The sequence below is a fragment of the Solea solea genome, chromosome 19, assembly GCF_958295425.1.
Source record: "Solea solea chromosome 19, fSolSol10.1, whole genome shotgun sequence".
In the NCBI taxonomy this organism is placed as follows: domain Eukaryota; kingdom Metazoa; phylum Chordata; class Actinopteri; order Pleuronectiformes; family Soleidae; genus Solea; species Solea solea.
The window spans coordinates 20866324-21010502 of record NC_081152.1 but is presented as its reverse complement, the minus strand read 5'-3'; the positions used below and the strand labels follow the sequence as shown (position 1 = coordinate 21010502).

The 144179-nt window shown below is 41.1% G+C and overlaps 7 protein-coding genes across 12 annotated transcripts in view; 4 read left to right on the top strand and 3 right to left on the bottom strand.

Annotated features, from left to right (window-relative positions):
- The first annotated feature begins 50439 nt into the window (after positions 1-50439).
- LOC131446417 (uncharacterized) lies at positions 50440-52836 on the top strand. The gene is made up of 4 exons (XM_058617626.1): positions 50440-50855; positions 51207-51404; positions 51491-51616; positions 52635-52836. The coding sequence occupies exons 1-4, from the start codon at positions 50544-50546 to the stop codon at positions 52701-52703; spliced, it is 705 nt and encodes a 234-aa protein (XP_058473609.1). The 5' UTR covers positions 50440-50543; the 3' UTR covers positions 52704-52836.
- Positions 52837-54959: 2123 nt separating this feature from the next.
- On the top strand, positions 54960-67014 carry pip5k1ba (phosphatidylinositol-4-phosphate 5-kinase, type I, beta a). 3 transcript variants are annotated; one of them, XM_058617820.1, is made up of 14 exons: positions 54960-55047; positions 58880-58932; positions 59035-59106; positions 59858-59988; positions 60089-60206; positions 60665-60817; positions 61561-61857; positions 63508-63695; positions 63809-63889; positions 64447-64658; positions 64743-64892; positions 64973-65063; positions 65710-65806; positions 66443-67014. In XM_058617820.1, exons 3-14 carry the CDS (start codon positions 59038-59040, stop codon positions 66443-66445), a joined length of 1590 nt encoding a protein of 529 aa, XP_058473803.1. In that variant the 5' UTR covers positions 54960-55047; positions 58880-58932; positions 59035-59037; the 3' UTR covers positions 66446-67014. The 3 variants fall into 3 exon arrangements, with proteins under 3 accessions (XP_058473803.1, XP_058473804.1, XP_058473802.1); XM_058617821.1 differs by lacking the exon at positions 54960-55047 and having other exon boundaries at positions 58756-58932; positions 64447-64495; positions 64574-64658; positions 66443-67013; XM_058617819.1 differs by lacking the exon at positions 54960-55047 and having other exon boundaries at positions 58756-58932.
- A 1666-nt stretch (positions 67015-68680) lies between these two features.
- Positions 68681-97328, top strand: tjp2a (tight junction protein 2a (zona occludens 2)). 4 transcript variants are annotated; one of them, XM_058617810.1, is made up of 25 exons: positions 68681-68863; positions 72539-72668; positions 78268-78321; positions 80372-80496; positions 81386-81488; positions 81626-82373; positions 82492-82595; positions 84008-84161; positions 85405-85516; positions 86053-86183; positions 86298-86382; positions 86460-86610; positions 86703-86811; positions 87313-87532; positions 89448-89635; positions 90228-90323; positions 90408-90487; positions 90568-90778; positions 90965-91065; positions 91282-91506; positions 91629-91733; positions 91858-92079; positions 93054-93131; positions 93714-93799; positions 95982-97328. In XM_058617810.1, exons 3-25 carry the CDS (start codon positions 78277-78279, stop codon positions 96151-96153), a joined length of 3651 nt encoding a protein of 1216 aa, XP_058473793.1. In that variant the 5' UTR covers positions 68681-68863; positions 72539-72668; positions 78268-78276; the 3' UTR covers positions 96154-97328. The 4 variants fall into 4 exon arrangements, with proteins under 4 accessions (XP_058473793.1, XP_058473794.1, XP_058473792.1 ...); XM_058617811.1 differs by lacking the exon at positions 72539-72668; XM_058617809.1 differs by lacking the exons at positions 68681-68863; positions 72539-72668 and adding an exon at positions 74551-74829 and having other exon boundaries at positions 86301-86382.
- A 282-nt stretch (positions 97329-97610) lies between these two features.
- LOC131446526 (amyloid-beta A4 precursor protein-binding family A member 1-like) lies at positions 97611-114942 on the bottom strand. The gene is made up of 14 exons (XM_058617812.1): positions 114640-114942; positions 109780-111480; positions 109102-109259; positions 108215-108451; positions 107213-107252; positions 106807-106952; positions 106128-106160; positions 105226-105312; positions 102546-102746; positions 99935-100114; positions 99212-99424; positions 99014-99133; positions 98177-98317; positions 97611-98079 (listed from the first exon to the last, which is right to left on the bottom strand). Exons 2-14 carry the CDS (start codon positions 111416-111418, stop codon positions 98008-98010), a joined length of 3267 nt encoding a protein of 1088 aa, XP_058473795.1. The 5' UTR covers positions 111419-111480; positions 114640-114942; the 3' UTR covers positions 97611-98007.
- A 3932-nt stretch (positions 114943-118874) lies between these two features.
- Positions 118875-131522, top strand: LOC131446531 (MAM domain-containing protein 2-like). The gene is made up of 15 exons (XM_058617818.1): positions 118875-119103; positions 119249-119359; positions 122656-122933; positions 124675-124759; positions 124961-125101; positions 127226-127503; positions 127990-128083; positions 128197-128346; positions 128913-129032; positions 129181-129335; positions 129758-129857; positions 129935-130093; positions 130180-130433; positions 131013-131097; positions 131189-131522. Exons 1-15 carry the CDS (start codon positions 119073-119075, stop codon positions 131233-131235), a joined length of 2088 nt encoding a protein of 695 aa, XP_058473801.1. The 5' UTR covers positions 118875-119072; the 3' UTR covers positions 131236-131522.
- A 388-nt stretch (positions 131523-131910) lies between these two features.
- On the bottom strand, positions 131911-141200 carry slc30a5 (solute carrier family 30 member 5). The gene is made up of 15 exons (XM_058617817.1): positions 140629-141200; positions 140411-140533; positions 140237-140303; positions 140010-140095; positions 139797-139884; positions 138660-138747; positions 138497-138573; positions 138229-138399; positions 137462-137750; positions 136410-136618; positions 136152-136309; positions 135938-136067; positions 134463-135047; positions 133490-133618; positions 131911-133403 (listed from the first exon to the last, which is right to left on the bottom strand). The coding sequence occupies exons 1-15, from the start codon at positions 140697-140699 to the stop codon at positions 133233-133235; spliced, it is 2442 nt and encodes an 813-aa protein (XP_058473800.1). The 5' UTR covers positions 140700-141200; the 3' UTR covers positions 131911-133232.
- Positions 141201-142313: 1113 nt separating this feature from the next.
- The window catches only part of LOC131446534 (annexin A1-like), a 4543-nt gene continuing 2677 nt past the window's right edge, over positions 142314-144179 (bottom strand). Inside the window, exons 8-12 of the mRNA XM_058617823.1 lie at positions 144027-144120; positions 143326-143421; positions 143172-143230; positions 142616-142738; positions 142314-142526 (exon numbers count right to left, since the gene is read on the bottom strand). Coding sequence (XP_058473806.1) covers positions 142470-142526; positions 142616-142738; positions 143172-143230; positions 143326-143421; positions 144027-144120 — 429 coding nt within the window. The 3' untranslated portion in view covers positions 142314-142469. The remainder of the gene's footprint in view (positions 142527-142615; positions 142739-143171; positions 143231-143325; positions 143422-144026; positions 144121-144179) is intronic.

Sequence of the window (144179 nt, the reverse complement as noted above, 5' to 3'; positions counted from 1 at the left end):
ACTGTCCACTGTCTGTCTCTCTTTCCACCATTGACGTGAGATTTTGTGCGGAACAATGAGCGAGTAAAGTTAAAGTTAGCTTGGGAAATGGAAATTCCACAACATCTCTGTCTCACCAAAGACAAATTTACAAAGACCAAGATCCCAAGGACAATCACAAAAAGTGGACGCCATGGACGAAGACAAGCTCTTGCGAGTCGTCCTCCCATCTGAAGCTGCGTAAACAATTCTAGTCCTTGAAGTTGAGGGAAGTGGACCTGGAAAAGTCCTTGAATTTGATGTCAACCAAGGTGTGGGAACCCTCTGTCTGTCCACTCAACCACAGCCAATCACAGACAAACTACTAAAAAAACGTCTTTGACTAAATCAAGTTGACGTACCGTACGACCAAACTGGATTTTGACATATTTTCCGGTCACTATTTGTTTTCATTGTTGAAGTGTAGAAGTGTATGTGTATGTAACATACACCAACAATATAAACAGATAGAAACCACAAAAATGTCTCTGAATGTGTGTCCATAAAATACCTCCACGTGAACAAAATGAAGCAGAAAGAGGTTCCAGAAAACGTTTCTGGATCAGTCCACACGTCCACTGACAGCACACGACATTTTTTAAACTGTTCATTACTGGATGTTTCTGGTGTAAGAAGAACCAGAGTGATGCAAAAACCACGGGGTAATAATTAGTCTGGGAAACACAAACCCCAGACACAACAACAGGTAACGTGTTCACCAGGACTGCTGTCCTTCTCACAAACGCCTGCTCGCTGAGCTCACAGCCACATGATTAGATTACTGTGAGCTGTAATCGAATGATAGGGTCCAATGACACACACACATACAGCAGTGGGTGATTTCTGCCCTTCGTTCCGCATCACAAAAACACACACACACACACACACACACATACCAACACAGAGGAACTATCCAACCACACACACACGACCAGTGTCCATGTGTGTTAGAGATGGTGAGAAAAACAGATCATTACAGTAAGAAAAAATCAATAAAATGACATTTAGAAGTCTAAAAATATCCCACATTTAAGCAGATAATACATCTTTGGGTCAATTAAAGGCAGAGTACGCCAGTTCCTGCTGGCGTTATTAATCAATAATTTCATCATAACATTACGGCAAACTATAATCTATCATTTTAGCCCCTGATCATTAACATAAGGGGGGGAAATGACTGAGATTACTATTATAACCTAATTATGTCAGAAATAATGTGGAACCAAATGAAGTAAATATATGTTTTAGTTTTTTTCAGTGTAACGCCATGTAGCCACGTACATTGCTTATGCACCAGTGCATGTCATGACCAATCTCAAGTATCAAGTAATTGTTTTTGTGACATAAAACTGAGTTTTCTTGTGGATGAAAGACAAAAATGTGTTAAAAGATTTTTTTCAGGTATACAACGACGTACATACTGTACAAAGCCAATGACACAAACACAGTTTTCCTGCTCAGAAATGAAAAATATTTTTAATTTAACACGTACATATTACACATTCCTTACACCTATCACCATGAATTACTCAGCGATTCATTTTCTAATTACGTTTCTCTTCCATAAAACACGAGTCATGTGATTTTAGAGTCAATCAGCGTGCCCATAGTCTCCGTATTACAAGCGTTTTTCTCCAGGAAATATCAACATTATTTTTTCCGTTCGTGAGGTCAAGGACAAAAACACAAATGATATTCCTTCTAATCTACCGAAGCACCTGGTAAATGTGTGATACGCGCTGGTTTCCTCTCGCACCATTAACTGACCGACCGAGTGTTTGATTTACAGGCCCGGCGAGGCTGCGATAAATAGACCCATCAAAACATGTCAGCTGGGTTTTATTGCCCCCCCCAACCCCCCCCCCGACTCGTCACACTGATAATGGGCACAATGATAAAACTTGACAGTTGTCTTGTCCCACACTGTGTCAGCGGCTGAGCGACACTTAAACAATGCGGCGTGTGAGCGTTAAAGAGCGCAGCGCGCGACTGAAGCTGAGTTTTAAAAGTCACTTTGGCTGATCAGGTTTTATACGGCCACTTTTTTGAATATGAGGGATTTTCAGTAAGTAGGTGTCTGACAGTAGGACACATGTTGAAATGGTGGCTAGCACTGTTGCCTCGCAGTAAGAAGGTCACCAGTTCAGATCCCAGTTTGACCAAAGTCCTTTCTGTGTGGAGTTAGCGGGGGTTAAGTGGACATGAAAAAGTCACTGTGAATGTGAGAGTGAGTGAGTTGCTTGTCCTGCGATGGACTGGTGGACTCCGCCTTTAGCCTTATGTTAGCTGGTTTGTTAGCACCTGCTTTGAAGCTTCGGGTTCCATATTTGTTGAACCCAGAGACAGCACATTTGAAAAATCTGGGGATCTAGCCTCCAGATATTCAAAAAAAAAAATACATTTGGGACCCTAAAAAATATCTCCCATGACACATCTGTGGGTCCTGACCCAGTCTTTGGGAACCACTGCTTTTCAACGATTAATTGAATTCAATTTGTCCAAAAATTGTTATAGATGTTCTCTCAAACTCAAAAATGTAAAAATGAAGATTGCTTTTCTACAACAAACCATTTTAAAAGTGAGGGACAGATTCTGGTGAGAGTGGATGAGGAAATAAAGCAGAAGGCAAAAGAGAGAGAGAGAGCAAGAAAGAGGAGGAGAAGGTTAAACGGTGAAAGAGGAGAGGCTCCAGGTGATGGAGGCGAAAGACGCTTTTACGAAATTGGAGACGAAATAAAAGCAGGAGGACAAAGACACGTGAGAGCGAGAGCAGGACAAGGAAGACAAGAATGAAAAAGCATCGGACAGATGGTAATGGCAATGTAGACAAGCAGGAGGAGAAGAAGGATGAGGAGATGACTGACAGGCGGTGAAGAGGAGCGTGTGAGTGGCAGCGAGGCTGCAGGTCGTGGAGGCCACAGCTGAATCTACAGATGCTGGTCAGTCAGTGAAGAGGATCTGACAGTGACCTCCTCCTCTTCCTCCCCCTCCTCCATGGAGGAAGAGGAGGTGATTCATCATTTCAGGTGATAAATCAGAGAGTGTGAACTCTGCACACAGATCGTGCCCCGGACTGTTTACTCTGTCGCCCTCAGCAATCCATCAGGGTCAACAGATACGCTGATGATACACTGCTCTCAGTCATTCTGGGCTCAGAGATAACACTCACACACACAAACACACAAAAATACAAACATGTACACAACCAGCGTAAGATCCAGTCTGCACGGCTTGTGTCTGTTTTCATTGTCATACCTGATATTGTTTGTAACCTTTTTGGAATTTGTTGTTTTAATAAATCTCTATGTTATTGCATTATGACATCAGTTACTACAGGTTATAAAAGGCTGGCGTTGTACTATTTTAATTTGCATAGCCCATATCAAATGAAAATGAAGAGAAAATTGGTACCTACAAAGTTAATATCATAATTTTATTCAGTCATTTTTTTTAACTGTAATGTTTAATGATTTTTTTTAGGTTTTTAGTAAAATTGACTTTGAATTGAATAAAATTGGTGTCGTTGTGGATTTTAACAAATTTGTGAACCATATTTAACAGATGTTAACCTTTTACAACTGTTAGGGCTCATACACATGACAACATATTTACTAGAATCCGCTAAATTTTTTTTATTGTTTTGGCTCCTCATCCACACAGAACTAAAATGTTTTTTTAAACTAACTAACTAAAAAATCATGTATCATTGTTATAGCAGGTATCTAACATTTTTGGTTGATACCAAAGGACTAAAGCTAAAATTAAAGAATTTTAATGCGTAATGTAATTTTTTTTGTAAGTATTTTTTCCATTTAACAAAGTTTGACAGAAATTAGCCTTTTGTTTCCATTTTGTAAATCTTACAAACTTCACTTTGACTCAAGGCAAATGTTAGCAAAAACAATGTCCAACCCTAACCATCCCCCAGTGTCCAATGTAAGTCAAATAACTGTTAAAACACAGGTGATACAAGTGAGATACAGTTTGCTTAAGAGCTAAAAAAATGTCCCAGTACTGGCAAATGCTAGCTAACTAGCCTTTGTGCTCATACATATACTTGTCGTTCTTTCGTGTTTTCTCTGTGGAAACCAGGACATACTGTGTTTTGTTTCTCTTCTCCTGTCCACCGTCGATAAAAACACATAATCAAGAGTCAGGAAATGTTTGAACAAACTAACTACTCAACCATCTTCATTGTTGTTTTTTCACTTGTAGTTCTTTCTGAAACCTGCAGCTAACTTTCTCTGCGTGTTTTTAAATGGTTTTAAATGTGATTCTTGTGGAAGAAAAAATACTGCCACCTTTGTGTACAAACAATAAAGTATATCTTACCTTATCTTGAGAAAATCTGCTTCCTGTTTACACCGACATGTGAGGGGGGACAAGGAGAAGTAGTCGATCACAGAGTCCATGAGGGTTGTTTCTGTGGTGAGAACAGTAATGTGGGTTAATGAGAGCACAGAGCTGAGTGTTAGGGTTGTGTCAACACAATAGATGAGACGCAGCTTTAAGTTCAATCACCAGAAAATAAAAAGTAACCAGTTACGTCTCACAGAGCTGGGGCGAGCCGGGGCGCGACCTCTGACCCTCCCACTGCACTAAAGGCCGTCACGCTCATGTGGAATTAAGAGCTATGAACTGAGAGGTCACTGCTAATGAGACTCAGCTTCTGAGGAGAGCTGGACATCAGGAATGTGCTCTGTGAGATGTCCTTGTGACGCGAGAGGAGGTGACATCATGTTATCCGGCACACCGCATCTCAGGCATTTAGGCCTGATACGTTCTTCTTCTACACGTGGAAGCAGATGTTTCTTCTACACGTGGAAGCAGATGTTTCTTCTACATTACATGTCATTTAGCAGACGCTTTTATCCAAAGCGAATTACAATGGAATTGGGTACAATCAGCCAGGGGTGGAGTCGAACTTGCGACCATTACGACGATGATGTCTTTCACGCACAGGGTACCGGTCTTAACCACTGAGCCACTCCACCCCCCTTCTACATGTGGAAGCAGACCTTTCTTCTTCACGTCGAAGCAGACGTTTCTTCTACACGTGGAAGCAGATGTTTCTTCTACACGTGGAAGCAGATGTTTCTTCTTCACGTGGAAGCAGATGTTTCTTCTACAGGTGGAAGCAGATGTTTCTTCTACAGGTGGAAGCAGACGTTTCTTCTATAGGTGGAAGCAGATGTTTCTTCTAAACGTGGAAGCAGATGTTTCTTCTAAACGTGGAAGCAGACGTTTCTTCTTCACGTGGGAACAGACGTTTCTTCTACAGGTGGAAGCAGATGTTTCTTCTACACGTGGAAGCAGATGTTTCTTCTACAGGTGGAAGCAGATGTTTGTTCTTCACGTGGAAGCAGATGTTTGTTCTTCATGTGGAAGCAGATGTTTCTTCTTCATGTGGAAGCAGATGTTTCTTCTACAGATAGAAGCAGACGTTTCTTCGACAGGTGGAAGCAGATGTTTCTTCTACACGTGGAAGCAGATATTTGTTCTTTATGTGGAAGCAGATGTTTCTTCTTCACGTGGAAGCAGACGTTTCTTCTTCACGTGGAAGCAGACGTTTCTTCTTCACGTGGAAGCAGACGTTTCTTCTTCATGTAGAAGCAGACGTTTCTTCTGCATGTAGAAGCAGATGTTTCTTCTTCACGTGGAAGCAGACGTTTCTTCTACAGGTGGAAGCAGATGTTTCTTCTACAGGTGGAAGCAGATGGGTAACCCGAACCTTAACCACCACAACTAAATGGGGAACCTTAAGCCTTAACTTAACCTTAACATCACAAATAGACGGGTAATCTTAACCTAATTTTAACCATCACAAATAAATGGGTAACTCTAACCCTTAACCTAACCTTAACCATCATGACTAACTGGGTAACTTTAACCTAATCTTACCCATCACAATTAAATTGGTAACCCTAATCCCCTTAATTTACTTTAACGTAAACCCATTAACCCTAAAAAAGCTTTTAAAACCTTAAGGATTGCACTCACACACACAGTGACATTAGCCGCGGCGTGCTAACACGTCAGCACAGCAGGTCTAATAACAACACTAATGATTTCTGCAAATACAAGTCATTAAATATTGTGACAAATAATGTTTGTTCTCAAACTGTGTCTGGGATGAGGAAGATAATAGGATCAGATGAGTTCTAATTAATCAGATTGGAGCTGCAGTTAAATATATGAGCGTGGTGATGAATGAGTGATTCCGTGATTCATCAGCGTGATGGTGGAAACACACAGAGACGAATAAAGACTGCAGAGGAAACAATTACTTATGTTCTATGTGTGGATTCAATCACTCTCAGTCTCTGTGCTCACACAGTAACGTCTCATCACAACACTGACAGTACATACAGTATATATATATAACTGTAAAATGTAATTACAGTTACATTGTAGTATATATACTACAATGTAACTCATCTGTCTCATCATAACACTGACATTACAGTACATACATCTACATATATATAGATATGTAGATATGTGTATATATATAAACTGTAAAATGTAATTACAATTACAATATAGTATATACATAAAAACTGTATAGGGACCTGGTTACACACTCTCTATATTGTATTGTATCATAGCATTTTATACACATATATATATATATATATATATGTATATATGTGTATATATATATATATATATATATACACAGTACTGCACCACCAGCTCTGTTTTTTTTCTGTCAAGCTGCTCTTATATATTAGTGAGCTGTCAATGAGTTGAACTCATGCTACATGTGTATGTCATGCTCAAGCATGTCTTGAATAAACCTGGCGTAATAGATATAGATATATATATATATTTATGTACATATATATATATACATTATTATACAAATACTTGTTTACCTTGTGCCTTCCAAACACTGACAATAACTTTCTATTTTATTTATGGGTGGCATGGCTGTGATTTTAACATGTATTGATTATTTATTGTAATATAAACTTTGGGACACCTTATTGTCCCATGTGGACTCCTGTCGTCCATATATGAACGTCCTCATATTACAATAAAAGCAATAAAAACAAAACATCACACACACATGGTGTCAATCACAATAAACTGTGTTATAAAAAACAATCATTAAAAAACACCATAAAACCATGTTCAAAAGTCTGACAGACGGAGACACAGAGGAGTTTTTAAAAGCATTAAGTTTGTCTTTAGAGACCACGCTGACATGCTTCATATCTGTAACATAAGTTATTATTTCCCAACCGGGGCATTAACAAGGGTACACTCATATCTATGATAAGATTTTTATTTATATGGCACCTGTCGTACATAAAATGCAGCTCAAAGTGCACGAGAATATTGAATTAAACGGTAAAACAGTCGCAGAATCAGACAGAAAACACGAGCATTAGAGTATATGTACATACATGAATGAATGAATGATATGTATCTCATTCATCAGACGATAAAAATATTAAAGAAAATGGAAAAATAAAGTTTTTAGCGAGCTGAAGCTAAAGCTAAGCTAACAATCAAATGATCACTATATCCTGGTTATTTTAGCAACAAAACATACATTTTCTGAGTCTATGCTGCATGTTTGAACATTTTCAGAGCAGTTTTTACATTTGTTTGTATCTTTGGTTTCATAAAATAACAAAATTCCTCTTAAATTACACAAACTTTGCTGTTTTTCCTGCAATCTCGGTGGTTATTATCCATTTTTCTGGCTTTGTGCATGAACTGCACTGTTTTGTAATCTCACAAATCTTTGTTTAGTCGTAGATAATTTGAATTGGTTTCTTTTGTAGGAAGAAAATAGAGTGTTTTCACTCTCTGGTTTTTAAAAGAAAAAGAAAAACATCCAATTTAAAGGCAGGAAAAAGTCACAAGAAAGTTAACTTAAGCTTAAAAGTAGTGTATTCATGTTTTGAAAATGTATTTTCTGCTCGCAACACCATAAACTATGTAATCTCTATCTGTTTATTGTTCATTTTAAGCACTTGCAGGGCTTACATTTATAATAAAACACAATATTTACATAAATAATCCTTGTTGTTGCGTAAACTCCAGTCCTGTTCTCGCCGTTTGTCAGTTTTTATGCCCCGTGTGTGTGTGTGTGGGTGTGTTGTTTCGTCCTCAGCTGTATTTCATAACAGTTAAAACGTCGTACGAGCGCAAACCTCGCTCCAATTTATGATAATTAGAAAACAGGAAACACGAAAAAGGCAGAAACACAAATAACGGAGCAGGGGACATGAAAGCGGCACATGTACACGAGAGAAATGATTCCCATCCCGAGCCAGTGAGAGCGTTTATTTATTCAACATTGTTTTATAATGATTAAAATCGCTCTGGCAGCACAACAAGTAAAAATAATCATTTTTTTCCCCCCTTTTTCTTTGTAATTGTTTCCAAACGCAGGGCAAAACGACATCAGTGTGGCTTTCAGAGGGAGGACGGACGGACGGACGACAGCTGTGCTGCAGGGAAACGTCGCAGCACATGAGCTCAGAGATTCTTCTGCCATGTGGGATTTAACGCGGTGCACGAAACATCGCAACTGGGACTGTGTGAGGTTTTCCTCAGACAGATGTGGGTCACGCCGTTTCTACGCGGTGTGACCAAAAACATTTAATCACATTAGATAATTGAGTTTGGGATCGACTTAATCAGCCGAGTTTTCAGCTAACGTTGTAGAACAGAGGAGGAAAGAGCAGATAATCTGATCCAGCACCAAAACAACACTCTAATCCCACTTCCCCACTGGTTTAGACTGATTTAAACCCAATGTAACACAGGTTTTACACCAGTGGGAATGTCACTGTGTCATTTCCAGCTAAAGCTAAAACATATATTCATCTTCTAGCCATTAGCGTAGCTGTTAGCCATGAGTTTATGAAGCAAATATTACTTTAAAACAACTTTGGACAACACACAATATTATTTTATTTTGTAATATACCCAGTGACGCAGCTCGTAGCAGTTGTTAGCACACGGGATGTATGTTAGCAGAGAGCAGCGCTGCTGCTAAGCCTTGTAAATTTATTGTCATTTACACCAGCGTGTCATTTCCAGCTAAAGCTTAAACGCACAGTCATCTTCTAGCCGTTAGCCATGAGTTTAATGCTTTAAAACAACTATGGACAACACACAATATTTTTTTACTTTATAACTCACCCAGTAACATACCTCGTAGCAGCTGTTAGCACACAGGGATGTTAGCAAAGAGCAGCTAGCTGCTGCTGCTAAGCCTTGTAAATACTAAACATTACCACGAGCAGAGAAAATGTGTTTTATTGTCATTTACACCAGTGTGTCATTTCCAGCTGAAGCTAAAACGCACAATCATCTTCGAGCCGTTAGCCATGAGTTTAATGCTTTAAAACAACTATGGACAACACACGATATATTTTTTACTTTAAAACTCACCCAGTAACATAGCTCGTAGCAGCTGTTAGCACACAGGGATGTTAGCAAAGAGCAGCTAGCTGCTGCTGCTAAGTGTTGGAAATACTAAACTGGAGAAAATGTGTTGTATTGTCATTGACTGTAGCCTGGGTTTGGCACCAGTGTAAATTCCTGTGTCATTTCCAGCTAAAGCTAAAACGCACATTCATCTTCTAGCCATTAGTGTAGCCATTAGCCATTAACAACTTTTGACAACGCACAATATGATGATTTTTACTTTGTAATTCACCCAGTAATGCAGATTGTAGCAGTTGTTAGCACACAGGGTGTTAGCACAGAGCTAGTTGCTGCTAAGTGTTGGAAATATGACAAGTTGACGACAGAACGTGACAAACGTGCTGTTTATTTGCGTTATTTTCTTACCTTAGTCGTTTCTGTTTTTCATTCTGTCTCTGTCTCTGTTGTTCTATACGTTGTAATACTACACTTATTAAAAAAAAGCTTTATTTACAAACGTTAAGTTCTGCTGTAGCAGCGCAACAGCACCACGTACAGGTGTGGCATATGTACTACAGTGTTTTCATGTGGAAAAAGATCATTTACGCTTCGTTGTTAGGGCCTAGATCTTCATCACGCAAACACTCTAAGATGTTTTTCTCTCTTTATGCACCTGTCTTGGTGGACATGGATGTCACTTTATAACCAATCACCACTTCATACTGCTTGATTAGTACACTGCTAATATGTTGATTTATATAATTGTATGTATATCACAAGGCTGAATGTTGCACATGAGGGTTTATTCTTTATTTATTGTTGTTTTTGTCTTTGTCACTGTCGCTGACAAACACTGAAATCCATATATCTGAGGCCGTTTGGACAAATTAAGACAATCAATCACGCCGCGTTTATGGCCTGAGTCACCGCAGCTGTCCGACCGACTGGTGTTTGTTATCGAGAGCATCTGCCGCTTATTACTGAGGCAATCATCACGAGCTCAGAGGACAGTGACATCACACGGCTTTGATATTGTTCTCAAAGCTCTGAATTTAATCTCTCCTGGCAACGCCATTCATCATATGTTAGAAATCAGCCGTACATTGTGTCGCCGCTGTCGACTATAAATAAAACGGATGTGTTTTCTGGAACATACAAGCATGTACGAACATAAATTAATAATATCATAGCACAGTGTGAAGTAATGAGTTATTTTACATGCATGTGTTCATTTATATGTACATTTCATTAGTTTTAGAGCGTTTGTTTGAACAGGAAACAGCCTCGTTTAGATTAAAAATGTATTTTACCGTTAAGGTTTTTTTTGGCCAAGAGCAAATTTGTCACAGACACAGACGAGACAAAAAAAAAAGCCCAACTTACGCTGAAATTTACAGGGTCATAAAACATAATATTATTCATAAAATATCCACGTAAAAGAATAATAAAATGCAGTCAGAACATAAAAGTTGTCAGCCTTCATTGATCAAACTGGTCAGAAAGAAGCTGTTAAAACATCCGCGGCGACTCCAGGGCCAGTTTGAAAGTATTAGTGACATCTAGTGGTGAGATTGCAGATTGCAACAAACAGGGGAATCCTGCACTCACACTTTACACTCTACCGGGTTTGTTTTGTGCCATTGAAGAAAAGGGAAAATGGTCACGAATGGCAGGGGCTAAAACGGCTCCAGGCACAAATTCCTGCCAGGAACTCCTTGTTAATCCTTCAGATTATTATATCCGTGGTTTTGCAGTCATTTTTTGAGGCCGTTACCGTGCATAAAAACTCTTCAAACTTTGCTCCAGGTCTCCATAGCGCCCCCCTGAGGTGAAACGTGGATGGAGCACGCCAAGTCGACTGTAACCATGGCCTCAACTCAACAGGAAGTCGGCCATTGTGAATTTTGGAGTCCATTTTGGCGATTTGCACCCTACGTAAATGAGCTCGACACATCAAAGGTGAAAAATATTTGAAATCGTCAATCTAAGTTTACAAAAACCAAACGTACTTATGGATTAGTGTTTACAATTTCTGCAAATAAATGTGTTCAAAAAAATCACACAGTGGACCTTTAAAAGCAGCCAGTGACAGCAGCTCTGTGAGAATGATTTAAAACATAATAAGATAAATAACATAAACAGAAGTGCATTTCCTAACTAGTGCATGCCTGTGATGATAAAATCGATGATTTTCTCTATGAGGTTTGGTGTGAGAGAGTAAAAGTTTGACTTTCTGTCTTTTACCTGAACTCCACTTCAAAAATCACAAACTATCCCTTTAAATATGCACTTTTCTCCCCCGTCTTAAGCTGGAGTGACAGGTTACGTTCACGATTTCCTCCGTCGCTGCAGAATATGCTGCACACCGCGCTGCGCAAACACATTAAGTGCAGCAAAGTACAGTCATTTACACTAATATCCACAGCCTCTGGGTCCATTAACATTTCCTTTTACACCACAAGAGCTCAGTCTCCTTACCTTATTTGACATTATTACGTCCTGTGAAGCCTTATTACTTTTCCGCCCTGTGCCAGAACAAACCCTTCAACAGTTATTGGTGGCTTAAGCACTTTCTGACCGTCCAAATATCACGTTTCCCCCGAGGCAACTCGATCTGCTCTTTGTTTTCTTATCAGGGCTTCGCTTCACTTTTAGCAGCAGCCGCAGCAGCGACTGTTGACAGAGAAAGAGATCTGTTGCTCTTGTGCCACGTCTGTCAGAATCTGTCTGTGTTTGGTTCGGTATCAGCCGGACGTCAGCGCCGATCGCTGATCTGAGGCTTTTTGGGAACAAAGAGACAAAGATGTTAATAGGTTTGTGATTTTATTCAGGTGTAAGACATGAAAACGTTTTGAAGGGAGGAATTTTCCTCTGCAGACACCTGGTTAAAAAAACTTTCCCCAAATGAATAAAGACCATGAACAACCCTGTGTTTAAGTGAAAATCCATTGATTGTAAATCAGATGCTATGAAACGCCAGAGAGCCACACTTTGATGAACTCGAGCTCGAGTCGGAAGAAAAAGGCTGTAAATAAAAATTGGACTCATTTTTTTTCCCCGAATCAAAACTAACTCTGGTTTTGAAGCTTCGTGATTTGCGACCGCAGTGACGCTCACGTGGTTTCTGACGCTGTCAATCAAACCGGTATCCACTCGTCTATGTTCCTCTAGATTTTTACTGTACAGTTTAAATTAAAGTTCCCATATTTGCACTTTTTAAATCAAAGAAAATCGCAAAATTTCCAAGAAATCGCAAAAATTTGAGAAATGATATACACAAACATTTTCCTTAAGTTCTGACTCGAACAGATTAGGTTGTGTTCAGGTTTTAGTTTTACCTGGACTTCCAATTTAAATGGTTTGCTAATGAACCATAAGTTCCTTCTGAGACTCAACCTAGACCTTGAAACCTAGTAACCGCTGATTTCCAACGTTTTAATCGTGAGAACGCGCAGACAAAACAAAGATGTGTCCAAAAGTTGAGGAACTCTGGTAGAACAGCTGAATTTTAACGATGTTGAGTCAACAAATCAAACCAAAGGAGTCCTCCAATCATTGATGTGATCTTTTTAAATTCTATGAAAGACTAAAACCTTCACTGTGTAAAAATACCCACAATCCTTTTGCTCTCCCATGTTTTCTCTTAAATATACCTTGGAATTTACGTATTTTCCATGTCCTGAAAATATCTCATCACTATCTCTGCGATATTTTTGTGCCAAGTTTGACTTTTGAAGACCAACTCACTGACAACAAGGAGCTCTATCTTGTCTCTGAAGGACCAGACTTGATCCTGGTCTTGGAGAGGCTCTTAAAATGTCAGACGGAGGTACGAGCGATGACGAGCGCGCGGTGAGAATGTTCCACATCGCTGTGTTTCTCTTTGACTTGTAACGACGTCACATGGTTGAACAATCAAAACAAAATACCACTAAAGATTTCATGTTTATTTAACAATTTACACTCAGGGTTTTTGGGTTTGAGTCGGCGTCAAACGGAGCCAGCGGCGTTTTCAAACCTCTCCATTTTAGGGCCGCTCTCAGACGTAGCTGGAGCAGAGTTGACGTGTTCTGGAACAAGAACCTGACGGTGGTGTGGACGTGGGTTCCCGAGTCTGTGAGAGAAAAATCTTCACACGTCTGCCAAACAAAAACACGTTAGCATGAAGTCTGTCCTGCAGCCAGAAATGTGACAGCTCCATCACTCTGCTCTGAGCAAACACCACAGACAAGCTGAGGAAGAGGAGGACGAGGAGGAGGACAAGGAGGAGGGTTCTTCTGTCTCTCTGTGTCTCCCTGCAGGACAATGAGCACGTTCACTTGAGTGACGCCAAACTGATCTCAGTGTCACACAGGTACTGACCTGGTGTGACAGAACCCTTTGACCTCTGACCTCTACATTCAGAAACTCTCCTTTTCAGACCATTTCTCCATTTTCATTTTCCTGACCCCCCTTAACTTCCATATTTCTTCCTTTTACATCAATGTTTCCCCTTAACTTCTGTTTTTCCCTTAGTGTACTTTTTCCCTGTGTCCTCGCGTCCTCGCGTCCTTCACCCTCCACGTTTGAACCTGTTGGACAGTTAAGTGATTACAGACAGACTTTCCTTACATTCAGGGACATTTTTATTTGTGTGAGAGACATTGTTTATATTTTCTGTTTGTTGGAGCTTTGTTCTTGGAAAGGAAATTTTATTTGACTGTGTTTCCTTTTAAGGTCGTGAGGAGAAGGTTGAGCAGGAAGCCAGATTTAGAGCAGCTGGGTCAGACTCTCTGACACCTTTAGACGTCCAGTCCTTCATCACTAACTCCCTCTCTGCTTTTCTCTCTGCAGCAACACGTGCTTCTCGTGTTTGTTCTTTTATTTTTCCACTTAAACACCAGACATGAACTCACATCCACACTTTTACATCTGATAGAGTGACACGTGTTTTATGACCTTTAATTATCTGTAGAGCATCTTTGAGAAACCCTTAAAAGTGCCATATATAAATCAAATACATTATTCATGTATCGTCCTCACGGGGGCGCTGGAGACAATCCCAAGTGATGAAGGACAAAAGGCGAGGAACACCGTGGACAGATGGTCAGTGTCCATCGCAGGGCCAACACACGGAGACAGACATGTGGTCAGTTTTGAGTCCGGTTAACCTCTGCATGTTTCTGGACTGTGGGAAGAAAACATGGAAAATCCATGCAGGGTCGCCAACCCGGACCTTTTTGCTGCAAGGCAACATTGCTAGCCACAATTCCACCATGTGGCCTTTAAATAATTCTTATCTCCGTACCGGACATTGTTGGGGAGTAAAGTGTGATCACCTCCGCTCCACTAGGTTGCGAAGTTTCCACTTTAGCATGCGGCTAGTTGTTAGCATGTGTCTTCTTCAGCAGTTATCTGTGGGCAGTGAAGTTGAAGACCATTCACGTCTTGTTGTCCTCTGGTGAGTTGTGTTGGACAGTTTTTTGGAAACTGGGATTTAACTCATCGTTTCTTGTTTCCTGTCTTATTTTGTAGTTCTTACTTGCGTGTACCTCGGTAAATTTTACTTCCCTCCCTAAATGTGTCATGTGATTCACCTGTGTTTGATGGTCCCTGCCTGTCCAGTGTATCCAGTCTCTGTGATCTTTCAGCTCCTTGTGTTTTAAGGTATTTTTCTTCCACTCCTATCTTGGATGATTTTGACATTTATTGACTTGAGTTTGTTTCTCCAAAGACTTTCTTTGTGGAGAAGACCAGTCGCCCTCAGCAAATGACTGAAGACACCTATGACCTGGACCACTGAGAACCTTCTGCTCCCGCCCAGTAACATCAAAAACATCACATTTGTTTCAGCTGACAGTTTAAGGCCTGAGTTCTGCCATGTTTTGGTCGCGGTTGTCTTCTGTTATTTTTTGTGATCAGTCTGGCGGGGGTGAGGAAAATATGACACGTGAGGAGAGACTGAGTCCAAATCTGGAGGAGGAGCTGAAGGTGTTGAGATGTTTCGTTGGGAGTGACCAGGGTGAGCACAGTCCAGGGACTGCTCAGGCTTAACGGTTTGGAGATAAAGAGGACAAAGGATGTTGAAGGTGGAGCTGGAGGTGTGGATGAAGACCACAGAGAAGGTTCATGGATGTTCTGAAGGTGGACATGAAGACAGTTGGTGAGGACACAAGGGAGAGGACAAGATGGAAGCAGATGATCTGCTGTGGTGACCCCCAAAAGAAAGAAAGATGGAGTAGAATTATCTGGGTGTGTTTGTCCAACTTTGAGAAGTTTGATTTAGTCCTGGAGGACATCTTGTCCCTCTGCTGTCACATCGTTAAACTTCATCATTTCTTTTTATTTCTTCACATTCACACGAGAACCGCTCTTCTGATGATTGTTCTCTTTGGCCCTTCCACCCTAACCAGACTTGTGACTCCTGGTCCCAGAAGCCCCTGCAAGGGAGGCAATCTAACCCCCGAACAGGAAACCAGCCGGCCTGTTATTGCTGGCAGCCAATGGAGCGGCTGTGTTTTAATATTTATCCACTGAAACCCCCTGGAACCACATAAATCAGGGGTGCAGAGGGGGGCAGCACCGGTCCTGACCCACTGTCAACCAAAACCACAAACGTCCTTGGACAGGAAGAGGAGGTAAATATTGGCAGAAATGTGCGGCACCGGCGCTGCCAACTTAGAACCCGAGCCGTGGCGCGTCGATAAATGCAGAACTTTCCTGTACTTTTACTTTAAGTCTGTAGGATAATAAATGACAAGGATTTGACCTTCATGACGACTTTGACTTTGAATGCCGTGTCTTCACGTCGTGATTCGACACAAACGTCTGTCGGTACAGACCGGGTTTCCCGATAAATCAAACCCCGGAGCAGTAATGTGGCCTCGCTTGGAAATAAGTCCATCTACTGGTTTGTTTTATAGCTTTTCCGTTGTCATGTGACATATAGCATAACTAATGCACTTCTCTCTGGAGAGCGAGCGCCTCACAGGGTGAACATAATCACATTTCAACAGATGATGACGGGCCGGGTCTGGAAAAGCAGCCAGAGGAGCAACGTGGTTCTTCTTCCCCCAGAGGAAGCTTTGATTTTCAGCTCTGAGTTCAACCTAACTGTGAGAGGCCGTCGTCGAGAGTCAGATCTGTGAACTTGTGGCAGGAAGAAGCCGAGTTGACCAAAACACAGAGGTTTTACAGGACGATCTCACTCTGGTGTCCACTCGTACTTGAGCGTCTATTTTTGTATCAAACCATCAGCGTAAAAACGCGAAGTTTCACGTCATAGTCCATGTGTGGTTATTACGGTGATTTCACTCGAGCCCGCCAATCAACGCCTGTACGTAAGTTTCCATTTTTTGGACATTGAGACAAAAACTTAAACAAATGTTGTGTCAAATACGTTTTATACTGTTTATATTTCATTCATTTTAAATTGTTAACATGCAGTAAACTGTAAATAAACGGCCAGATATTGAAAGTTACATTTTCTAGCTCTTAAAATAAGCAAAAAAAAAGACCAGATGGAAATTTTCAGGCTTAGGATAATGTACAAATGTGACGTCACAAAGAAGAAGTGAAACAGATTGACAGCCAAGACCGATGCAGCTCCATTTCACTAAAAGTGCAAAAGTGTCAACTCAAACATGGACCGGCTGCATGTTGCAACCTACAGAATATCAGGTGTGTGAAGAGCTAAAAACCAGGCTCCTGTTGGACGACGCTGCTTCGTCGCTCCGTCTTCTTCGTAATAACGGTGCAAAGACGTCTCTGAAAGACTTTAATTCCCACAGTTCCGACCATTGAGTCAGAAGTACAAACTCATTTCACCATAGACTTTGCAACTACTAGAGTCGCCCCCTAGTGGCTATTCAATACATTTTTATTTCCGGTTCGTCCTCAAGCGAGCCAGAATCATGTTACGAGTTAAGTTTAAATCAGACCTTGAGTCTGACCGACTCTGAGTCCTGGAATCAAGGACTACAACTCCTGTAAATGTGACCTTCATTTACAAAGAAAATATTCACATTTAAGAAGCTGAACATTCAGAAAACTTGCTTTAATTCCTTAAAAACACTCAAATAACTTATAATCATTGTAACTTTTAACTAACATGATGTCAAACATCAGTTCAGGACATAAAAATACAAAAACCTTAAAGAAGACACAGCGTCTGGACAGTGACAACGTTTCTGTTTCTACAAACCAGAAGACTGCGTCCACTTTTATTTACACTCCATGATCCTCAAACACCAGCGTCTTTAGTCTTTGGTCTGAGGCTGACAGCTGGATCCTGTCCTTAAACCCTGAGACCACTAAAGACCAGGGTCCAGAGCAGAGTTTTAATCCTGCAGGCCTCACAAACTCCCTCTAATCTCTCCTCAGAGACGAATGTCCTGTCAGATCTGGCAGATAGTCGCCGCGGCGATGACAAGACGCAGCGCTCGCCGTTTAGACGCGTGAAGCCATTTAGCCGCAGCGTGCTGGGTCCTGTAAACCTGGTCTCAGTCAGGCATGGGGGGGGGGGGGGGGTTCTTGTCACGAGCGAATCTGTCACTCATCATTCTTTTAATCCCTGCACTCGAACATAAGGGGAAAACATTTCGACTGCAGTTCAGCGCGAGGCCGTCGCTCTCAGAGAATCCCCACAAGCACAAAGATCGTGTTTCACTGCGTAATTGATAAAAAGGTGCAGGTTTTTTTGTGCTTGTGTTTTCAGGATAAGTTGAAGGTGTGCGGGGACATTCATTCACGGTGTCACAGGGAGTATCTGGTGTCAGGGAACGTTACAGGAAACCCAGATGTTTTCATGCTGCTGTGCAAACCGAGCGCCTGACGTTCGTCCGTTTGTTCGCTCGCTGATTCTCTCAGGAGTGTGCGCAGGTTTTGACGAGCACGTTTTTAAATTGATTAAGTTTTCTTGTTTTAAGGAAAACAATCTGCCTGTGAGGTAATAAGCGAATTATACGTAAAAGAATCTCGTAAATCCAGACACTTTCAGGCTGAAATGTTGCGTAAAAACGAGGAGAAATTGGCTCCAAATTTGACTAAATTAAAGAAAGAAATGCGATCGTGTGAGAAATGTTTACTTAAAGTTAGTCTTCTTTACGATTGCATACCTGGGAACAGCAATTCCCACAGTGTCCACCCTAGTGGACCGTGACGGTACTGCAGGTGATTTTTCTTCACGTCGATGTTAAAACAGGCCTCACATTTCACTTTTATGTCGATGGGTAATTTACGCACTTTGTTGTGAAGTCAAACCTCTCAGATGTGATGTGTAGCTCAGCTGTAATAACCACATGCGTGTGTTTAAAGTTCAGAAACTTTAGCGTTTAGAGCGTCTCATGGTCCTTGTGCCGGACTCCCCGGCACGTTCCCCAAGAGTCGTTTCCTCTCCTTCACTTCCACTGACAACGCTTTTCCCGCTTCTTTTTCACGATGAACGTCTATAAAATAACGCTGTTACTGTCTTCGCCTCCAAAGCCGGCACCTGGAGACCCAGGACTTGGCGAAACCTCGCCCGTCTTCTCGAGTCTCGTACGTCGGGTGTTGACGTCACCAGACAGAGACGTTCTCCTGACGCGAGGCTCAGACGCCGTAGAATCTGCCGCATTAACGATGTCTCGTAAAACGGGAAATTCCAGAGTGTTTCAGGGCGACGCCGTCAAACTGTGGGACATCGGAGTCTTTCAGAGAACTGGGGAAGCAAATGTCACTTTTCCACTTTTTTTATTTTATATTGTTTTGTTACCATTTACATTTCCAGTGATGGAAGTGTTATTTTTTACTGTACTTTTTGAATCTAATATATTGTATGGTTGTATTTTTACATGTCTACTGGATTTACAGATGAGCAGGAGCAAGAGCTTGTAAAGCTCACAAATAAAACAATTTTTCTTTCTTTTTTCCATGTCTGCATCGTTACCCTGAATCTGGACACCAGTGTGGTCCAATAGGATCCTGGCTGTAGGCGACAGTTTTAGGTGCTTTTCACGCTTGATAGTCTCCGCTAGACTCGGTAGGATTGTGGACTTGGTTCAGTTGGGGGTTTGAAACCAAACAAACCTTTAGAATAACATATTTGCCTGTCGTGTGCCAAGAAGGGTGTCTACCATGGAAACTTGAACCAATACCTAAGTTTTTAGGCACCAGAGCTCGGTTGTGCGAAAACTGGACGTGGATCCAGTCAATGAAGGACTTGAAGAAAGCATCTATGTGTGTTTGACGTTGGGTCTCATCGACTGTGGCGTCACTGAGAGAAAACGCCATCGGCACTTGTATGTTCTTAGTTTGAGGCGCATGTGAATCATTGATGGCATTAGTGTGACAGAGTGGCAGCTCCCTGATCGATCGCCAGCCCTGAAGCTTCCATTAGCTCTATTGTTCAATAATGACTTCTTCTTCTTCTGCAATGCATTTAACGGCCGAGTAATGTCTCCGCAGAAGCCATATTCTGCCCATTAGCTCCATTCGTCCTGCGCGAGGCCTTGTCCGACACGGAGGCACGACACATGACGTATGACCCGGCTGGCCAGCCCGGTGCCAGCGGCTTCCACCAGTCGATCGGATTTCATCTTTATTGAATAGACGTGGTATATTTAGGTTGTTTGAGGTGGCAGAGAGCGAGAGCGGCTGTCGGACACTTCCCCTGAAACACGAGCCGATAAACGCGTTACAGCTAACAGGTCGTTGTTTTCAGGAGGCTCCGCTCTCACGAGCTCAAACCTCACCATAAAGTGGCTCATTAAGTTCATCATCGATGATAAAACACCTCATTTCTCTCGGGCGTGGCCCTGACGTAATGTTCCTGTGTTCTTCTGATGCGATTAGACTTCAAGGACATTTAAGTTAGTGAACCACTCACTCTCCCACACCAAAGCCCATAGAGAAAACCAGTGATTTTATCATCACACACACAGGAGTTGTTGATCCACCGTTGCCTCTGTCACTAAATAAATGTCTTCTTTTGTAAATTCTGCATTTTAAAACGTTTATTCAGATTTACATCAGTGACACAAAGTGACCACACGAGGCAGCAGCAGACCAGCAGCTCCTGTGGAAAATCACTGATTTTCTCTATGGGGTTTGGTGCAGGGAGAGTGAGTGGTTTATAAACGTCAGTTTAAGTCTAATCGTAGACTTAAACTGATCGAGATTTTATCTAAAATCAGTTTTGCACCAAACCTCAAAGAGAAAATCAGTGATTTTAACATCACACACACAGGAGCTGCAGGCCTACTGCTGCCTCGTGTGGTCACTTTGTGTCACTGAGGTTAATGTGAATAAAGGTTATTAAAAGCCAAAGTCACAAAATAAGACATTTGAATTTACTGATGGAGGCAGCAGTGGATCAACAACTCCTGTGTGTGTGATGTTAAAATCGCTGATTTTCTCTATGGACTTTGGTGCAGGGAGAGTGAGTGAGAGAAAGTTTACAAACTTTAATTTTCAGAAAAGGCAAATGCCTGGTGCAACGACCACGACGAGCAGCAGGAAGTTCTGCTGTGACGCTGACGTCATGATCTCCTGCAGAACCTTCATGTGTCTGATTCTGCAGAGGAAGAGGAGCGTTTGTTTTCGTCTCGACGGTCACATGACCTCTCTGGTCTGCTAATGCTGCTCCCAGGATGTTCGTTTTAGCTTCTCCATAAACAACGTTCTGTCATGTGACCGTTGTCGTGTGGTTTATTTTTAGTTTCTTTGTGTTTTTATGGTTTGGATTTCTTGGTGCATGCTGGTCCCAGCAGGACCAGGTTTTTCTCAGACCACTGACTGTGACGATCACAGAGGCCAGAACTTCACGTCCACGTTTGACTGAAAAACAGACGGAGAAGTTCTTCATTCACAGCCTCAGAGACATTTAAGGTGTAAGTTTATCATGAGTCACTTTTATCCACATTTACACCCACAAAAAAGTCTCACGTGACCTATCTGTGGGCCACGACCCAGTGGTTGGGAACCACAGATCTAAACTTAAGTTTTTGAAAACTAAAGTTTGCAAATTTAGTAGTAAATCTGGTTTAAAAGCGACTTTAAAGTTAAATTTGTTTAACTGTTTAAATGTTTCTCCTGTGTCGTCATTTATTGAGCTTTTGTTTGTGTTTTCTTTTAAATTTGAGCTCTAAAATCACTTTTTTCATTAAAAACAACCTTGATTTCAGTCGTATCTGTTGTTTTGTTGTTGTCTTTATTTCCTTCACAGCACAGCTGTTTATCTTCTCCTCCGTTTTCTCACAGGAAAAATATAAAAAGAATGTAAAAAAAAGAGGAGATTTTAGGGGCTCAGGTGTTTGAGACGCATCAGTGTGTGTGTGTGTGTGTGTGTGTGTGTGGTTCCTCAGCAGGTGCTGGTTCTGGCGTCTGCTTCACTGAGCTGAGTGTAGTGTCTCAGCGTCCGTCTCCAGCTGGGACACGAGACACGAGGAGACTGTGTGTGTGTGTGTGTGTGTGAAAGACAGGCTGACAGAGGTGAGGACATACAGACAGACAGACAGACAGAGTTGCCATGTGGATGCAGTGACTGGCCCAGCCGCGCGGTGGATGGGCGGCTCGGACAGGTGAGCGTCACAGGGTCGGGGCTCGTCTGACGGCCAAAGTCAACTCTTCTCTCTCAGGTAAACAAGGTGACCGTGTTCTGTGTCTGTGCTGATGAAACTAATGAGCTCACAGCTGTGACTTCACTGAGGAGGAGGAGGAGGAAGATGATGATGAAGACAGACACTGGATTATTATCATTATTATATTTGACCCTTTATCACAGATTATTCATAAAAAGACACTTTGTCTCTCTGTTGTCATGGAAACGTCTCAGGATTCCACAGAAGATGGATATTCATAAAAAAGTGTTTTGTCAGATGAAGAAAACCCAGACTTCAGTCGGCCCCAAAATAATATCAAAGCAGATCATCTTCAGAGTCAGTGTGATGATTAAATGAGGGCCGTGTCTACTGCCCCCTGCTGTCTGTTAGAGGAAAACCAGCCGCGCAAGACCAGGACCTGGAGTCGTCAGAATCAGGAGGTCTCACCAAAGTCCTGGGTCTCCAGGTATCGTCTGTAAGATCAAGACAGTGAAAACTTTGACATGAAAACATGTATTTTATTTTATAGAGTTAAATAGCAGAACGAAAGATGTCATATAAACGTGTATTTTATTTTGTAAATTACAGATTTTCAGCTATTTTTATATAAAAAAAATATTAAAAGGTCGGTGTCAAAGGCTCTTATTTTGAAAGCCAGGTTGAAAGGAAGTGGTGCTATGTAACATCAGGTGAATGCAGAATAATCTGCAGCACAGAGATTAACTGACACACTTCTGATAGAATTCTCCTCAAACTAAAAACCTGTTTCCCTGTCATCTGTCAGTCCTCCGTCCTTCTGTACGTCCCTCTGTCCATCCTCCGTCCCTCTGTACGTCCTCCATCCATCCGTCCCTGTTCTCAAAGTGTGGGTCGTGGACCCCTGGTGGGCTTGGACCAATGAACATACTGAAACCAAAACTCTCTTTTAAATTCCCTTTCTCTGTGTTTTTCTCTCTTTGTTGTGAGTCTGCTCGGTGGGCGTGGCCGACCTACATCCTCACATCTCACCTGCAGTTCATCATCTCATCAGGACGCTCTGATGCTCTGCATCCTCTCACGATCACTCAGCTGTGCACTTCCTGTGGGTTTAGTATTTACAGGCAGTTTTTGGGGATTTATTTAAACAGTTTGTTCACTGCTTCACATGCTCTTCATATCTTTTGCATTAAACCTCTTTAAACCTGACCTGGTGTCACGATGTTAGGAAGCCTTTACAAGAGACCGCTGAGTCCACTGAGGTGATCAGTGTTTCTATATCATGGCACACAGGAGCTGCTCAACCCTTTGCTGCCTCCGTCGTTAAGTTCAGTTTGATTATTCAGTGAATTCTGCATCTCAGATCCTTCATTAAAAACCTCCACACGAGGCAGCAGAGGACCAGCAGACTCTTAAAGACGTGATCTGGCACAGAGTGCTGTCGATGACGTCGATGAGTCGTTACCTCATACAATGAAGATACTTATTTTCTAAAGTCACATCATAATTACAACAACTCTCATTTAGTGTGGACAGTGCGAGTGAAGCAGAGAACAAAGAAGCTGCACAGTTATCCTCCGTAATAAAGACAGTGAAAGTGGAGCGACGAGGTGAAAGCACCAAAAACACACCTGAAAGCTTTGGTTTGTCACTCGCTGTTAATCTTACCCAGCATGCACCTCACCCTCCCCTGCTGCTGCTGTCGTACCTGAATGACAACCACAGCTCGACTCTGAGCGCGCGGGCCTCTGTGAGAGCTTCATCTCCGGTCAGAGAGAAAGCAGCAGCAGCGGCGGCAGCAGCAGCAGCAGCAGCAGCAGATAAACCCAGGCCTTTAAATAAAAGCATGCAAATATAAATATAATGGAATAAATTCACGGTAGGTGTGTAGCTCAGATATAATTATAAAATCACATCTGTGGCCGAGTGCGCGGCTGCTGCTGCTGCTGCTGCTGCTTATGCTGCTGCTGCTTCTTCATCGGTGATTTACGATCACGTGGCGCGCGTTTGTTTGACAACGCCGTTTTATTTTCATTAGACTGTCAGAAAACCTGCGGCGTCGACTCTGGACGACGTGTCCATGCGCTGCGAATACCAAACAACATTAATTTCCGTAACTGTGTGTGTGCACGTGTGTAGTGTGTGTGGGTGTGTGTGTGTGTAATGTGTGTAATGTGTGCGTGTGTGTGTGTGTGTGTGAGACATGATGATTAATTGCACATGAAACAGTCGTCGTCTCCAGTTCACATTCTGTCCACTCATGCACAAACACCGTATGATTAGCAGAGAAAAACACACAGCTCATTTCTTCCATGAGGAAGCAGCACATCATCATCATCATCATCATCATCATCAGTGCTCTTCACTCTTCATCCTCCACATATCCTGAGGTGCTCGTCCGTGATTGCATCTTCTTCTTCCTGCTTTTATGTGTGAGTAATAAGAGACTCGAGCAATTTCCGACTCCGGCTCTCGCTCTCCTCGCTCCTCTCTCCTCGCTCCTCGCTCCTCACTCCTCGCTCCTCGCTCCTCTGACTCTGACTCTTGGCGAGCACAGGCAGGTGTGAGGGATAAAGCAGCTCCTGGTCATTAGTCCAGAGGGATGGAGCAGACTGTGACCCGGTGGACGAGGCTGGAGCAGGATGTGGATCCCGGGTTCATGACGTGTTGCTGGACTCCTCACATGAGCTCACTGTCACTGCTGCTGTCAGAGGGAAATGTTGGCGAAGGCTTTCGTGGTTTTGTGAGCTCTGATTTAGGAAAGTGGTGCATGTGATTTTTCCATGGTTTTTTTTATAATTAAAGCTAAAACCGACCTCCGAGTTTCTCTGGACTCGAGTTCCAAGAGGAAATGGTCGAGATCTACGTTTACAAGCATGGAAAACACGGCTTTAAGAACGTGACAGTGACTCATGAACGCACACGGAACCGGTTTATGTTTTTACCACAGATTTAAAAACGCTAAATTACAGAAACAGAGACATGAAAACGGTTTAAATGCCGGGTTTTAACTCATGGACACAGTTACATGATGTTGTGCTTCATTCATCATACTGGTTAGCAGCTTCATGACTTTGGTTAGCACAGGTAAACAACATGCTAACCTATGTCAGCTTCATGGCATTGGTAAGCATAGTGACACAGAAAGCTAACTACTGTCCACTTCATGACTTAAGTTAGCACAGGCAAACAGCATGCTAACCTATGTCAGCTTCATGGCATTGGTTAGCATAGTGACACAGAAAGCTAACTACTGTCCACTTCATGACTTAAGTTAGCACATTCAAACAGAATGCTAACTCAGAATCAGAATCCTTTTATTATCCCAAAGTAAACTGTTTAGCACGAGCACAGGTAAACAACATGCTAACCAAAGTCAGCTTCATTCATCACATTGGTTAGCATAGCCACATAGCACGCTAACTAGCACAGGTAAACAAAACATGCTGGTTAGCACAGATGTCCATTTAAACTGAATAATTTGTTGTGCCGCCCCCTGGTGGCTCACTGCAACAGTTTTATTTTCATATTTCTGAGTGACACAAGATCCCTCATATCCCACAAAAACCCTTACCTTAAGTACTTAAAAACACATTTATTCTAATGCTACAAAACCAAAATACATGTATTTATATTAGTAATTTAACTTTTATACAAACAGACACAGAGATGACACACGTGTGTGTTTATGACACAGATAATATTTAATTTCATACGCACACTTTACAGATAATAAACACTTCAATAAAATGACGTCTCATCTTTTTGTTGTTTTCGTTTAAAAGTCCTGTTTCCTCGACTACTTCAGATTCTCTGAAAAGGCTTCTGTTGTGACAGAACGAGCGTCTCAGTCGCCGCGACATTGTTTCCTCCGCGCCACGACAAAGGAAGCTGTCAGTTAACGTTCCAACTGTCACGCGTCTGACGCTCGAACCGCCTCACACCCGAGTGACACTTCTTTAGCTGCGTAAAAAATAATAATAATAATGTAAAAAATAAAAAGCGCTGTTGTTCTGTGACATAAAAGACAAGAGGAGTTAGAAAGAGGAGCTGAGAATAAAACAGCTGTTCTTCTTCTTCTTATTATTATTATTATTATTGTGTTACGTGTGACTCTGGGAAAACCCACATTCTTAATTAGTTTAAGGCCAATAAAACGTCAAATATCAGCGTGTTAAATCCCCACGTCTGTTAAAGTGAGACAATGAGGAGTAAAGAGATGTTCAAACGTCCAATTAGACAGACGTGAGACGCAGAGCCACGGCTGCGTGGTCAGAGGCTGCGACGCGTCTCCACCGTGTGTCAACGACAAAAACCAGAGGAGAAAAAAGGTGTGAAAAAAAACAACAACAGCCAATTAATTTAATTGGATCTTTTACGAGTGTCAGGTGCAAATTGTTCCACTTATTCTTTCTCTGACCTGAAGATGGAAATTAAGATTATTTTTATCACAGTGAACGTTAAAAAACTGAACTCTTTATTTCTTTATGTGACAGTGATGTGGAGTTTGTTCAGGTGGAAGAAGAAGCAGCTAAACCTTAATCATATTCTGAGATTATTTCATGTGGAAGTAATCTGTGCAGCAGGTGTGACAAATCTTTTTACGGGAAGAAGAAGAAACTTTGGAGTAAATGTCAACAAGAACTAAACTACTTTATTTTATCATTTGAATTGATCAAACTAAATAAATGTGATTTATCCAATCAGATTTGAGCAGATTATGTGTCCAAATTATCCTGTCGTGTGAGGGATTAACAGACGTGATTTAAACGTCATCAGTCTTCCAGATTTCAAAATCGTAAAAACATGTTTGATATTTACGTCTTGAACAGAGATTGTGGGTGTGGCCAAAACTCCTGAAGTAACCAATACTTTAGTTTAGAACTCCGTAACTTGTTCCGTCTTCAAAGCACAACACACACACACACACACACACACACACACAGACAGTCCGTCTCTATACTGAAGTCACGTTAAATCACGCGAGTTTCTGGGAGATCACAAATCCTTGTAATACGCCAAGTGTGTGACGTCTAATCTGTGCTTTATTAAAACACTGAAAAATATCATGGGTTACACATGTTGTTGTTGTCTGTGATCGCCGAAGTCGGATTTAAAAAGATTGTCTCGTGTGACTCAAGATGAATGAGACGACAGAAACAAACAGCATCACGTTCACGTGTAATTCTCTCTCTCTGAGGACCAACACGTCACAGTTTTCACGGGAAACTGACAAAGATGATTGACAGCACAAAGAAACTGTGTCAGAGGCAAAGACACAAAGGCAGAGACAAGAAAAAACACACGTTTGCTGTTGAAAATGTCAGATATGAATATAATAACGTACAATCACCTCTAATATCCAGTTTTTTTAAAGGTGTAAAGTGTTTGTTTATCTTGTTAAAACAATCTGACACTGGTTTGGTAAAACTGGAGGACAAATGTCGCTCGTTGTTCATAAAAAATATTGATTTATATGAGAGAAAAACATGATATTCGATATTTTTTCTGACAGATGTTGGAATATAATCTTTAAAATAAAATTTTTAGTTGTAAGAAATCATTTATATTTTTCAGTTTTGATATCATTTGCTGTTGAAGTGCAGATTTGAGACGAGACAGAGAGAGAATTATATCTGAAATTATAATCCCAGACGTCAGATATTTAATCTGTGAGCCAGAGTCAGTGTTGAACTCTCAGGATCACAGAGTTTATTTTTAAGAGTCACTTAAATGAATCAGAAACAAAAACAGACAGTGAGATGCAGCTGTCAGGACGCATCACTTCCTGGACATCAGTGCCGTGTCTCATGACCTTTAGACACAAACAAACAATAATCCACAACATTCATTACAGAATTAGAAGAAGAAGAGCAGAAGTTAAGGGAGAGTTTAAGGGGAAACTCGGGAAACTCGGTAACGAGAGTAACGAGAGAAACAAGACAACTGAGAGTAACGAGAGAATTTGTCAGGGTTCGTACCACAGAACTTGGTTTCAATATGCACAAGACTGAGTCAGATACGTGAAATCAAAATTGCGGCTTTTAAAACATGAACAAAAAAGAATGCCGAAGACAAGAGCAAAAACGCTATTCAATAACATGAAAATAAAAGAATGCAAGAGATAAGGCAAAAAAAAAAAAAACCTATAACTAGAAAACGAAAACTAGATCGCTGGTACCCACGACCTCTCTGGGCCATTTCCTTCCCAGCCAACCAAGAATTGATGGCCCCGGCCCCGTTTCCTGACTGCCAGTAGATTCAGGTCGCTGGATTCTGGGATACCAGGCACTGTAGACAGGTCTCCAACGCCTGGTTCATGCGCTCCGTCTGCCCATTGGATTGGGGGGTATCCGGACGTCAGACTGGTGCTGGCCCCCCAGAAGCAAACTGAGGACCCCGGTCCGACAGCACATCTCTTGGGATACCGTGGATGCGGACCACCTGGTGGAGAAGGACGATCGCCGTTTCCTTTTCTGAGGGAAGCTTAGGGAGCGCCACGAAGTGGACCATCTTGGAAAACCAGTCTACCACCGTCAGGATGGTGGTGTTGCCCTTTGACGCTGGTAGACCGGTGACGTAGTCCAAGGCTATGTCCCAACAAAAAAGAATGCCGAAGGCAAGAGATAAGGTGAAAAAAAAAACAACCTATAACTAGAAAACGAAAACTAGCTGTGGTCACAGTATCAAAGTCAGGGGGCCTGGTTTTACTGAACTTAGCGCTAACGTGGCATTAGCGCTAACGTGGCATTAGCGCTGCTGAAGACGTTGACACGTGCCAATTAGGTCACGGCTCGTCGGTCAGCTCACTGTAATTGAAGGTCATTTCCCGGCCTGTGGGGACGATGATGAGGAGGAGGAAGAGGAGGATTACAGCATTGCTTTGACACAGAGTGACAAATGCGTCATTCACTTCCTGTGACTGTGCGTCTTTGTTTGCGTGGATGTGTGAAGCCCGCGTGGCGCTCGGCGTGATGCGGACGCCTCGGAAGTCTCCAGCACTTCATTTCTGTCTTGCAAATTACGCTCGGCTTGACTCCAATGTCTCCTCTTTCCCTTAAACGCCTGTTTTCTCCTCCATGTCCCGCCTTCTCCACCTTTCTTCATTTCTTCTTCTTTAACTTCTCACATTTCCAGGCATGAGGAGCTGAAATATGACTTGTTCATGCTGATGGAGCCTAATTACAGTGTCCAGTGTGTCCGTGTGGACGTCCACGATCATCAGAGGACGAACATAATGAGAGATTTATTTAAAGAACACGTTCATGCAGCAGGATGAAGGCTCTCCTTGTTCATTAGTGCAGGTAATGAGGTTCCTGCGGTCGATGGACATTTGGTTTCTCTGAGCCTGATGTCATCTGTGTGTGTGTGTGTGTGTGTGTGTGTGAGACCATTAACAAAAACAAAAACAATAGTGTGTCAGGGGCATAAAACCATCATTTGTTGGAATACTTAGTGAAAGAAAACACGCTAATATTGTTGTTTTCTGAGATCACCTGAGAGACTCACACCATTACATTGACTTACATTCATTTCCTGGAAATTTAACCATAATTACTACTGACCTAATCCTAATCCTAATCCTAACCCTCACCCTAAACCTGGTCCTCACCCTCAAAAAAGCAAGAGGACCAGCCAACGTGTCCTCACTTTCTTAGGTTAATAACTTTGGTCCTCACAAAGATACCAATACAAGAACACACACACATGTTTGTGTAGCATTCATATATGGACATGATACAGATGCAGGTCCCGAGAGTCAAAACTGAACTGGCCAAAAAGGCTTTTAAGTTTCTGCCCCGTCGACCTGCAGCGCTGTGCAGAAGGACTTGATCTTGACACGTCTCGCAGCTCTGGGGGAATTCAAGACAATTATAAAAGACAGAGAACTGTGTAATCATGTAAATCCCACTCTTGTTTTCCTGCAGTGTGTGATCATATTTTACTTGTTTCTTGTGTGTTTGTGTTTGTGCTGCCGTCTTGGTCAGGTCAGTCTTGAAAAACAGGTTTTAAATCTCAATGACTTTTTTTTATCTGGTTAAATAAAGGAAAATAAAAATTCATAGTGACAACATTCAAGATTCCTTTATTTGTCACATGAGATTGTACGAGGTGCGTCGTCGATGAAATGAAAACTGAAGCGGACACGCCCCTATTGTGCTAAAAACCTATCTCTAATCTAAATTTAAATAAAGATAGAAATAAAGGTAAATAAAATTAAAAGTGAAGTAGAAAACTGTACCCAAAAATAAAAGAGTAAATAAGAATAAAAAGACTGTAAAGCAAATTATCCAGACCATGCATTCACTAACCCTAAAACCAGGTCCTAACCCTCAAAAAGCAGGAGACGCAAACTGTTCCTGCGACCAGTTTGTGTTTTGGTGGCAGGACGGGCTAACAACTATTCAACTACATGAAATCACAATGTGTAATCACATGATCAGCAAAATCAATATAAAGTCTACAACCAGATTCTACAGGAGAGCAGACTGAAGACCTGTGGAGCCATGAAACCCATATTTGACCCAATAAAATGACGAAAAACATCAAACATAAAGTTTTACATATAAATATAAGAACTAAAGTTTGTTGCATTTGAGAAATGTAACAACTATGAAACAGAAAACTGTTGACATCTCATCGCCGCAGAGGGAGGGGCCTAAATGCTGTGAGATTGATCGATTTAAAACAGCATAAATGTGTTGCCTACCGCAGCTTTAATGAGACTACAGCACGTCCAGAGTTCTGCAGAAAGTTGTTGATGTTTTATTTGAATCCTCAGGACAAAGATGAACACGTTTAATCATAAAAGTATCAGTGTAATGTCTTACAAGTGCAACACGATTAAAAATAACCTGCTACAGGAAAATGGAAGTGTTTCAGGGTTTGTGGTTAATAAAGTTTTACACCAGGCCAATAAATCCAAACCTCAGGACTCTGTGCGACTCAGCAACACTGGTCCTGGTCTACGTCCCTCTCACCGGCCACAACAATCTGCTGCACTAACTACAGGGGTTTGGTTTTTTGGCAGCACGGCAGGTAAAATATTACGAGTACATTTAATACCTCTTAGCGTTCTTTAAAAGAAATAAACACCGGGTTTAATCAAGACCTGTGAAGAAAGCGGGACTGGCAGCACAGTGGGTGAAAACTGCACAGGATATGAAGCTTCCAGCGGTCACTGCCGACGCTGCCACGGCCGCTTTCAGGAGGTAAAAGAAATAAAAATAAAAACTTAACAGAATATTGGAGATCTGCAGTCAGACAAGCGAGAAAAGTTTAAACGTCAGCCAAAAACACAAAACACAAAAAGATGTCATATATTCTGCTTTGTGTTGAATGTTTAGCACAAGGCACGGACATGGTTTATAGAACTGATGTCACGCAACCATGGCAACGCCCTCTAGTGGGGAAAACGCCACTGACCGCCTCTGTAGACGTACACAAACACAACTTAAACAACTCGCTGCTGTTTTCATCATAAAAGTGAAGATGGTGGAAAGATGTTGTGCCAAAACAGTTAGAGACACGCTACCAGGCTAACGGGAGAACCTTTGATCGGATCTCCACAGATCCAGAGAGAAGGTGGAGGTGCATCACTGCTATGAAGCGTGCACAACAAGATGGAACGATGGGAACAAACGCAAGCAATACGGATTTCGTGGTTAACTCTGGGTAAATCATGGACTCAGACGAGATTTACCATAACACTATCTTCAGCCGTTAAGACTCCAGAGTTGAATGTTTGTCACCAGATTTTTATAAATTTTTTTCTTCTCCTTGAAATTTAAAACCTCTTTTCTTAGAGTGACCTGGCCCAGACGGCAGCACACACGCAGAATGGTTACACCAAACGCCAAAAAGACACAAGTAAAATAGGTTGTGTCCATTTGTTTTACTTCCAGGTTCTTGGAAACTTTCAATGTCAGGACACCAGGTCTGGAAGTATCTGCCATGATGGTACTGTGGGCACACTAGGCCACAGCCCAAATCAGATTTTTTTTTTTTTGCATATCCAGATAGTTTTTTTGACAGTTTGAACAGTTAAAAAAACAACATCTTAAATCTGAGGGTCTCGGTCACCAGGTTTTCAGATTACGCTCATTTCCATTTGTCAAAGTGACATTAGTCGGACGGTGGGACAGGGTGACGTACATTTGTGTTTTAGGTTTTTAAATGCTCTGCATTACTTCTGTTCAGGACAGAATATGGATTAGATTTGATGGAATTAAAAAACACAGCAGCAGGAAACCGACTGCACACGGGTTCGTTGCGGTCCAGTCGTAGCACTGCGGCGTCTCTGCATCCACATGACCTTCTAAACTCTGGAGTTCAAGAAAAGCCCAGTGAAGGGATATTGAGATGAAAGCTCAGTTCAAGCTGGATTTTAACGCTGTGAAGTCCCACACACTTTCAACTACATCTCCTCCAGCTGCTGCGAGGACGACTCCATCGCAGTGGTGGTGGTGGTGGTCTTGTGTCCCTCATGGGAGGCCTGTTATGTGTCTGTGGGGCCATATTTTGCCTTTTATTGTTGCATTTGAATGGATTCACAAAGAGAAATGGACGCCTTGAAAGAGGTTTACTCTCCCCTCGGAAAAGAGAAAGAAAAAAAATGCTTTCAGTGCCCGGCAGGTTTTGGTGTTCTGAGGAAAATGGCTGCATGGATTTAACCAGGCCTGCGTGAATTCCAGCGACAGTCCCAGTGGTCTGTCCCTCCACCACTGCTTTCATCCTGCATCTGCATCGCTCTCTGAGTGAAATTAGCCCAACGAGACGACTGATGTGCCTCCGCGTCCCCGCTGATCGCTGCCAACGGCCTCACCTCGGAGCAGCAGGCAGATAAAAACACACAAACATGAATTGTTATTATTATTATCCCGTCTCCCGTCTTTCAAATCGTCCCTGAATATTCAGCGTCCCTTCCCCCCGGTGGGTTGTCAATACAGGAGCCAAGAGCCTGAAAATCTGTCTGTTTATATACATCACATCAAGAGCAAATATTAATGCTCAATTTCCTAGCAGCGGGGCGGCCGCACGACGCATTTATCCTCCGCAAATAGCAATGTCACGCCAACTCTGGGGGGAGGCGTCAGCTGGAATGTTATGAATAACTTGATCAAATTACACAGTCGGAGCAAAGAGAGGGGGAGAATAATAAGGCCGGTGCTGCGGCGCGTTGGCAGCCAGGTTACAGCGGCGGGCCAGACACCATGCCTGGAACTAAATGAAGCTGTTAGGAAATGCTACAGGTCGCTCAGAGGAGCACGCCGCACCGCTCACAGGGAACCCGCCGCCGTCTGCTGACACGCGAAGAACCACCACGACGGTGGAGATAGAGAGGGAACAATGAGACACATGTGTGTCAAAAATATATAAAAACTTGATATAAAAGAAACAAGTTGCGCCAATCGCTCCAACACTCGAGTTTGACCAATGAGTGTTGGGATTCTCCAGATAACAAAATCGTTCGACTGGAGTTGTTGTATTTGTACTGGAACCAAAACAAAAAGGAGAGCGCGGTGGCTCCGGTGGCTCGGGGTCAGGTCGACTGGCCGATGATGATCCTGTTTTCTTCTTCTGAAGATTCTTGTCTTGGTCGTGTTCCACATGTCAGTTTCTTAAGATGCCAGGTCTCTAAACCCTGAATATATGTGGGGCGAGGTATTCACATGACATTTGTTGCATTTGTTCTCGACTGAATCAGACGTACAGCGGGATTGGGTGATGCGATGTGCTGTGAGTGTTAAACTTGTTCAAATTTCAAGTTCTGAAGTTGCCATAGCAATGACACGACAGTTATTTATTCATCACTCTATTCTCCAGCACTTTGGTCCAATGTCGTTGTTTAAAATGCTTTACACATAAAGTTGGATTGGATATTCTCATGATGGCAACAGTTATGACATGACATGGTGGTTGCAGTGTAATGGTGAAAAGGTGAAATACAAATGTTTTTTGGGGCAAATTTGGTAGAAAATGGTCATAGCATCACTTTGACTGTGCTTCAGCTCCACTTCAGAGGAAGTGAAGGAAGAAAACTTGGACACTTGTAAACAATTGTAAACCTTCTACTACTTTGTTGTGTCCTGCGTTTAAAAGGACGTAAGAATTCATGTACAGCTGATCCTGAACTCTGGGTTAGGGTTACAACACTTTAATATAATACTCTGAAGGTTGTGTATTTAAATTAAACTTTAACATACAGTTGTATTTTATTTAACTCTTTTTAATTGAGTTTCTTGAGCAAATATAATCCTTTTTTTCAGGGGGGGAAGAAAAACACAAATATTTGACTGAAACTTCCCCCTCTTCCTCCTCCTCCTCCTCCTCCTCCTCCTCCTCCTCCTCCTCCTCCTCCTGGCACTAATTCAATTATAAATCCAATATCTTTTCTCCCTATGCCAAATGTCAAGCTGTGCTGGAGTTATTCTGGACTCTGAGCAGAATCAGTTGGTTTTGGCCTGAGCGACGTGGTCGGAGGCAGAGAGTGCGTTACTGCAGGGACAGCTGTGTTTCTGCAGGCTGATCGATAAAGAGATTACACACACACACACACACACACACGTCTGACCTAAGACGAGTTCATGCGGGGGCACACACACACACACACACACACACTGTCATCGTCCAACAACATCCTCGTTGGAGCGTAAACAGGAAAACGCGCAACTCGTTTCCGCATCAGTGTTTAGAATCACTTCTCTGCATAAAAACAATATTTAGAGAAGGAAAAAGAAGTAGAAGAAAAAATCAAAAGCTCGTATTAAAAAGGAAAAAGTCCTTCCGTTCGTCGCTGGCCTCGAATGAAAGCGAGTGCTTTGTTCTGATGTGGCTCCAAACATCTGCTTAAGACGGTTTCACGTCTGACCGATCTGAGTTCAGGAAATGTTTACAAACGTTCCTCAAAATGTTTAAACTGTCCGAGAGAAAGCCAGAGTTTGTCCTGAAGTGGTGAACTTGCAAATTGGATGTTTCCAGTTGTCACGATGCATCAAAACTAGTGATTTGAATGAGTTTCAATGAGGACATTTTTGTGCACAAGGTGTATTAGTGTGAGTATTTTAGTAAACGTTGTCTACAGTTAACTGAAAATAAGAAATAAATGAAAAAAAATGCACAACCTGGCATACATTTTGCAACACTATGCATGAAAAAAGGATAAAGTATTCTAGAAATTAAAATGTGTAGAGTTTGTCCTGAACTTGCAGATCAGATGTTTCAATGAGGACATTTTTGTGCCTATGGTGTGTTAGCGTGAGTATTTTAGTTAACGTTGTCTACAATCGACTGAAAATAGGGAATACATGAAAAAAATGCACAACCTGGCATAAATTTTGCAACAATGTGCATGAAAAAGCATAATTGCATGTCCCTACATGTTACTCCATATCCATAACAAGCAGTGTTCAACAAATATCTTTGGACCGGGGTCGTACTTTGTGCCTTATCGTGATTGTGCAACGTGGTTACACACCTGTACACACTCGCAGTGTCTACGGCCCGGCGACGACGAGAAGCCATTGACTGCACTGAAATAACACTCTCGCAAATTAGTCTTTGAACTTGACTGCAGGCTACGAGGCCTCATCACGCAGTCATTGAATGGCAGAGTAGCAATAAAGCATCTCCACACACGTGGAGACAGTTCATGAATAACAATGAGGAGCGGCGACGTAATCAGGCCGACAGAGTCTTAAACAACGAGGAACGCGACGCCTGTCATTTGTCTCTGCACACGTCTACAGATCATTAGCAGGCGACCACAGTGAGGTCAAGAGGTCAAGATCGGTGTATTTTTCAGATTTACAGTTATTTTAATTTTTTGGCCTGTTTTTGGACATTGAGACAAAAACTCTGTAATATTTGTTGATGTTTTAACATCAGTCCTTTCCATACATAGCAAACATGAATCATTTTTTTAAGTTTTTAACTCTTAAATTGCCAAAGATGTTGTCATGATGCATCAAAAACAGTGATTTGAATGAGTTTCAATGAGGACATTTTTGTCCTTAAGGTGTATTAGTGTGAGTATTTTAATTAATGTTGTTTACAAAAAATACATTAAAAAAACACAAATAAATGCATAACCTGGCACAAATTTAGCAACAATATGCATGAAAAAAATGATAAAATATTCTAGAAGTTGAAAGCCAAAAACCCAAAAATGTGTCTTTAATGTGTTTTTCATGGTTAGATATGTATCATGTACAGTGGGTTTTTTCTAAATAAAACTTAAATACACTATTTTAGCATACAGTAAATTGTATTGATATTTAAGTTATTCTGGTTACTCACAGGATCATTTTCTGTTTCTTTTATAGTTAAAATTATCCAAAAAAAAACATTTTGAGGCTTCGGTGTAAATAATATTAAAGTAACAACATGTAGGATTGGCTGCCCCTACAGTTGTGAAACAGTATTACACGTGTTGTAAAATATATGTTATGGCAAAACCAGTGAACTTACTAACTAACATGCAATCAACTCAGCGGTAGATGAGGGGTGGAGCGAGCCGTCCTTCAACTGAGAGGTTGTAGGTTTGATTCCCAGCATGTGAAACATGTGCCGTATGAATGTGTGAGTGAATGAGTGAATGGCAAAAACACACACATTCAGAGAAAACTGTGTTTTTTTCATGTCAGGGTTTTAAATAAAGCAGAAGTCACACATTAGAGGGAAGGATGTGTGATGTGTGTGTGTGTGCGTGGGGGGGGGGGGGGGGGGGTGCAACGAGGCAGAAAGTTGAAAACAAAGGAAGACAGAGGAGGAAAAAGGAGAAAGAAAAGGGAATGCATGTCAATGAAATCGCATAATTGCGCCACAGGGAATTTTAATCAATTAGAACTGCAGAGCTAATTAAAGGCGGCATTGTGTTTACTGACTCAGAGCCGAGAGCTCAGAGGAGGAACGCACACACACACACACACACACACACACACACGTCATGAGCTTCTTTCTTTGTCACTTCTGCTCTTGTTACTGATTCAACATTCAAACATTTAACAAAATACTTTTATAGTTATAGTTTTAGCCACTTAACAAAAGACAAATCTACGATGTCTTAACAACACGTTCACTGCTTGATTTCAGACGTTTGTAAACCACTCACTCTCCCACACCAAACCCCATAGAGAAAATCAGCAATTTTAGCTGGCGGGACACAGGAGCTGCTGGTCCTCTGCTGCCTCGTGTGGTCACTTTGTGTCACTGATTTAATTATGAATGAAGGATTTTAAACACGGAATTCACAAAAATGACACATTCAAACTCAGTGATGGAGTTAGCAGTGGATCAACGACTCCTGTGTGCCGTGACGTTAAAATCGTTGATTTTTTCTAAGGGGTTTGGTGTGGGAGAGTGAGTGGTTTACAAACTTCAGTTTTCTGGCTTAAAACAACCGTCAAACTGTGAAATCAAGCTGCAAATGTGTTCTATGGATAATTTTGATAAATCCCAGACATTTAACCATCACATTGACTCTGAAGATTTTAATTTGGGGTAAAAAAGTGAGGGTGAAGTCCATGGATCTGTTGACAAACACAAAGCCCAGTCACGCTCTCTCTGTCAGCGCTGACCCTCTCGAGCAGCCGGAGCGCTGGATGTCTAATGGTGTCTGACGTTGTCCAAATGGACTCCCGTACAGTTCAGAGAAGGTCATTTGCATCATTTAGTGCTACTGATGAGATGAATAATGAATGAATTACTGCCGTGATGGATGAGCACAGACGAGGGAGGGAGGGAGGGAGGGAGGGAGGAGAGAGAGGAGACAGGAAGCTGCCGCCGGCGCCGCCGCTGCCGCCGTGGTGCAAACAGGTGCCGTGTTTACTCGCTCGCTGCAGCTGTAACGTTTCTCTGAGTGAAGGTAATTTCATTACCCACCATCCAAACTTTACATGCTTGACTAGTGGAGGAGAAATCAATGGACGCCATTACCACGGTCCTCAGCTGAGGTGTAATGGATACACACACACACACACACACAGTGTCACCCTGTGTGTGTGTGTGTGTCAGGTTTAAAAACAAACCTCATTGACTGGTGACTAATGAAGATTTAAGAACTTAATGTTTGTCTCTTAGCGAGCAGCTGTCGCACGTCCATTACGTCTTCACATCGTGAGGGGAAGTCCTCGGCCGGCGTCTCGTGTTTCGCGCGGTTGAAGGATGGCGTGACCCCCGTGACCTCGCGGGGTTGACAGTGGAGAGGAGGAGGAGGAGGAGGAGGAGGAGGCTCCTCCATCTGCTTGGTGATTAAAATGAATCACAGAAAAAAAAACTGACAGCTCTCTCCACACAAACTCTCTGTGTTTTCTTGTCTTTTTTTACGCCGCCGCCTCGTGATTGACGCGGCTCTCATCTGTCACGCGCTCTGCTCGGCGCTCGTCCACAGTGAGCGGCGTGCTGGTGTTTAACGGCCTCCTCGGCTAAGACTGTTTAATTCGTCTCATTCCAGAGACAGTGGGTGACTGTCTCTGGTGCCAGCAGCCGCGTCTGTGTCCCACTGTGTCCCACTGTGTCCCACTGTGATGTATGAATTAGCAACAACACAAACACACTCAAATATCCACTCACCACTGAGTTCTTCCAAAAGTGATTGAATTTTCTCTCCAGAGAGAAAATCAGCGATTTTAGCTCACGTGGACACAGGAGCTGCCGGTCCTCTGCTGCCTCGTGTGGTCACTTTGTGTCACTGCGGTCAATCTGAGTGTCGGATTTCAAATGCTGAACTCACAAATGAAAACATTTGAACTTAGTGATGGAGGCAGCAGTGGATCAACTGTGTGCTGTGATGTTAGAATCACTGATTTTCTCTATGGGATTTGGTGCAGAGAGAGTGAGTGGTTTGAAAAGTGATCAGTGAGATTAATCTGCAAATGTGGTCTATGGATAATAACGGTTTGCTGGTTTTAGAGCTAATAAAGAAGTTAGAAATGTATTGATTAGCCACCAGGGGGCGACAGGGCCTCTCCACAGTGGTGTGCCACAGGGTTCAATTCTCAGACCCCTGATTTTTTACATTGCACCTTCCTTTGGGTCCAGTTTTGTTTTGTTTGCTATGCAGATGACACGAAAATTACTCTCACTCTGTCCGACTACTGTTAACTACTATCACAATTGACTGAGGGAGCGCTTGTGTGTATGCAGCAGCACAGCAGTGGAGGCGGGACACGTTGTCCATGAGCAAAGTTCACTACTAGTGTGTATAAATACAGAGGTCAAATTCATTATCACATACTAAAACTAACTAAAATGTCATGTTTCATAAGCCGCTGATGTAAATCTAAGACAGACTTTAAATGTTTGGAGCTGCTGTGCACAGCGAGAGCGACTCACACAGACACAGACGCTGGCGGCGGCCGTGATGATGATGTTGTTGTTCATGAAGAGGGAGTCAATTGTTTCCTTGGAGATGAACGGAAATTGGCCATGAGTCAGACTCACTCTGACATCCACGCTTTTCTCATTAGTCCACGACCTGACAACTGAGCAGAGAGAGAAAAACCCACTGTGCACTGACTCTCACCTCTGATACTGGTCAGTGAACACACACACACACACACACACACACAGACACACACACACGCAGACACACACTCATTCAATGAGGACACACACAGTAGACACAGACACACACACATAGACACACACACACACACACACACAGACACACACAGTCAATGAGGACAGACACACACATGCAGACACACACACGTAGACACACACACACACACACACACACACAGACACACACAGTCAATGAGGACAGACACACACGCAGACACTCACATGTAGACACACAGACATAGACACACACACAGACACACACACACACACAGACACACGCAGACACAGACACACACACACACACAGTCAATGAGGACAGACACACACACGCAGACACACACAGACACAGACACACACTCATTCAATGAGGACACACACAGTAGACACAGACACACACACGTAGACACACACACACACACACACACAGACACACACAGTCAATGAGGACAGACACACACACGCAGACACTCACATGTAGACACACAGACATAGACACACACACAGACACAGACACACACACACACACAGACACACGCAGACACAGACACACACACACACAGTCAATGAGGACAGACACACACACGCAGACACACACACGTAGACACACACAGACACAGACACACAGAGACACAGAGAGTTAATTTTTTAATATTCCTTCTCTGTCAGCTGAGTTCACAGAATGAATAACTCTGTGATCAAATGTCTCAGAGTTTAAATCACATCTGTTGCCATTTTATTTTAACTCACTTAAGATAAATGTATGTGTTTTTTTACAGTGTTTTTACAGTTTAATAAAGACATAGAGCAGTGATACATATTTAGAGGAAAGGAATTCAAGAATATTAACAATGAGACTATTATTATTCTTATTATAATAGACATTCATTTAACAGAATATAAACAGTATGTGCTTGATATTTACAGTAGAAACATGATTGAACAGGAGATATGTTGCACTTTCTTTTGTTTTATGGAGCAAAGAAAACCAGAAAATATTCACATTTCAGAAGCTGAAAAAACAGAGAACTAGTTTTTTGAATTTACACAATTCCAATCTTTCTTAGACAGGGATTTTATTTTGAGTCTGGGTTTAAAACCCTTACACAGCACAAACTCTGCACTTTTAAAGGTTTGTAAAGACATATTTTTAGCCACTGCTTCTCCATTTCTTCATCCACATTTCTTGTTTTAAACACTGGGTGGGCCTTGAACTGGTTTTCGTTCCTTACCAGGCTAAGAGAAGCTTTTCTGTTGTTGTGTTCTCTGCGGGGCCTCTCCACTGTGGTGTGCCACAGGGTTCAATTCTCGGACCCCTTGTTTTTTCACTGCACTTGCTTCGTTTGGGTTCTGTTTTTTAGGAAACGTGGCAGTAAAATTCACTTCTGAGGGTTAGGGTTTCATGGTTGTGTTTTCAAAGTCAAACTCTACTAGCTTTACTAGCTCTGTGTTGTTGTTGACACAAAACAAATAACAGAGCTAAATCACGCAGTGTTTAACCCTTGTGTCACCGGGTGACACAAGAGCTTAACACTGCTATAAAGAAGAATACAGAGTTGTGTGGCACTTAAATGACTGTATTTGTTTACATTAAAAGTTACGGACTACAGCTTTAAGTCTAAGTCTTTTTTTTCCGCCGTCTCTTTCTGACGAGACTGAAAATCTGTGCTGTACTTTTTCTTTGCTCCATCACTGCAGAACAAAACACTCAACCTCAATATTCCAGCGCTCCACTCTCCTCCGCCGGCTTTCTCGTATCCATGGCAACAGTTGAGTTTAGTATTGATTTTGCCATTTGAACACTTTGCAGATATTGTTATGGCTTATTACTGGCCCGAGCAAAAATGTCCTCGGACTGTGCTTCAGCTTTAAAGCCCGTACAGCTCCATTAAGAACAGGCCTCAGTCTATTTGGGCCCCAGTTAAAAACTTTAATGGTGCCATTAGAGCAGGTAGATTAGTCACACATGTGCTCACATCAAATGCCCGATGCATTCTCTGAGCGCGGTCACAGAGAAAGGAAGAAATGGAAAATGAAAAATGGAAAATCGCTTTAGGGTTCAGAGAAAGTTGTTTTTTTACATGTTACCGTGACGAGGATCGCGAGGATTATATTTGTGGATGTAAGTGGACAAAAATGCAAGGGATGGTAATAATATTTAATGATTTAACATGAATCAATCAAAGATACAAAGAAGCAAATGGATGCAAACATCACAGATGATCACTGATATAATAAATTATCTATATTATCCATTATCTGTACAACATGTGTTTGAATTATTCAAGCATGTTTTGAATAAACCTGGTGTAAAACAGCAGATGACATGAAATAGAACACGCACAGATGACTCATCTAATAATAACATTATTTGTGATTCCACTCCAGGTTTAAGAGAACCAGGGTTGTGCTATTATAATATAAGTGTAAGAGTTGGTCACATTAAATTAACTTCACACATTTGATAATATGATCCTAACCAGGACATAAAATAAAAGAGGCTGGGTTATTTTTTCTCTCTTGGAAAACGTGTTATTTTTAAACTCCATACACGTTCTGTGTAAAAAAAATTATTTTACACAAAGTGATTGAGAAAAATATAGATAATGTATGGTCATTATGGCATAAGACTTCTGCAAAGTGCTGTATAATTTGTTTAAAAGGTCGACAACAGTCGGCGTTTAAAGACAATCTGAGTCTGTTAGTGTTTCCTGTGAGTCAGAAACAACAGAGTGAGCTAGAAATTAGCCAAACATTCTAAAACTGATAAAAGTGTTCTCGTTTAAAAAAAATTAAAAAATTCTAATTTAGTGTTGCCAGAATTCTTGCTAACCAGCTAGCTAATATAGTTTCTCAGTTTTTGGGATCAACATAGCCCAGTGTATCTATCTAAAACCAGCTAGCTGTCAAAATGTACCAGTTTATTGGCTCAATGAACTCAAATTACCTTTGAGTTAACTCAAGCAAGAAATAGTTAATTTTGTCAGCTAGCTTACTACTATCTAGCTAGCTGGCTATCAAACACAACAAACATGCTAACTGGCTAAATTTAGTAGTTTTTGGGCTCAATAGCTAACTGGCTAAATTTAGTAGTTTTTGGGCTCAATAAACTCTATCTATACATAAGTTAGCTTAAAGTTAGCGCATTATCTATCTATCTATCTTGATATCTATCTTGATATCTATCTATCTATCTTGATATCTAGCTAGCTGCACACACACACACAGATTGTTATTTTAATCTGGTTTCTGTTTTTTGTTAGAGTATTTTTTCTACTTTATTAAAAGTTTGACTCTCTTTGATTGTTTCTCACGTTATCGTGTCAACACAGAGTTAAAATACATTATTATTTTTAAGGTTATTGTTGTTGTTTTGAGGGTGAACTGACAGACGCGCTGGTGAAAACACACGCTGTTTTCCAGACGACACAGAAAGTGAACGTCTTTATTGCAGCAGCAGTAGCAGCAGCAGCATCAGCAGCGGCGGCAGCAGCAGCAGCAGCTTCACAGTCAATCGATTTCCTCACTTCCTGTGGACTCACTATTGATTTTAAAGGCGAGTGAGCTGTGAGTTCACACCATCGCTGACACAGTTTCAGCCCCCGGAGCTCTGAGCGCGCTGTTTACCATTCACCGCACATATGTTTGGTGATGTTGAATTATGCAGCGATGACGGGACGCTGGACGCTGGCAGAACTCTGCTAATGTTACTGCTGCTGATGTTTGTGCTGAGCGACGGTCCGAGCGCGCTTACGTTGGACAGTTTTAATTAGAGCATTCTCTCCAAGGTCAGAGTCATGGAGTCAGCGAGCTGTGGATTGATCTCATTCTGGTCACACAGTCACACGCTCAGTCAGCTGACACTCATTGATCCGCCAACACGCCACATTCATCCATCCATCTGTTTAACCAGTCTACCATTTATCCATTCATTCATTCATCTACCCGCTCTATCAATCATTCATTGATCCTCCGTACTACACACATTCATTCACCTGCACTACCATCATTCATCCATCCATACATTAACCATGCCAATCATCCATCCATCAGTTCACTTGTCCATTTGTTCTCTTTTCCTTTCACTTTCATAACAAAAATCAATAACACGGTTTTCAAAGACACTCAGAGAGGGAATTATGTTGGCTGCTCTGGTCTACAGAGACTGGTCCCTAAAGACGGGTCTACACAAACTGGTCTCTATAGACCGGTCTCTGCAGACTGGTCACTAAAGTCTGGTCTCTATAGACCGGTCTCTGCAGACTGGTCACTAAAGTCTGGTCTCTATAGACCGGTCTCTGCAGACTGGTCACTAAAGTCTGGTCTTGACAGACCACTGTCCACAGATTAGTCTTCATAAACAAGTCCCTCCACAGTCCAGCAGGTCTGACAGTGAATGTTTCATCACCTGTGAGACTGAATCTGGACTGTGAAGTAAAACAAAGTACAACAAATGTGATTTTAGTGTCATTTAGAGACATTTTTAGAGTCTAAAGCAGATTTGTACAATTATAGTCATTGTTATAAAATCAAAAATAATTCTGACTGTGCTGTTTTTTAATCGTACGCATTGATTTTATTCTAACAATAAACTGTATTGTCAAAAGTAGGAGGAGCCTAAAATCCCCTGAGTGTGACTTTAAATCTCCATAAAAACAGTGGATTCTGAGCAGCATGAAGCCCTAAGTGTGACAAACTTAAAGTAATGCCATGGCAGTGACCTGCTGTGTGTGACCACACTCACTCACTCACTCACTCACTCATGCAGGGAAACTGCTGCTGAACACAAAGCTTTGATTTCAGTTTGTTCTGGAGCCTGAAACTCTCTCTTTATTATTCCTTCGTGCAGTAGAACATCTATCGATCGGCACAGTTCCTCTGAAAATGTTTTTAAAGCTGTCGTTTGTGATCGATCGAGACAATAACTTGTCTGTTTGTGTGTGTGATTATCTTTTGTTGTCTCAAAAAAAGGTTTGAGGGAAGAAAAAGTGTTGATCAAAAACAACAAAATGAAAGAAATTACAGCAGAGCAGGTTTGATAAAATAAAGGAAAGACATGTACACACCGTTGATAACATTTTTATATATATATATATAGATATATACATATATCATGTGTGCAGAGGTGAACGTCAAAGCTGCAGATTCACATATATTTATCCTCTGTCTCCATCTAGTGGTCAATTCACACGACAATCACTTCTGATGGACTAAGAATACAATTTCACAGTAGATATTTTATCTGTAGTCATGTAAATAATAAAGTTAAATAGATTAAAATGTTATTTTTGAGCTTGAAATTACATCATGATATCGCAATGATAGATATTTCACAGGATTTCAAAATAAAAGTATCTGTGTGGACATGAAATGATTTGTAGTTCACAAGAAGAATGTATTTAGATTTATGTTTCAGGATTTATTTACATGTTCTTACACAAACTGTGTGTGTTTAAAATCACTGGCCTTGTCTGAATAGGTCATGTTTGTTATCTCACCATTGGACGGCCTTTTCTGGGTCACTTTGTCAGTTGTTCACTCTCCTGCACCAAAGTCCTCTGTGTGAAAGTTTGAATGTGTTATGTTGTGAGTTTTGTGTGTTAAAAGCCGTTGTTCAAATATACAAAGGAAGCAAAGTTATGAAATGAGGCAGCGGTGAACCAATCAGCGAGTGACACAAACTTCAGTTTCCTGTTGAAGAAGCAGTGAAAATATTGATAAAAATAGCTTAAACTTAAGCTGACAGGAAGTGGTGAGTCTGCATTCTGCTGTGTCACCATTAGAGGTCAGCAATTCTTACACATCGGACCTTTAATTCTTAATATTCTCCCTTTTGTTGTTGTGTTTGCTGAGTCACTGTGCTGATAAAGACTTAATGAGCCGATGTTATCCTCTGACTTTATGATTTTAACGACGAGAGGAAAATGATCCACATGTGATTCCAGTAAAAACAATCAAATAAAAACGAAGAAACGTCAAAGTGTGAGCAATCGAACGAGCGATTTAACAAAAAAAAACAATAAAATCACCGGCGTGGGATGAAGACGGCAGGGAGACGATGAGCTTGTTAAACTCTCTCACTGTCACACACAGAACAGAATTACTAAATCTAATTGGTCGTTAATTTAATTGTTAATTTGCAAAAAAAAATAAAAAGCAGAATTTGTTTTGCAGCAAAAAGTTAATTTGTCATTTTCTATAAACCAGCGTGTGCTAACAAAGAGTCATTAACTTCACATCAAACGTCCCCAGTCGCCTGTAGAAACTCACACTGAACAGACATTCAATGAATGAATGAATGAATGAATGAATGAAGGCTTTATTTTGGACATGTGAACATAAAACAGAAAGGGAAGAAAGAAAATAACAGTAAATATTTTCTCGTCTTCATGTTGTTTTTCTTAATGAAAGGATGAAAGTGCATGTGTTCACGTCGTCTGTTGCCGAGACTCATGTTCCTGCTGAACTGAGCCAGTGTTTGAAGGAACTGATGTCAGCTCAGAAGGCACAAGAGGGAGGCCAGATGTTTCCTCACACAGCCGGACCAGAACCAGACCAGAACCAGACCAGAACCAGACCAGAACCAGACCAGATCAGATCCTGGTGATTAGAACCTGACCAGAAACTTACAATTAGAACCTGACCGTAACCTGACCAGAACCTGACCAGAACCTGATTAGAACCTGATCAGGACCTGACCAGAACCTAACCAGAACCTGATCAGAGCCAGACCAAAACTTGACTAGAGCCTAACCAGAACCTGACCACAGGATTTCTGGTAAGATTGACAAATGGACAAAGTTTGTTGCAATCTGCAGTCTCACCATTAGAGGTCAATGATCTGTCAGTGATGAAAACTGTCCCTGAACCATGTTTCCTCTGTGCAGGTGAAGAACTTAACCACTGTGAACAAGCAGCTGAGAGTCTCTGTTCAGCAGTCGACTAAGAACTGGACCTGATCAGAAACAACAACACGCTCTGCTCGTCTCACCTCAGAAAACAGGTTATTTCACTTTGACCCACAAACTCTGTGGCTCCTCCTCTTTTTCTTTTTCTTCTTCTTCTTCTTCTTCTTCTTCCTCTTCCTCCTCCAGCAGCAGCAGCAGAGGTGAAGACCACAGCTGTGTCGTAATCGTTGCCAATGTGATTTTGATTTTCTGTCACAGGAGCTTCACTTTGGTCACTTCCTGTCACTGCGGTAAAACTGAATGAAGATTTTCACAAAATAACACAAACGTAGTGATGGAGGCAACAACTGTGTGCGCTGTACTAAAAAATCTGTCTAAAAATATCTGTAAATGTGTTACTTTTCTTGTTGTTTATCATGCAAAGCTATTTTTATTCAATATTTTGTCCTGTTGTCATAGTAATGTATTATATACTCAAGAGTTAAAAATAAAAATGACATGGGAGAGTGAAGAATGGAACAGGATGGACTCACAGTGCAACCACACTTTGCACAAAAACACACAAAAGAGCCTTTAACAGTTAAAACTGAGTCTCATGTTTCTTTAAGTGGCTAAAAACAGTCTTTTTAGTCGTAACCTGGTGATTTTTGACCTTTAACTCAACTCGTTAATTACCAGGAAACACTTTTCATCGCCCTCATGCACCAACAGGTACAAACCCGTTGATATAAATGTCATCAGACAGATGTGAATATGAAATATCCACAGTTTTCCACATGTGGATTAAAAACATGTGATTGTGGAAAAACACTCGCAGATTATTTCCATCGCAGCAGAATCAGCGCGTGTGACATGGAGAGTCAGGAATTCCAGCGGCCGTCTCGTTTGACGGCCTCTAACCAGTCGAGCGTGGTTTGTGGGGGGGGGCAAAGGTCAGAGGTCAGAGAGAGGCTGATTGAACAGCTGGAGGGGGCGGAGTCACATGTGCTCATTATGTCCGATGAGCCTCTGTGGATCAAACACGGAAAAACTGAAACCACAGCAAACAGGATCGAGGCCGGGTGTTATTGAAGTGCGATTCCTGTTCAGTCAGGGGTTCCAAACTTGGGGCTCGCGGGCCAAATCCGACCCTCCAAATATCTCCAGATGGCCCACCACTTCATATCAAGTAATAAAGGAAAATGAAAAATATTAACTATATATCAACACAGACACCTTTATTTTGAAATTCTGCAAAATATCTATCATCACAAATTTTTCCAAAAATTAGCTTTTTTCCAAAAAAGTTGGACTTTTTTGTATAATCATGTGTCAGCCAGTGAGTGCCTCTAAATGTTCCTCTGTCCTCGGTAATATGTTAGGACTATTTCACAATAAAGGCTTGTTAGGGAAAATAAATGAAGACAAACAACAAAAAGGGCTCTTACTTACAAAAAAGACACTAAAATACAAAGTGACTCAGAAAAAAATAAATCTAAACTGCTAAGTGTCATGTCAGGTCGTTAAAGCTGGAATATGTGACCTATTTTTGCTGTTTTGGATCGATAATCCCATAATAACCTTTAAGCACAGTTTCTTTTTTCTTTTTTCTTCCTTTAGTAAAACATGTGCAATATCTTTTAAACTGTACTAATCTTTTAAAACTAGTACAGCTTAAAGTATACATATCAAATATTAATTATATTTAAAACAAACAGCTGTTTTTGGGAAGATGACATTTTTTGCTGCTAGGAACAAATGTGTCAGGTTTTTGTGAGAGGCAACAATTATAAATCTGGTAAATTTGAGATAGATTCAGTCAACACAGGCAAAATGACATGACAATAAAAAACAGAATGGCACAAAATGTCCCTAAGTGACTCCTAAATCTCTTAAATGTGTCTTAAAATGACAAATTAAGACTTACTGTGTGTCTCTGTCCTCGTTCTCCTGCTTTGACCCAGAGTCTCTCTGCAGTTTTCTCCTGAATCGTGAACAGCAGGAGGAAGACGTGGGCTCTGTGTCTCACTGTGTCTCACTGTGTCTCACTGAGTCTCTGTGTCTTTATAAATCAGGCTTTATGAGTTGACATACAGTGTGAGTGACGTGACTCGACTCCAACACACTTTCAGAGAACAGTTTGTTGGTCTGTGGCTCGGAGACACAAAGACGCTCGTTCATCAGCACGAGACCAGACTGAGTGTAGGAAGTGGTTCAGTCCAATTCCTTCACTTATTCACAGTTCAGTCCAACAATAAGCTTCACTAAATGTGTAAAAAAAAAGTGACTAAAAACTAAAACTGAGTGTCCAGATTTTTACTGGCTGATCCTTTCAGCTCAATAATCCCTTCTGGAAAGGACAACCAGAAGAAGTACAGCGGGAACAACTCCAGTGTCTTCATGAAGATTTATTTCACACACACACAGTAAGGTTGTCGTACAGGTTCTGATGATTAGTAGTTAGACACATATGAAGGTTAACATACTGTATAACAAAAGAACTTTGCTAGCGATGCTTTGATGACAACAGTGCTTTGATTAGAACGGTGCATGTTTCAAACACACAGACTGGAGGTTATCTTAAACAATATCTGTCACATATAACAATAAACAAAGTGATAGTTTTTACTGCTGGAAAGTTCTACAAATAAGCTTAATTAAATGTGTAAAAAAGTGACTAAATACTAAAACTGAGAACTGAAAAATCTTGACAATATGTCATTTTTATTGAATATTACTTTCTCTGCTGTGTTCCATTTGTAGTTGAAACTCGAAATTTCCGATATAAGTTGGATTTCCAACCTCAGAGAAACCTCGCCAGCCCCAATGTAGGCTTCCAAGATGGCCACCACTGCACAAACACTTCTACTTTTACCTTGTTTACTTATTTGTTTCGCAGTAAATCAGTCGTGTAACAAAATGCAACATAGTATGGTTACATTTTGTATCCGTCGACATGTTGCTACGATGTTTGTGTACACAAAAAAAACACAACCTGAAGAGAATCCCATGGTACACTGGCTGACAAGCGCTAAAAGCAGCTAGCCCGGGATATGATTGCGTCCATGTGTTTTTGTTCCTAAAGCTTAAACCGGCACAAAAAACTTCCAAAACCTGCTTTAACCAATGTAAACATGTTATATTATATTTGTATTAAATTTATAAAAGTAAATTCACTTTTTAAATCAAATCTAAAGCAGGATCTCATCTGTTTTCTTCATAGTTGGTTAAAATTTTGCACCTGTGTCAGAGTTTTAATGAACTGTAATTTTCTTTAAATGATTTATTTATTTACTTGTTTGTAAAAAAGTAGAATTGCAGTAAACAGATTGTAATAAAAAGCGTGAATAAACATTTCCAGTGTCAAGAAATGAGTGAATAAATGACTGTAACTCCACAAACTGCCAGCAGATGTCTCTACTGGTTTGTTTTTATTTAAATGTTTAATGAAAGTTCAGCAAAGTGTTGATGTTGTTAATCTGCTGCTTTTATTTTTATTTATTTTTTTGCATTTTATTTGCATTTTTAACGACAGAAATGTTTATGTTCTTAAATCATGTATATATTATATATATATATGCATATACATATACATATATTCTGCTTCTTTAGTCAGATTCTTCTTGACAGACCACATTTAATTATTTTAATAATCAAAATAAAGCTTTTTATTGCTGTTTATGTGCCAGTAAATGGTTAAAACTCTTATTTTAAGCACATCATCAGCTCTTTGATGATTGAAAATAAATACATAAATAATCTCTGGTTTTTTAAATTTCTATTTTTATTGATTTTTTTATTGACGTCATCCGGCTCAGCACTCTGGTTGACCTCATTTTTAAAAATGTGCTGAGTCACATTAACGAGAAAAACATTTCCATTGAATCCCAGCGGTGAACAGAAAAGATTGAAGGACAGAACGTTCAGATCCCTGCTCACGCTTCCTTGTTTATACTCTGAGGACACTCCCACCTCCTCCTCCTCCTCCTCCTCCTCCTCCTTCTCCTCCTCCTCTTCTTCTTCTCCTTCCTCCGTCTGAGCTCAGATCATCTGAGCTTCATCAGGCAGATGTTGGTTCTTCTCTGTCACAGCCTGGAGACAGGGAAACATCTCACACGTCTGTATCTGGATCTTAAAGATCTTCTGGACCATGATGGTGGAGCAGCAGGTGCAGCAGGTGCAGCAGGTGCTGGTGTTTGTCCTGCTGCTGATGATGATGGGAATCTGTCCGTGCTCATCATCAGGTGAAGGTTCGTCCTCGTCCCGGGAGGCAGGTGATGTCCCGCTGTCCCAGCTGAGGATGCTCTCGCTGGGCCTGGCTCACCTGCTGCGGAGCGTGGAGGAGAACTCCAGGCATCTGGAGCTTCAGGGGGAGCAGGCTGCAGCAGAGCTCGACAGTGCCACCAAGAGTCTGGACAACGTCCTGAAGCAGAGACTACAGACGGGACGGACTCACAGACAGGTGAGACATGACATCTTCAGAGACAAGAAGATCAGGACTTCACTTGAAGACCTCATTTAAACAATTAATTAAATATCTATAAAAACATTATTTCTGCTATTTTACCTTAAATTCTGCTTGAAATGAACTTATTTTTGAAGCTACTGTAGAGTATGAACTGAATCTGTTGTGTTTTTAAATGTTCTTGTGGACTTCATGTTGTCATATTCGGAACTGCTGACTCAGCGTTGGACGCTATAGTTGCAAACGATGACTCAGCATTCCAAATGAAGACAGAAACCAGGAACACTATAGTGAGAAACGCTGACTCAGCATTATCTGAATGTGATCTGGAGACGTCCTGTGTGTTAGGCGAGGAAGGACCTGCAGATGCTGAGCGCCCGCGGGGACAGACTGTGGAGGACGGTCAAAGAGCTGCAGAGCGGCCTAGACGACGTGGACACGGAGCAGAGGAACCTGCAGCACCGGACCAACCGTGTCCTCCAGGCGCTGAAGACCCTGACGCAAGAGCCGAGGTCACGGGGTCAACTGGACTTTAGCTCCATGAAGGTGAGGAATCAGAGAGAAGGTCACAGAAGGTCTCACAGGAGACAGAATATCAGCTCTATGTGTCTTCATTTGTCTTCATGTCGCAGGTCATCGTGGACAAACAGGCGCGGCGACTCGCCGGTCTGTCCTCGCAGCTTTCAGCCCGGGACAGACTGATGGACAGACGCCAGCTGCGAATCGAACATCTGGAGAAACACGTCCACGACCTCGGGGTGAGACGTTAGACGTGAGACATCTGCTCTGTGACCGTGGATGTGTTTGTGTTTAAACTGAAAAAACACTTCATCTCCTGAGGTCACATGACCTTCTGTTAAAGGTGCAGTGTGTGAGAGTTAGTGACATCTAGTGGTGAGACTGCATATTGCAACAAACAGAGGACGCCTTCACTCATCACTGCGCCTCCTACTGGTTATTCCACAGAACTTACTCCTCAAATTAGCTTAAGACTCAAACAGTAAATGTGCTTTTTTTTAATCATATTTTAGAACATTTGCGATAAATGTGCGATAAATTTAGATTGAAACCAGAAATAACTGTTGGCTCCGCCCTCAGGCACAAAGTTGACTGAAAGAGCAGTGGCCATAACCCTGGAAACAGCCGTCGTAACAGGAAGTAGCTGCACTTTCACACATGCGTGGAAAAAAATCGTGTTTCGTGTAGCCACGCCTCCTTTACCAAATGGACCAGGGAACTACGGTGGTCCTCACAAGCCAGAAAAAAGTTAGTTAAACTCTTTCACAACGCTCTCCTTCCTTTTCATTGGTTTTCGTATCAGATTTGCAAACACAGAGCCGTCTTTGTTTACGTATTACGCTACAGTTTTTAAACGGGAAAAGTCGGACTTGTTTGTCCATTCGGGCTTCCGTAGAAACGTGGTGGAGCAAAATGGCGGGTTCCGTAAACAAAGACCCTCCTATAATGTACATATTAAAGGCAATTTTTAATATACTTATGCGTAGTATATTTATTTTCTGCACAATAAACCCATCTTAATGTCACACACTGGACCTTTAAGTGCCTCACTTCAAAAAATGCTGAACTATGCCTTTAAAATCAGCTGCAAATGTAAAGAAAAATGTGCAGTATTAGTTAGTAAAATGAAGTTGAATAGAGCAGAAAATGAATAATAGTGTGACATAAACATGCAGAACTTTCACACACACGTCTTATATTCTTTTATAAAGTTACATAATGAGATGTTATTTGTGAATGTTGTGTGTTTGTGTGCAGACGTCTGACAGAGTCACAGCAGCAGCAGAAACAGCAGTGAGGTCACATCCTGACTCTGACTGTGTTTGACCGTCACAGCTGCATCAACATGGAAAATTCAACAATAATAATAATAATAACTTAAATGTGTTTTAGACGAGCGTCATGTGACAATGTCTACAAAGTGTGTTGTAGATAAAGAGTTCAAAATTAAACATTCTTTCTTAAAACTGAGTTGTGTGTAGTTTGTAGTTTTGTACTTTTTGTCTTTTTAATAGTGTTTCTTGTCATCAGCACAGTAAACAATGAAATTCTTACTTTGCTGTCCACTCAAAAATACCAGCAATAAAGTATACAAAAAGAAATAGCATTAAAAAATAGTATATAAATATACATTTAAACAAAATAATAAATATTAAACAAAAATAATGTGCATAAAAATATATGTAAATATATGCATATATTCAAAAGAGAAATGTAAACTGTACATTATTGGAAACTGTGATGTGTAAATGTGATAATTAGTGCAAAGATGCTCAAGCAAGAGATTTAAAGTGACAGTGATGTAAACAGAGGACTTTAAGGAAAGTGTCTTTAGTGTCGTCCGTTCAGCTGTTGACTATTCTGATGGCAGTGTTATAGAAAGAGTCTCAGAAATGACAGCATGACTGAGGTCGCTCTCACAGACTAATGTGGCAAAGGTTTGTGTTTTTCTGAGCTGATATCTGATGACCTCAAACAGTCTGATTATCTGTCTGTATGTATGTCTGTCTGTCTGTCTGTCTGTCTGTCCAAAAACAAACCTCCAGCAACTTGAACTGTGGCCCAGTGAGAGGACGAAAGACGACAAACGTGGACAGAAAAACAAAGAAGAAGAAAGAGAAACAGGAGAAAATAATAATAATACAAATAATACGTGGAATAATGAGGAAGTAAAAGAACAAAGAGAGGGAAGAAAAGTGAAAAATATGAAGTTGCAGAGAGGAAACAGGAACATCATTAACACACGGTGGAGTCAGTGGAGCATGAGAGGGGAGAGTGCCCCCTACAGGACAGAGGCAAACTGGTTACCTGCAAATCTGAGAATCCATAAGATGTTTTTTAATTAGTATTATTTGTATAATTATATATTATATTACATACATATATATAAAAACAATCATGGTAGAGTCATGGTAATATACTGCATATCAAAATTACTTAAATTTTCAGTTAAATACAGTATTTATACATGTAAATACTAGTAATTCATGTTTAATATTCTGACTCTCATGGTTACTGTGATCTCTAACGATATTTTCTTTGGAAACCTTTCTTATTTTCGTTGGAAACATAATTGTGTAGTGTGTAATTGTGTAACTATGTTACGCAGAATTAGTGCTATTACGTGAGTTCTGTTACCTAATTTCCTGTCAAAATTCCTGTGACCCTTCCCTTCTCACTAAGTGTTATTTTACCATTAATATCATGGTTTTGGAAATTTAGTATAATATTCCTATGAATAAACTGACAAATGGTTCATCCCACAGATTGTAAACTTGGGGTGTTTTCAATTTGGTTAAAAAATAGTTATTCTTTATAATTTATTCTTTTAAGTCTGAAAAAAAAGTCCACAAAGTGGTGAAAATAAAGCAAAAATTAAGAAAGGGAAAAATAAAAATAAATGTATAACATTTATTTATTGACCCCTAGTGCTCACACGGCACAGATCAGTGCCACAGGTGCACTCTGGGTAAATTGACTATTACATATATATTATAACACACAACTCCTTGTGTGTTTGTCACATCTTCAGGCGTTTCATCTTCTTATGTGTTTGTTGAGTCAAAGTTAGGATTCATTGTATATCACATATGTTTTTTAAAAAATAGTACGAGTAGTGATAATTGTGCAAAAAAGTAACAAAATAAACACAAACATGTCCATAAAAAGCTTTGAACTGTGACGTATTTCCACATTTCACAAATTCAATATGATTCTAAAAGATTTTGAGTACTTTTTTTTGCTCAGGTGTGTTTATATAGTTTTTAATCAGATTGTCTATAGGCTGTGCTGAAAAAAAAGATTTATAAGACTATATATTGCACATTCTTATAGCCTCTGTATATACGTTTTAATAGAGTTATGCAAAATGCTCTGAGTTCTCAGGGTTAGCTTCAGACGGCATGTTCTGCAGAAACCGCTGATCCTTCAATGTTTCCCATCACTGACTATAACTCAGCGTGACTCACGCTGTAATAATGTAACAGGTAGGCGGAGTGAGTGAGAGAGGGAGAGAGAGAGAGAGAGGAAGTGGTGATGATGTTCCACAGTCACAGCTGCAGTCACTCACTCACTCAGTTTATTTGTCACTCACACACAAACACGGTCACATCGTCGGCGTATCGTCGGATCCACGGTTAACCTCCACCTGTTTGTCGCCAGGTCTGTTCAGGTAAGAGGGCAGCGGCCTGTCGTGTCTTCTCGTGTCGCTCTTTCGAGTCAACTTTGTCACTGAGGGAGAAGCCAACTGTTAACGTTAGTTTCCCTCGAAATTTAACGCAAATTTGTCTCAAAGTTTAGAAAAATAAGATTTTTTTTTAAAAAAGCACATTTACTGTTTCTGTTTCTGATGAACTTTTACTCCTCATAAGTGAATATGAGGAGATAGTTCTCTGAAATAATAAGTAGGTGGCCGAAACAGGAGAAGGATAACGTAAATAAACGTAGCCGCACATTTGCACGATTATTGTCGTAATATTTGCGTCTAAGTGGGGGAATGTTGCAGATGTCATCGTCCCGTTTGCAGAGTGAATCAAACTGGGAAGTGAGTTAAGTGCTGTACAAATAAAATTGGATTGGAAAATAGACAAGAAACATTCAACATTTGACAATAAACAACTGCAATGAAATTTGAAAAATGCTTCAGTCACACAATCTATAATCACTAAACCTTATTTTCTGTTTCCTCCTTTCCTTCTTGTTTTTCTGTGCATTTTTAGTTGTATTCACACGTAATGTCAGGCTGATAAAAACCCACCCAGCGTCTTGCAGGTGTTTTGTGGGTGACATAGTGTTTGAACGCAGCCTCCGGGCTCAGACGATGAGCCGGTGATTGTATCACAGGAGGAAATGGCTCCACTTCCCTTTCACTTCACTCACAGAGACTGAATAAATAAAGTGTCGACGGCCGTGAGCTGAAGAGCTCCTCGTCTTTTTTACATACATGCAAAAACAGCGGCAGTGGAGCGTGAGACGTGAGGGTGAGCAGCTTTATTCAGTCAAGCCTGATCTCACTGCTTAAATGGTTTTAGAGATGAGTTTATTTAAGTTTGTGGTTGAAAACAGTGTAATACTATAAATATTCATTTATGCTTCTCATGGGATACGTTCAAGTTAGTAATCAGGAAGAAATTTAGAATAATGTAATGTCATATTAATGTAATAATATCAATGAAACGAGTCCACAGCAAGATATTTAATGTGATATTGTGATAGTCACTGTCACTAGGATTTCACAATGATTTACATAATCAGTACTTTACAGGCTTTAACTTGCAAAATGAACTTATGTACTCATGAAGTAGTTTTACAATAAAACAACTACATGAGTGGCTATTACAGGAAAACTACTCTAACGCGATATTTGTTTGTGTAATTTTACAGTTGAATAAAGTATTTATACAGAAAAATAGTACGCGATTACCTTAAAATACTGCATATATTCAGGAAAATACTAATAAATCACATCAAAACAACATCACAGGAAAATATTACTTATTCACATGATTAGTTTTAAAATACCAGTAAAACTAGTAAAATACAGTAAAATGCTAATAATTAAAACATTATACTGTATTATACAATTAGTAAAATAGAGTAATTATAAAGTAAATAAAAAACCACAGTTTTTACTGCTAAAATACTGCTAAATCTGTATGACATAAAATTACAGTAAAAAGGTATCATTTTACAGTATTTTACAATAAACTACTGTGAATGTAAAGTGTTTAATTTACAATAGTAAGTAAGTGTTTAAATTGACAATATTATACACATATACCCTTAATATTTACAGTGTGTTTTCCTCCACTGCCTTACATAATCTGGTGGATTTTACATAATCTGTCAAGTGGAATTTAAATGACATGTTACTGTTACCACACTCACTGTGTTACATCACTCACTGTGTTATTTTTTTAAATACATAAACCAGAGGAAAAAAACCTGAACTACAATTAACCCCATTCACATCAGGCTTTAGATGAACTGAACATTGACGTTTCTTCATGTTTTCTCTTGAGGCCTCTGCTTCAAACCTGTAAACAGCTTTCTCACCATAATCCTCCCTGAAGACATTTCTCATTTTGTCATGTTGTCGCCCACAAAAACCACATCCTGATGAAGCTCAGCCGAATATAAACAATCATCAGGTTTGATCTGTGTTTGAAGAAACTGTTAAGGGGATTTTACCTTTAGCAGATAGAGACGACAGGGGAAGACAGAGCAGAGAGGTGAAGAGAGAAGAAAATGGCTGATAAATTTGGTAATGTTTGAAAGAATTCAAGGAATTTCTATCTGACTTTTATTCGTCCAACTGTTCACATGACAGGCTTCAAACTTGATAGATGACTTAGTTAAGGCATCAGTGTGTGCAGTAGCAACTTTAGCGTTGTTTGGATATGAGATACAAGAGATATCGGTAGAAATCTAACAGCTTTATCGCAAAAAGAGCCACTACTGCCGCCTTAAATAATTAAACAGTCACTGCAAGAGTTCAAACCAAAGTTAGCAAGATATATAAAGCGAAGTTGGCATTAGCTTAATTAATTTAGGTGTTACCAATTTCAATTGGGTTTTTTCAGGTTTTTTGTCAGCCAGTTTGTTTTTTCAGTCCATGAAATTGTATTGATGCGTTCCATTTTTGTTGTTGAGTGGGCGTTCCTTCAACAGGCTAGCTAAAAAGCTAAAAGTTAGACACAAATTTAACTGTATTTGTTCAAATCAAAGTTAGCAAGTTATATGAAGAGAACTTAAGTTTGCATTAGCTCAATTAATTTAGGTGTTACCAATTTAAATTGGGGAGGTGTTTCCTGTTAAATTTGTCAGCCATTTTGTTATTTACAGTGCATGAAGTGTTAGCGTGTTCACCCAATCACAAACCCTGACATAGGATTCCAAGATGGCTGCTGCTTGTGTCAAATAGTAAAAACAGTCTTTTCTACTTTTTTCCATTAATATCACTTCTGTCTTGTTTGGGTCACAGTAAATCAGTCGTACACGTGGTATTGTTAAACTTTTATCCGTAGACGTGTTGCTACGCTGTTTGTGTGAGCAGAATAGCACATAATAGAGTAGAGTGTTGTTGTTGTTATTGACCGGTATTGCTAACAATTGCTAACAATGTTTAGTCAAAAATATGTTTGTTCCAAGCATAAATGTATAGCACTGTGATAAAGTCAGTTGTTTTTTTCTAAAGTTATAAAGTTCTATTTTCCTTTGTTTGTTTGTTTATGGCTGTTAAGTTCTTCAATCTTTAAGTGGAATTCTGTGATTTAGAGTTGGTTTTATTGTAGAAACAATCTTCCAATGCGTTAAACTCCTGCAACATGTGTATAAACATGTCTATAATCAAACTGCTGTAATGATAATAATTACACATGTTTAATGCAATGTTTAAATATTTTTAATTTTTTATATTTCTTTAGGAAGAAATGTATTAGTGTATTTTCTGGGTGTATTCTATGAAAATATATTGATAGATAATATTATATATTATATATATTAACATCTTTGGTCACAAATTTAGAAAATATGAACTATATTTACAGTATAAACTCTTTAGGGGATTATACATGAGATGTTTCACTTATATGAATAATACAATACTGAATTAATATCAGACTGATTTCTATAGTTAAATAAATGAAACTAAAGTGGTAATAATGTGGGGAAAAAAAGTAAGATTATCTTTTCATTTATGTCCAGTCACCACTTCACAGGAGTTAGTGTTGTTGAGTCTCGTTGTTGTGTTCAGTTATAAAACACGAGGCTTTTCATATGTAATGTTTTTTCTAATCCGTCTTAATGACGAACAAAGGTTGTTTTGTTGAGAGAATCTGAGGTTAAAGACTCGCACAGACGCTGCTCGACCCTCAGTCGCTCTGTGTACAGTAAGGTAAAGCGTGGATTTGAATGTGACTCTCAGAAAAATCTGTCACAGCTTTGCATTGACACGAATGCAAATGTAAGCGCGGCACGTAAACTTCTCTGTGCCTCACCTACAGGAGCAGCCAATCAGCAACATGAACTCTCAGTAAAAGAAAAAGGTCCATTCAAGGTAAATCACTTCATCTGCATGGCTGTTTATCTTTGAGAGGAAAAAAGGAAGTCACATTTTCTGCAGAACTTCCCTTTAATCAGTGTCTCCATCCATGTGCAGACGATGTCCACATCCACAGCAACCAGTGCCGGAGGAACCAAAACCGCCAAAGCGTCAAAGGATCATAAAAAGGTGAGCGGACGTCAAATTTAATTCATTTCACAGAGGAAGAAAAAAAAAGAACAAAATGTTTAAATGTTACATATGTATTTAAATTTTTACTGGTAATCTGAGATTTAAAAAAGCCACGAGACTTTGAAAAAATATAAATAATGGTATAAGTCAAGTTCATACACTTTACGGGAACAAGGTTTTTTTTGGGTCCAAGTTGATGTTTTCCCAGATTGTTTCTGATATAACGCTAAAATAAAATAAATTAAATAAAAAAATATATATTTTATGGGGGCTATGATGCCATTTTGCCATTTTTTTACATGTTATGCACATTCAAGCCCCAAAAATGCAGTACTTTGTGGTCAATATAAAAAACAATAATAATAGGCAAAGTAAACACAACGTGGCAGTGTTTCATGACACAAATACATTGTGACAAGAGCAAATTTGTGCATAAGGTAGCAACTAATTCACAGCCATATTGGTTATACAACCCCGTATATAATTTTGAGTTGGTTGGCCAATTATTTTCCAAGAGATAATCAAAACACATACATCTTGATAATCCTGAAATCTTGAATGAATTCTACAAATTTCTTTGGGGACCCAAAAAAGTCTTCCACGACCCATCCGTGTGTCCCCGAGCCAGTGTTTCAGAAACACTGCAACAGGGGCATTCACACCACACAGTAATCACAACACAACATTACAGAAATAACACATTTAAATGAATGTATAACAGATTATTGTGTCCTGTGTGTCGTGTCAGCCCACATCCACCGTCCTGAAAGGAGCGATCCAGCTGGGCATCAGCTACACTGTGGGAAACCTCAGCTCCAAACCGGACAGAGATGTCCTGATGCAGGACTTCTCTGTGGTGGAGAGCGTCTTCCTTCCCAGGTACAAACATACAGCTGCTGTATCTTTGCACTTCACAGTGAGCTGAGTCGCCGCTGAACACAGATTTTTCTTCTTCTTCTTCTGTTGCTGGTTCTAACAGTGAAGGCAGCAACCTGACTCCAGCACATCACTTCCCAGACTTCCGGCTGAAGACGTACGCCCCGCTGGCCTTCCGCTACTTCAGAGAGCTGTTTGGCATCAAACCTGATGACTACCTGGTGAGACGGGGGGGAAAACCGTCAAATTCATATCATTGTTCTGCTGAGATGTTTGTGAACCTCAGCAGGGTCTACAACAGACATGGGCATTTTATGGCCCGCGGGCCACGTAGACAATATATTCACTGCACTACACCACAGTAGTATAGTGTAATAGTATTCATTATATAGTGTAGTCATTTGATAATTTCAATAGAGTTGGTTAGTAATTGTGTTTATTGTGTGTTTAGATAAAGTGATACAATTTAATTAAAATGAATTAAAATTTGAATTGAAAATAATTGCCCAACCCTGGTCTACATCAAACCAAACTGCACCAAACTGCTGTGTCAGACATAGAATTTAAGGGCAATCTCACAAAATTGTCACCATTCTGGAGACTCTAATATCATCAGTAATGTCAACACAAAGTAAGGGAACATTTGTAAAACTGACAGTACGATCCGTGTGAATTCCAGTACTCCATCTGTAACGAGCCACTGATCGAGCTGTCGAACCCCGGTGCCAGCAGTTCCTGGTTCTACCTCACCAGTGACGATGAGTTCATCATTAAGACAGTGCAGCATAAGGAGGCGGAGTTTCTGCAGAAGCTGTTGCCTGGTTACTACATGGTGAGCCATGCCCACAAAAACACAAACTCTACCTGCGTCTGAATTTTGAGTTTTGTTCATATGCTGCTAAATTGTTTACTCACTACATCCTGGTCTCTGCTGACTGTTCACATTTATTAATTATATATTCATACATCATCTGCAAAAAATTATTAAAAAAAACAGTTTTTAGAAATGTATTTACATATTTGTGCATCATTTAAATACTTCAGATACAAATAAAATATTACATTTTTTAAAATGTAGATTGTAGAAAATTGTTGGGAAGATATATTTGTGTATCATCTGCATATTTGCAAATTTAGATAAACACATAAAGAAAACTGTTGATCTTTGACAGATCATCTGCATAGAGTATATAGAAAATGTTGACCATAGACAGTTGTTAGGAATATATTTACATATTTACACACAATATTTTTTATTGTAGATAATTGTTAGCAAGGTATATATATATGTATATATATATGTATATATTTCTGTATAATCTGCATACTTGAAATTGGAAAAAAATTTCCATAGCACTCCAAGTGGTTAAAACCTCACATAGCAAACTTTAACTGACACACCGTCTTCCTATCAACTTCAAACATAAACCCTTAGATTTAATAGCAAAAAGTATTTTTTGTGGACGTAAACACGCCCAAAAAAATGTTAATAACCCCAAAAATTCAAAGTCATAAATTAAGCTTAGCTTTAATATTTAAGTGACTTCACTTGACTTTGTCTTTTTTTAATCGTAGAATCTGAATCAGAATCCGCGGACACTGCTGCCTAAGTTCTACGGTCTGTACTGCATCCAGAGCGGCGGCGCCACCGTCCGTGTGGTGGTGATGAACAATGTGCTGCCGCGCGCCATGAGGATGCACTACAAGTACGACCTGAAGGGCTCCTCGTACAAGCGCCGCGCCTCGCGCAAGGAGCGCCTCAAGTTCTCGCCCACGTTCAAAGACCTAGACTTCCAGGAGATGCATGAGGGCCTGTTCTTCGACGCCGACACGTACAACGCCCTGATGAAGACTCTGCAGAGGGACTGTCGGGTGCGTTACCATCAAATCTTATATAAAACATGTATTTACACTGTGATGTTGGCATCAAACATGTTTATAGGAGACTAAAACTAGCAGCTGGTTAGCTTGGACAGCACAGAAATGGCATTCAGGCAACACCTGAAAAAGGTCTTTAAGGTCATCTTTTCCAGCCAGAGCATTCTTCTTGAATTTTGAAACAGAAGTTTGTTAAACAAACAGAAAAGACTGATATTCTTTCTCGTATGTGAAAGCCACTGAAGTTCCCTGACCCAGAAATTGGACCTTCTTCTTTCGGCTTCTTCTCCCTTTAGGGTTCGCGGATCACCTGCCTCTACCTTGTCCTCTCACCTTTAGCCGATAAATCAATCAAAATTTGTGCAAAGCATCTTTTCTTTGGTTTTCCAGGCATAGTTTTCATGTTAGCTGCTTTCAGACCTGCATTTTCCCTCGTCAAATTCAAATTTCCGCAAAGAAATGGAACCTTTTGTGGAACTACCAAGTCACATTTCTGGAATCTATGATCATTTCCAACAAGCCAGTTGCCAAATGTCCGTTTCAAGAAGTTTGTCATGAGTGCTTAATGAAATTGACAAATTTATGAATTGTCCACCACTTTATCGTACATGTGAGTGTTTGCGGGAGATCTGAAATTAATCCCAGCTGACATACTGTAGGGTCACACCCTGGAGAGGTCACCAGTGTTTTTGGACCTGGTAGAAGCCGGGGAAAACCCACGCACACATGCAAACACCACTGTGAACCGACAATCTTCTTGCTGTGAGGCAACAGTGCTAGCCACGTGCTCCACCGTGTGGCCAATTTCCTGAACTAAGTAACCTGTTTATTTAGAACTTCTCCGGCTAGTTATCAAGTCAGGATTCCAGATAATGTGAGCTGCTGTGCGAACACGGCAATAAAAGTTGAGGATAATTTCCGAGACATTTTTCACAGTTATTGTCTTTATCTATTGATTATCGGTTGGTTCAAAATCTTAATAATAATGGGAACTCTAAACTGAATCCCACTTCTCTACAATTACACAACCACACCAAGCTCCTTTGTCCAGGTCTGAGCTTTAATAAAGACCTTGTTAGCGTCCGCCTGTTATTTCATCAGTCTGAAAAAACAGAGAACCTCTTGATGAAGGGATTAAAGCACCTGACTGGTGCATTAATCCCAGCAGCTAGACCACAGCAGACCTCAGTAAGGATGTTAGGTAACACGGTGCAAAGGAACGGAGTCTCTGTGTTTACACTTGTACAGTCAATGAGATGCAGAAACACAGTTACTTCATAATGTCAGATGGTTTAAAGGTTCACAGTTTCAGGATTAGTCCACTTCACTGGGACCTGGTTTTCTGTTGTTAAAGAAAAGTTTATGTTTAAATGTTTTGTTTAATTAATTTCTGAATATGGCTGGATTAGAGTAATCCCTCAAACCTCACATGGAGATTAGACATCAAGGTAAGAACCAGGTCCCAGGTACTTTGGGGCAGAATCTTCAAAACCTGAAGGCTACACTTCAAATCTGCTCCTGTCACATCTAACAGTGAACATACTAATAAAGTCATGTTGCCATGACTGCAGTGAGACACCAGGAGGATTGTTTTGCTTTTATGGGTCACTGGCGTCCATCTTGTCACATCTTTCCTGTCCTCAGGTGTTGGAGAGCTTTAAGATCATGGACTACAGTCTCCTGCTGGGGATTCACGTTCTGGACCAGAAGCCTCTGAGCAGAGGAAGTCGCTGTGACAGCAGGAGAGGACAGAAAGTCCTCTACTCCACCGCACTCGAGTCCATCCAGGGCAACGTGAGGGATCCTGAACCTGTGGCTGATGATGACGACACGTGAGGAAACTTTTGCTTCTTTTCTTTGTAAAAATGTGCAGCTGGTGATTCATTTTATATGAAGAGTAGATCATGTTGGTTTATTTAAAAAAAATGTAACTGGTGTTTTTCAGATTGGGTGGAATTCCTGCCAAACACAAGGATGAAAACCTGCTGATCTTTTTAGGAATCATTGACATCCTTCAGTCCTACAGGTACACACACAGATGAATTTTTTTAAGATGTAATTTCTTGTTGGTGATAAATTAACTCTTTTCAAAATGTATTCATTTATTTCAAGTTTACCGCTTAAAGAAAAACAGAACTTTGGTTCTGTTTCAGTTCTGACAAGGTTCTGTTTTCATATCAGAAAAATCTTAAAATACACTCAAATGTTAACATTCACACAATTATTAATTAAATACAGTTTATTAGTATACATATAAATATACATACATATATATAATATATACATATACATATATATAGAGTCACTTTGTTACAAAGTAATACAATATGATACAATGCTATGATATGCGATACATTGGATACAATAAAATGTGATCCAATGGGCAATATTAAAATAAACGTTATTTCTTGTCGGTGATCAATTAGGTTTTAATATTTCCACTGACTAAGATCCTCCTTCTCTCCCTCAGCTCTCTGCCCACTTCCTGGCATTTTTCAAAAATGTTTCAGTGGGTGGAATTAGCCTCAAAGGAGGGAGCGTTTAGTTGCCCTTTAATTATTGTACATATTTATATTTTTCCAGGTTCATTAAGAAGGTGGAACACTCGTGGAAAGCGCTTGTGCACGACGGGGTGAGTAACACACCTGCTGTGTGTGTGTGTGAGTGTGTGTGTACCTTTATGACTGACTCTTTATCGTGTGTTTGTCAGGACACCGTTTCCGTTCACAGGCCCAGTTTTTACGCAGATCGGTTTCTGAAGTTCATGAGCTCCACCGTGTTCAAGAAGATTCACCGTAAGTTTTCGGGGGCGTCGACTCTCTGTGACTCCTGCGTTTCCGCGTGAACATTTATCATTTTTAATTTTTTCCCCCTCTCAGCTTTAAGAGGAGCGTCTTCAAAAAGGAAGAGGAACTCTCTGTACGCAGCCAAGTCGGCGTCTCAGGAGATTCTGTCGCCGCACAGGGAGGAGGAGAAGAAGAAGGACGAGAAGGTTAAAGCTCAAAGTTTGGACAACCTGGATGGAGACTGTGAGTTTTACACATGACACTCATGAGTCTGTGTTTGTGTTTGAATGTGTGTGTGACTGATCCACTGTTTGTCCTGACAGTTTACAGTTCCTCAAAACAACCAGATCTCCTGCCCAAATCTGCTGTTTCTTTTGCGTCTAACACAAATGAGGAAGAGGAACAAGACAACAGGTCAGGTCCATGTACTGTAACTCATGTTTACACTATCTTAAATGTGTGTTGACTACTTTATTTCACTGTTAGACACACTTTTCCAACAGGAAAGTGAAGTTTGTAAACCGCTCACTCTCCCACACCAAACCCCTTAGAGAAAATCAGTGATTTTAGCTCACAGGGACACAGGAGCAGCTGGTGTACTGCTGCCCCCGTGTGGTCAGTTTGTGTCACTGAAGTAAATTCAAATGTAGGATTTGAAATGCCAAAGTGACAGAATAAGACATTTGAATTTACAGATGGAGGCAGCAGTGGACCAGCAGCTCCTGTGTGCTGTGATGTTAAAATCACTGATTTTCTCTATGGACTTTGGTGTGGGAGAGTGAGTGGTTTACAAAGTGACACAAACTTGAGTTTCCTGTCACAAAAGAAGGGTCAAACAGTGACAATCAGTGAGATTAAGCAGCAAACATCGTCTTAAGATATTGTAGACTTAAGATGATGAAGATTTTGCTTGTTGTGCTTTTATGTTAAGTGGTTAAAATCTGGGTTTTTTTCCTAATGTCTCTGCTGGGAGTCATTTTGTGCCAGTGCCTCATACAATTACATGCTTTTGTGCATTTTAATCATTTATTTTACATTCACTGTTATTTCCTTGTTGCAGTGAGGAGCGACGTGACTCCAGTTCAACCATCGCTCTGGATGATCCTCTGCCGTCCCTCAGCAGAAACCAGTCAGACACTGAACTGGACGTCTACTTGGTAAGAAATCTCTGTTTTATACAATTTACATACCCAAAATAAAATAAAATAAAATACATTTCAACATTAAAATTAAGTCTACAATTATCATGAGAATATGTTTGCCACTTTACCTTTGTGTAAAACAACTATTTCCAACAGGAAACTGAAGTTTATAAACCACTCACTCTCCCACACCAAACCCCATAGAGAAAATTAGGGATTTTAGCTCGCAGGGTTTACTGCTGCCTCGTGTGGTCACTTTGTGTCACTCAGGTTAATCTGAATAAAGGATTTCAAACTCTGAAGTCACTAAATAACATATTTGAACTTACTGATGGAAGCTGCAGTGGATCAACAGCTCTTGTGTGCTGTGATGGTAAAGTCGCTGATTTTGAGAGTGAGAGGTTTACAAAGTGACTCAAACGTCAGAAAAGATGAGTCTAACGGTAAGAAAAAGCTTCTTTGGACATCATGGACCTAGGCTGGTGTTTTGGATTTTTGTCGGGTTACACTTCAGAAACCTGAACTGTCCCTTTTGAAAACGAGGCTCCACAGTCATTCATGTGAACATAAATATCACCATGTCATAACGATTCATCCTCATCTGTAAACACTTTGTTTCCTAAAGTGGAAAAAAAACACCTTGTTTTCCAGTGAGGAGACACGAGTGCACGGCTGACCATTGACATCCCAGCTCCACATGAGGACGTCACGCGTCTCCATGGTGACAACAAAACTTGTAAAACACTAATAATCTGCCCTTTTTTGTAAACTTTGCTGCTAATTGAACAACAAAACAACAAAAGTTGAGCCTCAGCAGCTGGATCTCTGAGCACTTACACTCAGTTATTATAATATATATTAAAAAGAAACGTATTTTCCACATATTTATATAGACATTTGTTCTTAAATCTTATCATCTATGTTATCTCTGAAGTACAAAACTAAAATAATCATGATTTCAAGTGTGCACACCAATATTTAAAGGCACATAAATCAGTTTAATCTCTGCTGTTTGTGTATTTTTAATTGAAATGTTTTCATGTCTAGATGTCCTATAATAGGATTTAAACTGCTGTAATCTTTTATATTTTTTAAAATGATCTTGCTTCTTTTTAGCTTCTCCTTGACGTTTGTGTTATTTCTGTGTAGAAAATGAGTGAAAATACCTACGACTGTATTATAGCAACACTTTTTGACTTTTATCCATGAAATAAATTAATATTTAACGTCCTTACACTGTTCCTGGTGTTCTTTCTGTCGTCATTATTATTAATAATAAGTATTATATTATACATATTAGGTACAAGTACATATACAATATTAATATCTTTGATTATAATGTAATTTGTGTTACAATGTTTTAAATACATACATAGAAATACAATTTGTTACCATGAAATATCATGTTATACTACATTGAGACACTGGAGGGTACTGTTTTCGTACAATAGAAGATAAATAGAAGATTGTGTAAGTTTTATCCATATACTATAAAAAGTTGAATAAATGAAACATAAATGTGTTTAAACTACTTTTTTTTATCACAAAATCTCTTTAAATTCATATTTTTGGCTAATTTTAGGTAGTGTTCCTACATTTTGTCACATTCCTCTAAAAAACAAAAGTTTTTTATTTTTAAAAAGTTAATTGAGTCTTTTACCTGAATGAAAACATGAAATATGACGTTATTTTAAAGTATTATGTTATTTTGAAATATTGTTTAATTTAAACCTCCGCTACATACTACAATATCATGGTAATATTAGAAAATAATTGCTAATAATAATAAATTACTGTTGTTTTTGAGATTATACATGAATAGCTCATCTGCACACACACACACACTGAACTGCTTGTTGTTTGATGATTGTTTGAGATGATTGTGTGTGACTGTCTCAGTGTTGAGTCTCGTTTCACTCTGTAAACAAAGAAACCTGAGGTTTTTATGGACTTTTCTGCTTCTGTCTGAAACTGAACTGGTTTAACGAGTCACACCAGAGTTTTTTAACGCACAGCCAACGCTGGTCAACGCTAAATATTTACATTCTATACTCTATAGACTATAGGATACATGTGAGGTGAAACCATGTGGTCAGTGAGGAATTCCTTTGATTTTTTGAGGGATTTAAGTGAAATAAAAATGAATAAATGTTCAAAAAATATCAGTTCACCTTTGATCAAGTTGGTATGTAATAGTATAATATTCTATAGTATATATATCCATAATATAGTTATTCAGTTAAACACTTTATAAGATCATTGTTAAAAGTTTCTTAGAAATGTCAGTTTAGAAATATGAACTTTTTATATTTACATTATAACATATAGTTTTTTTTAATGTTATATTATATTTTTATGAGAGAACATTTTAAATTCAGATTTAGTACAATTTTAATATTACAATATATCTTTTACAGGGATTAAAATTAAAAGGGAAATTATTATTCAATATGTGGATATATATTTAAAAAATATTGTAAATAGAAATATGTTAACATTTCTTTATATATTTGTATTATCATTTTTATTGATTTTTTATCACTGAATTTCTTTAATTGTATATTTTTTCTAATTGTATTACATTAAATAAAATTTTATTTAGTAAACATTTGATATTGTCAGTTTTTTTAACTTCCTGTCATCAATAATTTATCTTTTTATTGATTTACTTATTTTTGTCGCAACATTCTGTGTTTAAACCAATAAAAAAAAGCACGGCGCGTTCCCTTTCGTTCACGTGTTCATTTACAGTAGTAAAAAGTGAGTCACGCTCCAGTTTCAGGCTGAGTCACCGCAGACTCCGCCTCCCGCCGCTAGGAGGAGTCACGAGCACTGGCCACCTGCAGCAACACCTGCAGCAGCTCATAAACCACGCCCACATACCTGCAAGAACCAGGAAACGACAGCCGAGAGTCGTCGTTCCCTTCTCGGTCGGAGCGGGACGAATCCACACAGATCCACGGAGAAAACCGTGTTTCCGTGTAAATACCGTGTTTGTTTCACATTTCCTCTGCTGCCGTGGTGACGTGAAAACAACGAAAGAGAGGAAAAAACACGCAGCGTTTTCACCTGGTGAGTGAATTAATGTCACTTCCTGTCGACATGTTTGTGTTTTTTTCTGTCTGCCATGTTAGGACTGTGTCCTTCTGTCTGTCCACACCTGCGCGAGACTGTCTTTGTCCTCACTAAACGACCACGACTGTGTTTATTCATCACTTTAACTAAACTATGTTGTTGTTTGTCGCTTTTATTTGATCGTTTTTATCGAGTTAAGACGATAAAATCGTGTCTCTCAACTACAGTTGTGTGTGTGTGTGTGTATGTGTGTGTAATGTAGGCTGTGTTTAAGTGTAAAATACCCTTAGTAAATGGATTTTAAATGTTCATTTATAGGGCTGCAACGATTAAGTATCAATTATTAATCGATCATTAAATTAATTGTTATTTTAATATCATTTTTTTAACGTTTAATTTGAATACATGAAAACAAATCTAAAGATGCTTGTGTAAGAATATTGCAATATTTTGTCTTATGATATGTTGCTTTTGAGACACCAAGTATTGTTGGGTTTTTTTGAGCATTACATTTATTTATTTATTGATGTTATGAATAAAGTTTAACATTACAAAAAAAGTCCATTGACATTTCAGTCCACTAGATGGTGCCAAGTGTTCACTTTCACCAGAGCTGTTGTGTGAGTATATCGCTTTGTGATTTAAATATTGTGACTTAAATATCGTGATAACATGGCTTTGTGATTTAAATATCATGATATTATCGTTTTGTAATTTAAATAACGTGATCATATGGTATCATCACTTAAATATCGTGATAATACGGTATCGTGACTTCAATATCGTGGAAATGTCGGATTTCTGACGCTCGGTGACATCTGCAGCGCGACCCTCCACGGCCGTAATCCCAGACATCCAAGCTGCTGCAGAATAAATCCTGTCCAGAATCTGCATGGTCTGGCAGCGAGCGCATGCAGATTATTTATTTATTTATTTATTTATTTATTTAATTTCACGTCATTTATGTCAGCTGGTGACTGGAGGATGACATGGTGTCATGAGCACAATCTGGAGTTCACATGAGTGGAAGGAGCATCTTTTTTGGTTTTAATTAATGAAACATTGTTTATTAAGTTTGTAATCTTAAATCTGTGGGGAGATTAACAGGCAGACAGATGTTGCTTGTATTTATAGATACCTGGACGTTCTCGCTCTCAGTGAATCACATCCTGTGTGTCACAGGAGTCAAATTCCAGCAGTGAAATAATCTGAGTAACAAGTCCTGCATGTTTGCACACACACACACACACACACACACACAGATCCACAGAGGTCCACCATGTTTTAATTTAAAAAAAAAAAAGGGCAATTATTACAAATTATGTAAATGTTTCATCCATAATCAGGGTTTCCCTGGATCCTTGAAATCCTTGAAAGATTGTGAAAAATATTCAGCCACTGGAAGTGCATTTAGTCCTGGAATTTGACAGAATTGGTCCTTGAAAAGTCCTTGAATTTCCCCTTTTTTTGTTTTTTTTTATATTTAGCTTGAAGATTACTTTTATTTTGTACATTTTGTCGTATTGTTGAAGTAACTTTTTGTTTTGTTAAGGGTTGCAAAGGTGCATATGATTCCGTGGGATGAAGAACTTGAGTTTGTTAAATTTTGGAAATATTAAAAAAAATATATTTTTGCAACCTCAGTTGCCTCAATTCTGACCTTTTCATTTTATTTCCCAGAATTCTGACTTTCTGTCCCCCCCCCCCCCAAATTTTGATTTTTGAAGAATTTGTTTCTCAAATTCTTTTTTGCCAAAACCTTTTTGGTGTTAGGTTATGGGTCAAACACAAATAACCTTGTATTTTTATACAAAAACTCACATAAAAGTCAAGTGAAAGTCAAAGGGAAACAAAACACAACAAACACAAAATTGTCGTATTTTTGTTGGGTTGGACATTTTTTTTTTAGAAAAACAGTGTGTGGCTGTGAAAACTCTCAGGTTTGTTCTTGTGCAGATGAAGCTGCAGGTTTGAGGCAGAAGTAGATGTTTCTGTCTGGATGTAAACGGTGAGAAGACTCAGCGAGGACGGGATTATAGAAGCTAGGGGGCGGGGAGAGCGTTCACGATCTGTCAGGGCTTAGTGCCACAATTATCCCAGTGGCTGCAGCAGCAGCAGCAGTGATGGCACAGGCTGCTTTTTCATTAGTGTAATGTCCAGAGAGAGAAGCTCCGGAATTATGTAAGAGTGACGTGCTGTCATCATCATCATCATCATCATCATCATCATCTCCACACACCGCCTGGCAGGAGCGTGGCTCTTTGTTATCATCCTCCCGCACTCAGAAAAGGACATCTGTCCGTCGGTGTTCAGGGACGTACGGTAGTAGTAGCATCATCAGCGGAGGAACCTCGATGTGGAGAAGACCTGATGATGAGGATGATGATGAGCTCCATGAAGGAGAAGAAGAAGCGGTTCCTTTGTTAGAAGATGGACGTGCAATGCCGTTCGTGGAGCTTTCTCTGCGTAAGGAGGAGGATTTTAGAGGATGAAGTTTAAGAAGTTCATCACGATCATGCAGGCGGCCATAGGCATCGTCCCCCTGAACAAACGAGAGCTTCTGCCACCAGGCAGGAGACTGTGGAGACCACCAGGGTGAGTCTGGCAGAGTGTGGAACAGGGCTGCGACGATTAATCAACAATTAGTCTATCACTGAATTAAACTAGGACTGTAAGCAGCAGTGAACACGTCACAACTCCTCATTATCACTCATAGCAGGTTTGGTTGTGATCAGACCTTCTGTCTTCAAGTTATAACGGTTTTTGTGTTTTTTGGCGAGTCGCCCCCCTAGTGTCAAAAACCGTTTGACATTAAGTGAAGCTTTTGGTAACTTTTGATCCTCGTTTTCTCCAAAGCAAGAATAGAAGTCGATCACAGAGCATTGGGGAGGAGTTTGTTCAGATGCTACATGTGACAGAAAATGACAGTTTGAGCCAAAATGGCCGCCCTGGGGGGTTTTAGGTTATGAGACCTTAAATATGTGCTAATGTTCATGTGTAGAAATGAATCATCAGTTTGTTTAAATCAGATTTCTGACTTTACTGTGCTGTACTAGTTCACAGAAAACTTCATTAGTGACTCACGGTCATGAAGTTGTTTGAGCTCAGTGTTGAAAACCACATGTTCAGACACGTTGTTCAGAAATGTTGCTCTGCAGATTATTTGTGTTATCAGTTTTTATCTCTGTGAGTGAGTACATTTTACAGTTGACTTCTGGAAATCAGTGAAACCTGGTCCCAGAGTGGTCCTGGGTTTTGACATAGAGTTGATACTGGAGTAAATCACAATGCAGGTTGTTTTTTTTGTTTTTTTTAAAGTCTCTTTGCAGCTTTTGGAAATCACACTGTGCCTTTTTATTTGATCCAAATGTGAATTCTGACTTTTTTCAGTTCTGAACTTTTATTAATTCTGACTTTTTTAACGTCCGACTTTTTCAATTCCGACTTTTTTTTTTTCCAAGTCTGACTTTTTTCCAATTCTGACTTATTCCTCTTTAAAAAATTTAAACATTTTGTTTCCAAAACACTTCTCATGTGGCACAATCCTCTACTTCACTAATCTTGTATATATTTGTGTGTAGTTCAGTGTTATTTATTAAAGTGTGTGACTTTCTGTGTGTGTGTGTGTGTGTGTGTGTGTGTGTGTGTGTGTGTCTGTGTCCGTGTCCACAGGGACCAGCCGGGCTCTGACCAGACCAGCTCTGACCTCCTCAAGTGTAGACGCAAGTTCTGCTGGTCCAGAGAAGCCCAGTACTTGTATCTCCGCCGCCTCTCGTCACGCAGCTACTCCGCTATCAAGACGGTACGTTGTTTCCATGACGACGGCGTATCTGTAGAGTCCTGAAACACGTGGATGTTTTCTTGAATCACGTGCTGGTGGTGATGTTCCCGTTAAAAAACATTTTATCTCACTATAGAAACTCTTTGATGATCCATGAGTTTGATATTTTTCTTCAGTTCGTCCTAAAATAGTCGTGAGCTTGTAAACAAAGCAACTTCAGCCCTGAAACATTGTTATTACTCACTGATTGAGGGACTCATTGTTTCCCACAGTTCTTTCCTGTTTCCTTTGATTTGAACTCTGTAGTGACCTCCTCCTCCTCCTCCTCAGTGACGCCACGCCCCAGAAACTTTATTGTTTTAACGACATTGTTGGTCACAGATTATTGAGGCCAGTGAAGCTGTTTTACATGAGCAGGATCGACGTGTCCTCATGTTTCAAACTTTCACCACTGATTGTTTTTAAAAAAAATCAATGATGTGGAAGAAAAGTTTTTTGCCTCCAAACACGTTCTGTCATTTTTTAAAATGGTGGACGATTTATATGGGTTATAAATATGGGAATGTTTGTCATTATCCTCCATGTTTTACCTTAATTGACTATTGAAAGAAAAGCTATTATTATTAGTGATTTTGGACATTTTGAACACTTATCTAAATTTGTTTTGTGCAGATTTTGAAAGAGCAGAGGCTTAAATGGTCAGAATGGATCGTGTTACACACACTCATGCACACAAACAACAAAACAACAATCGGTGGCTGCTGCTGCTGCTGTTGTTGCTGCTGTTGCTGCTGCTGCTGCTGTTGTTGCTGCTGCTGAGGCTCACAGTCGTCTACGTTTTCTACACCTTTGCTTTGAGCTGCTCGAGTATAAGAGTGTTGACATTTTTCTCACAGTTTACAGCTTAGCACAAACCTGTGTGGATCTTTGTTCTGAGGCCTCATGCTTTAGAATCACAATCAGAATCTGAAAACTTTATTAATCCCTGGAAGAGAAAAAGTATTTGCTTATTTGTACTATATGTACTATATGTACTATCTAATGATGATTTTGACACATTCTGGTTGTTTGGTAGCCGTTAAAGGCAGTGTTTTACCCTCGTTACCAAGCAGGAAGACTTTTTCCTCACTGTTTTGGTGTTAAAGTCGGAATTTCCTTCAACTGGAACGTCCTTTCAAGTTGGGATTTGTTGTCTGGAAAGTCGGAATAACCTCCCAAACTCCCGACATAGGATTACTAAATGATAAATTATTCAGTTTTAGTGGGGGTTTTTTGTTGTTGTTTTTAAAGTAATTTAAAACCAGTTTCTCATCAAGAAAATGTAATTTGTGATTTTACAAAAAAGGGTGTATTTGTAAATCAAATCACAATATATCACAAAATAATTGTTTTATTCAGTAGTCAATTGCTTATGCACATGCATCAATTAATTGTTGTAGGACATCATTGACCTATGTTTACTCTGCTCTTATTATGAACATAATATATATAAGATACAACGTAACATTAGTCTAAAATATGTTTTTAAACTCTATATGTACTATAAAATATTTGTGTAGGTTAGTGAATGTCCTACATTTTCTCAGTTATTACGTGCAGTTTTGTCAGTTTGAAGCTGTTTTTGAGTCTGAAGCTTCACAGCAGGTTCACAAAAAAAATCAATGGGAATTCTGGACTGATCCATCCTGGCATCCACACAGGGCGTAAACGCTGACCTTACGTATATTCTCTCTTGTTAGCGGTTTATTTTTGAACGATAACTACGTTTTTTTTAAAAAGTTTTCATCAGGGACGTTGTCAGTGATGATATGATTTTAATCCGCTTTACTTTCTCACGAATATATAAAAAAGGAAATCGACCCCCCCGGTTTCTCGCTCGCTTGGTACAGTCCGAGACAAACTGAGGGAGTAGTCGGCGCTGCGTTCTGCCTTCAGTCTACTACTTTTTAATGTTTTTATTCCGAACATTTAGTCATTTCACGCAACGGAAACGCGACTTTTACGTTGTTTAGATGTTGGTTTGTTTTATTTCCACGTATACGTTGGACTGGAACGCGTCTAAATTGGTGTAAAATCCCGCCGGGGGACTTAGTCCGGGATAAAAGTTCAAAAGTGCGTGATGCCAGAGAACGGAGGAGGTTTGCTCTCTGTGAGCAGAGCATACAACACTCATTATTTCACTGTAAGTACAAACTAAAGTACAACTTTTATTATAAACTATGAGAAATAAACAGCAGATATTTACGGTGTTTGTGTGTGGTTGTAGTTTCCCTGAATCCATGAAACATCCCGCTACACCTGCTCCTTCATTCCAGCTAACACCAGAGTTAGCTAAATAAAGCTAATTAAATGTCGTTTTTATGTCCGGAAAATCCCATAAATACATGAAATTTAACTAGGTGGATTATCTGATTTAAGATTAAATATAAGTCCCAGTTGTTTAAAACATTTTTGTGGGGTCAATTATCATTTATTATCTTCTTCAGCTCCATTACTTACTTGTAATGACACTTTTGGTACAATGTGACATAAATGCTACTTATTTATTATAATAGCTTTATTTTTTTATTTTATTTTTTTTCAGAAATGTATGTGTTGTTCTCTGTTGTAATTCAGCTTTGTGGCCAGCAGAGAGCAGACTCTTACAAGGTTTCTGTTGCCAGTACATATACTGGTTTAAAATACCTTAAATATAACAGTAAAATCAGCAATTGTGTAGTATACTAATGATTAATAATTGTAAAAGTAAACACAAAAATGTATACACATACACACGCTGGCGGTACATGCAATGTCGGGTTAAGCGTCTCGGCCCAAGGACTACTCAGTATGTAGACTAGCAGAGCCAGGAAGTGAACCCAGAATCTTTGTGTGGAAAGACAACTCACTCTACGACCTGAGCTACCGTCGCCCACTACTTGTTGGTTTCTTTGCTCCGTAATACAGCAAAGAAGTCATTAAAACTGAATACACTTTGGTGAGTGGACAAAAACAAGGCATTTGAGAACATAATTTCCACATTTGGGAACTACTATATCAACCATCAGCAACCATCAGGCATGTTTTGTGTAGATGGAGATATTTCTTGAACCAACACAGTGTTTACGGAAATTTTTTGACGAGCGTATATGTGAATAATAAGACCTGAAGTTGCTCTGAAGAAACACCTGCAGGGTGTGTGTTCTCCAGGACTCTTTGATGATTTTAGAGAGTGTCCGCTTCTCTGGCACCTGCTGAACAAGAGTCTAAGTGAGAACCAACCATGGAATTTTGTCTTTTTAATCAGTTTCATTTGTCTTTGAAGAAATCTCTGCCTGAACCAGACTCAAAAAGTTCCAACACCTACAGAACATTCAGTGTGGACTGAAGACGTCAGATCAATGATCAAGCACGTGTCGTTGTGTTTGAGGATGAACACAGGGCAGTTTAATCACAGCGTGTCTGTAATGTTTACACTGCAGACAGTGGGATTTGTGCTGAATGTAGGACAGCACATCCCGCTTACGTCAAGCACGGGCGAGCGGGCGGGTGAGAGAGCAGATGTAGAGAGAGAGTGGTGGTGGTGCTGGTGTTTGGAGCAGATGTGGTCATGGAGCAGGAGGCTGCTGTGGTGCACGTCAGTCTGCTCCGACACCGCCGGCAGTGAACAGGGACCAAGCGCAAGAACAAAACCTCAGCGATGAAGACCGTCCTCAGTCTGCACAGGAAGTGGGCTCACGCCGTCAAGACCATCCGTATCCTGCAGGGACTCGTGAGTGTGATTCTGGTCTCAGGTCAACCTGCAGATCTGCCGTCACTGAGCTTTTGATTTAGAAAAAACTGTCTAGTTCCATACATTTGAACTGCCTTTAAAGTTTAGTTAGTGTCGGGTTTTGTTTTCAGCCTGTGGCCAAGTGGAAAGGTAACTTGGCTTGTAACTGGAGGGTCACCGGTTCAAGTCCCCACCAGGTCAAAAGGGCTCGGGTACCCCTGAGCAAGGTACCCAACCCCCATTGCTCCCCGGGTGCTACTCAGTGTGGCAGCCCACTGCTTCTAATTCTAGGATGGGTCAAATGCAGAGAAATAATTTTACCTAAGGGGATTAATAAAGTATTAGATTTAGATTTAGTCCCCACCAGGTCAAACAAGTGCTGAGGTACCCCTGAGCAAGGTACCCAACCCCCATTGCTCCCCGGGCGCTGCTCAGTGGCTGCCCACTGCTCCGAATTTTAGTGAAGTTTTTAGTAGAGGACGGATTAAATGCAGAGAAGGAATTTCCCCAGCAGGACTGATAACGGACTAATTTATTTTATTTTGATGGGAAATCACGTAAAAAAGGGGCATCAGTGGGCGTGGGAATCACCAGAGGCGCCACAATATGATATTATCACAATATTGTAGTGTTTGCGAAATCATATAGATTGCGGTATACTCCCACAACAGCTCTAGTGAGCACTTGGCACCATCTAGTGGACTGAAATGTCCATTTATATATATATATGTATATATTTTTATATGCTAATTAAAAATTTCATAAACTGCAATTTTGTAGCTCAGATGTGTGGAATGTTTCTGCAATAGTTTAATATGAAGTTTATAACAAAATTTCACTCAAAAGATAATCTTTCATTTTTGTGTGTTTATCGCAATAATTATCATTGACTGATTTGAACACTTTACTTTGTGTTTGCCTATATTATTCAGCCCAAATCTCTTCATTAGGTGATTATTTGTTTAAAAAATGACTGTCAGCTTCACTAATTCATTAATTTTTCCTTTCTGTCACCGTTTTCTTGCACATTTGATTAACTTTTTTGACTTTCTGGCAGCAAAACATAACTTAATCTTGAAGACAAGTTGTTTAGCTGGTATTTGCTTAATTATAAAACATCAATGTCACTGTGGCCATTTGTATTATATCAAAATGTTAAAAGTCATTTAATCAATGATTGCATTTATAAAAACAAATAATTCTACACCATTGTTTGAGCGAGTTTGTGGTGCATCGATTACCACAAGGTGGCAGCAGTGGCCAACATTTACTGAGCAGACTTCACGTGTGTTTGTGGAAGTGAGGAATTTTACGAGGTTTGTTGAATGCATCCCATTAGCTGCTGTTTCACTAGCTTTCTTACACCGGAGTTTAGTGTATTTATTAGAATATTTGACGAATAATGCTGCGGTCACACTGATTGCAAATTTTTGTACTTTAATAATTCCTCGCAGACTCTCACTTTTTGCGTCATTGGATGAGGTAAAGTTTTCGTAAAAGTTGTCAGTTTTCCACTCGATGGAATGACGCAGATCTGTGGTTTGACCTCTGTGACCTCTGCTTGGTTTAAGGACGTGCTTTCTCCCCTGAATTATTTGTATGTGCCCTTTAAAAGGAAGAGAGTGGCTGTTGAAGTGTTCTCTTATCAAAGTTTGATGGGTTCCTGTGAGGTTTCTGTGTCAGACGTGTTGTCTCCTTGGCTCAGTCCAGACCTGTCCACGTCCTGGTTGTGTAACAGTAACGGTGTCACGACGTGTCTGTCGTTACATCACGTCGTACATGATTTATCTTGCTTGGTAAAATGAAACCTGTCGTTTTTGAGCTGAGCTGAGTCTGTGTGTTTTATTCCTCCTCTCTCTGTTATCACAGAATCCAGTCATGGAGGAAACAGTGTGGGAGCAGTACACAGTGACCCTGCACAGGGTGAGTCCATCTCTACACAAACACAACAACAAAAACAGCTGCTGCTTTAAATTCAGCTACATATTTACACCTTTTTATAAAAAGACTAGGGCTGCAAAATTCCTTGGGAATGAACTGGAAATCTTCAAAATTGAAGGTTTTAAACTTAAATATAGTTGGTAAATAATGTAATCTTTGATGCAAATACACTTGAATACAGTTGTTATTCTATCACACACTACTTACTGTAGGGCTGTTTAGGACATGCCCCCTACTGTCACATGACATCACAGATGATTTCTAGAAACCTGGAATATTGAAGCTTTGATGATGTTCTGAGGAAGACCATTCCCTTTGTTCATATATACATGTATACAGTATGTATGTACATCTGTCAACAAACATTTTTATATTTGTATATGCTGCTGTTTCTTTAAAGTATCCAAAAATGTCCAGTTCATTCTCAATTCATTCCCATGGAATTTCCCAAAAAAATCTAAACCAAACTTCTCAGGGACAGTTTCTGTAAATTTACTGGGAATTTTCCAATTAGTCAGGCGTTATAAAAATTGTTTATAATTTTATAAATGACAGACTTAAGCCAAAGCACCTTCCTCACCTGTGTTTGATTTTTATTTAGAGCAGCTACATCAGAGATTATTTTACCCTTCAGACCTTTTTTTTAAACTGTAAAAGTTGCATACAAATGCACTGTTTTATCATAAATGGTCATAATTCTCATTTTCAAATGACAATGTTACCAAATCTAAGCCACGCAGGAGTGAAAACATGAAACAACTCTGCCTTTCTTTCACATCTGGAGTCAGACATCATAATAACATAATAGGAGGTGAATGAATGAAAATGTCTATCACAGCTGGGTTGCTAACCTGGTACCAGTGGAGCTAACGGGGACAACATGTGAGGATGACTTTCTGTCCAACTCTATCCCTGTCCATAAATAACACATTATAAAAAGCAAAATCAGAAAACTGACTTTGAGCTACACAGTCTGTGTGACTTAAAGGAGCGTTCTCCAGAGTTTCTGTAAAAGAAAGCTTTTGTTTTGGTCAGAGATTAAACTGAGGGTCAGCAGAACAAGAGTTTATGTTGAATAAAAAAAAAATTGAGCTGTAAATTAGCGTAATCTGTTGTTTGCTGCTGCTGTTTCAGCAGAACAAACCAGTTCAGCTCAGGTTATCATGTTGATACGTTTTTGAGCTTCAAAGCAGATTTAGAGCAAAGAAAGGTCCTTTTGTGACCTCTGAACCCTCAGCACAAGGCTGGACCATATGTCTTTATAAATAATATCTGGATATTTTTAGTTTTTTAGGAGATATCTGTGGATGTAAAGCTGTTTGTCTGGACTGAGGACTTGAAAAAAAACGAGATTTTGTGGACGTCACGTATAATTTATTTTTGACATTCATTTAATTTTAAATATGTCACAGTATGTGTGTTATTTCTCCATTTATCCTTTATTGTGCCTGCTATTCCTCTCTCGCTCCATCTGCCTCCATCACCATCTGCTACACACACACAGGCAAGAGGAGGATATTGTATTTTTTTTAAGTACAGATGGAAAGTAGGGGATAAAGATTCATCAAATCTCTGTCCTAATCTCATCTGGACAAACTGGAACAGTGGCAGGTAGAATCATCCACAGCCTGGACACGTTTATAATAAAGATAGAAGATTTAAACTGTTAGTGAAAGCACAAAAGGGCAGAATTAGGTTAATTTCTGTTGAAATATACTACTAAAACACATGAAATTTGAAGACAAAGATTATAATCATCGTTAATCACAGACTGGATGATGCGCGCACAATCATACACAACTGAAATTACAATTACAGAGGGATTATGGGCTCTTTATCTCACACACAAACATGATAATCTGCCTTTTTTTCCCTGCATTTTAGCCAATATTTCCAAAAAATATTATTTAGATTTTAGTGTTTCAAGATTAGTTTGAATGTTTGTTTTTTTTTCATTTAGTTTTATTTCATACAAAATGTGCAATAACAACATTTTCACACATGCCATGTTTTTGGTTTTTTGTTTTCTCAGGATTCAAAGATGGGCTTCGGCATCGCAGTGTCAGGAGGGCGGGACAACCCCAACGACGACACTGGCGAGACGTCCATCGTGGTGTCCGACGTCCTGCAGGGAGGACCGGCCGACGGCCTCTTATTGTACGTATTGTATTTTATTTTTCTCTGATTCCTCCATTAAAAATCATTTCTCATGTAAGTGAAATATGTGGAATAGCTAATAAATCACTTTCTCACCAGACAATGAATCCACAGTGAATACATGAGGTTATAATCCGGAATGTTTTCTTTCTTGTAGGAAAAACACACCTTTCTTAAGTCTTAATTTTATCTAGGATTATATATTTACTTAGAAATGTTGTGGAAATGTAGCTTAATTGCATTTATGTGGTGATACACTGTATGTCTGTTTAATGTCTTTGTGTATTAGCTCATGACTGACAAGAAAAACATCAAACAGACCATAAAAAGTTACTTTTTCCCCCATAAAACTAAAGGTTCCCTAAAAGCAAAATCTGTGACTGATTCAATCAACAAAATACAATATTTTAATTGTCTTATACTTTTTTTATATAGTTCCAATAGGGATGTAACGGTATGAAAACGTCATACCACAGTATTGGTGAATACAATTATTGGTATACTGTGGTATTGTTAAAATGTGTTCCAAATGTTGAAAAAAAACACTGATTAGATAAATTTAAATATTTTCCCCAAAATTCATATTTAAATAGATTTATTATATGTTAAAATGAGTCATAATCCAAGAACCTCAACAAAACATTAAATACAGTTTTAAAAAAGGCGTCAAAACTGTGCAATGTTAACAATCGCCGAGTATGTTTATGACGGAGAAAACTTATATGCATCATGCACTCGAGCTTCAGGTTAACTTAACTATCTTGTGGGTTTTCCACGGTTTACCGTGACGCCGGTAACCGTTAAATCCTTACGTTCCAGACGAGTCCAGCCCCTAAATGTAGTTGTATTATTAAGTTTAGTAATAATTAAAACATTGTTTTGTTTTTAGTGAGAAAGACCGAGTGGTGCAGGTGAACGCCATCCCCATGGACGGAGCCATCCACTCGTTTGCCGTGCAGACGCTGAGGAAATGTGGCAAAGTGGCCAAAATTGTGAGTAAAAGAGTCACAATAATCATTTTCTTTCATTTTTATTCAGTTATGTTTATGTCTTTAAAATTATTATTTTTATTTGAACAAAATGATGATTTACAAACTTTTACCTGAAACATTTTTTTCTTGCTTCACAGACGGTGAAGAGACCCAGGAAAGTTCCGGTCAATGTCGTAAATCGTCCGCCGTCTCCCGACGACCGCGTCTTCAACAACGACTACAACGACGACTACGGCTACGACCAGGACCGCCGCAGCGCGTACAGCGGGGGGCGGGACCACAGCCCGGAGCGAGGTGGCGGAGGCTACATGGACTCCGGATACCCACCCCACGAGCGCGACTACGACAGGGACTACGACCGCCGGGAGCGTGGCAGGATCCCGGAGAGGGAGCCCAGCCCGGACCGGCAGTACCGGAGGGACGGCAGCAGAGGGCGCACTCTGGACCGTAGCCCCGACCGCCGCTACAAGAGCGACCACATGCTCGACCGTGACCACAGTCCGGATAGGAGGCACCGGGACCACAGCCCGGACCGCCGCTACCGCAGCGAGAGAGCCCTGGACAGGGAGCACAGCCCAGACAGACGCTTCCGCAGCGAGCGCACCCTGGACCACGCCAACAGCCCCGACCAGCGCTACAGGCGCGACAGCTACAGCCCGGGGCGAGGCCGCGGGCGCGAGCCCAGCTTCGAGCGAGGCCGAGAACGCGTTCCCAGTGAGCCGAGGAAGTACGAGGAGCCGGTCCGGCGCAGCGGGAGCAGGGACCGCCTGGACCGCTCGCCGTCGCCTCCCGCCATGCCCATCCCTCTGCCCCGACCCGCGCGGGACCTGGAGCCGCTGGAGAGACCGGTGAACGTGGTGCTGCTGAAGAACCGACCCAACGAAGGTGAGGAACACCGCGATGTTAGCCAGAAAAGTGTTTGTACTTTTCAGAGGTGACAAGTAGAGATGGGAATCATTTCACAAACCTTTGACTCACTCATTTTAAAATCTTTTTTCCCCAGAGTACGGTCTTCGTCTGGGCAGTCAGCTCTTCATCAAGGAGATGACCAGCACTGGACTCGCCTACAGAGATGGGAACCTGCAGGAAGGAGACATCATACTCAAGGTAGCGTCAGCATGACCACTATGATTTCAGGTTTCTTAAATGCTCCTGTAGCTCAAACAAAACTACTACTTTTGGTTTTCCGGTTGTTCTTCCATCCGTTTTCCCGCCTTAAAGGAAGTCTTGGCCCCACCCCCTTTATTTTAAATGTTGATTGATTTCATTGAATTCCATGTAAGGCTAGAGATGTTCTGAAAAACAGTGCATATGCATCGTCCTCTGTCTCCGTACACTGTCTCTCTCTCTCCTCCTTGTTGACGTGAGTAAAGTTAAAACAAGAGAGAAGAAATGCTGAAGTGATATCTGGGAAATGAAAATTCCAAGATCTCTGTCTCAACAAAGACTGACTTTGACTAAGTTCCTGAGGACTCACTTGTCCTGAGCGAGCTGCAAATCAATAAAAGATGACGCCCTCCCATCTTGAGCTGTGTCGGCAGATTTTGTCCTGGAAAGTCCTTGAAAAGGCCTTGAAATGTATGTTAACCAAGACGTGGGAGCCCTGGAATAAGCAAAACTGAATAGTTTTTGGATTGTGGACAAAAAAAAAAGATATTTGAGTTTTTCATCATTTCCATGTTTGCAGGAAACACCGTTCAATATTTTCTGACAATTAATCAAGAAAATGGCCAATTTAATTGATCAAATATTGGAAAATTCATACCCATCCCGACTGTTAATCTATGTAAATTCATGGTTAAATGAAACGTTTTTCTCTAGGCTAATTCACTGATAGCTGAAACTGAACAGACATAGATATAAACTCCTTTATGTGATTGATCATCTAATTTTCCAGACTGGTCTCACGTCGTCTCCTGGTTCTCTCAGATTAACGGCACGGTGACAGAGAAACTTTTTACATATTCTAATTGTTTGGCAACAGTTAAAGAAAGAGTTGTTTTCCTCACAAAGTCGGAATTCCCTTCAACCGGAACGTCCCCTCAAGTTGGATTTGTTTTTGGGAAAGTCGGAACAAACTCCCAAACCCCGACGTAGGATGACAAAATGATAAATTAATCAGTTTTAGTGTTTTTGGGGTTTTGTAGTCATTTAAATGTGAATATTCTGTTTTCTCTTTGCTCCACATAACAAAGAAATCTTTTGTGGACAAAATTAGGAGATTAGGAAACATTATTTTATGGTTTGGGGAAACAGCACCTATGTCACTGAGCTACAGCCCTAACTGTGTACACGCTGATTTCATTTATCAACCTTTTTATGATCAAATATTGGAAAAATTAACACCCTTCCAACTGTTAATCTACAGAAACACGTGGTTAAACAGTTAAAGGTTTTCAAACCTGACGTTGATGTGGGAAACTGAACAGACGTGAGACACAAACTCACACCCCCAATAGTTTCACAGAGCTTTATTTTGTTAGATTGTGTCAAGTGTCTCACGTTGTCTCCTGCGTCAGATTAACGGCACGGTGACGGAGAACCTGTCCCTGAGCGACGCCGGGAAGCTGATCGAGAAGTCGCGCGGGAGGCTGCAGCTGGTGGTGCAGAGGGACAAGCAGCAGGTGCTGATCCGTGTGCCGCCCATGGTCGACAGCGACTCCGAGCTCGACGGTGAGAGACAGTCGCCGCTGAACGGCAGCAGGTCCTTTCCAGTGTAGAGACAAACCCCGCCCCACTGGCCATCATCCACATATACAGATACATATATATATACATACAGCATTTATTTATGTATATATATATATACACATATACATATTTAGGCAGAATGTGTTGTGTTGGTGGTGGAGGGTGTTGCTGTGGCTGTATTTGTTCATTATCCTTTCATGAAATAAAGGTTTTACTGACAGACACGCATCAGTTTTTAGTTTTATTTTAATTTGTTGTGTTCAAAGTGGGGGAATGAGACGATAAAGTCCAAAAAAACGAGTGTAAAAATGTAAATTTAGAGCCAGCAACAGCATTTTTAGCTGAGTCGGAGGATATTTGTGACACAGCGGGAGAATTATGGCTCATTTTTAAAAGGTGTAAAATGACTGAATGTCCGTAAAACGGTGTTTCATTCAATTTGGTTCAAATATTAGTCCGAAATGAGCAGAGATTGTGCTCGTGTTCCTCCACCTTCACCACCCTCGCCGCTTTATACCTGCTTTTAATGTCACATGACTCCAGGGTCCTGCTGTGATTGGTTGGAACCAGTTTTTAGACGTGTATGGGGTGAGTGGATTGTCATCGCCAGAAGACTTGTGACCCACTTACACTCCGCCCCCCATCCCCCTCCCACCACCACCACCTTGTGTGTGTGTGTGTGTGTGTGTGCGCCTGAGGCCGGGGTGATCTAATCCCTCATTATATTACAGCTGTTGGATATGACAGGGTTTTATTCTGTGGATTCCTGGATCCTTCTTCCTCCCTAAAGAAAATATGGACGACTGATTTAAGCGTAAACGTGGATTTTCAGATTTGTCAGGAGTGAAATCACCTGAAGTGACTTATTTTGAGACTCACAAGGCTTGAAATATACACAATAAACGGAGCAGTGATGACCTGACCTCGGTTAATTCTCCCCGTAAGGCAACTTGAATCATGTAAAAACTGGGTTATGTAATTAAAAAATATTAAAAATCAAGGTGAATTAGTTTTTGTGTCCAGATTATACGTTAAAACGTCCTCAAAACAAATTGCACCATTTTAAATGTACTGTTTTTTTTACTATTTTATCCCATTTGACATTTCAAAATGTAAAATAAGTGAAATTTTATCTGATAAATCCAGTTATCTCGTCAGTGAAGGAGTCAGTGTTTTATTGTTAAAGAGCAGTTACGATGTTTTCATTGCTGTTTTGTTGTTGTAGATATCTCAGAGATCGAGTCGTACCGCTCCTACTCACCGCAGGACGACAGGCGAGGTCACCACTCTGACCTCTCGTCACACTCGTCCAACGAGAAGCTCAGGGAAAAATCCAGGTAAGGTCTTTTATTATTCTTTTATCATTATATCGCTTATTATTCTGGTTTCATGAGCAGTGTTTTCCAGATGTCGTGTGTTCCGGGTAGAGATGTTGGGTTTGTTTAAGATCTACTTGAGTGTGATATTTAAATAAAAATACATTATTTTAATTAAATAATAGTCGTTAGAAACAGCAGGAAAATTCAGGATAAAGCAGGATTATGATGATTTATGCTTCATCAAGCTTAAACGATCCATCGCATTCCATTAAAAAAGATATAATAATCCAGTGCAGTGGTGATAATTAATTTTTAGAGTTAAAAATAAATTTGAGGTGAATTTAAAGCCTTTATTATCACTTTACAGCAAAAGTTAACGATATTTAAACATTAAAACAGAGAAATTAACATAAACAATCAAACTGGGATGAAATAATAGGCTTAATAAACTAAAAACAGTGTAATTTGACTGACATGAATCAGAAATGACTTAAATTAATAAAATAAATAGAGTATTGCGCCTTAAAGTCTTCACATTTGTGATCTTGTCACAGGGATGATCCACCCAGCCGGCTGGCAAAGATGGGCGCCATGCCGACGCCGTTCAGAGCGCCCGACAGAGCCGTCGAAGACCCGCCCCCTGTGCCGGCAGAGAGGGAGGAGCCACCACCACAGACGCCACCAGGTAAAACAAGTCTTGGTTTATTATATTATTTTATTTTATTATATTTAAGAAGCTGAAAAATCACAGAAACTAGAAAATAAAACTTTTATTAACAAAATCTAACTTGTGTCGCAGCAGCTGTCGTCACCGCAGCCTCTAAGTTCTACGCTCCTTCTAAGGTGCCGGTGAAGCCGAGCGTAGAAGACCAGGACGTTTACGGGTCAGCATTCACTCAACTTAACACATCGTCAAAGAACTCTCTCTTATATTGTATATTAATGTGTTTTTGTCGTTCAGACCGAACACAATCATGGTGCATTTCCAGAAAGGCGACAGCGTAGGTCTGAGGCTGGCCGGAGGAAACGATGTCGGCATCTTCATCGCCGGCGTTCAGGAGGACAGCGCCGCGGAGCAGGAGGGTCTGCACACAGGAGATCAGATCATGAAGGTGACTAACACTCAAGACTAGTCAAAGGGGTGGAGCGTTGTCCTCTGCTGTGTCCTGTGTCACTGTATCCCTGTTTTGTTTGTGTTTTCCAGGTGAACGGCACAGATTTCAGAGGCATGGTGCGCGAGGACGCCGTCCTCTACCTCCTGGAGATCCCCAAGGGAGAGGATGTAACCATTCTGGTTCAGAGTAAACCTGAAGGTACATGATCGTCTCTCATAGTGGATTGATGTAAAGAGGGTTGTTGTAATTGTTATATCGACGATTTTAAAAAAAAACAACAACATTGGTGACACCGACACAAACGTGGAACAATCAGAACAATCACATTTTGGAAAATGAAACAAGCCAAATTCACTCTGAGCTGTGTCTGACAGCTGTGTGCCACTGATTTTATATTTATCTGTTAATTAATTACATGTAGATTGAAGTTTCTTTTAAAAATTGTTGATTTTTCAAAGAGGTTCTGCAGTCAGAGAAAGAGAAGCTTTTTTTTCAGTCATTTATCACTGAATTTATGGATGTTTTTTTTGCAGTGTACATGAGATATAATTATTAATGTTGTGTATAAAGGTTTAACTGATTTATAATCCCAGTTAAAAGTGATAATCTGGCATTTTTCCGTCTCTCCTGGAACACACACCACATCTGGCAACACTGTCTTTACAAGTCTTTAGTTTGTTTGTCCTTTCGCGTCCTCAGTGTACGAGGACATCCTCGAGTCAGGCAGAGGCGACTCCTTCTACATCAGGACCCACTTTGAGTACGACAAGGAGGCGCCGCAGAGTCTTCCCTTCTCCAGAGGAGAGATCTTCAAAGTGACGGACACGCTGTACGACGGCAAACTGGGAAACTGGCTCGCGATCCGCACGGGCAAAGACAACCAGCTGTTAGAGAAAGGAATCATCCCCAACAAGAGCAGGTCAGTGTGTTCCTGTGTGTTCCTGTGTGTGTGTGTGTGTGTGTGTGTGTGTGTGTGTGTGTGTGTGTGTGTGACGAGCAGTGTCCTCTGTTTTGGACACGCGGCTGTTGCAGGTTTTAGGATTAGAATTACTTTTAGATTAGGATTATCTCTGCCAACAAATGCTTCTTTTTCTTCTAATGATAATACTTTTCCAGCAGGCAGAACACAGCTACTACTACCGCTACTACTACCATACTATAACTACCACTACTACAAATTTCCAGCAGGCTGAACACAGACGTGTGATGCTGCCCTCTACAGTTTGAAGGTTGTCTGTGCCATCGTGGAAAATTCAGAGACAACCAAACATGGACAATCCAAAAGATGTCCTTTAATCTAGATTGTAATAAATGTATCTATGTATGTATATATACATAAATATATATATGTACTCTAGTAGTGCAAAATCATGCAAATAACAAGGTTGCAGGGCTACCATAAATCACAAGTAACCAACTACAAGTAAAGGTTTTTAGAAACCTTTACCACTTGTAGTGTAACTAAATTAAAGTACAGTTTAACTCCCTCAACACACTTACTTAGCAGTGTTAGCTTCCTGCCATTGTTTGTGTACTTCTGGGTGGCGGTTTTTCAAATGACATAATCAAATTCGTGGCATTGAATGACTTGACGCGGCGTCCTCCTCGCTAGGGGTGGGCGATATGACCTAAAATTAATATCACGGTATTTTTCATCTTTTGAACGGTGACGGTATAATATCACGGTATTACTTTTTTTGGTAGGTTTTGGGAGGAGTACATATTTTTTAATAATATTCTAATCTGATATTTGTAGTTTTTTTTCCTTTCTGATCCGGTCCCCAGAGGAATCACGGCTAAACAATACGAACAATACAATACTAATGTGGTGGCCTTAAATTTGTTTTTGTTTTCTTTTTTTAATACAAACAGAAAAGGACTTGACAAATTTTCTGAATATGAAATGTTAGGTTTACATAGTGTAACTTACCAATAGCGTTGTGCAGTCTGTGTCCAAAACATGCGAGTCTCGTATATTTATTAATTTCCAGAGCGCGCACCATGTTTGCACCGCTGTCAGTTGTCATGCATATCAGACGCGCTTCATCTTCGGGGAAGAAGGCGGTCTGGAGGCATCTGCTGCGCAACTTCCAGTCATTGTCAATGAAGTGGATGGTGAGGCTAATGTATGGCTCAGTAGTCCGGCTGGACCATAAATCAGAAGTGGCCGAGTAGGCGTCAAGGTGGCGAATTTCGTTCATTACTCTGTCCCGTACCTCCGTGTACAGCTCTGGCAAGTGCTCGTTAAGCTAATTTAATGGCCACTCCCCTTTTACCACCGAATATGTTTTACTTTTTTATTTGCAACAAGATATACAGTATATAAGGACAGATATTCAGACAACTGAACGTTTGAAGAAAATGTAATGCATTATTATTTAGAATTAGGAGATTATTGGCGCTCAATTGATTTATCACGGTATTGACGGTATTGCAAAATCCATATCATGGCGCAATGTCACACCGGTGCTGACTATGACACCGGTATACCGCCCACCCCTACTCCTCGCGTTACCTTGACTTTGCAAGTGTTGCATGCTGCTTTGGGCGTATCTTCTATCGACACCGTGAAAAAACGCCCACACCGCTGACATTTTCTCTCCTCTTTAGTTCAACACACCACAGTCTTGTGCTGCGCTTGCGTCACTGACACCGTCGGGGCCTCCCCCTCCCGACACACATACACAAACAGCAACTAGACGGGTATAAACATCGCTTGTTAAAATCGGCGCAGTTTTACTCATCGGACCGATGCCGATATGTTAGAAAATGACGAATATCGGCTGATAACGATATTAATGCCGATATATTTGTTTATTTGTTTTTTCTTACAGAGCCGAGCAAATGTCCAACGTCCAGAACGCTGCTCGGGCGGCGTCGGGCAACGACAGAGGAGACTTCTGGAGGCTGAGGGGTCAAAGGGCAGCGAAGAAGAAGGACCTGCGCAAGAGCCGTGAGGACCTGAGCGCCGCCCCGGTGGCCACACGCTTTCCTGCATACGAGAGAGTGGTGTTGCGTGAAGGTAATGTTCAGTTTTCCTTCTTCTTGTTAACCTGTAATATTCACTTTTAGAGGATTCTGGGACATTTAAAAGTGTTGTGTGTGAAATTTAGGAATATTAATCTCTGTCCAGGATTAGTTTGACTGCCCCATTTTCTACAACTTTTAACGTTTGTAGAGCTGCAACTAGCAATTAACGACTAGTTTGGTCCAAAAAATTTCAGAAAATCTTGATCTGTGTTTCCAAAACCTTAAAATAATGATATTCTAAAATGTTTTGTTTTCTCCATAAACCCAAATTATTAATTTTTTTAATATGTTTTGTTATTTGGAGCAAACAAACCAGAATATATTCACATTTAAGAAGCTGAAAATTTTATTTTTATTTTATATCCATATTATCTATATTGTATATAATGGCACTCTAGTCTTTATTCACTGTTTTTGCTCTTGTTTTCTTTTGTACCAAAGACCAAATTTTAGTGAAAGCTTTACAAGGCAATATACCTGAATCTGGAGATCAAGAGTTGAAGATAATTTTAGTCATGGTTTAATGTTTGCAGCCCTAAATGTTTGTATTTCCTCATATTTTATTTACTTGTCGTGTTTTTCAGCTGGATTCAAGAGGCCCGTGGTGATATTTGGACCCATTTCTGACGCCGTCAATGAAAAACTGGCCAACGACATGCCGCACAAGTTCGTCATCGCCAGTGAGTTTTCTCAACATCGTCAGTTTTGTTTTATAAATTTAAATAAAATCAAGGTTTTTTTAATCCTGATTTCTACGTTTTCAGAAACGGAGCCTAAAGATGCCGGAACTGACAAATCCTCTGGAGTCGTGAGACTCAACACCATTCGACAAATCATCGAACAGGTACAGAGTGGGAGGAGCAAATCAAAGAAAAGTCTACATTGCTTTTAATAAACCTTTGACCTCGTCTGCTGTTTCTCTAGGACCTCCACGCTCTCCTGGACGTGACGCCCAAAGCCGTGGACACGCTGAACTACACGCAGTGGTATCCCATCGTTGTTTTTCTCAACCCGGACTCCAAGCAGGGAGTCAAGACCATGAGGAACCGCATCTTACCCGGGTCCAACCGCAGCGCGCGCAAACTGTATGAGCAGGCGGTCCGACTGAGGAAGACCTGCTCACACCTCTTCACCGGTATGATTTAGTCTGAGGGGATTAATCTACTGAACGTAGACTAGATTATATATATATATCTGATATCTGATTCATTTAAAAGCTGTATTTTGAGTCGTGGTGTTCCTCAAGGCTCAACTCTTGGTCCCACACTTTTTTAACAAACTCTTTTCCCTTTTTCATCTGTTTGTGTTTGTTCTCGTGCAGCGACCATCGACCTGAACTCGGCCAACGATGCGTGGTACGGCAGCGTGAAAGACACCATTCAGGAGCAGCAGGACCGAGCGGTGTGGGTGTGTGAGGGCAAGGTGAGTGTTTTTACCTACTCCTGGCCCAGGGGTCTGCAACCTGCCGCTCTAGAGCCGCATGTGGCTCTTCAGCTCCTCTGCTCCTCTGCAATTGCTCCTTTTTATGAAAAGTCTGAATTCTGAGGGAAAAAAGTCAGAATTCTAAGAAAAAGTCAGAATTCTGAGATTCTGAATTGTAGGTCATCAGAGGGTTAAACGTGACTTGTGTCTCCTCAGCTGGACGGCACGGAGGAGGACCTGGATCTCCACGATGACCGCATGTCCTACCTGTCCGCGCTGAGCGCCGACTACCTGAGCATGGACAGCCGCCTCGCCAGCGACTACGAGGACACCGCTGACGAGGGCGGGGCTTACACCGACAACGAGCTGGACGAGCCCATGGACGAGCCGCAGCCCGTGTCGGCCATCGGTCGCTCGTCTGAGCCGGTGCTGCCGGACGAGGTGAGACTGGTTTACACCTGTCAATCATTGTGGGGTTAGGTGTGTGTGTGTGTGTGTGTGTGTGTGTGTGTGTGTGTGTGTGTTGTCTGACCTTCCCCATGTGTGTGTGTGTGTGTGTGTAGAAGTCTCACCCTGAACCTCGGGCTCGTATGAGGAAATCAGGGAGCAGAGAGGTGTTGACCAGAGAGCCCAGTCCTCCCCCTGCTTTTGTCCCTGAACCCCCAAAGGTGAGAACCTCCCTCTTCCTCCACCTCTTCTACCTCCTCCTCCTCCTTATCCCTTCATTCTCGCCTCATACACACAAAAACAAGAATGTAGCAGAACATTCTGACCGGTCTTCTCCCCCGACAGGTTCGGACTCAGACTCGGACCGACTCAACGCGCAGCTACGACTCTCACACCGGCAGCGTCGTCAGCAGTGACCCTGCAGGTGGAAATAGACCACTTCCACATCCACTTCCACCCCCTGTGGCCCTGAAGCCCACCCTCACCCGCACAGCAAACCCCCCCACAGAGGAGCAGAGGAGTCCGGGTCAGGAGGAAGACCCGGCCAGCAAGTCCTTCCTGGGCAAGGTCAGAATTTATATATATTTATTTTATTTAGACTTCTTCTGTCAAATCTTCCTGTTTTAAAAAAATTAAAAAAGCTTTTATTTTGTTTTCCTCTGTTTTTGACTTTGATTGCTTTCTAATGTGAAAAAAGAAAAAAGGCGACCAGGTAAAACTGTGTTAAATCTCATGATTCGTCATTTTTAAAATCCATCATCACTTATCGTCTCCTTCATAAAAGTGCTGACTCATCATTTTTCATTATGTTATTGTACTCATTTGATCGTCACTAACTCTACGAATCACATGTCCTGTACGAATCACATGTCCTGTACGAATCACATGTCCTGTACCAATCACATGTCCTGTACGAATCACATGTCCTGTACCAATCACATGTCCTGTACCAATCACATGTCCTGTATGAATTACATGTCCTGTAAGGATCACATGTCCTGTATGAATTACATGTCCTGTAAGGATCACATGTCCCGTACGAATCACATGTCCAGTAAGAATCCCATGTGCTGTAAGGATCACATGTCCACATTGCTCCAAATTACAGAAGAGGATTAACGCTGACTTTTTTTCATGAATTCTTACTTTTTTCAGACTTTTTTTTCTCAAAACTGACTTTTCTCTGTATTTTGACTTTTTTTCTCTGTATTCTGACTTTTTTTTCTATTAATTCTTAATTTTAATTAAAAAAAAGTCAGAATTCCGAGGGAAAAAAGTTAGGTGAGAAAAGTAAGAATTCTGTGAAAAAAAACTTTGTTTTTTTTCTCCCATTACCTTCCTTTCTTTTCTCGGAATTCTGACTTTTTTTCTCAACCAAAGAATTTATGGATTAATTGAGAATATGATTGATGGATTAACAGAAATAACAGTTAGTTGCAGCCCTAAAGTCTCGGAAGTGTACGTGTATTTTATTTTTTAAACAAAGTGAACATGAGTACATGTATTTTTGAATAACGTGAACGTGTGTAATTTTCTCTTAGATTAAAGCGTTTGAGAAAATGGATCATTTGGCTCGAGCTCAGAGGATCCTGGAGCTGCAGGAGGCGGAGAACGCAAGAGTCAGTGCTGCTTTTAATATTACTTTATTTTCAGATTTTCAGTTTTTATTTAAATTGACTTGCATGAGGCAGATTAAGAGTGGGTTTAAGAGGTACAGTTAAGTTTAGTTAAGGTAAAGGTTAAGGGTTAATGTTTGGCATCAAGTTGTGATAGTTCAGGGTTAGTGTGAGTGTCCTCATTTAGAATGTTGTGTTTGTTACCTTGTTACCTACTTTTTTTCCTTCTGTCATAAACACTCGTCCTCATGGAGACTAGAACCTGGTCCTAATGAGGCAGAAACTCATTTTCTGAGGAACTGGTTAAGTTTAGGTCTAAGATTTGGATTGTGGTTAAGGTTAGTGTGTGCAGACCTGTGTGTATGTTTTTGTCAAAGTTTGATTAAATAAATCCCTTAATAGTAAGGGTCATTTATGTAAGTTCCCACACCATAGAAAGTTAAATTTGAGGGTTTAGTTCTCAGTTGTGATGTCCTCATGTTAACCTGTCAGCTTGTTAACGAACCATTTCATTTAACTCAATGAACAAACATTATATTTAGGTTGTGTGTTTTCTTCTTCTTCTTCTTCTTCTTCTTCTCACAGCTGGAAATCGCACAGAAACATCCAGACATCTACGCCATCCCAGTGAAGCTGCCAAAACCCAACATCAACCGTCCACAGCCAATCGGGTAAGAGAGGTCAGAGCGTCGCTTTGTGCTGGCTGCAAGTTTCCCTGTTTCAAACAGAAGTGACAAACGTTTCTTTTCACCAAGAACCAAATCTTCACATCTATTCAAGTTTGTGTATTCACCGTACACGTTGTGGCGAGTTCACTTCAGGAGCCCCGAATGCACGAGAACCGCCTCCAGCGATACTTTGACATGACTGAGCTCCTGGTGAAACTCACCACGTTGTGTCTGGCTCCGAACACTTGTTGTGAAACCACACAAGACGACGGTTTCTTCAACGGACACAATTATGGGAGCACTGGACTAGGGCTGCAACTAACCATTATTTTAATAATCGATTAATCGGGCGATTATTTTTTCGATGAATCGGTTAAAAAAAAAAAAACATTTGTAATTGCCGCATCTTTATTCAAAAACTGAACATTTCAAATTCACAGTGCAGACTGAAGTATAAAAACAACAGGTTATTGCTCCAACGTCCTTGAGCTATCAAAAGTAATATTAAATGAATAAAGAAAAATCAAAACATAACTGCAATAACACAAAAAAACATATACATTTATATATCTACAACAATGAAAAGGCTCCTTTTTTTATAAAGTGCACAAAATAAGGTTTTCTGTTGTTTAAAAGTTTCCTGATCTGTTAGAACAATAAATAAATGATAAAGAAAAATTACCAATCTGTCCACAGCATTTGTTTCAACATTAACATTGACATTAAAGTGGTCTTGCTTGGTGCTCTAACACACACACACACACACACAAACTCACTGTTCACTTAACTGTTTATTCAGGAACTTTGCATTGCAATGCAAACATGTAAGCATGTCTCCATGCTCCTGGCTAAGGCTGGCTCTCTTCTTGGAGAAGCTATGTTGCCTGCAGCAGAGAACAGCCGCTCTGATGGTGTCGAGCTCCCTTCCTCGTCACGATGACTCCGACATGTTTTCTTTTTAGGTGCTGCATCACCACCGTGGTGCTCCCATGCCACTCCATTTCGCTCTGGCAAAGATTGCAGCTAACACACTTTTTATGTTTATGGATTGTAAAGTGTTCCCACACTTTAGAAGATTTTGTTTTCTCCGCTTCCGCCATGTTTCACGTCTAAAATACAAGTTGTCGCTCACTCCATAACTTTCCTTCACCGCTTATTCGCTCCACTAATCACGCGCACGCAGGGCTCGCTGTGGGCGTGCATGAACCTGTCGGCGTCTGTAAACAGTTCTGCGTCTACGAGTGACGGATTAATCGTGCGACTCAACGAATCGATAACTAAATTAGTTGCCAACGCTTTTAGTAATCGATTTTTATCGATTTAATCGATTCATTGTTGCAGCCCTACACTGGACTCAAGTCGCCACATTTTAAACAGAAGTAACGTCGCATTTCTTTTTCATCATCAGCCAAAACATTGTTGCACTTTATCTCTGTTGAGGAAACGTCTGCAGAGAAGAAACCATCATCTTACAACCATTAGCAACCGTAACGTGGCGAGTTTCACCGTTCACTTTTTGGAAGACGACAGCCAAAGTTTTGTGAATGTGTTGCACACTCTGCAATTTACACAATACACACTAATGTGAAACTTTAAGTGTAGTATGTCGTCCAAAATGTGACAAAAAAGTCATAGTTTAGTATATCCTCCGAAATTTGACAAAAAACATACTTTTTTTGACATATTGACTAAATATACTAAAGTGTGACTTTTTTGTCACATTTTGGACGACATACCAAACTATGACTTTTTTGTCACATTTTGGACGACATGCTAAAGTATGACTTTTTTGTCACATTTTGGACGACATGCTAAAGTATGACTTTTTTGTCACATTTTGGACGACATGCTAAAGTATGACTTTTTTGTCACATTTTGGACGACATGCTAAAGTATGACTTTTTTGTCACATTTTGGACGACATACTAAAGTATGACTTTTTTGTCACATTTTGGACGACATACTAAAGTATGACTTTTTTGTCACATGGATGTTTCCACAGCAGAGATAAAGTGTCGTACAGCTCGTGAGTGTCCACAATTTTCAAGTCGAGTGTATTGGTCGATAGATGCGCTTCAAATCACGTCCATCACCTCACTTGTTGCGTGAGAAATTTGTAGCATCACAGTTTCTGCCTTGTTTTTGCTAACTATCATCACTAACTGCTTCGTTTGCATCCGATCAGTTCAAGCTCCAGCGCCGAGCCCCAGGCTCCGCCCACCAGGCCGTTCTCATACTCGGAGACGAGGGTGCACAACGACAACAATGGCGACGAGGCGGAGTATCGCCGACAGCACGCCGACCAGACCAAGAGAGGCTACTACAACCCTCAGAAATACAAAGACACTGAGCTGTAGACGTCGTTGCCGTGGTAACGGCTCCAGCAGCTTTCTTTTGTTGTTTTTTTACCGTTTCTGTACATTTTCCTTTTTTTCTGTTTGTCTCAGATATTTCATTTCACTGCAGATGTTTTTCTGTTTCTAGACACAAACACAGTGGTTTTATACGTCTGTAAAGTTTGTTTTTTAACACATTACACGATACGCTGCATCCCAGTCATTCAACAGTGTAACTTATAAACATAAATGAGTCCAAAACACAATAAAAATACATAAGTAGATGTCGATTAAGATTATTGTTAAATCCCTGAACTCAGAAAATCACGTTAAAAAATGAAAAAAAACTACATTTTCTTGTGTTTTTAGATCCTGCCATCTTGTGGATTATGGAAGTGCGAGGTCATTTTAAAAATAAATTAATTTGTAAGGTTTTTAACAGAGTTTTCTATGAAGTAATCGTAACTAATAAAACAAAAACCATGTGATTTAAATGTGAATGTGAATCTATGACGGTTTTCCACATAAGATTCGTCTGTTTCCTGCATGTGATGATGAAACTCTTCACACGACTAAGATTTTGATCGCTGTACAAATTTCCACCCAAAATACGGTAAAATATTGCAGCCAAAAATGAAATGGATGAAAAAGAAGATTCAAAAACGTGTGTGAGACAATTGACGCTTGAAGCCCCGCCCATTGGCAGAATCGCAAAAGGAAGGTGTATTTTTTTTTAAACAAATAAAACAATACATTTCGAGTGATTAAATCGATATTTTCTTTGCAATTTTTGGATATTGTGGTTAATTTTTGTTTGTTTTACTCAAATCATAAAGTGAAGTGTTTGATTCCATAGAAAAAGTGAGCAGAGGATTTTAGTGTGGACGGTTGAAACGTTGGGAAACGATGACGTTTTCAGGCGTGTGAGTCTGATGCAGAGTTAAAGGCAGTTTCAGACGTGGAGGCTGCAGTTTGTGTTTTCAACACTTTCTACTGTAAATGTGTTTTGTTGTTTTCAGCTCTTTACGTCACAGAGACAATCACGATGTTTTTATACTGTTGAGTTTTTTCACACTGGAGAAGACGAAGGTTGATCCACTTCTTTTTTTAAATATCTGTCCTTTTGTTGTGTTTTTTTTAAAGCTTGTATTAGTGTGACTGCACTCATGGGAACTTCAATAAATAAACTTTTTTTACATTGTGTCCTAAAATTTCACTTTCCATTAATGTCGTTCGAGGAGTTTTTTGGAAGCGAGAAAGTCTGCGTTCATGTCAAATAGAGCTGAGATTTCTGTCGTTCAAAAGACTCGACTCGTTCTTATACTGAATTATATTTTTAGAAGCCGAACAAACGGGTAAAAATCTCAGCGCGGACAAAAATAAAAACGTCTCGCAGACAAACGATTCACGACTGAACGACTCGGTTTTAAAACGAGCCATTTCACCTTTGAATAAATAAAAGACCAGAACATCAGAGATTTTCCTCTCCTGGAGTTTATTCAGCAGATCTGTTCATGCATTCATTCATTCATCACTTCACTGTCCAACAACAACCTCTTTAACTTGCACGTCGTTTTAGGTCCAAACGTGATTCGAGTACATTCAGGTTTTTACAGCTGTTAATAAGTTAATATTTATTTATTTATTTGCTTTCTTTCCTCTCGTCTGTCGCCTTCATGTGAAACAAACACAACCTAAAAACTCTCTTTGGTCAAAAAACATAAGACAAAAAAAACCACCTGCCCTCTGCTGGCAAGACTGGGGATTTACATGTTAGCATGACGGTGCGCCGCAAACAGGTTAAGGCAAAGTCACGTGATTTTAGTGATTTTAAAAACATGACACAGAGAGGACGACGTGTGTGTGTGTGTGTGTTCAGATGTAGACGGGCTGTTCCTGCGCGGTCAGCAGACGATACATGGCCGCAGGCATCGTCTTCATGTGGATCTGAAGCAAACAAAAACAAAACAAACATTTTGTTACTAAAGTCACGTCAGTGTCTGTTTAAATAAAACAAAATAAAAGCCTGGATGGTCGCGCTCACCTCTCCCATGGCGTTGGAGAGAATCTGGACGATCTTCTCGTGAGGCGTCGCCACGACGCTCTGCCCGTTGATCTCGATGATGCGGTGGCCGACGCGGACGCCGCCTCGCTCGGCGATGCCCCCCCTCATCAGGCTGCAGATCTGCACACAGGAAGTGACCACTGCTTTCAGGTTGAAATGTTTAACAAAATAAAAGCTCGACCCATTGGTTGTTTTTCAATGGCAGACGTTGATTTTTAGACAATTTTGTTTTTCGCGCCTTCACTTTGACGTCGATGTCTGGACTTCAGCAGATTCCTGGACAATAGTTTTGTTTAATCTGAAATTTACAACAATGACACGACTGTAAATGTCTTCAGTTTAATTTAGCGCAGGCGTCTTCTTGCAAATCTCGTCTCTTAAAGAACTTTTTAAAGAAATATTTGTGATGTCATCTGTTAAACGAGCACACGCGTGCATCAAACCCCGCCTTTCTCTTCTTTTTCGGGGGAATAAATGAGCTCCATGCTTTGGTTGTAACTTCCTGCTCGTCTTGAAACAGCCAAACAGATGCTGCGTGCTTATTGGCTCACTGACGCTGAGGAGACTAAACTCCTCAGATCCTGAAATCTGAAATCTGAAATCAGAGAAACTTCTACATGGTTTGGAGGCAGCTCGCATCCACGAGGTTTCATTACTGCCATCTGCTGGATGAGTTAGAAAACTCCATCGTGTCAGTGGAGGAGGTTTCTAACAGCAGGAGGTGACAGTGACGTGATATCATGGAGTCAAACAGAAGAGGAAGAAGAACCTCTTCACTTCTCATCATCAACTTAAAACCGGTCTCATGTGACTCACGATGCCGTTCTGGACGCTGAAGCCGAGCTGGTATCTGAGGTCCGGCCTGCGAATGAGCACCATGGTGACGGGAGGACATCGGACGATGTTCATCTTGATCCTGGACTGAGATTTTAGACCCTGAGTGAGACAAAAGAGTCTGGTCAGAGACAGGAAGTAGCGGCGGGGGCGGAGGTGGGGCCGGGGGCGGGGGCGTACCTTGATGATGCTCTGGCAGGTGCTGAGCGGTAAACCCACCAGACTCATCCCGTTGACCGTCATGATCTGGTCTCCGATGTTGAGGCGTCCGGACTTCTCGGCCGGGCCGGCGTGCATCATGCTGGCGATGATGACGGTGGGCAGGATGGAGCCCCACCCCGACTCCACGATGACCACGCCCACCATCTCGCCCTTCTGCTTCTCGATGTAAACCTGCAGCGACACACACAAACCACGTCAGAGTCCACTCACTGAACTCATCGACACCAGCTTAAATCTACTTTCACGTCTTTATCTCACTGTGAGACACACTTTACAACAGGAAACTGACGTTTGTAAAACACTCACTCTCCCACACCAAAGTCCAGAGAGAAAACCAGTGATTTCAACATCACAAACACACACACACACACAGCAGCTGCTGGTCCTCTGCTGCCTCGTGTGGTCCCTTTGTGTCACTGAGGTTAATCTGAACAAAGGATTTCAGACATTTGAACGATGGAGGCAGCAGAGGACCAGCAGCTGCTGTGTGTGTCATGTTAAAATTACCTTTGGTGTGAGAGAGTGAGTGTTTTACAAACGTCAGTTTCCTGTTGTAAAGTGTGACTCACAGTGAGATAAAGACATGAAACATGGTGTTAAATGATCATTAAGTGTCTCAGGCTGGTTATTGATGCAGAGCGCACACACACACACTGTGCTGCCACCTGCTGGCAGACTCACGTCTCTGCAGTTCTCAGACTTGGAGAAGTGGATGAGGTCGTCGTTGTACATGTCCTGAGTGTTGAGCAGGTCGCTGTATTCTCGCTGACTCAGGTCCTCGGGGTCGATGCCGTTTGCCCTGAGGAACTCCTGATACGCCACGCTGAACGACTGACCGATGGACTGAGCGATCAGCTGAGCCTGAGAGAGACAGGCAGAGAGACAGACAGAGAGAGAGACAGAGAGACAGGAAATGTCTGAAATTAGTACCTTTTTTAACACTTAGAAAAACCAAATCCAACTGAGTTTGTTTGATAAACATTTCTGATAAATTTCATGAGTGTAACTGTTGATTTATAATTTCATGAGTGTAGCTGTCGATTTATCATTTCATGAGTGTCGCTGTTGATTTATCATTTCATGAGTGTCGCTGTTGATTTATCATTTCATGAATGTAGCTGTTGATTTATAATTTCATGAGTGTCGCTGTTGATTTATAATTACATGAGCTTAACTGTTGATTTATCATTTCATGAGTGTAGCTGTTGATTTATCATTTCATGGGTGTAACTGTTGATTTATCATTTCATGAGTGTAACTGTTGATTTATCATTTCATGAGTGTAGCTGTTGATTTATCATTTCATGGGTGTAACTGTTGATTTATCATTTCATGAGTGTAACTGTTGATTTATCATTTCATGAGTGTAGCTGTTGATTTATCATTTCATGGGTGTAACTGTTGATTTAACATTTCATGTGTGTAACTGTTGATTTATCATTTCATGAGTGTAACTGTTGATTTATAATTTCATGAGTAACTGTCGATTTATCATTTCATGAGTGTAATTGTTGATTTATCCTTTCATGAGTGTAGCTGTCGATTTATCATTTCATGAGTGTAACTGTAGATTTATCATTTCATGAGTGTAACTGTAGATTTATCCTTTCATGAGTGTAGCTGTCGATTTATCATTTCATGAGTGTAACTGTTGATTTATCATTTCATGAGTGTCGCTGTTGATTTAACATTTCATGGGTGTAACTGTTGATTTAACATTTCATGTGTGTAACTGTTGATTTATCATTTCATGTGTGTAACTGTTGATTTATCATTTCATTAGTGTAACTGTTGATTTATAATTTCATGAGTAACTGTCGATTTATCATTTCATGAGTGTAACTGTTGATTTATCCTTTCATGAGTGTAGCTGTCGATTTATCATTTCATGAGTGTAACTGTAGATTTATCATTTCATGAGTGTAACTGTTGATTTATCATTTCATGAGTGTAGCTGTTGATTTATAATTTCATGAGTGTAGCTGTTGATTTATCCTTTCATGAGTGTAGCTGTCGATTTATCATTTCACGAGTGTAACTGTTGATTTATCATTTCATGAGTGTCGCTGTTGATTTAACATTTCATGGGTGTAACTGTTGATTTATCATTTCATGAGTGTAACTGTTGATTTATAATTTCATGAGTAACTGTCGATTTATCATTTCATGAGTGTAATTGTTGATTTATCCTTTCATGAGTGTAGCTGTCGATTTATCATTTCATGAGTGTAACTGTAGATTTATCATTTCATGAGTGTAACTGTAGATTTATCCTTTCATGAGTGTAGCTGTCGATTTATCATTTCATGAGTGTAACTGTTGATTTATCATTTCATGAGTGTCGCTGTTGATTTAACATTTCATGGGTGTAACTGTTGATTTAACATTTCATGTGTGTAACTGTTGATTTATCATTTCATGTGTGTAACTGTTGATTTATCATTTCATTAGTGTAACTGTTGATTTATAATTTCATGAGTAACTGTCGATTTATCATTTCATGAGTGTAACTGTTGATTTATCCTTTCATGAGTGTAGCTGTCGATTTATCATTTCATGAGTGTAACTGTAGATTTATCATTTCATGAGTGTAACTGTTGATTTATCATTTCATGAGTGTAGCTGTTGATTTATAATTTCATGAGTGTAGCTGTTGATTTATCCTTTCATGAGTGTAGCTGTCGATTTATCATTTCACGAGTGTAACTGTCGATTTATCATTTCATGAGTGTAGCTGTTGATTTATCCTTTCATGAGTGTAACTGTCGATTTATCATTTCATGAGTGTAGCTGTTGATTTATCCTTTCATGAGTGTAACTGTCGATTTATCATTTCATGAGTGTAGCTGTTGATTTATCCTTTCATGAGTGTAACTGTTGATTTATCATTTCATGAGTGTAGCTGTTGATTTATAATTTCATGAGCGTAACAGTGGATTTATCATTTCATGAGTGTAGCTGTCGATTTATCATTTCATGAGTGTAGCTGTCGATTTATCATTTCATGAGTGTAACTGTTGATTTATCATTTCATGAGTGTAGCTGTTGATTTATCATTTCATGAGTGTAACTGTCGATTTATCATTTCATGAGTGTAGCTGTTGATTTATCCTTTCATGAGTGTAACTGTCGATTTATCATTTCATGAGTGTAACTGTTGATTTATAATTTCATGACAAAAAGTGTCCAAATTTAAACCATCAAAAGTTTCCTAGTATATAAAAGTATCCATGTGAATTATTCTTCACGATTAAAACCCTGTGACAGACGCTCTGCTGCGGCGTGGACTCACGTCCTCGGACTCAAACACGTGGCAGATCATCCTGTAGAGCCGCCGGTCGTCGTGGCTCACTCCGCTCCGCTCGTCCGCGTCGTCCAGGTTTTCCTGCGCGCTGTGCGACCGCACCATCTTCCCCCGAGACATCAGCACCACCATGTTCCCGATGTCTGCGATGTACGAGATGGTCCTGAGCGGCAGGTCCATCAAACTCTCCTGGAGACAAAGACCAGAGGTGGCTGTCAGAGGGCCACGCCCCAGGTTGGTAAGCACATTTATCCATTTTATAACTTATGGTTCCCAACCTGAGGGGTTTTTTGGTCAAAAATGTCCAAAAAACCTTAAAAATGTCCGAGTACAGACAACAACGACGACTTCATTAAATTATCTGTCTACAGGGTCATACCACGACCACATCTAGCCCAGTCCGACCACCTGTCGCTGCCTTCGGTTCCGGCATACACTCCCCTCAGGAAAACTGCCTCTAACATCATGAGGACTGTTAAAACATGGCCTGACGAAGCCTCTCAGCTGTTGCAGGACTGCTTTGACAGGACCTGCTGGGAAATATTCGAACACCCAGACCTGGAGGTGTTTACATACAGGGTTCTGTGTTATATTAAGTTCTGTATAGACACTGTCACGGTGGATAAACGCATCCGGGTCTATCCTAATCAGAAGGCGTGGATTACAAAGGAGGTCCAGCAGCTGCTGAAGGAGAGGAACACTGCCTTCAGATCAGGTGAAGAGGCTCTGTATAGTGCAGCTAGCTCAAAACTCAAGAGGGGCATCCGTAAGGCCAAGACGGACTACAGGAGGAGGATTGAATACCACCTGGACAGCAATAACAGCAGGCAGGTGTGGCAGGGAATCCAGCACATGGGGCTGCTGAAGGGGATTTTTTCACTGGCAGAGGAGCTGAACCACTTCTTCGCCCACTTCTAGGTAAAACCACCAGAGGCAGCAACGCCACACCCTGCGGCCAACAACGACATCGTCCTCACTGTGTAGGAGCATGAGGTGAGGCGTATGCTCCGGGCTGTCAACCCGCGGAAGGCAGCTGGTCCCGAAGGCAGCTGGTCCCGACGGTATCTGTGGGCAAGTTCTCAAGGACTGTGCAGACCAGCTGGCGGGGGTCTTTACCAAGATCTTCAACCGGTCACTCTCCCAGTCCACCGTCCCATCCTGTCTGAAGTCCTCCACCATAGTCCCTCTGCCCAAAAAAACAAATATCTCCACCCTCAGTGACTACCGGCCAGTAGCACTCACCCCTGTGCTGATGAAGTGCTTTGAAAAACTGGTTCAGAAGCACATCATGAGCATCACATCATCCCCCCCACATTTGACTCACACCAGTTTGTGTATAGGGCGAATAGGTCTACTGAGGACGCCGTAGCCACAGCTCTCCATGCTGCGTTGTCCGACCTGGAGAAGCAGGGGAGCTATGCTTGGCTGCTCTTCATAAATTTTAGCTTGGCTTTTAACACCATTCTGCCCCACAGACTGGTGGACAAGCTATCAGGCCTCGGACTACCACACTCCACCTACGAGTAGGCCACCACACCTCCACGGCCCTCAGCACTGGCTCCCCGCAGGGCTGTGTGCTGAGCCCCCTGCTCTACACCCTCTCTCACCTCAGCAACACCATAGTCAGATTTGCAGATGACACCACAGTAGTTGGACTCAGCGTTTGGTGGTGTGGTGTGAGGCCAACAACTTGCTCCTTAACACACCTAAGACCAAGGAGCTCATTGTGGATTACAGGAAGAAAAAGACAGCCATCCAGCCGCTGGTGATGGGGGGGGACTGTGTGGAGATGGTCACAGACTTCCGCTTCTTGGGAGTCAATATCATGGAGACCCTGACCTGGGGCATCAACACCACTGGGCTAGTGAAGAAGGCCCAGCAGAGACTTTACTTCCTGAGAGTTCTTAGGAAGGACAACATCCCTCAAAAGCTGCTGGTGTCACACTTTTTTATGTCCATAGTGACTTTTTACTTAATTATTGCTTCTTTGCACTGAACAAGGAATGCACTTAATTGTGTTGTACCTGTTACAATGACAAATAAAGATATTCTATTCTTATACATGTATGTACATGTATATTTGTACATATATACATATGTATATATATACATATGTATATGTGTATATATGCGTATATGTAAATATACACACATATATAAATATATATGGTATATATGTATATGTATTTATAAACATATCTATATTTATTTATTTATATACATATATGTACATATATGGTGTATATATACAAATATATAAATATAGATGGTATATATACATATATGTATTTATAAACATATGTATATATATATTTATTTATATACATATATGTATATATACCATATATATTTATATATGTGTATATATACACCATATGTATGTACATATACATACATGTGGCCCCTTGATCAACTCCATGAGGTCCAGCACTTAAAAATGTTAGTTTTTGTATTTATCACTTTATTCTGCCTCATAAATGAATATATAAAAACACTTCTATTTTGAAATGCATGTGAAACATCGTCACAAATGTCACGGTGATGGATGATTTAACTTGAGCTGCCCCCTACTGGCCAGAGTTGAAGCTCACTTGTCCTTTTGAGTCTGAGATCTTTGCTGTGACGATGTTTCTAAAATATTTGAATGACATTTATTCATACGTCTTACCTGAGTGTCTGCATTAAGGACTTTGATTCTCTGTGTGGACATGAAGAGATCGACCTCAGCCGTGGACAAAGTCTCAGCGTCAGGACTCTGAAACCACAGAAGTGAACAGAGCAACATCATTGTACGAGCCCTCGCAGCAGATGGCGCTATTCCCTGGACAGTTTTCATGTGCTGATGTTTTCTGTCCGGGTCTCTCGTTTCACGTACGAAGTTTCGACAAAGCATCGGACAAAGCACTGCGAAATTACAGGTCACTTCCTGTTTTGTGGCGAACGGTTGAAATTCGCCCAAAATTCTGACGCCCTTTTGAATCTGCATGACTGTAGGCCAACTTTTCACCTTTGATGTGTCGAGTACAAGTTGCCGTATTTTTTTATGTTGGTACAATAAACGCACTCGAGTTTGTTCATTTACGACACAAGCAAAATCGCCAAGGTGGATGCCAAATTCAAAATGGCCGTCTTCCTGTTGTGTTGAGGCCAAGGTCATAATGGAGTTTTTTGTTCGTCTTGGGCTGTGACACGTTTACACAAAGTTTTGTGGAATTTGGTGCAACTTAGTTTCGGCTTTGTGTTACCACTTTTACATATTATCCTTATTCTATAAATTTTTTCACCAGTTCTGATTTGTGTGGCAATTTTTGTCCATTTTCACTAACGTTCAGTGCCTGAAAAGTGTGATCCTTTCAGAATTAAAAAATAAAATTCCAAAAGCATTAGATTTAATAAACATAAGTAAACCAGATTTCTCTAAACTTAAGAACAATGTGGCCTGTTTTAAACTGGACCAGTGAATATAAAGACAGAGAAATGTGAAAAATCACAGATACATCAGTGTGTCTGTGTGTGTGTGTGTGTGTGTGTGTGTGTGTGTGTGTGTGTGTGTGTGTGCAGAGTCCTCACCTTCTTCCTGTTCTTGGCTTGTTTCTGAGCGGTCTGAAGAAAAACACACGAGACAAGAAGAGAAAAATGAATCAGTAGGAATCGGTGTGTGTGTGTATAACTTCTTTATATGAACTGTGATATTTAACCTGCTTTGAAATAAAAACAGCTATATTTTTGTGACTACTTCCTGTCATTCTTAATAGTACTTGTTTTTTTTTAATAAAATATTGGTTTATAAGTTATTTTTTGAAAATAAAACACCTTTTATCTCTCGTTTTATTAATTCTTCTTTCATACAAATGCTCTTTTCTTTGTTAATGTTATCCTTCATTTAGTAGATTTTCTAATTAAATGAAATAGCGCCGCTTCCTTTCAACCTGGCTTTCAAAATAAGAGCTTTAGTGTTTCACTTCCTTTTCGATAAACTCTTTTGGTATCTTGTGAAAAATAAAAATTTATTTATTTTTATGATATATTTTATTCTATGGAAGAGAATTAGGGCAAAATGTCAAAAAAAAAGTAATTGGAAAACACCCTGACTTCTGACAGTAAAGTCCGAATTCCCACTTTTCCAGAAGAACTTCATACGTGGTCTTAATCCTCTCCCGTATTATTCTACTAGTCAGCACATTCAGTCCTTTAATTTGAAGGAAAATGTGTCCTGGAAAGTCCTTGAAAAGTCCTTGGAGTTTCTCACCCTGACTCGGCTCATGGCCTCCTGCGCCTGCTGCATGCGAGCGCTCTTTGTGGGCGTTCTCTCTGACAGCAGGTGAGTGCAGCCCAGGTACGTCGCAGCGAAGATGATGCCGTCGATGAGGTCGTCGGGGTCACACGGTCCCAGGACTGCACCGAAACAAACACACACACACACACACACATTAAAAGCTCTGTACCAATAACCCGATTTCTTCCTGTCAAAACTATTTAAAGTACAAAGTTAACGACACAACTGTAGGAAAAATTATGTCCTTTCTGGTCCATGAAGGCCACCGTAGTAAAGTGATGTGCTTGGGGAAAGGTGGAGTCCTGCGTTTGGTTCACCATGAGATGTCACTAAAGCTAACACACTGGACCTTTAAGGTCAAAAGAATGATAAAACTCACCATCTACAAATGTGGGGAACGGTGGAAGAGATCTGCGAATCTGAGGAGGGAAAAAAATCGTTATTTTGCTTCACACAGTCAAACTTTTTCAATCTAGTCATTGAAATATCTTTGAAACAATACTTTGGTAAAAATGTTTGATAATATAAGTGAAGTTTTTAAAACTTTGGGCAATAAAATCTTTTGTAACGTCAGTGAAAGGTTTGTGTAAATGTTTTTTTTGTTAATGTTAATATTTTGTAATATTTAAAAAATGTTTTTATAAAATTTTCTGTAAAAAAATTTAAAAAATCAGAATTCCTAACTTCGTCAAGCGCTGCTGTTCTCACTTCCCGTAGCAGCAGGAAGGAGGGCTATGGGCACTTCAAAATAATAGCCTTTTATACACCAACTTTTTCTTTTTTCATATATTTCAATTGTTTCACCATTTTCATATTCATTGTCACTTTCTGCTAATAAAAGTCTTTTTGTAACATCAGTGATATGTTTTTACAAAGTCATTGAAAATGTTGTCAGATTGTGAAAAAAAAATTGATAACAGAAGTAATTTTTAAATTTTTTACTTGGTAAACTATTTTTTTGGGTAAAAGATTTTTTGTAATGTCAGTGAAAAGTTTGTGTGAAAGTATTTTTGTAATGTCAGTAATTTTTTTTAAACGGTTTTGTAAAATTTTGTAAAAAACATTTGGGTAATAAGTATTTTTTTAACATCAGAAACACATTTTCATATTTTTTTATTTATCGCAACTTTCAGGCTAACATTTTAGTAATTTTTTGTTAAAGTAAGTATTTAAGTTACAAAATGTTTTGTAACAAAACGTAATATGGAAAAATATTTTTGTAATTTCAGTAATAAATGTTTGTTGTTTTTTTTAATGATTTTGTGGTAACATCAGTAAAATGTTTTGTCACATTTTTTGCTCATACAAGTCTTTTTTTAGAACATCAGTAATAAATTTTAGCATCTTTTATTTTGTAGTATGTTTGGGTTTGACCTCTCACCTCCTGCTGCTGCTGCTGCTGCTGCTGACTGGGTGGCGGCGGCGGCGTGTGTGTGTGCGTCTGTGACGGCCTCCCCGTGTCCCTCTGGTGGTGATGGTGTTGATTGTGTTGGGATTGCGGTTGCTGATATTTTTGGGGATGGTGTCCCGAGGACTCGTGTCTTTGTGGACTGACCGTCTCTCTGACCGGAGCGGAGGCGAAGCAGGACGGAGACTCGGACTCTGAGGGAGACGGAGACTTCAGAGAGGACGAGAAGAAGAAGAAAAACCATGATGATGATGATGATGATGAAGACGCTTGGGCAAAAATCCAAGTCGCACTTAAAACACACTGAAGGTCAAGGATGTAAATCTTAAATGGAAGCAAAGCATTTAATCACTGAAACAACTGCTCGAGCAAAGTCACTCAAGGAGTTACTACACGAGTCTTAGTTCCATCCACATTTCTCCATTCCACATTTTAGATTTTACATGAAAATTATAATAGGTAATAAACAACTTGATTAAACCAGAAAAAAATATAATAATAATTACGAAATTCAAGTCACTCTCCCACACCAAATTCCATCGAGAAAATCAGTGATTTTAGCCCACAGAAGAACAGGAGCTGCTGGTGTACTGCTGCCTCGTGTGGTCAGTTTGTGTCACTGAGGTAAATCTGAACAAAGAGTTTCAGATGCAGAATTCAAAAAATAACAACATTTAAACTTAGTGATGGAGGCAGCAGTGGATCAACAACCCCTGTGTGCTGTAATGTTAAAATCACCCATTTTCTCTATGGGGTTTGGAACCGTTTACAAACGTCAGGTTGGTTTGGTTTTACTCTGAGTAAATATTAGAATAATAAACATTATTTCAGGGTTGGATATGAAGTGAAGTGACACTAACGTGGTCAGCCGTGGTCTCCTCTGTGGGACCGAGCTCCTGCCTCATCACCCATATCGGCTCCTCAGGACGATCAGGAGTGTACGGAGATCTCACCGTCTTCGTCTTCACCTCCTCGATCGCCTCCTTGATGTCTTTGATGGCCAGACTGATGGCGTCACCTGGACAGACGGACAAGACCATTCATGAAATTAAGGACAGGTGATAAATTGTCCTGCTCGCCAACATTCAGTCCTTATGATTTATTTTTAAAGTGCCACCCACAAGGGGGAGCCTTGTGTAATTTTGTGTAATTTTTTGAAATCAGTAAAACTTTTTGTTACATTTTCTGGTAAAGTAAGACTTTTTTGTAAAAAGTCTTTAAAAGTATTTTAACTAACATTTTTGTAACAATCTTTGTTACGTTAAGACTTTTGTAACATCATTGAATGGTTGTTTTGGGGGTTTTGAAAAAATATTTTGGTAAATTACTTTTTTTGTCCAAAAACTTTAAGTCATGTAATTTTTTTGGTCAATAACAAATTTATGTAACATCACAGCCCTTTAAAAAAAGATATTGGTAACCAATGTTATTTTTTGTAAAGTCCAAAAATGATTAAAACCAAATTTTGATTTAATAATCTCTACTGGAAATTGTCACCTGACTTTCTCCTGCCAGGTCTTGCTGACCTTTGACCTCACCTGAGCTGCTGTGTCCAGAAGTCGGGCTCTTGTCCTGAGGTTCTCCTCGTGCAGGTGCACACCTGCGACTTCTGAGGGCAGGGCTTCGATCTCCACCGCCGTTCCCTTCGCTGTCGGACTCTCCGTCATAGTGGTGCAGCCGGCAGCCGACAGAGCGGTCCGGAGGGGAGTGATGTGGACCTTGGTCTCTGACCTGCCTCAGTGCATGATGGGATTCCTCAGCTGAGAAAGATGGAGATAGTCTTTTTAGGTTCTCCTCTCTGTGGTTGGTAAAAGGTTCTCGGCAGGATTCCTCATACCGCTCAGACCTACGATGAGTCTGGTGGAGTGGTTCGCGGTGTAGCTCTGAGTAGGACTTCTTTAGGGGTTCGGGGAAAGAAGTGGGGTGGGATTTAGTCTCCGAGTAAGTCTTGTAGGCAGGCTCTGGGTAAGACTTCTGGTGGGACTCTGAGTAAAAGTCTGCATAGGTTTTTGGGTACGATTCAGAGCAGGAAGTGGAGTGAGATGGCGAGCAGGACTCCGAGCGGTCCTCGTCCTCAGGTAGGTCATTGTCAGGTATGGGGCTCATGCTCATGTCCTCGCTGAAGTGGTCCAGCTGGGGGAAATGCAGGACATCGGGGGAGGAGGGAGGAGTCGGCGAGTGGAGTGGCGGCGGGCTGTGGAGCGGTCCGTCCAAACTGAGTGACGCTGCACTTTCTGTGTCTGAGCACAGGTCGTTGAGTTCACTTCCCTGAGCAACAACGTCCTCTGCCACATCGTCCAACACTTCCTCCTGATCCTCTTCCACGTTCTCGTCACATTCCTTGGCTCCACCCTCAACTGTCTGCACGACATCCTGGCAGGAGCTGGAGTCGCCGGTGTTTGAGCAACAGTCTTCACCATCCTCCCTCTGCTCTGGTTCTTCATCGTTCTTCTGAACGTCCTCCAGCTCATCTTCTTCACACGCTATTTTCTCTTCCGGTAGCTCTGCCTCTGCCTCTACGTTCTCTTCCTGTAGCTCCGCCTCTGCCTCTGTAGGTGGCGCCTTCTGGCATCCAGGTTGTACATTATGCCTCGCAGGACCAGGCGAGAGCTGAGTGGGCGTGACTACTGCAACAGGAGTGTGGTGAGGAGTAACTCTGTCCTGTGATTGGTCTGTTTCCGGACTATCTGCGGAGTTTTGCTGCACCGCACCTCCTCGCTCTTCCACACCATGCGAGGCTTCCTGCATCTCTCTGATTGGCTGCCTCTGCCTGTGACCTTTGAGCCTGGGGTTAGGGTCGCCATGGCGGCGGTAGCGGGTGACGGCAGGGCGCGGTAGTGGGACAGGATGGGGATCGGCTCCCCAGACCTGGTCACCATCAGGCCTGGAAGATGCCAGACCAGGACTTTGAGCCTGGGATTGACCGGACATAGGTCGCCGGCGCTGCCGAGCAGATCCACGACCTGTGGACGGGTGGTGGTGGTGAGGAGGGTGATGGTCATGATGGTGATGATGAGGATTCAGTTCCCCGTCCTGGTTGACCATCTGACACGGCCTCCAGGAGCGCCGTACAGGAGCTTCACCACGTGTCGGGCCATTGTGCTGCCGGGTCCTCGCAGGAACCTTGTGCTCCTCGCTCAGTTCCTCCATCGTCTCTTCCTGATGCTTGTGGCTCATGGTTGTTGATTCTCAGAACATGCTAATTTGGTTTCCAACAGGAACCGCAGTCATAGCACAGCCTGGTAGAGACGAGACACAAACAAGACAAGTCAAGTTGACGTTTTAAGGAATTAGGAATAGTATCAAAATAACCAGCCCCAACTGTTCCATTCTTTGGCACCCTTCCCTTGGAGTACCAGAGTAAAATGGTATGGTATGGTCTGGGTGGAGCTAAACCGGCTCCACCCACAACAGTCATCCAATTGGACGACAGACAAAACGTCACTCCCTTGCTATCAGTGTAAATATCTGCCAAAAAAAAGAGCTGCTGGATGTCCACACTATGTATCTCGCTGTCTCGGTCATTGGGCACAGCCCAGAAACCTGCCTACCAAGTAAAGGTACTGTTCTCAGTCGGACCCCAAGCCCGACCCAAAGGGTTTACCATTCCAAACCGTACCGTACCGTACCATGATGGAAACACAGTAATAGTGACATCTAGGGGTGAGACTGCAGACTGCAACAAACTGAGGAATCCTGCACCGAACCCTCCCTTTACCAAGCATGTCAGGAGACTATGGAAAATGGATGGATAGTAACATTATTTCCCTGTCTCCTTTAACCTGTTTCAACCAAAAACATGTATATTTTGTTGATTTCTTTCATGTCCACAGACACACAGCGATGTGATGTGTGTGTGACACTGTATACAGCTGATCCTCCTCCCTCAGCGCCTCAACCCTGTGCTGCTAAAATCCTTTGGGATTCATGTGAGAGTGCACTGCACTTTAATCTGCACGCCGTTCATCTGTCCACCAGCAGCTGGCAGATGGACGAGGGTGAGACGGGGAGGAGGACGAGGAAGAGGTGGGGGACGAGGAAGAAGAGGAGGACAAGGAGGAGGAGGAGGACGTGTCTCTGGTGTCAGATAAGACCTGATCGAGAGGAATGAGCATGAATAAAAAACACGCTCTACAAAGTATTAAATATGACTTAACTGTCAGAGTTAGCGTCTGTGTTAGCATCACACGTTTCACTGGGGGAGGAGCATTTTTGGCTAAAATGCTATTGAAATATTTACTGGTGTTATTTGTCAATAACCATAATGTTCATAATAACTCCAGTGCATGAGAGCTAGTGACAGTAATGCAGGGTTTATATTAGTGATAATATCACAAAATTTAAGTCACAATAAGATATTATCATCATATTAACGTCACGATAATGTTTATTATCACAATATTTAAGTCATGACACAATCACGATACAATATTTACGTCACAATATGATATTATCACAATACAATATTATCATATTTAAGTCACGATTTTAACATCATGATACAACACTATCATGATATTTAAGTCACAATAATGTTTATTATCACAATATTTAAGTCATGATTCAATCACGATAGGACATTTACATCACAATACAATATTTAGGTAAAGATAATATCACAATATGTTAATATCACGATATTTTTTTATGTATATGATATTTAAGTCGTGCTACAACACTATTATGATATTTAAGTCACAATATTATCACAATATTTAAGTCGCGATATTAAGTTGCGATGCAATATTATCACAATAGTGCGATACACTAAGAATTTGCAAAATCATATATTGCGATATACCTTCACAACAGCTGTAGTAAGAATGAGGACTTGGCACCATCTAGTGGACTGAAACGTCAATAGATTTTTTTATGCACTCAAAAGCCATATAATATCGCCACGCAAAATATCGCAATATTTCTCTGTATCGGCTTTTATTGGGCTAGTGCTACATGTTAAATGTTGTTTGTTTAAAAATGATTTTCAAGTGTAAGAATGGCTGCAAAAAAAAAATGTCCTGTCACTGTTATCCTGAAGAAAACACGACATTATTGCAATAATACAACATTGAATAAATAAAATCTATGACCATTGTGATTATTGCAGAAAATATCAACACATCAGTGAGTGGGTGAATCAGACAGATGGAGGTGCAGTCCTCGCCCCACAGATCTTCAGACCAAGTCCATCTGTCACCATCACCTCCTGTCCAGAGTGAAAACATGAATCTCTGAGGCAGCTCAGCCTTCATGTTCTCACTTCGACAGGTGTGGTTCGTGCTCAGATTTCACGATCGAAACTCAACTTTCGCCCTCTGCGTCAAATTAGATTTGAAAGAAGTCCAGAATTCATCTGAACATATGAGATGACAAACACGCCTTCTTTTGCCTCTAAATCTAACGTCGTGAGTGAACAAAAAAATCTCTGAACGTCACCGTAGCGTTTTCATGTCGAAAACCAATACGCTACTTTGCGAAAACAATGATGTCATAGCCCCGCCTCTCTCTTGCATTTGCTGTTGCTCATCTTTTAAGTGACGCTTCGGCGTTCAGATCATAGTACAAACAAACTCTGTCCTTCTCCGCTACACTAGGTGGCGATACACGTCATGTCAACAGTTTCCAGTTTGTGGTTTAACTTGTTTCTTGTTATTAGCATGCAAGAGTGTTGTTATGGAATGGTATTGCTAACAATAGCTAGTTTGCAATATGGTTTCGTCTATGTTTTTTTTCCAATTTATCGCTAAAACTTGTTCATTCGGAGGTGACGTCGTAATCAGAATTCGGAATTTACAAGGTCACGTGACATTCCAGAACTTGGATTTACAACCTGAACAACCTGACCTTCCTCAAGATGGCTACAAACACCGCTACTTTTACCGCTAATAGCACATCGGTCTATTTGTTTCGCAGTGAATTAGTCGTACTCACAGTATTGTTGGCGTTTAAACCCGTAAACATGTTGCTACCGTGGCTGTGAGCACAAAATCATGTAGAACATTGCTATCGACTGTACGTGTTTCTGACTTCACAACCGGAACGAGGTGAACTCAGGGTTGACCTCATTCCCAATTCCGATGTAAATGGAGCGCAGCATAAATATCACGCCATGAAATATCGCGATCATTTAGTGAAATGAAATGTATTTTTCTTACACGCCTACTTCTGTCAGTAAACTCCACTAAATACAACACACTGGACATTTAATGATCCTTAATGAGTCACAATTATTCCACCACAAACACCTTAATGTGCGATCTTTTTTCTCCTGATGTATCGTAATATCGTCGCATCCTCAGACGTTACATAACAGTGAGTGAAAAAGTGTCAGCGATTAAAATCTGATCCGCCATCACTGAAACACATTCACTCTCTCACTCATCCACTCATTCATTCACCTGCTGTGTCAGTGGAGGAGAGGCCCGGCTCCTGCTGCTCCTGCTGCTCCTCCTGCTGCTGCTGCTGCGGTCAACATCGCTCCTGGTCCCGGCGCCTGATCGCCTCAGCCCGGCTCGGCTCTGGTTGTCTCGCTCCAGACTTGTTCGGGATTATCGCGGTGATCCGAGCTCCTGCTTCCCTCCGCACTGTGACATCACAGCGGATTAACGCTGCTCGAATAAGCGCCTGGAGCAAAAACACACACACACACACACACACACAAACAGTGGCGCGTGAGGGCAGCCTGGTCCCACCCACTCCACCTCCTTCATCATCATCATCGTCGTCGTCATCAACCTGCAGAGAGTCTGCCGAGGCCCCGCCCACAGTCGCCTCCTGCAACACACGCAGTCCGCCACTGACGTCGCTCTTGTGCCATTTTACGTTGTAATGCAGTGATTCTCAAAGTGTGGGCCGCGGACCACAAGTGGACCGCGCCAGTACTACATCCCAAAAAAAGGATTTTGGTTTTTTCAGTTTTTTACTTTTCTTTCCAATACCTGTAAAATATTTTTGATTTATTAAAATTGATTACACTAAATATAAATTAAACAAAGGCTGATTTACATAATATTTAGTCATTTTAAAGCCCGATTAAAAAAATTAAATGTTATTTTTCCTTGTTTGTGAAATAAATATTTTACAATTTTATGCCTTAGGGTTTAAAACTTAGGGTTTAAAAGAAGCCGTGACATTTTCAAGTCCAAAAGAATGACGACAAACAATGATATTATTGCGATAACAGTTTTTAAAGGGGGGTTGGGTTGAGAGAGATATAAACAAACAGCGATTCTGCAGAGAATGGAGCCAAACACAGTCAAGAGAAGCCAGAAACAGACGGGGGAAACAGACTTCAGCCTCTCGAGAGTCGCTTTACTCTCCCACACCAAAGTCCACAGAGAAAACCAGGATTTTAACATCACAGCACACAGGGGTTGTTGATCCACTGCTGCCTCCATCACTAAGTTCAAATGTCTAATTTTGGGAATTTGGCTTTTGAAATACTTCAGATTAAACTCAGTTACACAAAGTGACCACACGAGGCAGCAGTGGACCAGCAGCTCCTGTGTCACTGTGAGCTAAAATTGCTGATTTTCTCTATGGACTTTTGGTGTGGGACTTTTTTCACAATCTTCCTTTTCTAGTCATGTGATGCATCACAACAGCAAATAATACTACTGCTAATAATAATATGATACATTAAGTGCATAAATCCACTTATATGTCCACATTTTGTCCCCTTTTTTTTACCAGTAAGTCCTTTGAGATAAAGAAAAACTTAAGTGAAACATGTTTCATTATGTATATACATATATATATAATTCTCTGTGACAGCTCTGTTAAGAATTCTGTCACATTCTTAAGAAAAGTGTAATATATATAAAGTTTATTATCACTATTGCATATGTATATATGTGTCTTATAATAATAATACTACACATTCACACCTTATAGTCACGTGGCCTCTTCTGCTGGAGCAATTGTTACCGTGACAACAGTATGTGATGGAGGATGGTAGTGGTGGGGTGGGGGTGTAACCATGACAGCCGGTGTGTTATTGCCCTCTGTGCAGCCAGTCACTGTAAATAAAAAAAAACAAAAAAACAGCCACCGCTCACTTGTGGAAAACGTTGGAGGTGTTTGTGTGTGCGTGCGTGTGCGTGTGCGTGTGTGTGTGCGTGTGTGTGCGTGTGTGCGTGTGTGTGCGTGTGCGTGCGTGCGTGTGTGTGTGCGTGTGTAATCATAACGTGCAGGTTCGTGTCATTAAAGTGTCTCTAAAGATAGAATTATCAAATCAAATGAAATCAAATGAAATTCATGTTAACAAGTGATATTTAATACTATGAGAGGCTGTTCTTCTATTTCCAGAGATGACATCAATAATTCCTCTCTCTCTCTCTCTCTCTCTCTCTCTCTCCCTCCCTCTCTCTCTCTCTATCTCTCTCCCTCCCTCTCTCTCTCGTTCTCACTCTCCCTCTCTCTCTCCCTCCCTCTCTCTCTCGCTCTCACTCTCCCTCTCGCTCTCACTCTCCCTCTCCCTCTCTCTCGCTCGCTCTCTCTCGCTCGCTCTCTCTCGCTCGCTCTCTCTCGCTCGCTCTCTCGCTCTCTCTCGCTCGCTCTCTCGCTTGCTCTCCCTACCTCTCTCTCTCTCCCTCTCCCTTCCTCTCCCTCTCTCTCGCTCCCTCTCTCTCGCTCCCTCTTTTTCTCCCTCCCTCTCTCTCTCCCTCCCTCGCGCCCTCCCTCTCTCTCCCTCTCTCTCCCTCTCTCTCGCTCCCTCTTTTGCTCCCTCTTTTTCTCCCTCCCTCTCTCTCCCTCCTTCCCTCCCTCCCTCCCTCTCTCTCGCTCTCACTCTCCCTCCCTCCCTACCTCTCTCCCTCTCCCTCCCTCCCTACCTCTCTCTCTCTCCCTCTCCCTCCCTCTCTCTCTCACTCACTCTCGCTCTCACTCTTCCTCTCTCTCTCTCGCTCTCACTCTCCCTCTCTCTCTCTCTCCCTCCCTCCCTCTCTCCCTCTCTCTCCCTCTCTCTCCCTCCCTCCCTCCCTCCCTCCACATACATGGATGAAGGTTTACAACACGCTCGGTCACTAATTCATGGCGAGCACAGACACACATAAATATTTCATCGTATTTTCCACTGCACACTTTTTCCATATCACGCAATAAAATTAAAAATTAAAAAAAAGCGCCAATGTTTCCATCTGGCCTGCAGGTGGCGCTCTGCTTGAGTCTAAGTTTTGCACTGTCAGATGAATGTTTTTTCAAATCAATTTCCAAATTCAGATTGACCTCAGTGGCAGTAAGTGACCACACGAGGCTCCTGTGAGCTTAAATCCATGATTTTCTCTACAGAGTTTGGTGTGGGAGAAAAAGCCGTTTACAAAGTTCAGTTCTTAGTTTGAAAAGACTGTTTCATGGTGAAAGAAATAAAAAAACGCTCTGCAAACACCGACAAGAAGAAAGCAGGAAATGAAAAATGAGACGACGTGATGATGATTTACGATCCGTGGACCTCGATGGTGTTTGGATTTAAAAGTGTTTTCCTTCTGACGGAGATTCTCTGTTTGTTTGTTTTTGCAAATAAAAGTTAGAAAAACTTCAGTCGTGTCTGAGCGCCACTGAATCATGTGTTCTGTTCCGAGTGAAGAAAGAACAGAGGAAGGGAAGACAAATCCAGTCTCCAACACATGGATCACAAATGTGGAGGGTGGTGCAGCACAGTCTCATCTCCTCAGTCCAGCACAGTGCATTCTTTTTTTTTCCCTCTACATTCCACCAAAAATAACACGTTTGAACTCAGTGATGGAGGCAGCAGTGGAGCAGAGTTCAGGTATAAACCAGGTTTTAAGAGGATTTTAGCCACTTTAGAAAAGGTCTGCGTAATAAAATCGAATAAAATAAAATATGTTCAAAACATGTGTGTCAAATGACCTTGTTGTAAAACCTGGTTTGTGAACCGTTCACTCTCCCACACCAAACCTCATAGAGAAAACCAGCGTTTTTAGCTCACATGGACACAGGAGCTGCTGGTTCGCTGCTGCCTCCTGTGGTCACTTTGTGTCACTGAAGTAAATCCGATCAAAGAATTTCAAAAGCCGAAGTCACAAAATAAACACATGTGAACTTAGTGATGGAGGCAGCAGTGGATCAACACCTCCTGTGTGCTGTGATGTTAAATCGCTGACTTTCTCTATGGGGTTTGGTGCAGGGAGAACGTTGTGGCTCACAAAGCGACACAAACTTCAACTTCCAGTCCAGTTTAGCCACAAACAGGCTCCTCCCAAAAACCTGTAAGAACATAAATTGGTTAAGGAGACTTATATCAGTCATTTTCACAGACAGAAAACAACACTGACTGTATATATCTGCAGTAGAAGTCTGATATAAATAATATTAAAGTCCCTGCAAAAGCAAATGCAGAGTTCTCCTCCACTTCACACATTAAAATATGATAGAAAACAGAATTTTGGCAGAAAAAAAGAGTCAGAAATGCACAAATGTGAAATATTTGACGCGTTGTGTCATTAAATGGTTTGGAAAACGTTCACGGATGTTGTTTCTTCCTTAATTCATCTTGTTTTCTTTCTTCCTTAAACCACTCACTCTCTCTCTCAGTCCTCCTCTCCCTCACACCCTCTCATCACTCACCTCCCCCTTCTCCTCCTCCTCTTCCTCCTCCTTCCTTTGCTGTCCTGCAGCAGAGTCTTCAGCTCCAGTGTGCTGCCAGTCACTGAGCTGCAGAGACACTCAACACAACGAGGAGACAGAAAAAATCTTCAAAAACAAAAACTTTTCTTGCATCTTTTTGTGTTTTTATTGAAACTGTGGATGAAGGAACTACTTTACTGTCATTTCCTCCAGGACTCTGCAGAACTTGTGCTCCACAGACGCTGAAATGCTGCCTCTCTACCTCCTGGCTTTTGTTGGTGAGTAGAACGTTTGGTGCCAGTGCAGATGAATGAGAACATGTTCTCTCTGCTCCTGCCAGTTTCTGTGATTCATACTCACCATTCACTCTCTCACCCTCTCCTCCTCCTCCTCCTCTTCCTCCCCCTCCTCCTCCTCTCAAAGTCTGCGTCCGGGCCGATGAACAGATGAATCCTGGCTCCTGTCACTTTGACAGCGACACCTGCGAGTTCACATCAGACCCGGACTTCAGCAGCTGGACTCTGCACCAGGACGGTACCTACACTGTTAGACCATAGATGTTTGGAACCAGTAGACCATAGACTACCAGAGCCAGGAACTGAACCCACAACCGTCCAGTCAAAAGACAACTTGCCCTACCACTGAGCCACCACAGCTACTCACTTTTTAAATACTTTTACTTCAAAAACTTGTGTACATTTTACTTTTTAATACTGAAGTTCTGTAAATGTCACACACGTAATATTATTTTTAAAAAAGTGACTTCAACTTCTACCAAAGTCATTTTCTGGTCACATACTTTTCAAGAAGCTAACAACACTTTTTAAGAATTAAGCTAACAACACTTTTTAAGAAGCCAACAACACATTTTTTAAGAAGTAAACACTTTTTTAAGAAGCTAACAACCCTTTATGAAGTTAAAAACACTTTTAAAGAAGCTAATAACACTTTTTAACAAGCTAACAACACTGTTCAGAAGCTAACAACACTTATTAAGAAGGTATCAGTGCTGTAAATGTCACACACATAATATTACTTTAAAAAAAAAAGTGACTTCAACTTCTACCAAAGTCATTTTCTGGTAACATACTTTTCAAGTAGCTAACAGCACTTTTTAAGAATTAAGCTAACAACACTTTTTAAGAAGTAAACACTTTTTTAAGAAGCTAACAACTATGTTTAAGAATTAAGCTAACAACACTTTTTAAGAAGAAATCAACACTTTAAGAAGCAAACAGCACTTTTTAACAAGCTAACAACACTTTGAGAAGATAACAATACTTTTTAAGAAGCTAACAAAACTCTTTAAGAAGCAAACAACACTTTTTAAGAAGCTAACAACACTTTTTAAGAAGAAATCAACACTTTAGGAAGCAAACAACACTTTTTAAGAAGCTAACAACACTTTTTAAGAAATTAATAACACTATAGGAAGCAAACAACATTTTAAATGAAGCTAACAATACTTTTCACAAAGCAAACAACACTTTTTAAGAACCTAAAAACACTTTTTAATAACCGGCGCAAACTAAAAGTTTGCAATGTTTGTTTTCAAAATTTGTTTTCAAATTTTCAAACAAATAAAACACAATATTTTTGAATGATTAAATCCATATTTTGTTTTGCTCAATTCATAAAATGTTGCTTGCTTTGTTAAAACGTGTTGACACCAATCTAATTCCATACTTTACGACTTAAAAAGCCGGTCTTGAAATGTCGCTGTAGGCGCGAACGTCTGAGTTAATATGGAGAATTGTGCCAAGTCAGGTTCTTTATAGGTGACTGTGAGTAACATCGTGCTGTAGCTAGCTGCTGTGATGCTGCTGTAGCTAGCTGCTGTGATGCTGCTGTAGCTAGCTGTTGTGATGCTGCTGTAGCTGCTGTAGCTAGCTGCTGTAGCTGCTGTAGCTAGCTGCTGTGATGCTGCTGCTGTTGTTGTTTTGGTCCTGACTGTGACTGAACCACAGGAGCAGGACGGTGAGACGAGTCACATCTGGAGCTCGTTGACTGCAGCTTCTCTGTGTCAACATCTGGAGACAGTGAAATCACACATGCAGGCAGCTGATGAGAAGACGAGCAACCCAGAAAAAAAACATAAAAAACGCCCACATCTGAGTTCTGTCAGTGTGTGAAGCTGTCAGAGATAACGGATGATAGACAACATGTCTCCACCTTCCCTCTGCTCTGCTGCTGTATACACACAAACGCTCCCTCAGTCAGGTCCAATAGTTTGCCTGTTTGCTACGGTGGCCTGGAAGTGAAAATTATATCTAAAAAAGAAAGAAAATTTACATTCAGGACAAAAAACGTATGCATTCATTTCACTCAATAAATTAGGAATGAGCGAAAAGGAGATATTTAAGCTTGTTTGGTGTTTTAATTTTTGCCTCATATTATTCTCTTATTGTGAAGTCTACGTTGTTCCATATCCAAACGAGCACATTTACTTTGAAATATTCTTATGAATATCATTAATTGTGATAGACCCGCCCCCTCTTGACCAGAGTCGATGCCCATTGGCCCTCAGGAGTCGTGTTTACACATAGCAGCCACTTTATTAGGTACACTGGACAGATTTTACAGTTCTTATTGCAATTTTTGAAGAAAAGTGACCTCAAAATCGTCAATACGAGCAAATTACAGATATTTTTACTCATATTTCTCATTCTCTATGTTAAATCTAACTCATATTTTTGAGACTGAAGGGTCGGATTTCCTCTCCTGCTGCACTAGGTCCAGGATCTGGATCCTGTTTTTCTCCTGACTTCACTCTGTTCAGACATGTCTGAAAATGTCTCCACTCACTCACTCTTTCCTTCTTTCTTTCTTTCTCTTTTCCTGTTTCCATCCTCGTTACCGTTGGCGACGGCTTGTTTAAAAAAAAAAAAGGTTGGGACCAGTTCTGAATTCTAACATTTATGAACGTGTTTCTTCGTGTTCAAACTGTAAACTTTAGAGAAACAGAAGTAAGAGGTGTGTGTGTGTGTTTTTACCCACACACACACACACACACACACACAGGAGTTTGTCAGGATTTAGGAGCCCCCCGGGGTCAAAGGGTCAACTAATAACTGACAGACCAGTGAGGATCAAGAGCTTTGAGACAGAAAACAGTAACAGCTGAGTTTCAGAAATTCACATGAGAAGCACAAAAGTAATCAATGAACAAATTTAATGTTAAATCTTAACTTACAATCTTAAATCAACCATGTTTTTGTTATTATTTCATATTGTAAGTAAGAGCTTTAGCTGCAGCTAAACACTTTCTGTTAGTTTATTGAAGTTTGTCTTATTTTATTACCTGATTTATTTATTCATTCATAAATCTGACTCAATTTTAGATTTTAATCCACAATAATTAAATGTGAACAAAAATCAGCTAAAGAGTGAAAAAGAAAACTATTACACAGTTTGTTTACGAAACAGATCAGATTCTTATGGATGACATCTAAATGTGATTAATCAATAATTGTTATGTTTTAATAATTCACATTGGCTAATTATTACAAATTGTGTTTTGTTCTTACAAAATTGATAAATGTTGCAAAAACTTGAATTTTTCATCCAAATTTTAGTTTTTAAAGACCCGTTTCCTGTATTTAATATTCAGCTCATGTATTATTTTCATTAAAAATACTGTATATAATTGCACATAAGTGTTGTTCAATAAGTGGTTACTGTTAAATAATCACTTTTCTGTATTATTTCTTATTTTAAACAGTTATATTTTATTAGATGGAGGAAAAAAAGGATTTTGGGCCAAAGTCAGCTGCTCTGAGTTCTAAAACTAGTGACATAAAACAAAAAATCTTCATTCTTTTGTGTCTCAGGTCACTTTGTTGCCGTGGACGCGGCGGTGAGTGATGACCAGGACGCGGGGGACAAACCTCAGAGAGAGACCACAGGAGTTCTGCTCAGTCCACTCCTGGAGCAGAGCGAGTGGAGCTGCCTGAGGCTCGTGTACCAGATCAGCGGCTCGGGGAGTCTGGAGGTCCTGCGGCGCTCGGAGGGAAAGAGTCTGGACCGACCGCTGTGGAGCAGCCGGACGCCGTCAGACAGCTGGCTCATCTCGAGCATGGACCTGCAGAACAGCACTGAGCCTTACAGGGTAAAACACACCCACACCACAGTGTCTCATCTTTGTTTGACAGGCAGAGAATCTAAAGCTCCACTAATGGACCCTGACAGTTGTTAGTGTTCAATAAAATGAGACGGTTCAGGGTGGTTGAACTGAAACATGGCCGCCTGCAGGGACACAAGAGGCTCAGCTGATAACATCTACACCTCTGATATTTAAAGAATGCGGTCGCCACTTTATCTTGCTGTTAAACAGCCTTTCCCGACTGGAAAGAGAAGTTTTATACTGATCACTCTCCCACACCAAAGCCCACAGAGAAACTCATCGATCCACTGCTGCCTCCATCTCGAAGTTCAAATGTGCCGTTTAATAAATTCAGCTTTTGAAATTCTTTGTCCACATTTACGTCAGTGGCACAAACTGACCACACGAGGCAGCAGTGGACCAGCAGCTCCTGTGTCACTGCGTGCTAAAATCACTGAGTTTCTCTGTGGACTTTGGTGTGGGAGATTGAGCGGTTTACTAACGTCAGTTTCCGACAGGAAAGTTCCGTCCAACAGCGTGATGAAATGACAAACGCGTTGTCAGGTGTTTTATAAATGTTTAAATACGGCTGGAAAACAAAAGAAATCAGTTGACACTATTGTAAAGCCATAGAAAAACAAAAAATAAGTGCACAAAATACGGTGTAGAGCGTTCCTGAGGACTGGTAACCATGGCTACCCTCAGGATACGTGAAGAGCGGGCTCGTCTGGTGCTGCTATATTATATGGAAAAAAATGGTAAAATAATTATTACAAGATATCCTATAGTTTATATAATTAAACACACATGCTGTGGATTAGAGCCGACACATGTAGGTTAACACTATACGTGCAGAGCAATATGAGGAGGAGAAACACACACACACACACACACTATGTAAACCATGAGGGAATAGTGCGGCACATGTTTACGTTACGAGTCGACTGTGACGGGGTCGTGACCTACATTAAGCTAACCCAGGTCTGCTGTGCTGTGTTTAGCACGTAAACACACTTCACTTCAGTTACCAGGGTGAAATAATTAATGGTGTAAATCAAAGGTTTCATTTTAACACCGGCAGCAAAACAAAAAAAAAGGTTCTGATATTTACATCCACGTCTGCTCACATGTTAGCCACAAAATGGCTGCAGTCATTGAAAAGAAAGTTCAGTTACTTATTTTCTTCCTCAGAATAGCTTAGCATAAGTTACAGTAACGTACAGTGGCAGTTAGAGTTAGCTTAGCATAGGTTACAGTAACGTACAGTGGCAGTTAGAGTTAGCTTAGCATAAGTTACATTAACGTACAGTAGCCGTTAGCTATGCATAAAGATTGAAAGTGCGACACAACAGACAACAAAGGAGGACGTCCAGCAGCTCTTTTTTTACCCTGCTCGTTTTGTCTCAACAAGACGTCAAACTGTGGACGTAGAAGAAACATCGGTCACAAGGGAGTGACGTTTTTTCTGTCGCACAATCAGCTGACTGTCATGGGTGGAGCCGGTTTAGATCAATCCTGACTTTACCGTACCATTTTACTCTGGTGCCCCAAGGGAAGGGTGCCAAAGAATGGATCGGTTGGTGCCAGTCATTTGGTACTTTTCACACTGTTACAGTAAACCTGTCTCTCTAGAGCTTTCAAAGTAGATTTGTGTCTCATGCATGAACTCCCTCTGGCCTCCCATACGTCCGCTGTCTGTGATGTCATTGGTGTGGCATGCCGTTACTGAACAGGTGTTCTTCATTAGGTCGTCATTGAAGGTAAACCTGGACAGAGCGCTGGGAGCAGCGTGGCCATCTTTGAGATCCACATCAGTCCCGGATACTGCCTGGGTGGGTGACTTCACAGAACAAAGGTCCACACTCACACACATGGTACAGTGGCTGAATAAAGACCATCTGTTTTCTGTTGCCAATAGTCACACACAGACACATGTAGTAAGAGTATAAAGTTACAACAGTGCGAGAGGTTTTTGTAGCCGCACCCATGGCGGCAGCTCTGTGACTGATTTCCAGTGTTTTCTCTGCATTTAGAGTGTGACTTTGAACAGTCTCATCTGTGTGGATACAACAACCAGTGGAACGCCAACGTCAACTGGTACGTTGGAGGTGCAGGCAGCCAGCTGCTCAATCACAACAACCTGCTCAATGACCACACCTACAACAACAAGACAGGTGAGCCACTTTACTGCAATCTCCATTACATTCCTTTGTCTTCTGCTTATCCGGGAACGGGTTGCGAGGGCAGCAGATTTAGCAAAGGAAGTCCAGATGCCTACTTCTGCCAGCTCCTCCAGGGTATCCCAAGGCGTTCCCAGAGATATAATCCCTCCAGTGTGTCCTGGGTCAGCCCAGATGTCTCCTCCCGGAAGGACATGCCAGGAAAGACCTCCCTACAGAGGCATCCAGGAGGCATCCAGGAGACATCCTAACCAGGTGCCTGAACCACCTCAGCTGGCTCCTCTTGACATGGAGGAGCACCAGTTCTCCTCTGAGCCCCTCGCACATGTCCAAGCTCTTCACCCTGTCACTAAAGGCCCTGGTATACTAGATTTTGGAACTGCGCACAAAGAGCTTGTTGGGTATGCATGGACAGCGCATGCGCAAACTGAACTTCCGCTGGTAGGTGGAGTATTAAGCCCCACTCACCAAGCAGAAAAAACATTTTGACAACAGAAGAAGTCGTCGCCAAGAATAGCCATCCAAACCTTGACCTGGTGGCCCTCCAACCGAGTCGGCTGACACCTTGACTACCCTGCACGACGGGCCTTTCATCTGTGAGCCATTCGAACCAAGGGAGCTGTAGCATTGTACTCTTCTTCTTTGGTTAGGGTAACCTATTCCTTGCGTCCAGGCTGCGTACCGCCACCTGATGGTGAAGTGGGATACTACAGGACCCCGTCTCCCAAGTATATCAGGGTCCGTGATACGGCGGCATGTGCGTGGAAGTATACCACCATCTTCAGGCTGAGCCCGGCTACCCTGCGACAAACTCTGAAGTTATTACTTGGCCGAGTTTGTGGGCTTTGGTTGCCTTTGGTTTGGTTCTCAATAATCCAGCCCGACTATTTCTGGAAAGATGTCAGTGTAGACTCCGTAGTTTACTTGGTTCTTAAGAAGATAGTACAAGACAGAATATTGTCATTTAAATCTCCATTTATGCGGGGTGGTAAGCAGAGAGCCTGGAGGTAGAATTTTTTTCATCTTTAATGTGTTGCAGCCGCGGGTTTGAACCAGTGATTATGTGACCACTCGGATCTCTACACCATCTGGGTGAGAAAACACCATGTAATTGCTTGAGGCCCCCAGAGAACAGCTGATTACGTTATTCCATAAAAATTGCACATTTTGTACCATGAGCTTGCTTCAGTTGGGTCAACATAGCCCCTCCTCCTCCTCCTCCCCCCATTAGCCCGAGGTCCCGGAAGTGTCTGACACACCAATGCTAAAGCAGTTTTCAGACTCAAGCTCTGGAAATTATCTTGAAAATTGGGTCCAGACGAGGACGTGAGAGGATTTTGGCCTGTAGATGTGTGTGGACATTTGTCCATAATTATACAGCTGGTTGAGTTCAAGTATTAAATGCAATTATTTTGGTCAGGAAAATTGTGACAGGACATTTTTATAATGTCCCACAATCTTTTTGTTTATCTTCAGCTCAGTCCTGTAGAAACATCTCTCTACAACCACTGGTGCCACCTAGATTAAAATACAACTTGGACAAAGGCAAATCATCTCCGCCCTCATCCACATAGAAACAGAACTTTCAATCTCTTTATTCAAGACTTAAAAGTCAAGATTGGCTTTAGGTTGGGAGCCATTTTCCAAAGATTTTGTCATAACGCTCCAAAAGCCATAAAAAGCCGATGCGATACACAAAGGGCGGAGATGGAGACGGACGGCACTTTTCGATGGACGAAATTATACATGTAACGGAGTGACACCACCAGACATGTTGGGAGCAGTATAGAGTAAATAGTTCAGTCAATCGGGAGAGCGACGGGTTAGAGTCTATATCATCCATCTCGTGCAGATCAACCACAATGGTTGCCATGATTTTGGCACTGCCCTCTAGAGGAAGTATTGCTAACATAACGTCTGTGTTAGGTCTTGAGTGTAAATTAGCAGACCTATCAATGGTTGTACGTATCTGACCATATTACAGTGTTTAAACCTCAGGTTGGACTGGCCCTTGTTGCACCCCTGTCTGCTAACCTGGACCACATTAACCCAGTCTCATCACTATACAGTGGGTGTGTCCGGACTCCTGTGTAAACTCCCTCCCTCCCTCCCTCCCAGGTCACTTCATGTACGTGGACTCCGTCTACACCAAGACCTTCCAGGAAATGGCCAAACTGGCCTCCCCCATGACGACGGAGCCCATGTCCGGCTGCCTGAGCTTCCAGTACCAGAGGAGCGAGGACAGAGGGAACCTGTTCTCTGTGTACGTCCGTGACCGCCTGGGTCAGTACCAGGAGCTGTGGAGGGCGGGGTCAGAAAACCAGAGCGAGTGGAGCGAGACGCTTGGACAGTGGATACCTGTGCAGGTGGACCTGAGGGCACCTTACTCTGTTCAGGTCAGCACGCTCCAATTATTAATAAGTAAAGTTGTGTTTTTCTTAATGAAATCTGTGCCATCGTAGGCCAGTCATATCTTAACAATTTTATTGTTATTGCTGTTAATTTCTTATTGTTATCCTAACTTTTTGTGTCATTTTTAAACCGCTCACTCTCCCACACCAAAGTCCATAGAAAAAAATCAGTGATTTCATATCACAGCAAACAGGAGTTGTTGATCCACTGCTGCCTCCATCACTAAGTACAAAAGGGTACATTTGTGGCGTCAGAGTTTGAAATCCTTCATTCAGATTGACCTCAGTGACACAAACTGACCACACGAGGCAGCAGTGAACCAGCATCTCCTGTGTCCCTGCGTGCTAAAAACGATGATTTTCTCTATGGAGTTTGGTGCGGGAGAGTGAGCGGTTATAAAAACATGTCTCATTTTTACGATATTGTAGACACACTAGCATCAGTCTGCGTGTGTGTGTCGCCCCCTGCAGGTGGTGTTTGAGGTGGCGTTTAACAGTCCAAGAGGTGGACGAGTTGCACTGGACGACATTTCTTTTTCTCCAGAGTTTTGCAGCGCAGACACGGGTGAGCGACGACCAGGATTACAAAATCAGAATTAGTGACATCTGCTGGTGGGACTGCAGATTGCAACAGAAATCTCAAACGTGAATCGTAATGTGTCCACGGTAACTCCACAGAGCCGACCTTTGACCCGTCCATTGCCAACTGTGACTTTGAGTCGGGTTTCTGCCACTACACCCAGGACCAGGGGGCGGAGTCGTCCTCGTGGAGGAGGGTCTCTGTGAAGCCCAACCTATTCAGGAACGGAGACCACACCACGGGAGCAGGTGACGACACATGAGCATGTGGAGGAAACTATGATGACCGAGTCGAGTCAGGAAGGTTCAAGTTTAAGTTGCGTGTATTTTTCTGTAAATGTCAACATTATTTACAAAATTCAACGTTCTGTTGAAGAAGAGCCGACACTCGTGATTGAGAGCATTAACTCCTCAGGAAACTGTTTCACTGACGTTATAAATCAAGCAGAAACAGAATTTCATGAACTTTTGAGTCAACTGTCGCCCCTGGTGGCTGTTCATGATATCTTTACATACAGGGTTGTCCTCACGCGAGAAGTTTGAGTCCTGGACAATTTACTAGACCATTAATTAATGAAAACCAGTGCAGTCGCCCCCTAATGGTCTTCCAAGAGAATGCAGATTTAAGACCTTTCTGCAGAGGCTTCAGTCTCTGTGAAACGAGACACTACGAGCATTTTTAAATTCTATTCCGTTATAGAAACAGTCCAAATTTTTTAAAAGCAGCCTGAGATAAATCCAAACTGTAAATCATGTTTTTGTCGTGAGCAGATTCTGCAAAAACTAAACTCTCTGTCTCTTTATGTTCCTTCCAGGATCTTTTCTGCTGGCTCACTCTCGCCTGAGCCCCCGCGCCGGCTACGTTAGTCGCCTTATTGGTCCAACTCTGCCAGGAAACTTGAAGTTCTGCCTGAGGTTTTACTTCTCTCTGAGGGGTGAGCGCCACCTCCGAGCTCTGCTCTGCTCCTCAGACTGAAATGATATTTTGCTTTTTCCTTTTCAAATCCACGCGTGTGAGTGAGTCATATGCTGGGGATTTATTTGACTGACTCACCAAACTGGAAATAACTCTGGCAACTGCAGGTTTCAACCAGACGGACCAGGCTCTGGTGGTGTATCTGCAGCAGCAGCAGCAGCAGCAGAGAGGCAGCCATGAGAAGATCTGGACTCATGGAGAGAAATCCAGAGGAATCTGGATCTCCACGGACGTCACCTTCCAAACATCGCAGCCCGCCAAGGTCAGAGAGGAGGAAGCGGAAACAGAGGGAGAGAGTGTGAAAGGATGGAGGACAGGACACATGAAAAAGACACTTAAAAAGAGGAGCTAATAAATAAATAAACAATGAATGAATGAATGAACAGAGGGACGGGAAGAATGAAGGGGAAAAATAAGCAAACAAATGTGAGGAAGTGCTGAGCTGCCACAGGGGAGGAACAAAGAAAACATCAGAGCTGTTTCTCATTAGAACAAGAACAAGAAAGGATAAAGCATTAAATGAAACAGGCAGTGGTTCTCAAAGTGTGGTGCGTGTACCAACAGTGGTACGCAGGGATAAAAAAACCCAAATTTAATCTGTTTCAAACAGAGAAAAAGACTTTATATACGACTGTAACTTTAGCGATTAACGTTTTTTTTTGTTTTTTTTTCTTACCTGTTCAGGTGGTTTTCGTCAGCACCTGTGGGAACTTCTGGGACTGCGGCTCCGTGGCTCTGGACGACATCAGCGTCAGCCTCGGGGACTGTGAGCAGACAGAGACGGGTAACCACAGAGTTCTCATCCTTTATCACTTTAAAGAGGAATTATTTCTGATTCAAGTGTGTTTTTCTGTGTCGCAGGTGTGCTCGCCTCCTCTCTGCCGGGACACTGTGACTTTGAAGTGGGACTGTGTGGATACACTCAGGACAGACACACGGATGCCGCGGACTGGCAGTGGAGACGAGGACCCACCCCGACCTCGTACACGGGGCCCAGAGGAGACCACAGCACCGGACTGGGTGAGCGTCCCCCACAGTTTACTGTAAAAGAATTACGTGTTAAAATCATCTGTTACAAGACAAACGTGGTGACTCTTGATTGACAGGATACTACCTGTATCTGGAGGCGTCTCCCATGCTGCCCGGGCAGAGTGTGCGGCTGCTGTCCCGCCTTCTGCGAGGCTCCAGGGGGCGCCAGTGTCTCACCTTCTTCTACCACATGTATGGCTCGGGCACGGGCCACCTCAGCGTCCACCTCGACAAGAGCGGAGAGGACGCGTCGCTGTGGGAACGCAGCGGCGAGCAGAGCGTCGCCTGGCTGAGAGCCAGAGTGGAATATCAGTGTGACAGCCAGCACCAGGCAAGAGCGCCACCTAGGCTGTTCAACCAGAAAACATAATGTACTACAACAATGTGACAAGTTTGGTTGTGATCAGACCTTCAATCGTGAAGTTCAAGGTGTTCTTTTTAGTCCTCAGAAATAGCTGCAACTTTGGCGCCCCCTAGTGCCCACATCGTGTCACCTTAAATCAAGCTTTTGATAACATTTAATCCTCGTCTTGTCCAGAGTGACCTGACCAAAGTCCAAGATGATGGCAGTAAAGCTGTCGGAGGTGTTTGTTTAAATGTGAACTGTGCGACACACCGGTAGCTCCTGTGTGTGATGATTTTCTCTATGGGGTTTGGTGTGAGAGAGAGAGCAGTTTAAACAATCTGTCTAACACGAGGATAAAGACACACAAAACAAACATTCTTAATATATCATACAATTAACTCACTGACCACACGAGGCAGCAGTGGACCTCCAGCAGCTCCTGTGTCCCCGTGAGCTAAAACTGTAGATTTTCTCTGTGGGGTTTGGTGTGGGAGAGTCGTCGTCTCTATAGAAAGAAACAAAACACCTGAAACTTCTCGTTTCTCTCTGTTTGGGTCGTTCCAGCTTGTGTTTGAAGCGACCAGAGGTTCATCAGTGAGAAGCGACATCGCCATAGATGACATTATCTTGGAATGCGGACCCTGCCCAGGTAAAAAAAAAAAAACATTCTAAACACGGAACATTACTGACAGGTTACAGGTGTGAGTCGTCGTCCTGACTTCCTGTTTATTCCTCTGCAGAAACAGAGATCCAGGTCACGGCGGGAACCACCAACGAGATCGAGTAGAAGCGGAAAGCGACAGCTCTGCGATGCGCGAACTGTTGTTTTTGTGCATTGCAGACAACATGAAGTGTCCACTCCTGACCCCTACAGGTCAACCGAAGAGCTTGTAGGAATAAATGTAATAGTTTCTTGTTCATGTAGTTCTCTTCTCATGGAGGAAAAAACAACCATATCAGTCGTGTCAGCACTTCTCTCTGCACTGTAGCAGCAGAGACTGTGTGTTACACTGTCTTCACATTTATATGCATTAGATTAATGCTCATGGCTCAAATAAAGTGAGACGGCTTTTCCACGCGTCTCTCCCTCTCTCTCACGTACAGTTCACACAAGGACTGAACACTTAACCAAAATCTTAAAATTACCATTTTATATTAAATATTGTCCTGGTTTATACATTATTATGCAATATAATATAAAAATAATGTAAAAAAATTATATTTTAAACATTTTACTCAAATAAAAATGAGAATAATTATGTAAAAAAAAGTACCATTCATGAGAATCATAGTCAATCAAAATAATCGCAATAAGATATTTATTCAAAATTGTTCACAGAAAATATCTTATCTATTCAAATATATTATATTGAATATATTGAATTAAGATCAATACATTTTGATGGAAATTCTACCATCAAAGTGTTTAAATCATGACATTAGTGAGGAGATTTCAAAGAAATTCAAAATAAAAGTGTGAAACAGTTTATTTAGCCCACAATTTAATAAAAAAAACATGTATTTATGATGTATAAATAACAAAAACAGACAGAAACAACTCATAACTCAATATTAAATATAAAAATTGATTTGCGAGGCTGCACAAGCCGAGACCTCCGAGTAAAAGTAAAATGCACAACAAAAACCGTGACAAGAGCAAAATTGTGACCGTCTTATGTTTAACAGCTAATATTTCAAATGAATTAAACAAATTATTTCCTAGAGATGTTTAGTAAATTAAATTGAAAAAAAACAAAAAACATTTACACATAAATCTGAACTTTCTTGGAGGGAAAAAGTTCAGCAAATTTGTGGCGTAATCCAGACATTAATCTGCTGTGTTTGTTAAAAATGTGAATAGCGAACTTTGAAAAATGCCACTACCAAAGCTTCTAAAAAAATGTTCAAGGTTCATCATCTGAAAACTTTCTTTTTACGATAAAAATGTTGCTTGTGTTTCGTTAACATTTAGTAAATTTACGTCGGAGGACCGAACTCCAAGCGATGTCACCTCCGAGATGACGCTGCCGCTCCCTTGAGAAGTCGGAAAAATACACGGACGTAAACGTACCTTGGGTTAGCCATCGTCGGCAACACAGACATTATTTGTACGAATGATTTACTGCGACAAATAAGACAGAAATGTTAAATTAGAGGTGTTTGTACGACAGGAATGCGAAAACGGCTTTTTTGCGATAAAACTGTTGTTTGTGTTTCGGTAACATTTAGTAATACATGTCATTATGATGCGTTCCATTTACATTGGAAGTCGGAGGTCCGAACTAGGAACGGCGGCATCAAACATACCTCTTGTTAGCTACTGTTCGCAAAATACCAGTCGATAAAAACACAGTATTGTGCGATTTTGCTCAGAAGTACACAAACATTATTTGTACTAATTATTTACTGTGTGATAAACAAGGCAGAAGTGCCGTAACACTTAAAGTGGAGGCATTTGTACGACAAGGATTCGTACTCACCAGGTGGAGGTTCGGGAGGTAGCTACGACTTTCTGTCCCCTCAGTTTCAGAAAATCCGACTTGTGACTACAACTGGAATGCACCATGATCACATCCACAGGATAATCAGGCTGCTGTGACATGACTTATAAACCTTCTGAGATCTTAAGGGAAAGAAGTTCCAGCACTTTGTGATAAAACCAATATATTCAGATTTATTTAAACCACATACTTACACTGTACATTATCAGAGGAGAGAGAAAAAAAACAGAATCACAAAGTCTTGTTTTGGTCCCACGCACAGCGCGCACACACAGCACAGAGATCACATGATGCACGTGCCGTCGTTCAGGTGCTTCATCACCTCCATCTGCTGCGTCATCGCCAGGACTTCGTTGAAACCTGTGCTGAGTCCTGACATGTGCTGGAAGTACGACTCCTTCTCCACCTGCACCGACAGGTTATTCACGCCACCGTCTTTCAGGATGGTGGTCACCTGGAAACCAAAGAGGGGAACAAACACGGGAGAGTCAGAGGCTGCTGCTGCTCGCTGCTGCTGCTGCCGCTGCTGCTGATACCGACCTGCTGGACGATCCTCTGCTCCACCACGTCGGGCATGACCTGCAGGTGGATGGTTCCTGCGACCACGCTGGCCGAGTGTCTCCAGAAATGAGCGTCTCTGTACGACAGAACTCCTTCCACCCTCTCCACCTGGAACAAGTTAACACCACGAGGAAAACTACGCTTTAAAAATCAGCTGTTCTGATTCAGATTCTATTTTAAAAGATTTGCTGAAATGAAACTGCGTTTACATTTTTATCGAGCAAACGTTCTTTAAATGTGCATTTTCAGCTTCTAATGTGTGAATACTCTCGGGTTCACAAATCATAAAAACTTTATTATTTTGGTTTAATTTAAAAACAATCACGTTTTTCAACATTTTCTAGAGCGGACGACAAAAAAGTGAATGAAGAAAATAAACAACAGCTGATCAGTTATGAAAACACCCACATATACATATAAAGTTGATCAATTTTATGTAGTTTAAGTTCCGCTCTCCTGATTTCTCTCAATATACGAATACAAAAATATTTCGTTTTATAATATTATATGAATGTAATTGTTTCACAAACCAATTTAAGGCTGTGGTTCATTTTGTATTGTGTGTTTAAAGCTATGGCCACTAGAGGGCAGTGTTGTCATTTATATCATTTGACACAGACAATGTGTTTTAAAGATTGCCATATGTTGATGTGTTCATTTATACTGCGAAAAAATGAAAAATCTGTGATTTCACCTCACAAGACAAGAGGAGTTGTTGATCCACTGCTGCCTACATCAGTGACTCCAAATGTGTTATTTAGTGAATTCGGTGTCAGATTTACCTCAATGACAGAAACTGGCCACATGAGGCAGCAGTGGACCAGTAACTCCTGTGGCCCCGTGAGCTGAAATCACTGATTTTCTCAATGGACTTCAGTTTCTGTCCAGAAAAGTCTAACAGCGAGATAAATATAGATCAACAAATAAAAGACAGGTTTCTCTGCGCTCTCACCTTCTCCAGCGCAATATTCAGGTCCTTCTCGTTTTCCTGCGGTGTTCGCAGGAGCAGAACCTCACAGGCGTCCTTCAGCAGAGGGATGACGCTGAGGAAGATGAGCGTGGCGATGAAGAGCGAGCAGATGGGGTCAGCAATCAGCCAGCCAAACTGCCGGATCAGGATGGTGGAGATGATGACGCCGACGCTGCCCAGCGTGTCGGCCAGGACGTGAAGGTAAACACCTCTCATGTTGGCGTTCATGCCTCCACCCCCTGAGCTATGGGCGTGTCCGTGACCTCCTCCTCCTCCGTGGGAGTGTCCATGACCTCCTCCTCCTCCATGGGAGTGGCCGTGACCTCCTCCTCCTCCTCCTCCATGGGAGTGGCCGTGACCGCCTCCTCCTCCTCCATGGGAGTGGCCGTGACCTCCTCCTCCGTGGGAGTGGCCGTGACCTCCTCCTCCTCCTCCGTGGGAGTGGCCATGCTCGCTGTGGGAGAGGCTCTGTTCATGTGACGAGCAGCTTTTGCCGCCGTGGGAGTGAGCGTGACTGAAGGCACAGATGCCCACCAGGTTGACCAGTAATCCTCCGACTGACACGGGCTGCAGGAGGAGGAGCAAAGAGTGAGTGACATCTTCAGACTGTGTTTGTCTCAGTGTGACAGAAAACTGCAGCCGACTCACTCACTCTCCTGCACCAAAACTCCATAGACAAAAACACAGGAGCTGCTGGTCCACTGCTGCCTCGTGTGGTCAGTTTGGTGTTTGAAACCCTTCATTCAGATTTACTTCAGTGACACAGAGTCACAAACACCTCTGAACTCAGTGATGGAGGCGGCAGTCGATCAACAACTCCTGTGCTGCTGTCATGTAGAATCACTCATTTTCTCAATGGACTTTAGTGGAGGAGAGTGAGTGAGACAAGGCCCCATAGTGTGGTTTTAGCACAGTAGTCATCGTTTTAGGAATAATAGCAGTTTTGGTTATAGCAGCAGTAGTAATTCAATTCAATTCAATTCAATGTTATTTGTATAGCGCCAAATCATAACATACATGATCTCAGGTCTCTGTACATAGACAACATCAAGGAGAGCAGAGAAACACAACAGTTCACACAATGAGCAAACACTAGGCATCAGTGGAGAGAAAAAACTCCCTCTTAACAGAAGAAGAAATCTCTGACAGAACCAGGCTCAGAGATGTGCAGCATCTGCCTCGACCGGTTGGGGTGAAAGGAAAATGGGGGACAGAGGAGAGGTGGGGGACAGAAAGGGGGGAGAGAAAGGACAAGAGGGGGATGAGGTAGAGACAGAAGAGAGAGAGAGACCAGGAGCAGATACACAACAACTGTATCAAAGTTACAAGTTTATACAGTCAATGATAGTAGTTTTAGTTGTGGTAGTTTTTGTAATCATAACAGCAGAAGTAGCATTTTTAGTTTTAGAAGAAGAAGAAGAAGAAGTGATGAGATGAGTGGAGGACAGTTTACTCACAGTCAGCATGTCTGTGTTGATATTTGGTGGATCCAACAAACGAGTGACGGACTCGACAAAGACAAAGAACGCGATGACCATCAGGAAGAGACCGTTGATAAAACCAGACAGAATCTCAACACGACCGAAGCTGCAACAGCAGAAGAAGACGAGCACGTTTTCAAACACATTTCCGACTCCTCCTCATGAAAATCACTCTCATGTGAGACTTTACCCGTAGGAGAAGATCCTGGTAGCTTTCCAGCGAGTCATGAGAGCAGCAAACAGGCCCAGGACTAAAGCAGAGCAGTCGAAGAGCATGTGGAAACCATCAGAGATGAGTCCAAGACTGTTGGTCCAAACGCCGTAAAACAGCTCCACAAAGGTAAAAGCCTGAAAGAGGCGGAACAACAACCCGTTAATCTCCTGGATTTATGAAGCAAACTTCTCTGGTGCTGAAGAAAACTGCCAGAAACGGTTAAAGTGAACGCACCAGGTTGAGACACAGGAAGTAGAAGATCTGTCTGGAGTCGTACTCCTCCAGGATCTGTTTCAGCGACTCTTTGATGAACCGTGGCAGGGACTGCGACGTGTGCTGCAGGGCGTCGCCCATGAAGTTGTACAGCGGCGTGCCTTCAGGCGAGTAACCCACCAGGGTGCCCTTCTGACCTTTCCTCGACGGAGACGAGAGGATGCCGGACGCTGCGGGGAGGAGAGACGCGAGGACGTTTAACTGCAGGTGTGTGTGGGTGAGTAAAAACACTGGTAAAACATGAAAACAGGGACATATACGACCACTGATCGAGAGGCTGAGTGAATAAAATCAACCCAACTTTAAGTCTGTGATACATTGAGAATATATTCACAGCTTAATTTTGCCACTTGACAGTCTTTTCCAACAGGAAACTTAAGTTTGTAAACTGCTTACTCTCCCACACCAAATCCCATTGACAAAAACAGCGTTTTTAGCTCACAGGGACACAGGAGCTGCTGGTCTACTGCTGCCTCGTGTGGTCACTTTGTGTCACTGCAGGAAATCCAAATAAAGGATTTCAAACACAGAAATCACAAAATAAGACATTTGAACTAAGTGATGGAGGCGGCAGTGGATCAACAACTCCTGTGTGCTGTGATGTAAAATTGCTGGTTTTCTCTATGGAGTTTGGTGCAGGGAGTGAGCAATTGACAAAGAGTCACACAAAGCTTATTTTTTAGGCCAAAAAAAAGTTGTTTAACAGACTTAAGCAGTTGTAGATTTTATCAAGTGAGCTTTTTGTTATGGGGAGAAAAATTGTTTTTCCCTGTGTCCCAATCCATTCTGAGCTGACTGACTGGATCAACTCCTGTGTGCCTGTGTGATTAAATCCCAGACATAATCTTAAACTGGTCAGCCCTTTGTTAAGTGGCTACAATCAGTTTTTCCTTGTGTTCCTTGTTTGTTTGGGTCCAGGAACACAATCAGCTGCATGTAAGACACTGAAAGCGTGTAATAAAACAAACTGAACTGTCCCTTTAAAGCCACCCGGCCAGTTCCCACCCACTTACACATGATGAAGAAGATGGCGCTGACGATCACTCCTCCGGAGAGCACGTGCTCCGTGCTGACCTGCTGGGGCGGTTTGCCGATGGAGCGCAGCTGGTCGGTCAGCGGGTGCGTCCAGAAGTTGGCCAGCAGCAGGGCGCTGAGGAAGAGCGCAGCGGCGCCGTAGCGGGCACACCGGGGAGTCTCCATCTTGGCGTTGCAGACGGCCTCGACGTAAAACTCCAGGATCATCACAGAGAAGATGATCATCCCGAACGGCAGCACGAGCGACGACCACGACTCCACTTTGCTCTGGTGGAGGAGACGGAGTGGAAAAACCAGTCAGTGACGACGAGTTAATGAGTTAATTAGTGGTGTTGACTCCGCCCTCGCTAACGCAGGAAACTGGACAGACAAACAAACACCCACACAACCTCATGCTATGTCACGTATGTACGTACTGTGATAGAGCTGCTAATTAACACACGTTTGACATAATGTTTGTATTGCATCACGTCAAACGGTCACTGCTGCCACCTACTGGCTTTATTACGTGCTGCAACTTAGGTGATGTTTACATGTCAACATTACCATTACGGCATTTGTTGCCATGTTAATTAAGTAACTTCCACAGCAGCTACTGCTCTCTGATCTGTGAAAAGCAGGTTGTAAAAATGTGCACCTTTGAGAAAGAAATAATTTTAAGTCAAAAATCAAAGCGGCTGCTGACTTCCTCATGACAAGTATAAGTATATGGACGTATAAAGCGGTTTTGCTGTTTTGTACTTACATCGGTGGTCACCGACAGCACTACGACCCAGGGCAGCAGAACCACGGCAGACACCAGGTTGTCGAGGGCGTAGAGACGTTTAGCACCGCCGATTTCCACTGACAGTTTCCTGGAGGCCGAGTGGAACGCCACCTTCAGACACAGAGACGCCACCAGCAGCACAACTCCGCCCTGAAAGGATGAAAAGTGGAAATTAACATGATAAAAAATTAGTAAAAAAAAAGGCAGTAAACGTACGTTACCGTAATGCACGTTAAGTCTCACTTACTTTGTGATCTGCAACCCCTAAAAGTGAAATGGCGGTGTGTAGGCAGTGAGTGAGCGCGCTGTCATGGTGTCCTTCAGCTTAAAGAGGAGGAGTCAAGGTAAACACAATATAAAACAAAAGAGTGATGACATCGTGTTCGGTGTCGGTGACGAGCAAAGGATACGGTGTTCAGCCATTTTTGCCATGAGATCATCGTTGTCAAAGAGGAGGAGGCAGATGACAGCGATGATGAAGAGGGCAGCACCTCTGGTCTGTGCAGAAACAGAAAAACATCAAATAACCCTTTACTTTTACTTTTTTTTTTTCACTTTACATATTTTACCAACAAAACGTGTCTTGAAATGTGAATAAAACAGCAAAAGTGGCCGTCACTTGTATTTTCACAGGTCTGGTTGATCGTTTGCTGGCAGAGTTTACAGAACATCATATCATCACACTCATAAAGGTCAGTCAGGAGTTATTTTTGAACATCCTGACTTCTTACATCATCTCTGGTAATATTTTCTTGGCTAAATGTTTCAAAATTTTGCTAAAAAAATGATGACATTTCTGTAAAATCATGACAAATGTTGCGAGATTCTAGGTTTAAGTGATATTGTTTAATTAATTTTCCACAGCCACACAGAAATCATAGGGCCCTTATTAACCACAACTAAGGGTGGAAAATTCACTGTAAATTTCCAGAAACCTTCCACGGGAACAAAAAGTTTGGGGAATTTATTAATTTTAAAATATCCCAAATTGCAAACCTTACACGGGAATTAAGGGAATGAGCGAGAGTTGACTGGAAACTTAAAGAAACTGGGTCATATACAAATAAATATTTGCTTTTGTCATAAGCAGCAGACATGCGTGCAAAAATTATACAATTAAAAAAACAATAGAACTTAATTAGTTGAGCAAATGTTTCCTTTCAGCCAAATTTTTTTTTAAAAATTCCAGTTTTCTCCATCAAATTCTCATGGAAAGTTTCCAATATTGAAAATTCCTGCAGTTTCACAACCCTAAACAGAACGGGATATATGGTACAGAGAGAAAATAAATATTCACTCTTACATTGACACCTACGGTCAGTTTAAAATGAGCAATTAACCTCATTGTTGTGTTTGTTTGTGAACTGTGGGAAGAAAACTGAAGAAAACCCAAGTGCAAACCAGTGACCTTCGTGTTGTGAGACAACTGTCAGCTGAGTTTAGCCTCAGGTCCCTCATGACCCTCATGTGGAGGATAAAACAGTAGGTAACGGATGAATGGGATGGACTGTAGGTTTCAGAGATAGGACGTCGAGTGTCCTCCTTACCTTGGACGGACCCCCTCCTGAGCTTGTGAACAGGACACCGAGGAGAGCGATGACCACGACATCACTGTGCTCGAACAGCAGGAGGGTCCTGTGAAAGCCGAGAGAGAGCCAGCATTTAAAAAGGTCACAGAGTGACAGTGTGTGAGATTAGTTTCATTTGGCAAGAATGTGGATTAAAAAGGCGCTGATGGAAACGCAGCTATAACACTTTACCTTAAAGGCCCACAAAGAGTGAGACCAAAGAATCCCAGTAGAGAGATGATGCAGCTGAAAACAGCATGTTTTAGTAACTTTATCCACTAAAAAGAGAGGAAAAAACAGAGTTACAGAAGCATTAATACAACAATGAAGGGCAATTAAAGCATTTCCACAATAAAATGGCGGTAAGGCATAAAAGAAACATGATATTCACATTAAAACAGACCAGAAATGAAACACACCTGTCTTTTTGGTATGGCTTTACCAGAGGAGAAAGGTTTTTGGAAGAAAAGTAGAATAACAGCACTCCTGGAAAAAAACAAACAAGGACAGCTCTTTCCATCAGCCTGTTCAAAATGACTAATAAATGCTTAATATATCCCAATAAAATCTGTAATATGTTTAGGAGCACTTACCCTAGTTTTAGTATAAAGATGAATTGGACAATATGAACAACTTTGAGGATATCGTAGGATTCAAAGATCCCGAGAGCCTTAAGGACCTTTGACACAACCAGCAGAACTATGTACCTGGTTAACCTGAGGAGGAGAAAGATTCAGAAATGTAATATATTAGTGCTGAAGCAAGCGTATGGCACTATAGAGAGATCACTGATTCTGTCTTTGAAACATACCTGGAATCAGGCACTTCCACCATGCCCAGTCTTCCTCCTGACAGAACGTTGCTGCTGTATTTATCCTCCATTTTAAAAAAAGAAATCAAATCAAAACCACTGAAAGTCCAGTTCCAGTATTTTATGTTCCAGTTACCTCATCATCATCATCATCGTTAATGTCACCGCTGCTGTCTGACAAGTAAATCTAATCCGCAGCATATTTACAGCTCAAAAGTAAAGTAAAGTCTGTACATTCATTTAAAAACCTATATTAACAAATGTAAACATGACAGTCTGTCACCCTGTTAGCCTGCTAACTAGCCTGCTAACTGACTAAACCATCTGGAATGCCAGTTAGCTTCTTATCCAAAGTTCGCAGCCGCGCGACACGTCAACCTGTAGACGGTGAACGTCACTCAAACATGCCGCCGCTCACTTCGCGTAAATATAAAAACGGGGGAAAAATGTAATTAACATGAACACGATAAACGCTAAAGTCGAGAGGGAAACAGAAAAGTCTAACTGTTAGCTACTGTTGCTAAAAGAAGAAGCTCAGCATACACGGCACTTCCGGACACGGTGTGAACGTGCCACGTCACGTACGTGTTTTCGAGAGCGTCGCTCCTGCGCAGATTTGACGTATTATCATTATCATTATCATTATTATTATTATTATTATTATTATTATCATTATTATTATTATTATTATTATTATTATCATTATTATTAGTATTATTAGTATTATTATTAGTATTATTGGTACAACAGAACAAGCATTTCTTTTTAAATGTAGATTAGACAAGGATGTTGTTTTACAAAGGCCGCCATATTGTGGCTAGAGCCGTGGTTTCAACTTCCTGTTACCGCTAATGTTTTACACTAGTTGTGGAATAAAAACGTGTAGTTTATTTTGTAAGAATAACTACTGTAAGCTTTTTTTTGTCTTTTCGAAAAGGTTTGTACAGGAAGTAGTACAAAAAAAAGGCACTTACTCTTACTTTGAAGGCCAGGGTGACAGGAAGTGCGATACAGCACGTAAAGTAAAAGAATAACCACTACAAACGTTTATAAATATATACAGTACTGTGCAGAAGTCTTAGGCCACCATTAGATTAGTTGTTTTAGCAATGCTATAACGACAATAGAGGATAATTATTTCTATTTCACTTTACTGGAACACATCCAGAAAATATGTATGCATTTAAAAAAAAAAAAAAACATAAATAGAAAAAAATAAAGAAAAGAAAAAATCCTCTGCAGGTGTCAAGTATTTAGCGTGATCTACCCTTACACTTGAACAATAACACAGCTCTGTTAATACTGGAGTGAAACCTTCATTAATGTTACTGGTAAATGCTGTGTTTGTCCTACTACTTCATTTAAAGAAATATCTGCTGTAAAAAACGTCTATTACACCAGGTTTATTCAAGACATGCTTGAGCATTACATACACATGTTGCATGAGTTCAACTCATTGACAGCTCACTAATATACAAGAGCAGCTTTAAGTCCCATCACTTCATTCCAAATTCCAATGATCACAGAATTTGACAGACAGAAAAAACAACAGAGCTGGTGGTGCCTGACACTTTTGCACAGTACTGTATGTCTATATATATATATATATATATATATATACACATATAGATATATATATTTATATATATATATTTATATATATATGTGTATATGTATATAGATATATAAAACTACTAAAAATGTAGAATTTTTTTTTTTGCTTTTTGTTTTTGTTTTATTAATATTTAAAAAGACAACATTTTCACATCCTGTCATATTATTTAGAAAGATGGCAGTCTCCAGGTTTCTGTGGACTCTTGATCGGCAGTGATGGCAGACGTTCAGTGGGGTCCACACAGTCCAAGTAGGACCCTCTGATAATGTCCCTTAGTGTCATGCTGTGAATCAGAGACAAGGACATAGTCTTTATTTTAAGGTATACAATAAAACAGAACCAGGAAATACATGATGAGATATGTCGTCTTACCAGTATATCTTCCTGTAGGCTTATATCATACATGGCCCTGTATTCCTCTACGATCTTCTTCAGGTCGACCTCAGAGCGACTGACCAGCACCCGGATCAGCGTGTCCTCACATGTGCCGTAGCCCTGAGACAACAATTGGTGGATTCAAAGATTGTCTCATTATTCGGCAGTCAGGCTGTTGGTGTATGTATAGAATAGCTCATTAATTGGCAGTAAGTCTTTTGGTGGATGTCTAGAATAGCTCATTATTTGGCAGTCAGTCTGATGCTGGATATAAGAACAGCTCATTATTTAGCAGTCAGTCGGTTGGTCTATATAAAGATTTGCTCATTATTTGGCAGCCAGTCTAATGTCGGATATAAAGAACAGCTCATTATTTGGCAGTCAGTCGGTTGGTCTATATAAAGATTTGCTCATTATTTGGCAGCCAGTCTGTTCGTGGCGAGCTCTCTATTTAATGTTTTTAAATCGAGAAAACAACCAACAGATAAATGATGATGAAAACAATTGATATTTGCAGCCATGGATGTGTGCATGTGAAGACATTCATACGCACCTTCATGGCCTTGTGGAGCTTCTCAGCGAAGAAAGCTGATTTGTTCCAGGCACATTTCACTAAACATCACAGAGATGATCAAAGACAGCAGCTGTTAAAGACGACATATGCTCAGATCATATCAGGGCGTAAATGTGACGACGTCAGGCCTTACCGATGTCGATCAGACAATCTTCGATGTCTCCCCTCAGCTCCATGCCCAGCGCTTTAGGTAAACTGACGTCACTGGCTGAGGCGTACATCTGGAATGCTACGACGTAAACAAACAAAAATGTTAACAGCCACGCTCATCAAGGCTCTTCCTTGAACGTCTAAAGTAACTCCGTCAATGTCTTGATCTTAAAGGAGACTCGGGGTTTAGTGAGACCTACTTAGTTACCATCACAATGACTCTGAGGCTAAAGTTAAATTGGGTAAAAAATATTGTATAGTTCTGCTTTCACGTCCATTCTGGCTGTTTCTATACTTGTTAAAAGCACCAGGGGGCAGTATCAGGGTCAGATATATGCAGTTGCTCAGGTTCTTGCTCGACGTGTGATGATTTAAAGTGCACAGTGAACCCTTCTGTTATGACTTGTACCCAAAATGGCGGCGTAAACAAACTAAAGTCATGTGAACATTATGATTAATGAACTCCTCCAGGGTAAAACTGGTCATTTTATGTAGATGAGGGAGAAGGAGTGTGTGTTGGGTGTGTTCCACCCGTGCCGTTGACCAATGTGGTTCCACCAGTTTGTCCTCTTGTGAGTGTCGTCTCCTGCTCCTCCTCCCCCTCCTCCCCGTGACAGTTTCAGTCTGAGGTGAGTCAAAGCACAAACAGCTGCAGCGCTCACACGTGTCTACAGTAACACTCACTCTTGGAGAGCTGCGGCCCGCTGCGCTTGGTCAGGATGTCGATGAAAGTGGACACGTTGATTCCTTGCGGATGTTCGCCCGCCTCGAACAGAGTCTACGGTTGGAAAACAGTGACAATGTGTTAAACGAGGAGAGGAAACAAATCTGCGACCA

Bases quoted from the DNA above. Each gene is read 5' to 3' on its own strand.
- LOC131446531 (XM_058617818.1), top strand. From the start codon at position 119,073: ATGCTGCCTCTCTACCTCCTGGCTTTTGTTG. The intron at 125,102-127,225 runs GTGAGCCACTTT...CCTCCCTCCCAG, and splicing joins CACCTACAACAACAAGACAG to GTCACTTCATGTACGTGGAC. The intron at 128,084-128,196 runs GTGAGCGACGAC...GTAACTCCACAG, and splicing joins GTTTTGCAGCGCAGACACGG to AGCCGACCTTTGACCCGTCC.
- LOC131446526 (XM_058617812.1), bottom strand. From the start codon at position 111,418: ATGAGCCACAAGCATCAGGAAGAGACGATGGAGGAACTGAGCGAGGAG. The intron at 109,260-109,779 runs GTGAGGTCAAAG...CCGTCTGTCCAG, and splicing joins TTCTGGACACAGCAGCTCAG to GTGACGCCATCAGTCTGGCC. The intron at 107,253-108,214 runs GTGAGAGGTCAA...TTCCCTCCTCAG, and splicing joins AGCAGCAGCAGCAGCAGGAG to ATTCGCAGATCTCTTCCACC.
- slc30a5 (XM_058617817.1), bottom strand. From the start codon at position 140,699: ATGGAGGATAAATACAGCAGCAACGTTCTGTCAGGAGGAAGACTGGGC. The intron at 138,748-139,796 runs GTAAGGAGGACA...GTTTCTGCACAG, and splicing joins CAGGAGGGGGTCCGTCCAAG to ACCAGAGGTGCTGCCCTCTT. The intron at 138,400-138,496 runs GTAAGTGAGACT...TCATCCTTTCAG, and splicing joins TAGGGGTTGCAGATCACAAA to GGCGGAGTTGTGCTGCTGGT.
- pip5k1ba (XM_058617820.1), top strand. From the start codon at position 59,038: ATGTCCACATCCACAGCAACCAGTGCCGGAGGAACCAAAACCGCCAAA. The intron at 63,890-64,446 runs GTACACACACAG...ATATTTTTCCAG, and splicing joins GACATCCTTCAGTCCTACAG to GTTCATTAAGAAGGTGGAAC. The intron at 64,893-64,972 runs GTGAGTTTTACA...TTGTCCTGACAG, and splicing joins GGACAACCTGGATGGAGACT to TTTACAGTTCCTCAAAACAA.
- LOC131446417 (XM_058617626.1), top strand. From the start codon at position 50,544: ATGATGGTGGAGCAGCAGGTGCAGCAGGTGCAGCAGGTGCTGGTGTTT. The intron at 51,405-51,490 runs GTGAGGAATCAG...TTCATGTCGCAG, and splicing joins TGGACTTTAGCTCCATGAAG to GTCATCGTGGACAAACAGGC. The intron at 51,617-52,634 runs GTGAGACGTTAG...GTTTGTGTGCAG, and splicing joins AACACGTCCACGACCTCGGG to ACGTCTGACAGAGTCACAGC.
- tjp2a (XM_058617808.1), top strand. From the start codon at position 74,767: ATGCCAGAGAACGGAGGAGGTTTGCTCTCTGTGAGCAGAGCATACAAC. The intron at 74,830-78,267 runs GTAAGTACAAAC...CTGTTATCACAG, and splicing joins ACAACACTCATTATTTCACT to AATCCAGTCATGGAGGAAAC. The intron at 93,132-93,713 runs GTCAGTGCTGCT...TTCTTCTCACAG, and splicing joins AGGAGGCGGAGAACGCAAGA to CTGGAAATCGCACAGAAACA.